This window comes from Homalodisca vitripennis, chromosome 1 (genome assembly GCF_021130785.1).
Source record: "Homalodisca vitripennis isolate AUS2020 chromosome 1, UT_GWSS_2.1, whole genome shotgun sequence".
In the NCBI taxonomy this organism is placed as follows: Eukaryota; Metazoa; Arthropoda; class Insecta; order Hemiptera; family Cicadellidae; genus Homalodisca; species Homalodisca vitripennis.
In genome coordinates, this window is record NC_060207.1 from 241,609,469 (window position 1) to 241,753,647 (window position 144,179).

The window sequence follows — 144,179 nt, forward strand, 5'->3', positions numbered from 1 at the left end:
TCGAACTTCACCAGAGGGCATATTAAAAGTTAAACCGCCAATTTTGATTGTATGAAACCTCAATAAGCTTGAGTGTAAATAAACTTTCTTCACGATCTATAGAACAGTCATCTCAATCGCAATTATTTAGCAATTTTGAGCAATTTAGATGTATTACAACCCCTTTCTTGTATTAGCTGTATTTTTTATGTTTATTTTTATTAATTAGAATAACTAAGTTTGTATTTTTAATCCCTGTCCTTAAAACCAATAAGCTTGGTTGAGTTGTACTCTGGGCCTAGACGTAAAATCAGGTGATAGTTCCTCATTGGCCGATATACATCACGAGATAGTCCGATCTAACGGCATAGCACTGCTCATAGAGCGTGGGTCGCTGTCCCTATGTTCCAGTCAGTAGAAGTGTGTTCGGAGTCACTCATAATGTAGGACCGAGAGCGGTCTTACAGTAGGGATCACCAGAGAGTGCAGTTGAGGGAGGAGCTTATTTGGAGCGTGACCTTGGAGCAGCCAATGAAGAGTAAGCGACGTTGCCGAACTTGTTCCTCGCTGTAACCGCAGCGCGCCGTGCCGGGCTGTTGGAGACCTGTTGAGTAGCAACGTCGCGCTGGCCTATCCTTTCTATTGGTCGCCGCCAACTGCACTCTTTCGTGACTCCTACTGTAGTTTCTCTCGCATCAAGGTGAAGAGTAACTCGTAATCCACTTGTCCCAATCTTCGATGTTGTAAAACTCGGTTGAATTTCTTTTGGTCCGAGGCAAGTGAACAGGATTATAGAGGCATCGTAAGTTGTCCATACACCCATGGATACCGAGTCGAACCTATCCCAAAGGAGGATGCGAGGTAACAACCATACCGTGCCGCGTGTGTGAGAGGAGAAACCACATAGGAGAGTAGTTTCAAACATCTTTTCGTCGTTATTTTTCTACATAATGTATAATTTAAAATATTAAATCAGCATAATTTTGTTGTATTACTTTCTCACATGTTTGAATGAACTATTTATGTTTCTGGATATACGTTTGAAACCAAATAGTTTACAAGGGCTGAAATCACAATTTTGTCTACCTTTTAAATTAATTAATTATTATTGTAAGGCAGTAGTTATTCATTTCAGTTCAGTTCTAAAGTTATACTTGGAACGTGAAATGGAATGTGTTCTCCATTCATACAAATTTTTCACGGAGTGCAATATCACTTCAGGCGTTTGTTTTAATGACAAAACGCAGTTGGCAACGCAAGTGGTCTTGAACGCTCATCTACCACCCCCCCCCCCCCAAATCTACCTCGGCATCTCTCAGTGTAGTGACAACTACCGTATTGGACTCGGCTATTTGCTATTGATTTATTTCTCGAATGCTGCAGTATTGAAGTGCTATTGGACTCCACGCGAGCATCTGCGTTTCGGTTTTTTATTGACGTTTTTAAAGATTGTAGTATAACATTTTAACTTTGTTTCTTTACTCGAATATATGTTTTTTTGTGGTAGAAAGTAACTTGAGAGAATCATTTGCTGACGGTAGTTGGTTGCCTGAAACGGAGGATGACATAAATTCTTAATGAGGAAACCCGTGATGAGCTAGAAACAGAAGTGCTAGATGACTTTAGACCTGAAGTTCAAAGCTGTTCTGACTCCGAAGTTGACAGTGATAATAAAATGAATATTTCTGAAAATTTTACAAAAGTTAAAATACAAGAAGAACTAGCACTACTGATAGAATTTAAGAAGCCCTTCAAAAAGAACTCTTATACACAATATTAAATCAGTATTTCACAAACCCTCCCCGCAAGGTAATGTTATGAACTAAATCACATAAACAAACTTTTTTAAATACGATTGCCGATGAAATAATATTGAACATAGTTAGGTATACTAAGATTTAAATTGCCAAAAATAGGGCACTCTTATAAGAAAGAGATGTTCGTGAATTGTAAACTTTGATTTATATTCTCTACACCAACGTTGCTATAAAATGTAAGATAAAGAACTTGGGATACGTGGGAAACACAAACGGTATTGAAGTTGAATTGGTGTACGTTGCAATAAGTGTAAGCCCATTTTTATTTTGATCACGCTACCTCATATTTGATAATATTCATACCAAGGCGAAGGACAGTCTATTGACAACTTCACTGCACTCAGAAAAATCTTAAGAAAACTAAGAGTACTTATAAACCAACTGACTTCTTAAAGCTTGATTAACAGTTGGTGGATTTCAGATTAACGTCTCCCTTTACAGTAACTTACTCAAGAACCCAACGATATATGGAAGAAAAGTGTTTGCACTTGTATCTACTTTAAGCTTTTACGCTACAAATCTGGGTGTTTATGTATGCAGCCCATTGGGCTAAGCAGTGCCAACAATAGCACTTCAGATTTGGTTTTCCGAAAGTACAACCTGCTATAAGAAGGAACAAAATCATCACCTCTGTTAAATGATTCAGCGCTGAGCATCAGGTATAAAGCCACGAGTAGAACAGAAGGACTATATGATAGCAATTTTGAGAAAGAGCAAGGTGGAGGTTCCTCCATACTTCTTACTGGGTGCAAATAATAAAGCAAGGAATAGCATTTTTGGCTTCAAGGAAAACTGCACTTTAGTATTTTGTGAGGATGTCCGCACCGAAGATGTCGAATTCCCTACATGAATTTAGAAATTCTCAGTCTACCATGCAACGCCCTTCCTGTAAGCCAAACCTAATACAAATAATAAAAAACAGACTAACGTTAACTGTCGAGCCACTTAAGCCGGCGTGCTCCCAACCCGAGCTCCCGTGACTCCCGCTAGTAGCACCACCGTCGCTCACTCCCCTTTCCACGACTCTATCGCAGGGGAGCAGCGGAGTCTGGGCAGGAAATGACCCGATTTCGACAAATTTGACCCCTCTTCAATTTATGTTCGTCACAACTGTATGTTCCAAAGAAAAACAAAGCTATTTTAATAATTTCTTCCATGCACGGGTGGCATTGAAGAATCGACCAGGGACGACAAGAAGCTGTCTGCACACTATTACAGACTGCAACAAATTTGACCAAAATATATCGTCAGTGTGACGTTTCGAGAAACAGTAAAGGGTGGCTATGTTCTTCCACTCAATGTACATTTGAATATTTATAAAGCCAACTAAAAGATAGATTTTTTATCACACCTTTTCAAGAAGTTGTCATTTGAATTATTCATAACTAATGGACTTTGACATGACACCAAAGGAGAGACGAACAAGAAGAACATTTTTTTTGAAACTGGACAAAAAAGGATCTGGTTAATCTCAGCCCAACCCTCCAGAACATTACGTGTTACAAGTTAGGTGTTAACTCTGTGACAGTGTGAAAAACAAGACCACTAGGAAGTCGTGTTTCAAATGAAATAAGTACGCATGTCCTGATATTTTGAAAACTGGCGGTGCATAGTGAGATATGTGAATAAAGTTTAAATCCTGATTGTCATTTATTGTTTCTTTTTTGTGTAATTGACGCGCGTACCGTACTCACAACTAATGTACTAATTTTAATTTTAAAAATCATTACTATTACATTTTCCTTTTTTTGTGTTTCAAAGTTTAACATACATTACATATGAACTATTATTACATATTCTCCCTTTAATCACCAATGAAACTTAAAAAAAAAAAACAATGCAAAATGGAGTACAATAACGTTACACGTGAGCACCCTAGTAAAAGGCACTATACCATGTGCAAATTTATTGATAAGTTAATGAATATACAGCAAGGAGAATGAATTTTAAATAATTCTGTTTTTACCGCTTACGATGAAGAATTAAAATGCTTTCAATGCATATTACGAATTACAAGATTATTGTTGTTTCCTTAAAAAATGAAGCAATATATACAAGCACACTATAGGGACTGCTAAAATAAACAATAGCGTAAAAGACATAAAGTCCGTTTAGTGCTTGTCGTTAAAGCACGTGTCCGAGAGTTATTGCTTTAGTAGTTCTTGACTTGGAACTACAACAGAAGAGAATATCTTAGCGTCATTAAGTGCGGAATTTGTATTTATTACCATGTAAATACAAAGAATAATTACATATTTTTGTAATACATTGAGAAGGGCCTTCCTTAAAATTTTTTATGGTTATATACAATGTTTTTTTTAACCATTTACGTCCGTAGGTTTTGTACATTGTGATTCACTGGAGTGCGTGGTCAAAGCAGATTTAACTATTTATCCATATTTTTGCGCGTGACGTGTTCTTTAAATTTCGTTTACTAGGAGAAAATAAAAACTAACTATATTTATATTATTAATATAAATAATGTAAATATATTAATAATGTAGTCGCTAGTTTCGAAAGCCTCGCCCCTAAAATTATGAATTAATTAAAAAATAGTAATTATTACTGGTTACAACCTGATTTACCTGATTTACTTGTATATCTTCTCCTGATTGACTGAGTTAAAACAATGAACTTTGACAGTAAAACATTAAACTTTAAAAGGTTTTAATCTGTGGATGATTTCTTTCTTTTTAGATTGTTACCTGACGGTTTACGTAACTCCAGGGATTAATTTATTTACATTATTGGTTACGTTGATATGCAAGGAACGTTGATATAAGTAAAGTACGAAGTACACCATACGTGAAATTAGTAGCTAGGGCATTTAAATATATTATCGAAAGCATTTATGTTCTTAAAGTACGTAAAGTACATATCTAATTCGCATGTTTTGACAAATTGTAAAGAAGTCACAGTCAGAAGTCTAAAGGCATATTAGTGAGTTATATAAGCAGTACAACCTAATTGAACATGTCCTGTCACCATAGGTGTATCTAGGATGACCTATTAAGGGTGGTTATCACTAAAAATTTTCTGGACCTCCCAGTCAAGTTTGAATACTGGAGCACCCCTCCCCTCCTAACCAGATTATGTTAAATGTTATAACATTTAAAATTGTAAGTTTGATAGCCGTATGAGAGCATTATTACTATTATTACTTTTGCGAAAATTTACTTTTGGAGACCACCCGATAACACAAAATATTTTTTTTAAATTACATTTTATTAATGAGAATAACAAAGGCTCGGGAAATTGGCTATATCGTAAGAACTACCTCCACCTTTTACCTAGAATTTATACATTCTAATATGTAATTCCAGGATGAATAAATAAATTACGATAATAATTAGGCTGTTGTCACTTCAATATTATATAAAAAATGTATCTGTAGCAAATATCTGTAGTATATATTTTACTGTCAATATGGGTGAGTATTTGTATTACTTCAATAATATGTATTTTGCATTTGAATGCTTTACCTATAAAACTTTTTCATACATGATAAAAATATTGTATTTTAAATTTAAATTTATTTTTATACAGGATATATTTACTATGTCCTCTACGAGCATTTCGCTTAGATGCCGCAGACGCTCGGCAATAAACCAATAAACATACAAAAAATTAATCTCAAGTTAAATATTATTTACAAAGCACGATACTTCGTTACTTTGTTTGTGTAATTTTGGGGTTTCATACAGAAAGTGTGACAGAAACACGTTATAGCGATCGGTTAATAACTATCGTAATAATAATTGATGTGCACCAATATAAATCGACTAAAAATAGATCTGTATTGTTTTTAGGCGGTGTTTATGTCATCATACTAGTGATAAGAAAGACTATATTGCCGTATTAGACATTCTTTTGGGTCACTGTTTTATCAGACACCGTTCAATATGTGACATGGTAGGCGTTCATGCCCATTGTTAGCGGGAAGTGAGGTCCGTAACATATTTGTCTACCCCCACGGGTCACACAAACTCATCATACAGAAAACTTACGAAACATGAGTCTTGTGTTTTAATGTATGTCAGCTGTTACAGTTAAAATATCAAAACAAATTAAACCAAAACTGAAATATGATACATTGTTCAAATAGGAGTATACTTTCAGTTCAACGCAGTTTAAAATATACCTTAAAAATTTGTGAAATTGGTGTGGAGGGGAAGGGGCAGCAACTCCCCCCCCCCCTGGATGCGGCTATGCCTGTCACCGACACGTCCTGACAGGCTCACGCGCTGATTGTTGTGGCTTCTGAAGGACCTGTCGACAATGCGTCCTGATGATTTGTCAATAAGCCATTGTTGTGCTTGTTTTGCTCCTAACAATGCCTTCTATCTGCACAATTTGTATTATACTATTATACCTTTGATTGTGAATTTTATTAATATATATTTATCTTCTTAGAACTAATGTCAAAAATTGTAAAATTCTTTCTTCATTGTGCGGTGTATAAAACACAATAAAACTTCAGTTTTGCTATGACGCAAATTAAAACTCCAATAGTTCAGCAAAAAACCTTGTAAATTATACTGAAACAATAAAACGCTGAATCTGTATACTTTGATATATGCATTGGTATTGCTTAATTATAACTTACTTAGCTAACTATTCCTTAGCATCCTTAGCAAACAATTTCATCGCGCGTGCTTCCTTTCTCTCTTCCACAGTAAAGTCTTCCTCTCAATAATTCAGACCACTGCAAACTTATTGTACTTGCAAACTGCTTTATTAGCCTTTTCGTGTCCGGTTATTGTATCCGTTGATCTCTTTGGGATAATGTCACTGGCAAGAACATTCTTGCGAGTCTGAATTTTCATAAGGGTTTCATAGTATCTGAATACATTCACCCGCTAACAAAATACTATCAGCAGCTACAGAAAGGTCTGAAATACTGTGTAACCGTTTTAAATTAAATCGTACCCTAATGGCAAGATATTTTTATTGTAGGTAAAATAGTAGTATATAATTTATCAAAACATTTGAGTATTTCACTTTTTTTATTGCTATTATGCTCAACAAGGCAATATATGACCTGAGCTTAAAAGAAGAAACAGTAAGGCACAATGCTAAAAATAAAACTAAAACACATAAATTATGTACCAGTTTAATGTCAAATTAAAACTGTGTTTCATTTATGATAATTCCTTTGATAACTATAAAAGAAATATAGAACAGAAGAACAAAATATTATAGGGGAAGGAACAGTTCAATACTTGCTGCATTGAGGCCAGACAGGATGTGTAGTAAATGCTGTGTGGCGAGCGTTAGTATCGTATCCTTTACGATGCTCCTCACATAACATACGATCTGACTATCTAAAATTATGGCACTTTGTATTTATGTTATTTATTTTTTTTTAAGGAGAGGCCAATCCCCTTTTAAGCCTTATTCTGTCCGTCCTCATGGGCCACTGGCCTGTGCGAGGATCTTATCAAACAGAATACAGGGGAGAGTCGATACAGTACGAGGTTTATTGTACTGATAAAAAGTGCAACGGTCACAGACAGGATTTGAACCTGCGCTATCTCTAACTCAGACCCAAAGTCCAACGTCTTAGACCGCTCGGCCATCGGCACTCCCAAATTCATTATTGTTAGTCATTTCCGAATTATCTCCGCAATTATGAAAAAAAAGCAAACTATGATTTATTATAAAACAAAGACATTTATTAGATATGTCGAAGATAAATTCCACATAAAAGTATAGGACCAAGAAACAATCTCTATTGGTGTATCTTATGAAACTTGATTCCATATGGATATAATAAAACTTTTTGAGAAATCCGCTAAGTGACGAAATATAATGAAACAATGCTTTGAATCTTAGTAAATCAAAACTGCTGGTGAGGTACTGCTGCTAGATGGTCTTGGGTGTAGAGGTGTGTAACATTTAATGAGCTGAACAGTGAAGAACCCCATGACGTTATTGATACTCTTTTCAATTCCAAAATTATATGTTATAAGGTTATATTAAAATATAGTGCTTCATTTTTTAATTTCAATTAAAATAATTACTTGTCGTGACATATCTTATATTTTAAAGTATATTTGATACGTCGACTTCTTTAAGAAATAAGAATTTTTATCAGTATTGACAAATATTAACAGCTAAAAGTGGCTTTGCACAAAATTTAATTTTTTTTACAGAAACACCACGAGTATATTCTTCTTAAATGATTTTCCAAATAATAATAATGGTTTTCCACAGAGATAATTGAGAGTCACTGAATGATATTCCAATGTATTGATTCAGTTTAGATTTTATTTTAAAAAGGAGTTTTTTAGATCACTCAGGCTGGAGAAAGAAACAGTTGTTTTAAGTATCAATAAATAACACGAACTTCTCTCCATTATTGCATGATTTTAGGAACAATAAAGCTATTTTAGGTCAGCGTGGAGACTAAAGTTAATGTTTTTAGACTTTCTCTTAACACATTCATTATGTAATCAATAATGGGGTTGTTTCATTTCATTATGAAACAGAAATTGGTTTCTCGTTGATGCACTGATAAAGAATCTATACACGCATGCAGGTCTGAGAAGCCTATTTCGGTCACAAAGTAAATACCTATGGCCATTGTAGTTTATTCCGTTATAAGGTATATATATGTGGCGCCATAGATAAGTGTGTTAAAAAGCCCTACTTCATTTAAAAAAGGCGTGTTCTGTAACAGTTTTTAAATTTGTATCAAAAAAGATAACAATTTTGTTTGATATCTGTATTACACTTACAATCTACATACTTAACATTTGCTAAAATTTACTGTTAAAAGTATAATTTTACAAACAATTCCTATTTTATTATTTGTATAACATGTACGCTCAGCAGTTATTAAAGAAAAATTTCAAATAAATTACTTTTAAGCTTACTACTATGCTTTCAATACTATAAACGAAAAAAACGTATTTATATTTGTACTTAAATTAATTAAACATTGACATCGCAATGTCCCATTATAATGTTTAAAAAGAAAAGTAGATCACGAAAACTAATTTACTATCTGCTGATTAAGCCAAAAATGGATTTGTTTGAAGACCAGGAATGGAGATAAAAAAATGAAATGAAATGAAAATTCCTTTATTTCAACAGGCAAAGTTAGGGCCTCATGGCCCTTTCTTACACTTAACCTGTAGAAAGATGTGTGTAAATAGAACACACACACATAGATTATTAAATTTTATTATTACTATATAGATATAATTTACGGGATTACCAGATTATCACAATGGGTCCATGTCCAGTCGAAAGCTGATTTTCAGTAACCAAATTATTGAACTATTGCTCTAACGTCTAATGTAACTCTTTCTATCTCTAATGAAGTGGAACTTTGCAGAACACTAGGTAGGACCTAAACAAACATAAAAATAATAAAGAAAATATGATTTTTGTTCAAGAAAATTAAAATTTAATACAAAATAAAATTTACGTTTATTCCAATTATAGCCAAGATTTTCAAAAGGTAGAATTTAAATCCATTTCTAGGTTCTATTTATTTGTTTTTTTACTATTTCATGTTTTTTTAACTAGGATTATGGCATAATAGTGGAAGATGTCACCTAAATTTTCATACAACCTTATAAACGAAGGGATTGTAGTTTTCACAGGATATAAGTTATTCAAATAACAATAAAAGATAGACTTAATTATAAAATTAAACGAAAAGTAATAGTCAGTTAAAACAAAAACAACTTATGGACCGTTATCTTAAAGTATAATTTGCTAAGAATTTTTTGGCTACATTGTTCACAATTTGAATAACGAAATACGATATCAGTGAAAGCCTTGGATATGATTACACTAAGAGGAAAGCGACAAAGTGCAGAGTTCTGTAGCGCTCAGTGAGAGGATTTGTGGCTCCTTCAATGCTGCAGAGAACATTATTGTCAGCTCTTCTCTTTGAGTGCTTTATTACACGCACATCGTTCTGTAGCCGCCTTCTTTATGTATTTTTAGTTTTGAATAATTGCACAGTTTTGGAAATATTCAATTATTAATGTATTGCATATAATTTTCTTCCACTAGAGAAATTATTATTCAATTATGTTTGTTATTTTAGTATTGAGATCATAATATTTTCTAGCAACGATGCACGATGAGCTTACGAGGATTGAGCGTTTTATTTGGAGCTCAATGAACCAATAGCACTATTGATAGTCTTAAGGGCTTTTATTTTCATGGATCTAAATTATTAAACAATACATTTTTGCAGTTAACATTTCAAATTATGTTTGATCAGGTCACAGGAAATTCATTCATATTTTAATTGCTTTAAAAAGTGGTTCCATAAAGGAAGGAGTGAAATTATATTGGCTGCTTTTAGTAGAAAAACCAAGGTTACGATTTAGTTGAATAAAGATATATTGAAACAACGTCTACTCATGGTGTGAATAACGCATACGTAACCATTGTATATTTCATACTTAATTCAGCATTATTTTACTAACCAGGCCATACGCCTGTTATTGACAGCAGACTAAAACAACAAACAATTGAAAATTAATTCGGTGTTCGTGGAATGAAATCCAATTATACGTTCCAGATTTTTCAGTTATTTATATTCTATTAATTTAGAAATCAAATCCATCTCTGTGTTGAACGTGCAAATGTTTATGTTAAACGATTATACAGTAATTTATTAAATAAACACTTCGGCATTTTAAAATAACATATATATCAGACGTGTCAATTTTTACAAATTCCATCATGTCATGTCTTATACATACACATATATATATATATATATATATATATATATATATATATATATATATATATATATATATAACTAAAAATACTCACTGTCTATTTAAAAATTACTCAATTTATTGTTTAATAATCTCTACTGTTAATCTGAATTTGATCTTTGATTTTAATCCTTTCTTTTGAAAGTGATGGACGTAAAATTCATAACAATTACAGTATGGAATAAAAAACAGAGTTTATTTTATGTATTAAATTGCAGTACACCTTGATGTTAAGCTTGCTCTAAGATCTGTGAAGAAATATTTAATACAAGGGTACAATATGTCATTTGTTTTCTGTCTTAACATCAAATAACACGTTGTGTTCGTAGTTAAGTTTTTAGTAAAGTATTACGTAAACCCAATAAATCTTTCCAATCTAAATACCCATTTGAACAAAAAATAACAACGGATTAGGTAAAAGACTGTCAGAAAAAAAAAATACTCCAAAGAAACGTACAGTCCTTTCGCAGTACATTCACGCAAGAAATAATTACACAGGCACTGTACACAAGACTTCGTATCAAACGTGGACCCTTCGTATTCTTGATAGTGTAGTAGTCTTTATGACAGTGAGGCGATATATAGACGAGTAAATGTTGCGATTGCATAGATTTCCATTTACAACATTAAAATATAAAAGCGGTAAATTTATTTTATTTATTTTCTCTAAGTATCTCATTTATTTGGATTGCTACAATCATGATAGAAATTCAAACTAGAAAAACTGTAGCAAAATGTAGTAAATTTACTGTGCTTATAAACATCAGATTTCTTTTAAGAAAACAAAAAACAAAAACCAAATTTAAAAAATATATTACTCAATGTTTTTGTATAATGAGCATATGTAGATTTAAAATTTGTTTTTAAATAATGTCCCCAGTTTTGTTAGTATGACCCTAGTACAATAGTAACCTTATCCATTTTCACCATCTTAAATCATTATTAAAGTATGTATATCTACTACTGTCTACCCTCTATTAGAACAACTGAAGTCATTATTACATTTCTATACGTAAATGTTTACATTTATTATTACATAATAATAAAATCTATATTCAATGTGTGTGTGTGTGTGTGTGTGTGTGTGTGTGTGTGTGTGTGTGTGTGTGTGTGTGTGTGTGTGTGTGTGTGTGTGTGTGTGTGTGTGTGTGTGTGTGTGTGTGTGTGTGTGTGTGTGTGTGTGTGTGTGTGTGTGTGTGTGTGTGTGTGTGTGTGTGTGTGTGTGTGTGTGTGTGTGTGTGTGTGTGTGTGTGTGTGTGTGTGTGTGTGTGTGTGTGTGTGTGTGTGTGTGTGTGTGTGTGTGTGTGTGTGTGTGTGTGTGTGTGTGTGTGTGTGTGTGTGTGTGTGTGTGTGTGTGTGTGTGTGTGTGTGTGTGTGTGTGTGTGTGTGTGTGTGTGTGTGTGTGTGTGTGTGTGTGTGTGTGTGTGTGTGTGTGTGTGTGTGTGTGTGTGTGTGTGTGTGTGTGTGTGTGTGTGTGTGTGTGTGTGTCACCTCAGAGTATCGTGTCTTGCTCGCGCCACTTTGTTTACACTCCAGCTACTTACCTATTCTATAACTATATTGAATGTTTGTATGTACTTTGAGAGGGCGTCTTCACAGCGGCGTAGGGGTATTTACCCCACCTTGCGTGAACCAAAAATCGGCCAGTGTCTTTTTAAAAGTGGTTTACCTACAATATTTCAGACATTATTTTGTCCTTCTAAATCTATAGGCCGGAGCTGGACCTCTATTTCTGAATCTGACCCTGCGAATTTCCCGTAATCATCGCTACCGCTAAACACTCTTAACTCTTCCGCCTAAGACCGGGTAGCTTCTTCTAATACGGGGGCCCACCAGACTCCATGTGTTTAGGTTCCTTGGTAGTTTTTAATTAATTAGTTAATGTATAATTCCGATATAATGGTGTCCTGAGTCTTGTTATCTTCAACCCTCTGTCAGACAGGAACAAAATTGGTCTGAATATGCGGACCACAAAAGATATTAGCCCTAAAATTAGGATGATCATAGTAGATGTTGGTTACCTTAGTTGGGTGTTGTGTAGATTCAAATGCAGTCCTTAAAGCAACCAAGCTTACGTAGTCTTTTCGATAGCAAAAGGCGTACTCAACGTGATTGAGTATTTCCATTGATGTGGAATTAAGAAAGACTTTTTCGTCAGAAATTTTGGTAGCGATAGTACGACTGTATGTTTTACAACATTGTTTTATTGTAAAGATTTAAATTAATTAAAACATACAAATAAAGATCTAATAAAATGTTTCTTTGTAAAACGCCACTGCACATTAAACTACACTAAAGTCAACATGGTATAAATAAATGGAAAATAGTTAATGTACCCTCTAATAGTGGTTACTACAAATAACCACAAACAATAAAGTCCACCTAAAGATGACAATAACACAACGTTTGTCCAGTAAGGGTGACTTTTAAGTGATTCAAGAGGACTACTACCGGGCCATTGAGTCTGTTGAAGTTTGTCTCCAATTTCACAAGACGTTGAGTCCAAAGTGTCGTTACTGAAACAGTAATTAAACTTTAACTCTAGGGAGAATTGTTGCTCTTTTGTCTTTTTTTCTTTCAGTATCCGACTTCTTCTATTTAACACTTATGAAGTTGTGGTTTTCATTTCTATCGTTTATAAAAATTTCTAAATAATAACACAAACACTAAAACGTAATAAAAGATTGCAATATTGCAAAATATAATTAGACTTTTGTTACTGTGTATTTGCCTCTTCAATTACAAGAAAATTCATAGTTCTATGTCAGGATTAGCTAATGAAATTTGCTGGTTGCAATATAGATTACCTTCATTGCCACCAGTCCGTATATTATGAGGTTATTAGTGTGTTTCATGTTGTAGGATAAATATGTTAAATTGTTTAATGATATCTAAATATTTATTTGGACTGAAAGTATATAGAGTTTTGTTTTTTTTATTTGTTTCTTTTTTTTATTATGACGTTTTATATCCGGGCGATCATAACGATTTAAAAACTGCCAAACAACATCTAAACCTAAACCTACAAATTGGTTTTAGGAAAGTCACAAAGTAGTTCCTCGACAATGGCCTAATTATAAACTTAGAAAAATTTTATCTAATACACATCTGTTCAATGAAACATGAAGATTTAAACAGAGAAAATATCACTTACCCTATTCGTAAGAGTTTACCTAGCTGGGTTCATTGCCAATGCAAAAATTTAAACATGGTTGAATAAACCAGTTGTTTAGGAACCATTGTACAGAGCAATAAATGTATTTGGAAATAACACAAATACTGAATTGCTAAAAGACTTCGTCTATATGTTACAATGATGCCCAAGTAACAAAACAAACTGACTAGAAAAGTAAAACCAACTATATAGAAATCTTTAAGCTTGAATCCATCACCAATTTTGGATTTCAATATGGGAAATGCAGATGATACCTACTTAAATATTATTACTTGCTTACATATAACATTTTTATACATGACTTATTACGGTCCAGGTTTATAGGTTTAGTTATGAGTAATCTTATAACATAATTGGAAAACTAATACCAAAAGTGCTTTATTACAGATATATTGGGTTATACGTTTTGGGTATAAACAGTGGAAAATGAACATAGAAGAATACTGAACTTATTAAAACGTTGTAACTTTAAAGAAAAAATATTTAAAAGTGTTATGTTAATCTAAAAATACAAACAACCATAAGGGAAAATATGGATTAATGTCGACATTAATTATTTCATAAAGTATCTAAAAGAGTAAAAGAAATATTTTTATGATTGTACTAACCATTCAATATATTCATGTAATTTTATGGGATTAAAAGATGTTAAGATCATGACGGATGGAGTTATATCGAAACAAAGGTTTAAAGCCATTGCCAATTACAGCCAATGCGGACGCTGCAGAAGCTTAAAGAGGATTATTGTGTTCCATAAAGTACGCTTAAGCAACCTTCACCGTTGTTATGGTACTTGAAACATTTTTAAGCTATGAGCAACCGATGATCAAACAAATATTGTTTCCCATTGTTTATAACAATATTTATTATCCATTAGTACTCCACAATATAATTTAATAATAATAATAATTTATTGATGTCACGTTTTTGAGAAACATAGTAAACAAAGAAAAGAAAAAAACAGCTTGCTTTTAGTATGCATTGTGATATACAATGAAATTAATCCTGTCATATATATTTACGGATCAGTACTTTATCTAGTCAGCAACTACAGTAAAAACACTTTTATAATACCTGATATTTTACAAATATTTTAAAATAATAAATAAGTTACTTTTCAACTTTGTGAGTTTATTATTGGTTGCTAATAAATTTAGACGAATGTATTTGTTTATCATATATAGAATACTTTTAGTTATTCATTGTTTATTCTGTGATAATTATATATTTTTTTGTATTATGCATGTATGTAGTATATCTTACATGTATTAAATAATTACACTAATAATTATCTCAGTAAAACATCACAACTGCACAAACACATAATTAGATCAAAATTACACAAGAACTATTTTATAATAACATTTGATTTCAAAAGGAATATTCTATTTTATTTCTACATTCTTATATTTTTAAGACTTCCGAAACACTTGTCAAAATGTTTATCCACTCCAAAGTCTTTCCAAATGGCCTTAAACAATGAAATTATACCTGCAACGCAACTGTAACCACCTTTTTACCTGTTCTACTTGAAGAATGATCTTACAAAATATGTAATATGTGTCAACCATAACGTATGAACTTGTACGTAGCGTAGCTTTAATCTGTTCTATTTGTACATACATCTCAAAATTATGTTTTATTATGTGGACACTCGTTTTAGTCAAGCAATATCCATGAGTAATTTTAAAACAACAAACTTGTACGCGCAAAGGGGATGTTTTGTAACCTTTCTACTTCAAGAATGAGCTCACGAGATAGTCCTTGAGTCATCCTTAAAAATCGAATTTTTTACGCGTATAGTTAATGTTTTGTAATCGTTCTATTTGAAGAATGAGCTCACAAGATTTGTTATATTAAGGTTAAAACCCGTTTTGGTCAAGTACTATCCTTGAGTCATCCTTAAACAAAGAAACTTATGTGCGCAAAGGGGATGTTTTGTAATCGTTCTATTTGAAGAAGGAGCTCACCAGATGTGTTATATTAAGGTGGACACACGTTCTGTTCAAATACTATCCTTGAGTCATCCTTAAACAACGAACTTATACGCGCAAAGTGTTTTGTAACCTTTCTTCTTGAAGAAGGAGCTCAAAAGATGTATTATATTAATCTGGACACACGTTTTCCTCATGTACTATCCTTGAGTCATCCTTAAACAAAGAAACTTATGCGCGCAAAGGGGATATTTTGTAAACGTTCTACTTGAAGAATAAGCTCGCAAGATGTATTATATTAAGGTTGAAACCCGTTTTGGTCAGGTGCTGTCCTTGTGTCATCCTTAAACTATGAGCTTGTACACGTAACGTGGCTGTAACCTGTTAAAGTAAACTACTCCTTTTGACGGGCAATGGATAAATGTTTTGCACGGGGGAAAAACTTTCGTTTCGGGTCACGGAACCTCACGATTGTTCGATTTGTAACACTAGTAGCGGGACTATCGCGGCCTAAATAATTCACATCTTGAGACACGCTTACATAAATGTTTTTGCCAAACTCCTTTTAGACCATCCTCCATTGGATATGAAAAGTCAATAATTACATTTAAAACTATTGCTTAAGTCCCATATTTATTTTATAAGTTTATCTTTCACAACTTGTGCAAAGACAAGGATATAAAACTACCTACAACAGAACCTGCATTTTAAATGTTTCAAACTTTAAACCGATATAATTTTGTAAAGAGCGAAAATTTTCAAGACGGATTTGCGCCTTTGCACTATGCTAATTGAGAACTTTGATTTGATGTACTACTCGACGTATGCTCTAGTTTAAGATTTCCTTCTGGCTCCTTGTAGCTCATCAGCCTGACAGGTAAAACAAATTTAGTTACTTTAATAAGTAGATTTATAGGTGCAGTAATGATCTACTAAGTATTATTGCATTACCTGTAGTAGTTCAAGAATTATCAGGCCCGTGCTGGACTTCTTGTACACCCTGTATAACTGTGTATAAATTTGTCACATAACAGGATTTTCTGAGATTATATGCGGAAATTTTTAAATCCATAATTATCAATATAAAAACTCTAACGCTCAACTAAATCACTTGAGTTGACATGCATCGTCATCGAACTAGATGTTGCCTACGTAGAAATTTTGCAATGTTGCTTCAGGGGCATTTTCTTGTATATAGGACACTTCATTCTGTATATATCGTGTGTACAGACAAAGAGTCAAAAATAAAACTGTTTGAACTCATGAAGTGATCGGTTTCTCTAATGCTCAGCCAACACATTATTGAAGTGTTCATCTATGCATGAATAGCACCATACGCGTTAATAAACTTAATTATAACACGTTACTCAAGTTTTGTAATAACTTTAGTTCCTAAACTTTCTCAATTATCGTTTGTCACTTTTTCTGAGTAATTTTTTAACAGGACAAACTCTCCCCTCGAAGTCCAGGGAAAGTTTGTTGGTTGTTATCGCCATGAACAACAACCTTTTACCTTTGAGGCCGCGGTCTGCGGATATCTGCTGTTGACAGCTAATTAACTCGTGACTTTAAATTTGTCCACAATTTGTTAAATAAAATTAGAAAAAGTTTGTATCAAAAATTTATATTGGCATTTAGTTATTGTTACAGACTTTTATTAAAACAGAATTATAGTGTATCGTAAGGTTGCCAACTTAATACGTCGTTCTTTAGTATTAAAGTACAATGAAAACGTTATTTTATATATTTATATATAAACATATATCTATATTACAAATACATTTTACTTTATTCACCTTTGTATACAATTCAGAATGTTATCCGTAAAAGGTAGAAATCTTAATATTTACTATTAATTAATTTAATGAAAATTTGATTTTGGATTTTAACTAGTGATATATTATTTCTCCTAATAAAATGTATATAAAATAAAATGTCGAAATACACAAAAGCACTCATTGAGTACCATTCATGACCGAAGATCGTTACAAAATTTCATTTATATCGACCATTTAGTTATTTTTATATTCTGCTGATTGACAGACAATCAGAGAAAGAATAATTATACAAAGCCCAATAAAAACATAACATAAATTTTGCCAGCGTCTTGAATTGTATGATCTAATTAGACTTAGCCTAATTTTATAGACTGACATTCATTATCACCAAACTAAATTTTATTGTATCGAAAATAGATTTCAAGCAATATTTAAAGTCTATAGATTAAAGATTTCTGCTGATATCCTGCGATAAAATAAACGCTCTGTAGAATCCCATAAAAAGACATGCCCATGCTTATTATCAAACAACACGTTACATAAGTAAGAAATGAGTTACAGGAAAACTTTTAAGTTTATAGCTCGTTTAATGGTTAACTTATAACTCTGAGTTATAGGCTATGCTAATGGTCATATAAATCCTATGAAATAACACTAATGATCATTGAAACAGTTTGAAAAAATAATTCGTTGCATTAAAAAATCCCGTAACTCTAAACCTCATGCTTCCAGTTAACATTTTCTTAAGAGTAATTAAAATGCAGAACATTTTAAACCAAATTGCACTATTGTATAACAAGTTTCAAATGCAAACTGTGGCGGCTTGAAAATTTTGACCAAAAATATAGTTTTTATCTCAGTGAGTGGATAATGTAACCAATAATTAACTTAACGAAATTTTTTTTGTTTTTTTTTTGTTACTTCTTATAACAAAGATTTCAATAACACTAAGAAATGTGTGACTAGAACTATCGTGTATAATAGTATCGTATCTAGTATATTATGACGAAGAATGTATTAAGCTCACTTCATGCTACTAGTTATATATTTTCATAGACAAAAAAGCTTTCAAACACATGGTGAACTAGTAGTAGGGGTTTTTACAACTTTGTAAGTAAATGTTGCAATAATTAGATGAATTTACTGCCTATAAATAAACATGTAAATTAGAACATCGTAGATCAACAACATGGTCTGAGCAAAGACGCGGAGTTATATTTGTATGTATGAGATCAGCTGGGAAACGTGGATTACCTGGATTAAAGCCACCTGCTACACACACCACGTGTACCTTACCTAGATCAACGATTTTCCTTTCATCGAGAAATAATTTAATACGGATGTAATCATTAAATACCACACGTGTGCACATATGAAACTAAGTTAAAATTATATTACCAAACCTTTACTGGACATTGAGGAGTCATTAAATAAAAACTAAAAACAAATGTATTGAGAATAAAGTTACATTGCATCTGATAATAACTGAACGGTTACACAGAACACATGAGGGAGCAACGACATCTCAAATTTAATCTGTTCCAATTTAGGACGGTTTTCCCACAATGAGGTGATTTTGCCTGGTCAAATGGTTTAGACCGAAATTCCAAATTTCTAATATATATATATATATATATATATATATATATATATATATATATATATATATCCTTCACGGCTCCAGGATAGATAGGAATGGGTTTCAAATTATTTTCCGTGGTTGAAAGGAACAGTATTATCAAACTCAAACTCCTACGCCTTTAACTGCTGCTTCCGTATTCTTCTGGCAAACATTCCAGGAAGTGCAATCGCCAACGAGTTAAAGGTTTATTTCTTAAACTTTTACCTATTGTGTTAAAAACATTTATGTCAGATATTTTTATTAGAACTACGTATAAGATGCATGTTATTTTCAATTTAAATTCTATTTACAAACACGTCAGTTTTATCTAAGAATAGGATTAAACTTAATACATCTTTGAAGAAATAAGGATATTTCAAATAAAGAATAAATAAATATATCGTTCTTAGATATTTAAACCATTGAGATCCTTCATTAAAGCATTGTATAATACTAGAAGGAGGAATGGTAAAAAATACATAGTTAAAAGGTTGAAACATGATAGGGATCATTACACTGTATATATTATTATATATAGTATGTAATATACATTAATTTGTACAGTATATTTACCATTGTAACAGTTGTTGTAAGATATTTAATAGATGAGGCGTAGTAATTGTAAACGTGAATTGTATTTAGGATTAAGCAATGGCATTTCAGCGTGCAGTTTTGATATTTGTATACAACTCTTTTAAAATGCTCTCTCTTAGTTCTTAGTTCTTGTGTGGCCGTTGACAGGAAAAATCATTTACTTTTATGGTTCACAACGTGTTGAAACATTAAGCAATAGTGATGTCAGATAAATTCTTGAAATAATTTAGGTCACTATGGGATTCAATTTCGAACAATGTGATGTGAACTGGAAAACTTGTGCACTACCCATCCATAGACTCGTAATACGCATAATCTATATAAAGTTACACCGTAAATCACACATTATACTCTGTAACGCCCACAGACAGTAAAATTAAGGGTGGTATTATGTTTTTATAAATAATTGGTTGATTCCAAGCATAAAAATGTACATAGTACCAAATCCCGCGATGAAAGTTCCTAAGCGTTCTTTATGTAACAGAATAATCTCCTCTAAGCTTTTGCGGCGTTCGCAACGCTTGTGGCTTGGTAATGGCTCCAAACCTTTGTTTTCGTAAAATTGTATCCAAGATCTTATAAACGTGCAAGCTAATGTATGTTTTATAGAAATACGTTGGATGACTAGCTCACATGAGCTTATTCTATCTGTCTGTTTTTGCATACCATAAAAATAAACAGTTATATTTTTATTTGCTGAAGGAATCGTTAATGAATGGAAGTGGCCAACACCTTAAGTGATAGAGATAGACTCTATGACAGGTGGGACAACTGAGTAAGAATTAATTCATTATTTTTTTTTAAATATTCAATAATTGTAAAATGTTCTACTCGAACAATATATTGAATCAGGCAAATCTACGAGAATCTTTCCACGTCTTTTCGTAGGAAAGATTATTTGATATTATTTAGTTGTTATCCGATATGATAGATTTTTCTATGTTGGACAATTTACCCTAACTGCGCAATCCAAAGAGGTTTGACAAATAACTTGCACTGAAAAGTTCCTAAAATCCTAAATCCTTATATATTGCAGTATTATTACGGAGAATTAAACGTAAATTTGAATAGCCCACTTTGGTTCTTTTATTTAATCATTAAACAAATCTATTAAATAAATTGCTCATGTATGCAAGTGTCATATTTGATACTTGTTATTATTCACGCAATTTTAATCTCTGTTTTTGGCTCCTTAGTAGTGAATTAATGAAAGAAGAACATTATGTTACAGCTTTAAGTACTTATTCCATGCACTATTAGGAGTAATATGTTAAAGACCAAATTAATTCATGAATTTATTTTTGTTGAGATTGTAAAAATCTTTAAAATTGTTATTTATATTATATTTATAATGTTTTATTAAAAACCTATTTTCTTTTTTGAGGTTTTAATTCAAGTAAATTAAAAGTATTTCAATGACTTATGTTTACGTATGTTTGTTTACAAATTTGTAAGCCACAGAAAAATTATTAAAAATTAATTATTACGGTAAGTTCAGACTGACTGGTTAGCAACGGAACTGCTTATAAGGTAGTTCGATAATACCTTATTAATATTATCATCATTATTAAGGATCGAAAATAGTAATATTCATATGATTCAATTCCTTCTTCAAATGCTTGAAATATACAAGTTTAAGACACTTGAACATTTAATGAGATATACAGTTACTTGACAATTTGTAATCTAATAAAAATATTATAAATTAAATAAAAGCTGTTGTGTCCTAGAACTTTCCTCAGTGAAACCTGTAAAAACTCGTTATACCGCGTACACTACTGGCGTGTTAGTTGACCTACACTACCGCCACACATAAATCACAACGACAGTAGTAGACACAGATGGCGGAATGTCGTGTTCACTCCATCCATCACTCCACGTCGCGGCGCGTCACGTCAATTCTAGATTGTCAGTGTGTGGAACTTTTATAACAGAAATCACAACGCCAGTAGTAGACACATATGGCGGAATGTCGTGTTCACTCCATCCATCACTCCACGTCGCGGCGCGTCACGTCAATTCTAGATTGTCAGTAGTGGGGAACTTTTATAACATAGATCACAACGCCAGTAGTAGACACAGATGGCGGAATGTCGTGTTCACTCCATCCATCACTCCACGTCGCGGCGCGTCACGTCAATTCTAGATTGTCAGTGTGTGGAACTTTTATAACATAGATCACAACGCCAGTAGTAGACACAGATGGCGGAATGTCGTGTTCACTCCATCCATCACTCCACGTCGCGGCGCGTCACGTCAATTCTAGATTGTCAGTAGTTGGAACTTTTATAACAAAAATCACAACACTAATAGTAGACACATATGGCGGAAAGTGTCGTGTTCACTCCATCCATCACTCCACGTCACGGCGCGTCACGTCAATTCTAGATTGTCAGTAGGTGGAACTCTTATAACAGAAACCAGAATTGATTTTGGGTAAGGTGAACGATAATATTTCTTACCTTGACATTAAAAATTGCGTGAAAATTTGTGTCTACGAAAAAACGTATGCGTTCTATGATGGTGTATGCCTAAGCATGTTTTTGCTGAGCGTTATTGAAGTATGTGACTCAGTAGGCTGACACAGATTCTCTTTTGCCTACCAGGGGGATGGAAAAAACTGGTTATCCGTCTTAATATGTGTCCGTAGGTGTAATATCTTCTTCGCGAATGAAACGACACATAGATTTGAAAGTTTGTCGCCATTCTCAGCGAAGCCTGTTACGCGATTATTTTGTGTCGCTTGATCTTACCTTGGTAATATTATGTACACTCGCTGTATTACTTATTCTTTTAAAAACATTCAGCACCTATTATAATCTACCATATCGTAACTACAATGAACATATTTAGAGAAATGCCATGTTGAATTAATTCAATATTTTTAGTTTCTATTGTGAAAATGTAAGGCCCTATTCGTCGTTATTTGCAATGTGTGTTTGAAACTATTTCTGCTTTTAGGGTATAGGCCTGTTGATGTATTTAGTTACCGTACATAGATATAAGTATGAAGTATGCGTCTTTATCAATGAAGCAAAGCAAGATTCTGACATATAGACTGCGGTGGACGCAACTTACTACTACTCCTCCTAGCCGCCAATCGGTACATGACTCGTGGCCTAGTGAAAGTCCTAGTGAAAACCCTTTGCAATGAATCAAACACTACTTAAATTTCAGTAAGCTTAAATTAAATACTATTATTACATGCAAAAATAATAACTGAAAGATTTTTCATGGATGTTCAAAAAAGGTAAATCTCAGTAGAAAAGATTAAGGGTACCCATAAAATTTTTAATCAATACATTTCACAAATATAATTTATTAACAAGATTCAAAACAGTATATTGACTACGTTATTTAATACACTGTATAAGTTATTGTATAGTAAATATTGAACTGTTATGTACATACCGATACTACACACTGACTTAAACAAATAAATTCACTTTCTGTCTGTTTGACGGCTTTAAGCCGCTGGACACATAAAGAAGCGCGGCACCAAACCCTGAGTCTCACCACGGCTTACAGATAAGCCGATAAGCCAGCACTCGACGCCGTAAGCTTCGCTAAGCCACTATTTACAAAAGGATTGGAAAGTGAATGTATAATTTTCCCATCTTTGTTTTGATTTCATTAAAGACCCTTTCTGTGGTTCGGACATTGGAAAGTGTTTTCTATCCACAGGTATTTTCTTTAAATAAATATTTGTATTTTAAATTTATCGAAAGTAAGTGTTCTGTTATACGTTCTAAATTCAATTATGAGTTATTAATTCTTTTTAATAGAAGTAGCATTTTATTAGTTGTGGAAAAGCCTATAAAAACAATTTAATTTCTTTAATTTGGCATAAGTTGCCCATACACGTGAATGTGGTTGCCCTGTTGAGCAGTTATGACAATTATCTTCAGCTTATATTTTTAACGGCTTACCAATTAATAACTCTTTGAATAAAAAAATTAATAAAGTAATGTATACTCAGTCTCTCGTGTAGGAATTAAATAATTTAGAGCCAATTTAGTCGTAACGCCATATCTGATCTTCTGAAGAAGCCACTCAACTTTTTTCCAGCTTTAATAATCGCCACTAATACATATAGATTTATTTTATTAACCCTCCTAAATACAGAAAACCACAGAACTACCTGGTTTTTGAGAAATTTTAAATACAAAAGTTTAAGGTAGACTGGAGGATTGAGAATGATAGTTGGTAAGCAGTAATATTTTTACATACACCTCGTATCAAACTGGCGTTAAAATATAAATAAAATTCAACACATAAAACATCCTGCATGGTGTGCAGTTAACTCACGCCTTATCATTTTTTATTAGATTCCAATATATAGCTCTAATTTTGCCACCAGTACATAATACAATAATATATTAAATATGCTGTTATTACTATCCACAACTTCTTAAAGTATCCCATATGGTTTTCTGATTAAGACAGAGCCTAAGGGGTATACAGGTATTATAGTTTCATTTTCACACCGGGGTTGAGTGATACAGATTTATATAATGTAGGCTAGCATACACAAGATAATTGCGAAATTATTGTGATTCATTATCTTCTGACAAAAGCAGTATAGTATAAAATAACTTTCAAGCGTTTATCATCAATAGCTTTTACGTATCGGGCTTTTATAATAATCACCATCAACGTCATCATTAAAATTTTTGATGATAAACATTCTTGTCCTTAAACTCATTTTCCCGACAGTAATACCGATCAAATTGCATTATAAACTATACCGTTTCAAATCCCATGAGTTTTCTTTATGGTTAGTGGTTCTCTGATTTCTCTTAATCAGTACCAAAGATAAGTCTCAATAATTTTCATCGGCTCTTGTTTCCAGCGAAGAGTGTTTGCATTGTCTGTTGTTGCTCAGATACGAACATGTGAATTTCGCAGTTTACAGTCTATTTTGTATTTGTTTACGTTTCAATTGGTTGTTATGTAGTTATTAATTATTATTAATAATACTATGGCATGTAAATATTGTTTATTTTTTTCACAAAAGATAATCACTATATTGACTTTTCTCTATATAAGTGAATATTATGGATTTCCAAAGAAACCTACAGCTATTTATATTTATTTCTGTGTCCATGATAAAATTTCCTACAATTTATCTAATCCGAATTTTTATTACATGTAAATGTAAAATAAATGTGCATACTTTATAGGAAATTTAATTGTAATTTTTTTGTTTTTTAGTCTTTTCATTTTTAAATTAAAAAATTGTTTTAATAACTTTATAGTTACACAGTGTGATATCATAGTATTTGCAAAAGCGGTGGAATATATATAAAAATTACTGCTTTATCTTTTATGGTTATTGAGATAGAGGTACATAAAGTTTGTTAAATTTAACATTGCAGGAATAGGACAATCCCAGTCCCCTTAACTTACACACTTTTAATAAGAAACACATAGAAATATATACAAACAAAAATTACTTTATCTAAAAAGAAGCATCGGATTGTATAAATGTTGGTAGTGGATTGCAAAGAATTTATATAGACTATTAATTATATGAGACAAAGCTTATCATTATACACAGCTCATGAAGTAACGTTTATAATAGAGGGTGTGAATGTACATCAGTTTCTATACATTTAAGCGCGTTTGAACTGATGATCGCTCTCCACAGCAAGGCATCAATATCTCAAATTTTAATCATGCTAGCAAATTTTCGGTCCGTTTTAGTCATGAATTTTTCCACCTGAATATAGGTAAACATGCTATTATACTACATCAATCAAATTGGTTTTTTAATTATTTCTGTCATAATGTAGTTTACTACCCTTGATAAGTATAAACATATTTACAACGTATTTTAGTTTCAATCTAGCAATAAAAGTAAACAAGTTTAAACTAGCATTCTCAGTTGCGGGGTTAATTCGGTTCCATGCAGATCGGTCTTAATTTAACTTGCAAATCTCGTTAAACAATCACTCTACATCTAAGTCTTATCTAAAGACTTTAGTACTTAACTAAAGTCAAAGTTCTTGCCAAAGTGTTTATAATATAATATATATATATATATATATATATATATATATATATATATATATATATATATATAATACATAAACAAAATATTTGCTACTGGACAGAAACAATAAGTCTTTAAAGTTTTATCCAAAGGTTTCAGCATTGGTAATTTATAACATACAAATCCACTACGCTTTTCCCCTTTTTAAGCGTCAAAAAATTCATTATATTTTCTCATAGAAACTTTAATCATCAAGTCCTCCACTAATGGGTACAATTTTCTTTAAACTATTTTATTGCATGCTCGCTGTCTATGCACCATGTTAGTGCGTGGATTAATATTCTATCCAAAAGTCTTTAAAAGCTGGACTCACCACTATAAACTTTGCTAACCTAGCAAACAAAGAACAATAATATTGTATTTTAACTGTTTAAATTCTTATATTTTTTGGCTGAGATTTAGTGAAGCCAATCAGACTGGATAAATTTAATTTCTGACTGTCTCTCTGGCAGCACATTATCTCGAAAATGAAATGGCCAATAAATTTAAACATTTTTATGACCCTTCATTTAAAGAACTTTAAGGAACAAACAGATAGGTAGATATAAAGATGGAGGAATGATATTCGAAATACGAGCTATCCATAGTCTTTAAATTTAGCATAAAATGTAACTTCTACATGGTAAATATTGTGGTCTATAATAATACAATCTTAATCAAGGAATTCTGCCGAGCTTAGTTTTTGTGTCAATTCCTGTTCTGTGTGATTGTCGCAAGACAATATGAAAATAAGGAAAGTTACAGTTTTGCAATTTTGCACCCAACCTCAGCGATCCACAGCATCAAGTGTTGTGACGTCATCATACCTTAGTTTTCGACATTGTCTAATGAGATCAATCTAATTTGTTTAACTTTTCAATTGACTGCATTTCTATTTTGCTGCCATAAATCATATTTTTTATAATGTAAGAAGCAATTGTAGGAATCTAATGGAATATCGTATAGAAATATTGTTACTCTACTAAAACATTCTAAAACAATATTATTAAGATTATAAAAACTAGTATAAATTTTATTCCTGTATTAAATTTACCCTTAATTAACATTTCTTAGTACTTACCTGATCTTACAAAAGATTCCAGCTTTTCTTTAGTAATGCTGGTCTTTTTGTAACGAATGGACGAAACACATGTGGTTGGATACCGCTTAGGTCGTAATAATGAATACTCGATTCTCAAAGTTTCCTTATGTATGTTTAATTGTGATAAATCACCACTTCTAGACGTTTAGAATAAAATAATGTATTGCTACGTTATTGCCAAATAGAGTGATAATGAAGTAAATCATAAAGATGTGGGCCTAATAATTCCAATGTTTTATGATAAATTTGCATACAAGCTTAATAATTATTTAAAACTTTGAAATTGACTTCTCTTCACGTTGATGTCAACACACAAGCCTGGGAGTCAGTATCTTGGCTCGAAATTGCAGCTGCAGTCGGAAAAAGTGAAAGATTAAAAGGCTAGAAGTCTAAAAAGTGAAGTTTAAATAAGAGTCTCACAGTTGAATTCGCCTAAAACAAAATCACGACGGTATTAGCCAGTTATCTATTTATTTTGTAAGAACTAATTTATAATACGAAAATATAAATTTTACTTAAGGAAAAGGCGCGCAAGATGTTACTCGGCAGCAGGAACGGCAGCTACAAAATTCACGAGGGAAAAATTAATATGCATGCCAACTAGTTTATAATCCACCAACAACTTAGTTTCAAGAACATAGGATGTAACTTGTGTTAAGCAGTATCAAGTAACAGGGTTGCAAAAATATGTATTATGTAAAATACTACTAAATAATGGTACAATACTAAAGTAAATAGCCTATGTAGTTTGTTTGCCTTGTTCAGTAGAAAGTTAAGATGATTTATCGATATCCAATACAGTTCCTCGGCACTCAACAGTTATGGGCCGTTTGGGGCCACTTGGCCACAAAAACCCGTTTGATGGCGCTCTTAACAGCAGCGCTTAATGTTTACTAAAACATCAACCATTTACAGCCCAGGGCAGGCTTTATACCTTTCTAGAAACTACAACATCCATTTTTAGCCATAGCAGACTATAATCTTACCCAGGCATCAGGAAAACTTATTTTTATCGATATTAGAATAAACAAAACTGATTTGAAATTGCCCTGCAGTATTAGAATTAACTTTATTTTCAATCTGAACGTATAATTTAAAACACATTAAAGCTATGTCCTATTTATAAAATTAAACACTAAAATCTAAAATATTACAAATTATAGTCTAGAATTTAGTTTTTATAAAAATAAATACTGGTTATTTTTATTTGGTATTAATAGTCCTTTGATAAATAGCCAATTTGCATTGTAAAGGGTTTTTTTAAATCGGTAAAGAAATTTTCTCTAATCAGGAAATTGGTCGTGAGCTGCTTTAGTTGAGGAGGTTGGGAACAGAAGGGTTTCAAGAGGGTTAAAGTGAAAGGATAATTTATTTCTTAAGATTAAATTGTCTTAGATGAAACACTTAAACCTACCCTAGGTTACGAAAATAAAGGTAGCGTTAGTTAACCATATACAGGTTCCGCAACCAACTTTCAGTCTTGATCGAGCTGCATATCTCAGCCAAGTACTTGTACTTTTGTGAAACCATTACGACATCTTGTTAATAGTACGCAGTATGTACTACTCAGGTCACTCTAGGGGTAAAAAATCATACAATAATAAATAAAGTCAAGTCTTCTTAAACCACTATTTTGTTCTTTCAGATATCTATACGTATTCGTAAATTATATATGGAACATAAATAACCATAAGGTGTTCGGCGAAATGGAGAAAACTATTATAGGAGTAAAATGATTTAAAATTCACAGCCATGGCGATCTTTTTATGAATTTATTTTAATAGTTTTTATACGGTCATTTTAATACAGAAATAATATATTATATCGCTATATGAGATGGAAATTGAAGGATTATATGCCATAAACAGCGGAGATTCATCACATGAATAATATTATAAACAGCGTTTCTTAACATCCTATTTACATGCGGCTTTTAAATCTTATAAATTCAGTTCCTGGAAGGTTAGGTTTAGGGGCTCAAGACTTCTAGCGACCAGAGCGACAGAGGTCAGAAGATAATTGACATTAAGTGAAGAGTGGGATAGGATACTAGAATTATATCCATTCGGAATGTTGAGGGTAATCAGATACGTTTTTCAGAGGTCAGAGAAACTCAGGCAAGATGTACCAAGTAAGATTCGTTAAGTAATCTCTAAATCTATTCTAAAAACTGAATTATCTATTATAATTCTGTAATTATAAATCAACAATTAGACGAGCATTCCAGAAGATTTAGAAAAATGTAATCGTTATAACGTTTATTTATTCCAGTTACGCAAATATAATTGTAGTAATACAATATAACTAATCCGTTTCATACTATACCAATGTTTCTATTCATTCTCGATACTAAAAATTAAGTTAGAGACAATATTTTATGGAATAAATATGAATGGAACCTCAGCAGAATCTCTCTTTTCAAAATACATAAATTTATATATAGCCATTCCTGAAGCTTGTAAAAGATTTAGCTCCAAACATCATTCATTACTTCCAGTTTACGCAAATAAAAGTGTCTTAATATAATAAAAATATGTTTTAATACTAATAGACCAATGCTCTATTTATTTTGGATACAATAAATTATATTAGAAGCAAACTTTTATGGAATAAATATAAAAGCGACATCAGCAGAATCTCTCTTTTTGTCATATATATATATATATATATATATATATATATATATATATACAATTAGATAAGCATTCCAGAAGCTTGTAAAAATTTGTATCCAAATATCATTCGTTATTTACAGTTACGCATATACAATTGAATTAATATAATACAACTAATTCGTTTTGTACAAATAGACCAATGTTCTATTTACTATGAATAACAAAAATGTATGGATATAAACAAAATTGTATGGAATAAATACGAACACAACAGTAAATGTCTTTTTCCAAATACGTACAATTTGGATACTCTGACGTTCTTAAGTGTTTTCAACCGAATTTTGGTCAAATTAAATCCGTTCACTTTTTCTCATGAAAGTATTCATATAGTGAATCATATTAACAACTATATTTAATATTAATTTCCTTTCCAACCATAAATCAATTTTAATGAACCACATTGATGAATATCGGTATTGTGCACCCAGATGAAGGTAACTTAAATTTCGTAAAACGTTGGTTTCAAACAGACATCACTGACAATGTAATTTAAATATTTCAACGATAATGAGATACACTGCTCACATTGTGCTTCTGACAGCGTAATAATATCTTATATCTTAAAACCCTTACTTGCTGCTATAAATTAATGTGTCTGTCACAATTGGAACATTCTGAGGGAGTATTATCTACTCTTATATATTGTATTAAAGGCAAAGCTGAGACTCGCTCGCTCTCTCTGTCACTAAGCCTCTTACTTCCCGGATGTATGACAGTTTTTAATATGAGTACTTTAGTTGTGAATGATTAAACAGACTGAGTTATATATTTAACATCAGATTGTAATCTGATGAGATTTTTTAAACCAATTTTTGCTCTGTTTTTCATTTCGAAATCACTAGTACTTTTGGCTTAGTCGGAAAAAGTATGTATACTTTGCAACAACTGAAATATTTATTTATATTAATGGTATTTATAGATACTTGATATCTTTAAAACTAGTTAAGAGTTACAATTTTGTTGTGGTAAATGTTTAAGCAAGTTGAAACTTATTCCGGAACACTGTTTCTTTTATACTAGCTTATAAGTAAAGGGTTTGTGAATTTGTTTTAGGTTTAAAGGGCCAACATATTGAACGAAATGGCGTAAGCCACGTTATATAACACATCCCTGAGCTTATAATAATTTATTGTAACAACATGTTATTATGAACAGACACTTGTCTAGGAAAAGTCGTTTACTAATTGAATAACCACACCTTTAAAAATAAAACGCGTCCTACTGCCCTGAACAAGCCCTTTGTATAAACGCTAAGTTCCGAACTAAATATTCTAATAAAATACTTACTTTAACTTGAATCCACTGCATGTTGATGACCACGCAAGCTGATAGCTACGAAATTTTGACTCCGAATGTTGACCACAAGCCTGCCTAAAATAACCCCAAATCAATTAACTTCAAATCAAAACATTAATTAATCAAATAAACACAGTTTCACTGAAGGGTTGAGCAGTTGCAACTGCACTAGTGGCTTCACTATTAAAAAACAAAAACAAAAAATGAATAGCTTTTATAATATACTGTAATATCCATTAAGATTAATATATAAAAGTAATTTTTGGCTTCATAACTATTATGTAACGCAAAAGCTCCTACGAATTTGTTTATGTGACACAGTTATATCCGAAATGGGTGTTTAACTCAGATAAGGAAAAAAGTCGTTAGTGAAAATTTTATCATACTATCAAATTTACAATTATTCCAATTTAAATGTCGGGATTTATGTGTATCGAGTAGGAAAATCTATAATCTAAGAAAATCTTTAACTCGATATATTCCTTTTAGTACCATTCCACTTCTCAACCTCTAAAACCCTACTGTACCGGTTTTAGAAGAACCAGGTTGTATGAATTAAAATTTGAACTTGTCCCTAGACTACCAATTTTACATAGTTATGTTCTTACAACATTAGCTTGTAAACAATAATAATACAAATTCTTTTAATATAAATGTATATTTTTAAGTATACGTATCTACAATTTTTATATTACTAGCTTAATTGAATTTTAAATATCCCATTAATTGCTTCGTTATTTATTCAACAAAGTTTCTTTATACATTTCATAATAAGTTCCTTAAGGTCATATGTCCCTAACCGTGAGAAAACTTTACCCAATGAGTAGGTTGTCTTGCCTTTACTTAGTAGTAAGTTTCAGAAATATCCCTTAAAATAGCCCTTTTATTCTTTTTTTTAAATAGCATGTTTATATTGTGTATAATCTCATGCAAAATAAACAGACTAGAATGGTTGCCACCGTTAGAGATACATAGCTTGATTTAATTAACTGTCAACGCCAAGTAGCCACAGCCTGGGTCAGACAAGGGAGGATATCGGTTGTCGTTTTGTATTTGTCAGTATTTTATTTACTTTCCATGCACTGAAATATGCACCTAGGCTAAGCTAAATAAATAGTATTCTTCAGTTGAGGACCTGATTCTTTTTCATGTTTGGAAGTTACAGAACTATAAAGCTTTAATTCAAAACCGTTAGGAACAAATAATTAGCATATAAAACCACATTAGATTAGTTCTTTATTGTTTAATGGCTGATGGCGCTCCTATATTGTACAGTTTTTATACCTTGTACCATCATATTCTACAATAAAAATAATAATACGATTAAATAACTAAACCAGTTAATTAAGGAGATTCCTAATCTACTTTGTAGATTTAATTTGATTTTAGGTGTGCAAATTTGATTAAAAATATTATTTCACTATGAATAATCAAGGTCACTGTGAATAATTCTTAACACCTCGTTAGGAGAACTGGTATATACGTTCAACAAGTGAATGGGAAGGTCTAGTTTGTTGAAAGAAGCAGAACTTAGGGGTGAGAAGTATTTCCACTTACTCCACTACTTATTTCTAAAACAGACTTAAGGATTCTGAGAGGTCCCCACTTCTATAAGCTCCTAATTTCTCTTCTCACACTCTAGGATACTTCTGCGTTTGAATTTTTCTGAATTCTGAGAGCCTCCGACTTTGATTTTAATAGCCCTCGACCAGAAGAGCACTCAGCGACTGCGTGTGGCCGGGAGTTTCTTGAAGCCAGTAGCTTCTAAAATCTCTGAGCTGCTAGGGACCGTTTCTAAAGTCTCAGACCCCTCCACGATTAGAAGTTTCTAGAGCGTTCTCCTCAGCAGAAATATCTAAAAGTAGCTTCTCTCAATCTCAGTGATCTGAAGATTATTAGGAACTTAGAGATATAGGAGTCAGGAATTCCATGAGGCCAAAAGTTCCAAAAATATAAGAGCTCTCCATGGACAGTAGTTTTAGTATAAGGGGAGGTATCCTAAACCAGGAGCTCCCAGAAACATTAAACTGCCAAAGACCATGAAATCCCAAATGCCATGCAATTCTAAATGCTAAAAGTTGCCAAAGGTCTAAAGCTTTTCTAATTTTAAAGGTTTCATGGCCGACTATTCAATACCTGGAAGGTTGAATGAATTGTAACTTAAATACAGCTAATCTACGTGGGTCTTAAGTTAAAAAGTCTTAAGCAATATTTTCATATATATTTTTAGGTTTCATTATTAAAGAAGTTAGAATTTTAGCAAGGGTGCATTTATAAATTAGATACAACTCATCATAGTATAACAATCAAATAAATTTCTGAATTTATTGAAAAACTTAATAACAGTGCATGTTCTGGCGGATTACGAAAGAGATCAATATTTGTCATGACTATTTGGTAGTTCATGAAATACTAAAGTTAAAAGATTATTAAATATAGGAGTAATAATGTATGCCTAATAAATTGTAGTACGTAACTTGATTCTCATGGCAATAAATATGAAGTTTTTAAGGATTACAACATGTGGCCTGCAACCTCCGGATTAAAATTCCATAAAAGTTCATCAAATCGGCTCCAACAACAGAAGATAAAATATATATGCTAATGAACCATAATGACTATTCTTGGCACACAAAGTCTATTGAAGTTCATCTTCAATTTCACAAGACGTTGATTTCAAAGTAGCGTCACCGAAACTGTAATTAAAGTCTTGCAACTCAAAGGAGATCTGCTGCTCTCTCATCCTTGACGTTATCTTTAGTAAATTTTGTCCTTTACAGAGTATCTGCTTACTCAGAGGCCGTAATTTGCCACTTACAACGATTGAAACGTTAGCAGAAGGAACATTCATATTTACTCAACATATTGGAGCAATTAAAAACAAGAAAACTATTAGTATTTATTAGTGGATGTTTAATAAAATATAAAAAAACTGATACAGTAGTACTGCAGATAATAAAAATTTTAATTATATATAATGCACAAAGTCATTAGCCATTATCGTTTTTGGAAGCGGATGGAACATAAAACTGAAGCATTATTAGTTAACTGTATGTATGGTAAGTGTTAGTTAAACGTGACTAAGAACGCTGATAAGATTTGTCACATCATGTACATGTACGAGCGTTGAAAGTAATTTTGAAAGTTGATTCTATCTATTATGAACGTATTGACTATATTATTATGAACATTAAATAAAAAGTTATATTACGCAACAGAGTATTTCAGAAGAAACAAATCAAATAAGAATTTAATTGCCGGAACATTTTCCAACGCACAGCAAAGGTTAATTTTGTAATTTTTATTCGCTAGAAATCTCATTCAAACATACAATTTGCAATTCAGTCACCAAGTATTCACCCTTCCAGCGAAGGATTCAATCAGTCATTCAGGTTGGTTGTCTCCCAATCTTCTTGGAAAAACATAAAGAATTTGCATTTCACTAATTGCTCTTTTACTGTGAAGTTTTAATGTCATAGTTATTAAGTATCTACATGAAATACATTTGACTTTTCCAGTAAGACCAGAAAACATTTTATACGGAAAAACCTGCAAATCATATCAAACACCTACTACGCCTTTATGTTTCTATAAATCATTTACCTTACAAAACACGACTGGGGTATTCTGTCCAAATTATTATGTTCAGAATGGGGCGTCATATAATATATGTTAAGGTAAAGTAGTATGTGAAGTGAGGTTATGGGTTACTGGATCATATTTACCCATAGCCGTAGTGAGGGTTTATGAAACTTATAATAAGAAGTTAATTGGAAAGAACAGGTTTATACATTAAAACTAAAATTAAATAATATTATCAGATATTTTTACTTGCTTAATTTATTTAACGATATAGTATTGCGTTTCTTGAATATTTCAATTGTTCACAGTATAGTATATGGTCCGTTTTGCTGGGGCGGGTCATTGTAAACTACCTTAAATTTAATGTATGTACAGCTATAAAAAATTCTTAAGTATCATTTGGAGAAAATATAGAATGGAGACATCACGACCACTTTTTTGGCCAAAAGATTCCTCCAGTAAAATATATGTTATTTTCTAGATTTTAAAATTATATTATTTATTGCATGGTAATTTACCTGAAAGAACAAATATTTACAAAAATAAAATAAGTTTATAAAGTATACTTGGACATACACAGAATTTTTTAATTTTACACGAAGTGTTATTTTGAAAGTATATAATATATAATAGTATATAATACACTTCTCGATTACATTAAAAATTGTAATACTGTAAAGGAATTCACAAAAAAGGTTAAGCTATGGTTATTGAATACATAATACAAATTGAATACATTGATTCAGTTGTAAAATCAATGTTTAATTAAATTGCAATTTAAAAATTTGTGTTTATATCTCTTTATTTAACTTCATTGTTAAAAAAGGTTAGGATTAACTGGGGATTAGCTGTATACAGTTGTACTTATTTTCTGATTGTAAAATAAATTGTTCTATTCTTTTAAGCGTAAAAATTAAAATTAATTTTTAAAACGAACCCTCGAACAGGGTTTTTGCCCTCTGAGCACAACCTAGCATTTTTGAAAGAGCTTATGTGCATTTATATTTTATTTGCTATACTGGTTTTGAAAGTTTAATTTTAATACAATATTAGTTTAAGTTTGTTATCAAATGCCAATTTAAAAAATATCGTGTATAATATTTAAAAAATTTGTCTTAGAAAAAAAATTATTCTTAAACAAAAAACAAAATGCAACCTCCACACAAATCGTATACTAAGAATCATTTTGAATATGTTCATCAGAAGTAAGGGACAATGTGTTCAAAATACAAACTGGAGATCGCGGGTTTGAATCTTAAAATTTACAAATATAAAAATCAGTTATGTATGGCAAACGGCTTTAAGTGATAATGTGTAGAATTTGGCGAAGTTTATTTTCTAAAAAGTTTTTTCGTTTTGAAATGGCGAACTAAACATTGCAAAATTGGGGATATACAACAACCTGTTATCCTCTACAAATTTAATTTAAAAAGTGGCACTGAAAGAAAATTACAATTAATATACTTTAAATCATATTTCACAATAAAATGTTTAGTAAACATTGCCGACCTCCTTAAAATTCTTGTCTAGCTCAAACAATTTAATTATAAAGAATACATCATATTCTACGATATTTTAGCTTTTTTACAGCTACATTGGTTCATTTTTTAATTAAAACTTAATTAAATGAAAATTTTGGGAACGAAATATTGGGATTTAATTTTAAATTAGATTGTGAGAAATTAGGGTAAAAAACGACTATGTAATCCTTTGGCAAGTTACTACTGGTAGTTTTAAATTGTTAGGAAGGCGGTTTGACTGCCTTGAATTGATTAGAACTTGTCTTGTTACGGCTATTGTTCTCCTTTTTTAATGCAGCTGGACCAATGAGAGAACACCGCGTATGTCCAGCACAATTGATTTGAGTGGGGGAATATATAAGCGCCACCTCATAATTGTTCGCCCTTCTTTTGGAAATTATCGTGAATAAGTTGATTACAGTGTGCCGTGTTTCTAAATTTTTTTCCGCGAGGGATATTGAGGAAAAAATTAAAAATTCACAGAAACTACAGAGCAATCTGAAATAACTGATTCTCGAATGAAAAATAGAGCACAACAGAATCATACAAGGTACATTTTGGTTCATACTTGCAAGAAAAGTGAATTAAAATTGAACTTTGTTAATAACTTTAATTGAGATTTGTAAAAGTAGTAATTTATTAATATTTAATTGGAACTGTTTTATTGTGTATTATTATTGGAAATTAATTAACCATTAATTATAGTTTGATAGAGTTGTATCGGATTTGCAAAGACTTGAAAGTTAATGTACAATTAGTGGAAAGAGAAGCTTGATTTTTTTTTTTGAGTTTTGAGTGAACTTAGGAAGTGAACATTTTTATTTTAGTTATTTCCAAGTGGTATTTTATTTTAATTTTAAAAACTTTATTATTTTATTTTAGAAGAGAGCTCTGATTTTTAATTATATATTTTTGATCAATATTTTTATATCTTTGCCAAAGGACCCTTTTAAAATTACTAAACGGTTCGTCAATTCTTTGTGAAAAATAGAGTGATGAAAATTCTGAAACGATTGAACTTAATAAACTGCCAGTTTAAATAAATCCCATTATATTTATTTAAAACTGTGATTTTTATTTAAGACCAAACCAGAATAATATTTAATAGTTAGCAAAATTAGTAATAAATTGTACTGAATATTCACTAGGGAGCTTACTAATAAAAAAATAGTTTATATCGTCTTGGATGTCTCATTGATAATTTAAATATTAATACTCTGGAATATTAATATCTACAATCCAAGTCGTGGATATTTTAAATGTATTTGAAAAGAGAATGTTTTTCACAATCAAACAATCTGCTTATACATAACCTTTTTTTTAGTGTGAACTAAAAAATAGATTTTTCATGTTTTAAATTAAAACGCATCCACTATGATTGCTGTAGAAAATAACTACTACGCGTTCCCCAAGTTATTATCTTATGGCCTACGTAATTTACAGAATTAATTAAATAATAAACCTTAAATAACTACTATTGCAATGACATTCCTTAAAATACCACATTCTTCGGAATTATAGTTGAACCAGGAATTAAAGTAAACACAATTTTAAAAAACAGATAAACTGTGTTATGATATTATTATTTAATAAATTTTTTGTGCAATGAAAACGTATAGGAACCTTAATCTTTGGTACATAGTAAGATTGGTTTATGACTGTTTTTGCTGGGTTGAAACTAATGATTCCAACATAAATATCAATTATTTTATAACATACAAATGTAATTTACTTTCATAATAGCAAAATTAAAAAATTACCATCTCTAATAATAATTATAAGATTAACGTTTTTATTATTTTTGAATGTGTTTTCACTTCCTAAATAATATATACCTATCTAATACACCTATGATAATTATATACACAATGTCAAGATAGCAAGAACATTGAGATCAAAACAAAATCTAAATATTTATAAAACTGTATTTGGTTTTCTTACACTATCAATTATTATTAGACAACCATACCATATTACCATATTATTTTTAATGTTATAATACTAACTCGTTAAGAATAAACAATGAATAGTAAAACAAAAATTTTATAGTATTATTTTGAGGTGACAAATAGAATCCAAAGGGGAAGCAAAATTGTGGTAGGTTTAGGAAAAAATATATAATGCAATATAAAAGCACATTGTAGAATACATTAAATTGTTATGGATGCTGACTAGGTGCGTAAAGAGTATTCTGTATATCGGTCATTGGTAGAGAAGATCTTTTCAGAACAGTTCAACGAGGTAGAAAAAAATTGAATTTTCCAGTAACTTTCTGGATTCTTAATTTTTTTAAATTCTTAAATTTGTTTTAGAGTACGTAAACAAAATGTTTCAAATTTTATTTTGTTGGGAAGATTCATTTTGCGGTGAAAAAGAATCGTTGATAAGTTGTAAGGTAAACAGCTTTACCAACTCTTGTGATCAGAAGACAGATGTCGCAACACAGCTGAAGTTTGTTTACTAAACCCTCGAACCCAGTGGAACTTTGGTAAAAGCATTTCAATGCACAGTGATATAACATTTCCTTACAAGGATAGTTCCAAAGAAATTGCAAGGATATCTCGAGCTATGATACTAATAAACGACAACGACCTAGCTGTGATAAATATCAATGATGTGTAACTTAGTGAGGTTAGGAGTATAACATTTCTTATAAGGTGTGAAATTATGTTAAGATAAAGAAGATTTTATATTTTTCATCACGTGCCAGATTTGTAGAGCATATTCACTTATCTGTTTTTTTTCTGAAACTCTGTATGATTTTGAGAAGATGGAAAGAATAATTAAATAAAAGTAATAAAATCATTTTGTAGCAAACATCAAGATCGAAATGTTATTTCATACTATTCTTATTGCCATATAACATTGCTTTTACTGTTTTTAAGCGTTATAAAATATTATCAAATTCTTAATGCCATTATATATTTTCATTTTTCAGTTTTTTGTGAAAGCGAATTATAAAAGCTAAAACCGTTTAGCCAATCCCTTTTTTAATCGGAGAACTTATTAAAATTGTTATAACAGTAGTCTATTTTTATTCCTATACTATTATTATTTTAAAATACTTTATTGCGGTAAGCCCTTACGTTTTTTTTTCACGTCACTACCTTTAAACTTTTGTGGTATGTTATTAAACAAGTAAGAAGCATAATTTTTTATATACTTAAATTTTCAGGTTAATACATTTTATTGATTCTTCTAGTTATGCCATAATACATAGTACAACAGTTGGAATGTAATCAGACCCTCAACACAGTCAACTCGTCCAGCCGTGAATATTCCAGTAGCTTTGTTGCGGAGCCAGGCGGTATCTCAAAGCTCTTATACCGTTACGGAACCTTGACAGAAGCCAATTGGATAGTATTGGTTATCTTACAATTTAGATTAGATTGTATGCTAGGAAATAGGTCTTCGACCCTCACGTAATTGAAATCATGTTTACTGACTGCTTTCTGAGCTACGAGATGTGGTGTCATACGTACTTGACTGTTTCGTTATCCGTAAAGGATACGTAATTTTATATCTGAATACTGTGAAAATATGTATTGATATATTGACATGACAAAACTGCCAAGTATTTCGCCATATCTTTCCATGAAACATGCCTTGGAGAGCGTGTGATCTGTGACAATATCTGGCTAATAAAGTCCCTCAGTCTATTGGAGCTTCCAGATTTAGCTATCTCCTTCTTGGTTAAAGATTATTGCCTGAGAAAATATATAACATATAGAGACTATAAGCCACGTAGAGCTCCAGGGCTATCATCAATTATCATAAGCTTTCATTTTCGACAGGTTTATGGCGAACTGCAACTCCTGATCCTTCTAGGGCTCTCCAACCTCCTACCATATGTAAAGAACCAGTCCCTAACAATAGCAGAATTTTAATTTCTGGATTCCTGCAGTTCTTATCACTAGAATTTTCTAGCCTCTATGGCTATAACCAAACCAATAGCTTGTAGGTAGAAAATTAGTTTTACTTTGAAACTCTTAGCTAGAGTGTTGCTATATAGTGTACGTTTTATGATTACTTTCAATTTTCTTTATATCTTTAAATATTTAACACTTTGCAATGTATTACTACTTAAAAATATTCTAATAACTTCTAATATTAAAGTACACAATCATTTATAGACTGTGGAAATTTTTTTTGTGTTACTTTGAAATGTAAGAATTTGAAAGCAAAGGAAAATGTATTTATTAATAGCAGTTACAAGCCTCTTTTAACTTTTTTTACTTTGCAAAATAGGATACTATAGGAATATTATTCTATATTATTATTCTAAATATTATTACTAAATTCAGATAGTGAAAGAGGTTTTTAAACTACTTGTAAAAATAGTTCGAATATCTCTGTAATATCTGCAACAATTCCAGTGACAAATTAATTATTTTATCCCTTATCTATTACCTAATTATTAAGTCCTTATCTTTCAACTCAATTATGATGTAATAAAGGTTGGAGCTCTATGTAATTTAATAACGGGATTAGCCATATATTAGGTGCATATCATTACAGAGATCATTGTTAAGAGTTTCAAATGTTAAGCGAAATTCTTTATGTTTTTATGTTAAATTTTCCACGTATATCACTACTTCTGGTTCGAGTAAAATTGTATAAATAAATAAATTTATTTATTTTCTCTTTCTGCCAAAAAACACACAAAATATATGAAGAACTTACATGATTAAAAATTATAAACAATATAATTATACTTGCCAAGACTGACTATATGCACTAAATGAAACATGTTTTTTGGATTAAAAAAATAACATAACGTAACTTAAAAAATAACTTAATATAACTTTTTTCAGTCTCCTTACATATCAAACTGTTATAAAAACTTGTAAATATACTGAATTATATGAATATCAGAAGATAAAATTTAAGGCCTCCAAGGCACATGGCCTGTTCGGAGGTTCCAAATGTTCGGAGGTTTAAATATCCGACAAGAGAGTTGAGTTTTCCCAATTGGCCAGATTAAGAATTTGTATTATTGTTATTAGTGAAAAGCTTTCTCTACGTTTTCAAACTATAAGTGTAAATAAACTTAATATGGTAACTAAATAAATAATCTTATGATTTTATCTTTACCCCTGCTTACAAAGAAAAATTGATTGAACACAGTAACTAACTGCCGAATTATCAAAAATGGGGCGTATCCCAGAGAGATTTAATAAATATATATAGGCCTATATGTGAACCAGGGACCCTAAGAATTTCAACTTAAAATTTAAATACAATCGATCGCGGAGTTTACGTGATTTGAGTACAACACATACACAAAAAAACACACGCACAAACTCTATTAGTTTTTTTAACAATTGTATAGATATATAAAAATAAGTAAACCTGGCCCAGCTATTCTCATATGACTGCAGTGCCACACCTCAGGCGCCGTGTTAAGCCGATAATTCCGTGCCGACATCCACACAGCCGTTATTGTTTATCCTCACCAGACTGGGTTTGAATTATTGTTCAATTATTTCACACCATCGTTTCACCGAGTGTTTCATCATTTCGGGAGTAGTGTTCGTTATCACACATCCACATAGTCGTAGACTTTCTCTTGATAAGTCTTTCTTTCTCAGAGTTATTAAAAAAAATTATAGGTGTTTCTGAAATAGGATTAAATACAAACATTATTTCAAAATCACGCATAAACATTTGAGTGTTTAAGATAGCGCATCAATAAGAAAGTTACAAATTAAAAACACAGGAATGAAAAGTGTGTTCACTCTATTGCACTGTGACGTTAGCAAAGGTTATTATTCACTCGTATATTTTTTGAAGTTTTCATAATATGCTAATGGCGTAGTGTAGCGGGCACAGATAACCGGATCAAGAAACGTCGAGCGTGGCTGCTGCTTGGATGGGTGGCCGCTGAGCGATCCTGTCCTTGCAAGCAGTCCGCCTGCCCGGCCATTGGTGGTGGTCCGGAAGTCACCTTAAGTCGTTGGTCCCCAGGTTAGGTGTTAGAGAGGACTTCTAAGCTCTAACTTCGCCTGGTAAAATGAGACTAATTTACTGTTTACTTTTTTAATCTTCAAGAAGAGTGGATTGTATCAAAGAAATATAAAAATAATTGAAAACAAATATTTTGGTGAGTAGCACTAACTAACCTTCTTCCAGACTAGTAGTGGCGGAGGGTGCACCGTTTCCCTGTAGCATGGCTTTCCCTGGAGTTGACGACTAAATTATTTTAAATTTTAAATATAACAATACAATTGGATAGTATTACTGAGATAAGTATATGAGCCTTAAGTAAGGTTGCTATGTACATGTGTGGCGGAGCGGGAAAAGCCGTCGACGATTTGACTTTAAAGGCGCTTCTGGTTGGTTTGTAGGAAACTGATGTTGTTTAATTATGGCGATAGATAGTGTGGTCAGCAATAATTTGAAGGTATTAGTTAGGCCGGGGCTGCAAATATGGTTTTAAAATTCATGATATGATGTTGATACATTTATGAAGAAAAATTATAGATTAAAAATATGGAATTCATACAAAAACGAAGATAGCAGCATATGAATATTTGTAGGAAGTTCCTATTAAATATGCAAACTTTAAAACAATAAAATAAAGACTCAACCAACATAAATTAAAACTTATATTTAGACAACACCAAACAATGTCATATAGTCAGATTGAAAACCGTATTGAAACAATACTTACTGTAAGCAATAAAAAAAATAGCTGACCTAATAAAATGTAGTAACATACGAAAATACTTTTTAAGATCTATCTTTTTTGTAGAGAGAAGTAAATAAAACTGCAGATATATTAGTAAATACTCTTTTAGAATTAGTTCCTTAAGTAAGAATTCTTGTGTGAACAAATACAGTTTTTTTTTCAATACAATAGAACAGGATAATTCTATTTGTGGATCAGTTGTATTGCATCTATTTCTTCGCAAAAAAAAGAGCCAGGAGACTTTCCTACGACATAAACTGCCATCGATTGTTATGCGCTTTAATTATTTAGAAATAAAATTGTGTTTTTCCTGTTGTACTTCGAACTTTGTTAGTAGTTTTGGGTTACTTTTAACTAAATACTTCTTGTAAGTATAGCAATAAAGAAGTCTAAATTATAATTATGTAGCTTTAGAGAATTTATTAAGGTGTTGCTTCTTCTTTATTGCCGTGATTATGTACACACATAGAAATTTGAAACGTTGATCACACAAATATTGCAGTACTTCGATAACTTATTTTTATATAATTTTGTATACCACGATATAAAGTTATGAAGATATCATAATATAAATAATATTGAAATTACATGACTGCCAAGTTAAAATACAATTTCCTGTTAAAAATAACTGTTCTAGGAACCTATTTTCTATAAAAAAAGGATTTTCAGTGGTTATTGATAATAGTAATCCTAAGTCAATTACTGTCTGGCGTAGGCTTTCCAAGTAAGAAGACTTTTTCCCAAGTAAGCGTTAGAAACCTCGCTATGAAAATTACCTTTGAAATTCACTGCTTCTATATTGCTGGGCATAAACCCTGTTGCGAGTGTGAGTTGAGTAAAGAACATGACGAAAACGTCACAAATGCAGTTTTACTGCTTAGTTTTCCTAGGCAACAAAATTTGTCTGATATATCTTGGTTTCATAAGTTTCTTAAAAATCATTTAAGGTCTAATTTCTGATATGGTTACACACATTGTTGTGTCTAATCAAGTGTTTTACTTCACATAAACACCTACAACTGACAAATATTAGAAACAGCAGTCATTAAAACGGGTATGAGTTTGAATATTATAATTATTTTATTAATATAAAAATAATAAAACTACAAATGAAAATTTAAATGTATTAATTACTATCCAAACATATACTGGCAGTTATAGTTGATATTACGAATATGTATTTTACTTTCTAATTTTTAAAAAGCTATTGAGATTATCTTGCACTGCAAAAACCTGTAGTTGTCACAAGCTGTAAATAAATGTTCAGTATTTTTTGTTATAACGAGAGGTTCAATGGTAGATTAAAGCCCTTCAGTTCACATTTTAAAATTACGTAAATATAAAATGAAGCCAGAATTCACATAAGACTTGACCTACATGTTACTAAGCTATCTTCGGTTTGAATGGAGCAATATTGAAAAATTATTAAATAAATATTATCAATAAGAATATAAAAAAGTGAATAGGCTCCACGTTAATATGTTAAAGAGTCCTTGCAAAGTTCATTGATAATTTTTTTTAAACCATACGCAGTGGCAGCTGAGAAAAACTGTTATAAATCTCATTTTATTATTAAGAATATACTGAACCCAACAAAACAAAAACATCAAAGTGTACCTATAGTTACGCGATCAAAATCATTTATACAATTGCGATTAGTCACAGTTACTATACAACGCCACGAAGCCTGCAATTAAATCACAGCAACAATAAAACACGTATAGAAACGGTGTCAAATTCATCCATCTAGTGGCGGCGTATCCAAGTACACATATCATATATCAGCCATGACGAGCTCATAATTATACGATACAGTTCAGGAAAAGCTTATGAAGGTTGGTTACATTTTTTTAAAATTTGATTGCTGTTATATAATAATAATAATAATAATAATAAATAATAAATATATCATAGACTGTTGAAGCTCACACAGTTACAGTGCGACATTCATATATTTTACTGTCGTCAGGCAGAGTGTCATGGGATATTTGTCACTAGCCTACAAATATATCACAGACTGGTGAAGCTCATACATTAAAAGTGTCACATTAATATACTTTATTATCGTCGGTCAAAGTGTCATGGGATATTTTTGACGAGCTCAGAAATATATCACACACTGGCGAAGCTCATACGGATAAAGTGTCACATTCATATATATTATTGTCGTCAGTCAGGGTGTCATGGGATATTTGTGTCGAGCTCAAAAATATATCACAGACTGGCGAAGCTCATACAGTTAAAGTGTCACATTCATATATATTATTGTCGTCAGTCGGACTGTCATGGGATATTTGTGACGAGCTCAAAAATATATCACAGACTGGCGAAGCTCATACGGATAAAGTGTCACACTCATATATATTATTGTCGTCAGAAAGAGTGTCATGGGATATTTGTGCAAGCCTACAAATATATCACAGACTGGCGAAGTTCATACAGTTAAGTGTCACATTCATATATATTATTGTCGTCAGTCAGAGTGTCATGGGATATTTGTGACGAGCTCGAAAATATATCACAGACTGGCGAAGCTCATGCAGTTAAAGTGTCACATTCATATATATTATTGTCGTCAGTCAGAGTGTCATAGGATATTTGTGCAAGCCTACAAATATATCACAGACTGGTGAAGCTCAAACAGTTAAAGTGTCACATTCATATATATTATTGTCGTCAGTCAGAGTGTCATGGGATATTTGTGACGAGCCCACAAATATATCACAGACTAGTGAAGCTCATACAGTTAAAGTGTCACATTCACACATTTTATTGTCGTTAGTCAGAGTGTCATGGAATATTTGTGCAAGCCTACAAATATATTACAGACTAGTGAAGCTCACACAGTTAAAGTGTCACATTCATACTGTATATATTATTGTCGTCAGTCAGAGTGTCATGGGATATTTGTGACGAGCCTACAAATATATCACAGACTGGCGAAGCTCATACAGTTAAAGTGTCACATTCACACATTTTATTGTCGTTAGTCAGAGTGTCATGGGATATTTGTGCAAGCCTACAAATATATCACAGACTAGTGAAGCTCATACAGTTAAAGTGTCACATTCACACATTTTATTGTCGTTAGTCAGAGTGTCATGGGATATTTGTGCAAGCCTACAAATATATCACAGACTAGTGAAGCTCATACATTAAAAGTGTCACATTACTATACTTTATTGTCGTCAGTCAGAGTGTCATGGGATATTTTTTGACGAGCTCAAAAATATATCACACACTGGCGAAGCTCATACAGTTAAAGTGTCACATTCATATATATATTATTGTCGTCAGTCAGAGTGTCATGGGATATTTGTGACGAGCTCAAAAATATATCACAGACTGGTGAAGCTCATACAGTTAAAGTGTCACATTCATATATATTATTGTCGTCAGTCAAAGTGTCATGGGTTAATTTGTCGAGCTAAAAAATATATCACACACTGGCGAAGCTCATACAGTTAAAGTGTCACATTCATATATTTTGCTGTCGTCAGTCATAGTCTCAAGCACTAGATATAACGAGCTCACAAATATATCATAGCACCGGTTAAGCTCTTTCAGTTAAACCTTATGCCCTCCACCTATATAATTTACGTAATACAGCCTGTTTCTGCATTTAAATAACAATATGTAATAAGTAGAAATGTACAGGAGAATTATACCATAGTTCGAGGGTAAATGTATTTTATTAGAGGAAACAATCCTGAAATGTTTATTTTTAATAGGATTAAGGAGTTTTTGAGTGAAATATAAATTTTTTACCGAATAATTTCGTTATGATTATTGTACCCAGATAATATTTAAATGAAGTAAAATGTCTTGCGTTGTAAAATATATCATACCCAGGCCATTAAATCATCCAGGGAAGATTAACTATATAATCTTTTAATTTTTTCTCTGTGTTCGTAATGAATGAACGAGGTCACATGAATTCGGCGTCACTTTTAAAGAAGTTTATGTCATTGAGGAAAGCAAAAAATAAAATTACTATCATTGAAATGAGTTTATATAAACTATTAATATAAAGATTTATTTATATTAAGCTATATTAAGGTTTACAATTATTACAAAAACAATTCCTTATAAGGAGAAAGCCTTAATTTATTTACATATTTTGATAATAATAATAACTTTGAATTCCTTATTTAAATATAACAAAGAACCTTATCAAAACTTAATTTGTCTATTAATATCGGCGTGTATTCAACTTTAGTGTACTGCATGCTTTTAAGCGTTCACGTTATGGAAATCCCATAAAGTTATCAGACTATTGTCAACCTCGACCTCAGTCACTAATTATAGCTTGCACTGTAATGACGTCATGTGTGTCTCAGTAATTATGACGTAATGGACCCACACAGTGGTGACAAGTGACTGATTTACATCATTAAACATTCAGGATCATCGTGGGTGGAATGGGAACAATCTTCTGTTTGATCTAAACTAGTATAATGGTACAGCAAAGGCTAATTAATATAAATAAATGGTGTATTACTGATATGTGTAACCTAGTTTCCTATATGGTATAATTATCTTTCATGACCTCAATATTTCGACTGATAAAATGTACATATGATTCACATACCTTACTAAGATTATTGACCTGGTAATCCCAAACACATTGATACTAGATTTTAATACGCTGTTTTTGAGATATGAAACCATTAAGATACGATACTGGTTCTTATGGAATTGTAGTAATTTAAAATTTGTTTATCCCTATAGTAAATAAAATAATTTAAAAATTAAAATTGAATAATTATTCTGCAAAACGCGTAATTTGCAATAATAAAGATGAAAAACTATTATTGATTTTCAAAGATGTTCTATATTTTTTTATTTTATCACAACTTGCTTTTACTGAGATGGAACTATATGCCTGTTTTCCCGATAAAACCTCTATAAGGAAAAAAAACCGCTTCATATTTTGTATTTGATATAACATATACAGTTTCCGGTCAAAGAAAAGACAACATTATGGTATAATTATGTTTCTTACTTATGTAAGAATTATTTATATAATGATTTTAGGAATTCGTTTAATAGAATAAACAACTTTTAATAACGATATTTATTACAGTCCATGCCTAAACTTAAAAAGTAACAACTGATACAAATGATATCCGAAATATTTTACGAAAATAGATGTATAGGTAAAATTTCATTAGTATCACCTACGTAAATACGCACAATATCCCAACATATCTAATATAAATCGTACATAATACAAAAACTAACAACTCTAAAAGTAAACATTTTTCTAAGGCTGATTTTTTTATTTGAATCCAAAGTTTTATATTCGTGAGTGGAGTGTAAATAAAAATAGATATATTATATAACAACATCAATTGTAAATATGACCAAACACAGAAATATTTTACCGTTAAATAAGATAAAAATTATTTCAAATCCAATATACACAGAGAATAAACACTTTTAAAGTACACATTTAGTAACTAATTAGTGCATAATTAAAAGTTAAACGAAAAAAAATGTTTACAAGAAAATATGCAAAACTATTTTTTTCTAAATTCAGTTATTTTACAACCATTTGGAAACTAGAGAATGCAACTTTCTCATACAAAGCAAGATTTCCATATACTGAGTAGGAAAAAATATTTTTAATCTCTTTATAAATAATGCAATTAAATTTCTAATCTTCTACACTTAATATTCTTTTGATTACATGTTTGGAGAGAACTGAACTGTTGCACATAAAAATTTTCTTTAATAATGCCTACTTATTACTTGGGGATACGTTCTACTCTGATAAAAGATTTACAGACAGTGATCAACATCATAAAACATTTGTCCATAGGCACGAATTTCCAACTCAGTTGATGACTACTATTGTCTCTTAGTTTCTGACGTTGCAACGTGAAACTAGAAGTTTGAAATTAGTAAAAGTGTAAATGTATGTACAATTTAATAAATATCACTCGCACACTTGCTTCTATATTAAGATTAACAATAATAGACTGTTTCTTTATATTACATTATACCTGCATTCCATGTTTCTTCCATCTCGAAATTAGTTTTCAAACAATAGCTACTCACCATTACTGAAATAGGTATGTATGAGAGAGCGACATCAAGAAATAATAACATCACGTCGTGAACGATTACTATTATTTTGCTATCTTGAAGTGACCGTATTACGTCAGAGCTCTGAACAGCACTCAGATATTACGGTAAACCCTACAGTAAGTATAATTGGTCTTACGATGTCAGGATTATTACTCTGACTGACGGTGATTGAATTTATGACTCTGACAATGTAACCACATGTGCTGTTCAGTTGATTTATTTTGTTGTCAGTCACGTTGGCGTGTGTGGGTTCTGCAAATGTCACTTTGCTCAATGAATGTAAACTATTGAATCAAAACAATTTCATACTCAATAACATCAGATGAGAGTAAATTATTCCTCCAGCGTTATTGCGTATGTTACTACAGAGAATACAAGATAAATTAAAATATGGCTATGATGTAATTACAAAGTTATATTATAGCTACACGTGATAGTATAAGACTCTACATCTTTATATTAAATAGATAGTTAGTTAAAACAGCTTAAGGATTAATTTTTTTTGGACACTGAGAAATCGTACTTGGATATGAGACTAAAATTTAGTATTATTTTTACATGTTACATGTTTTTAAAATTTATGAATAAAGATTAATAACAAATGGCTTACTAGAAGATCTCTCTCAGCAGAAAGAATACTAAAACAGATTTATCTAAATGTTATGATGGCTCTTTGAAATAACGTAATGCTTTGTTTTAAACATATTTTTGAAATAACCACTCATTTTCTTATTTTAGATTTTTTTTAGTTTTTTAGAAAATCTAGAGTATAAGTTTACTATGCTAAATGAAATCGGTAATTTAATTCACTGCAAATTCCCATGAAACATCTGCGTCATTTCACGTAGTAGTGAGTGAAGCAGTATTTTATTTTAGCTACATTCTACTTTAACAATGATAACAATTTTAAAGAATATCAATAATATTGTTAAGGTAAAAATAACAGCAACTTCACACTTACGTCATTAAGATAAAATATATCCACGCAAATTGGATATATTGGCTGTTTCTAGTATTATTCTTCATAAAATAAACATAATAATTTACTACACAATGATAGTATTATAAATTATAATTTTCATAAAAACCAAGCAGTTTTATCCAACACCTGTGACACAAGAAATCTGTACACAGTATGTTTCTTTGTAACGTGCTTATTAACTCCTTCACGCATTACACCCTCATTACTGGGTTCATTCTCCAAAGAAGCAGTAATTTGAAAGCTAATTATAATACAGAGTATAGAGACGCTCCCTTGGGAGGGATTTTCAGCATGAAATACATCGCCCGCCTAACACTAACTGATTTATAATTAATAACTGACTACTGTGAAATCTCTAGTTTTAAATTCTTACTTGGCAGTGTAATCTCATGATTATATTTAGGTTTCACTTCATGCCTTATTAGTTTAAACAATGAGTCTCGAAAAAATGCATTGTTTTGCACCACTCGGATTATTGAATTATTGTGTTTTAAGTTAAATTAACCTTAGTATCTTTACACACATTATTCAGGCGGGCACTGTTAAAACTTTACAATGTATTTGGTTTTTAAACTGATAAGCATAGGGAAGACTATGAATGTGCTAAAAAGCTGTTAGATATCCTCAGTAAGGTACATAAATGATGCAATACAAGATACTCAAACCGTTTAAGCTGAAAACCAGCCAGCAGATGAGGGGGTGACGAGAGATGTAGAGGAACAATTGAGGAGAATGAAGATACTCGCAAGGAGATTAAAAAAGTTTATTTCCTTCTTTCTTAGTTTTCCGGCGAACATATTCTCACATAAGTGCTGATCAGAAAGTTTACTCACGCTTATATGTACTATATCCCATTACACATATGTAATATGCGTAGATTTTCAAATTCTTCGTATTATTTGTTTTAATAATGTCGTAATGTTTTCTGCAAATACTTTAATTAGAAATAATTATGTAAAAAAGTAAACAAGATAAAAACCGACATATGCAAGTGTTTAAAAGGGGACAATCTAACTTATGCAATAATTGTGTTAAGTACTTCTTTAGAAAATGTTATATAGATTAATATTTAAAAGTGTTTAAAAGGGGACAATCTAACTTATGCAATAATTGTGTTAAGTACTTCTTTAGAAAATATTAACATAGATTAATCTTGTAATGTGATAAATATAGTAGTATCCTTCCTTGGTTTAATTTAAATTTTATAAAAAATCTTAGTGAAAATTGTAATTATATTAAAGTTTTACAATCCCAGTGTGACAGAGTGTTTATGAAACTGAAACTGATGCAAGAAATGCACCATGAAAAATCTTGTTTTGAAATAAGTAGCAGAGTAATTCAGGAGCATTCTAGTGAACCCAAACAAAAACGGGGTCAACATATAACACATAACTATCGGCCCCTGACCATTAAAACCAATTTTAGTTGTTTATTTAGAATGCTGGATTAGTGTATTTAGGTACCCACTGCAGTTTTATAACGACACAGCTGATCCTAGTTTTTCTTTGGATACTTAAAATGTTATCTTCAATTAAAATTTTATCAGGAAGTAAGACATCGTTCTTTTAAATTACTCATCTTTCTATTCAAAGCACTCTTAGACATATTATAAACCAGTAATTTTTATTTCAAAGTGATATCAAATATAATTATTTAGTTGAGGAAAAAAATAATCAATGAAATCGATAACCGATCCTATTATAAGGTATAACTTTCCATAGGCAATAATTTATTGGAGACAGAATTTCCAAGGTAACCGGAGCTCTATGCATGGAAGCATCCGACTTTGGGAACTCTAAGACACTACTAGGATGGTTTTCCTAGAAACTAAACTAAAGCTTTTAGTTTCCAGGAAATTTTCTCAAGTGCGGATATTTCAAAAGTCCACTAGCTTTCCATGACTAAGGATTTAATGTGCCTGATATTCTCATAGACCGGAATTTCCGGTCATTCTCTTAAACTTCCACAAGGGCATACGTTTTTGGAGACAGATTATCTAAAATAATCGAAGCTCTATATATAAAAGAATTATGTAGAGGATTTCATGTGCCTGGTTTTCTCATAGGCTGAAAGTTCTAGTGTCTTCAGGTAGAATTTGTTTAGCGCTTAACCGACTTCTTTATTTAAGCTTAATTTCAAGGAAAAAGGATTAACCACTCAAAAGTACTTAGTGGCGTATGGACATACAAGACTCCGATGCATTATTCAAACTGTTCATTAAATTGAACAAATAAATACATTTTAAATACATACAGCAGTACGCGAAACCAGCAACAGCCAATTTATAAACCTCTCAAATCATTTTAATAAAAATATGCGATAAATCTCACACAACATGAGACAACATCTGGGAGGATTTCCTGTATGGCCTCTCGTGTCCTGCAGCAAGGATATCCTGGGCCTACAATCCTTTCACGCCTAATTGTGTTTAGGTCTATTTCTATTTATCATCCTTGGTACTGTTAAAAACATAATTAAAACAACATCTGCATTTTTGCTATGAAATATGAAGAACCCGATTCTCCTGTGCTTACAGTCCTTTCATCGTATTGTAAGGACAATAGGTGGTAAATCTCACACAACAGGAGACAACAAGGGAAGATTTCCTGTATGGCTTCTCGTGTCCTGCAGCAAGGATCTCCTGTGCCTACAGTCCTTTCATCGTATTGTAAGGGCAATAGGTGGAAAATTTTACACAACAGGAGAAAACATTAGAAGTTTCCTGTATGGCTTCTCGTGTCCTGCAGCAATGATCTCCTGTGACTACAGTCCTTTCGGATCTAATTGTGTTTAGGTATCTTTATTTGTATCCTGTTTGGTCCTGCAAAAACATAATTACAACATTATCTGTGTTTTCGACATTAGATGTAAAGAAATAATATCCTAATATACAGACCATAGTATTGATGTTGATCAGTTGTAAAAGTTCTGATACAAGAATATATTCAAGAACTATTTAAGTTACGTTACTGTATTTTAATAACGTACAGAATTTTAAAAGGCTTTATCACATAAAATTTAGATTGTACTTAAGGCTTTCACATGTTAATGTTTATTGCTGAATTTCACTTTTTCAGTTGGCTAAAGAACAATTTTGCAAACATCTTGGTATAGCTTTGATTGTTTTAATTTGTAACCTATCCAAGTTGGTTTAGATTACATTCAACTTCCTAGATATTCCAAATAAAAAATAATGTAATATATTAAAAAACTCAAATTTTATTAGAAAGCCAGTTAAAACGAGATCTAAAATAAATAATAATGTTAATAAGTTAATTATTACAAGCGATTATGAATAATTTATGTATTAAATATTAACAAAATAAGTCACTTTCAGAGATAGAGATCTTATATAGAGATGTACGCGCCCTTTACTTATTATGTACGACAGCCTAAAATGGCATATTGGTAATTCGTTATAACAAGAGAAATCAGAAACCGGAATCAAAGGCGGAAATTAAATTGTCAACCGCAGGACGGAGTGAGAATCGACTTTTCTGGTCTTCTGAACAGTTTATAAAAAGGGGTGACATCCTGTCGATACATCCTGATAGGAAATTTTATTGAGGTGTAATATAATTGTTCACAGATTTAAAACATAGTTTCATTTGTACCGTGCACATACAATCCTAATAATATTATAAATGTGAAATTAACTTTGTTTGTTTGTTTTGCTTTCACGCAAAAACTATACAACCAATAATACTGTTATTTACATGACATTCCTAGGGTCCCTGAGATGAATATAGACCTATTCTTTGAAAATCGTTCCGGGCTACGCCCCACTCGCCTCTAAATCATTTTAAAATATTTTTCTCTAAAGTTGGCAAATATAAATTATTTGAAAGAGCCTGTTCGATGTGATCAACTGCACTGTGTAAATTTTGATATGGCAACACAACTATATTTTTTATTGGTTTCAGCGCTATTTTTCAATTTGTTTTCATTTCCATAGATACACACTATAGAAATACGCTATATACTGAAAAACATACAAAATAATAATACCTTTTATTTCAAATTCGTAGAAAAAGCCAACGCAATTAAATTATTCTGGATTTCACTTGATGAACTAAATTGTGAATGAGAACATTTAGTATAGAATTGTATTTCCACAGACGTTGTGGGCCGGCATAATTACAGTAGCTAAAGGAACAAAAATACGTACGGACTGGATATTATCATGATTCTACAAACTATTCACTCCGTGGCTATAATTCCAAGAACCAAACGAGCGAAGTGAGTCTGTAGTTATAGGAAGTCAAATTACAAAATAAAACACGAAACATAAAATCCAATGTGATAAAATGCCAGAAAATTTAATAGGACATCGCATCCATTTCTCGCTAAATTAGATATACTATATTGATTAGGTACACTGATATAATTTCTAGACGACGATAGTATGATATTTCCGAGGAAATAGTATGATATAGCGAATATAGATTTAGCATCAAGAGCAAGTATTGTACTCATGTATCATCGATGATATAAATATATATAAATTTTAAGATGGATGACAACTTATGGATGACAACTGTCATAATGAAAATATTATTAGTGTTGTTTTTAGATTTTAGTTTTCAATAACAATACCTATATCCATATAATTTAGAAGACTGTACTGTTTTGAATCCAAAATTATCATTACATTACTTCATACATTAGAAAACTAGGTATACATACAATCTTTTCTCGGAGCAAAATATAATATTCAAACTTTGCCTTGGATAAATAATATATTTGTATTAGAAAGCAAAACCTGGTACGAGAATTATTCATAATTCTTCTCAACCTCGGGTCTTCTTAATCCTAACCACTGAAAGATGGGTACCTGACGCATAATATATGACTAATTCCATTTTTTTTAATATCTTAGAACCTTATTGTATATCATCGCAAGTGCTTTCACTGAGAAATTTATGAATTGTGACCTTGAAGTTCCTCTAAATTGGTGTAAAATGTTCACGTGTTATTATATCTTGTGAGCTATCTAATATAATATACGGAATGTTGCATAGAAACTGAGTGGCGAGCCCGCGGGTATGGTCTAGTTAAATACAGGGTGGAGTGCGGTAATTTTGCTGATTTGGAAATGAAATAAAACAATTATGAACCTTAGAAAAAATTATTTTTTATTTTAATTATATTTAACAAGTAAGGGAATTTTTAAATTACGTGGTTTTAAATAATGTATCTGGCAAATGTCGACCTTCGGCATCCACACACTGCTGCATACGTTTTCTGAAGTTTTCATTAACTCTAACAAGCATGTTGACTGGTATTCTGCCAATTTCAGCCTCAATATTGTTCCTTAGGTCTTCCAAGGTGTTGGGACGGTTGATATACACCTTCGACTTCAGGTAACCCCAAAGGAAAAAATCGCATGGGGCTAAGTCTGGTGAGCGTGCCGGCCAGTTCACATCACCCCTCAAAGAGATAAGCCATCCAGGAAACATTTGCCTCAAACAATTCATGGTAACCCTCGCTGTGTGTGCAGTGGCACCATCCTGTTGGAACCATGTATCCTCTAATTGCATTGCTTCAAGAGCCGGCTGAAAAAATCCTGTATCATAGTCAAGTACCGTTCGGAGTTCACAGTTATGGCACGACGGTTATCCTGAAAAAAGTAAGGGCCAATGATGCCTACTCGTGATATGACGCACCACACAGTGACGCGGTCCAAATGCAGAGGTCTCTGGTGGACTTCTCGGGGGTTTGTTTCACTCCAGTAGCGCATGTTTTGCTTGTTAACACACCCACTGAGATGAAAATGTGCCTCATCAGAAAAGAACACAATTGCGTCACGCGGTATACTTGCAAGCATGTCTTCACAAGAAGTACGCCGTGTCAAATAGTCATGTGCTGACAATTGATGGACCACGCACATTTTATACGGTGAAATCTCAGTTCATCATAAAGAATCCGGTGGAGAGAACGTCTTGAAATGCCAAGAGCAAGTGATTGCTTCGAGCAGAGCGTTTTGGAGATTGCAGTACTGCTGCTCTAATGATTAACTCTTATCGATGTTTTCCGGTGTTGTAATCCTTCTCTGAGGTCCCCTTCGTACACATGACACATTCCCTGCTGTTCTGAATGCAGTTACCCATTTTACAATTGATTGCCGACCAGGAACACGTCCGCGTGGGGGAACAGCGAATCGTAAACGAAAAGCACGCTGCACTGCAATGATCGAGTGGGCATTTGAAAAATACGCTTCAACACAAAACGACCTCTCCTCTCGTGTCCACTGCATGATGGCAACTGGAACGCGAGGGAATGCAAATCTCCCGTCAGCCACTATAAGCCACGCCCAGTCTCCCCTGTCTTCGACCAACAGTGCCGCCACAGCCTGCAGTGCAAAAAAAGCAAATTATCGCGCTCCACCCTGTATATTTATATTCAGTGTGGTTGGTGGGAAATTGGAATAACTAGAGAAAAAATTATAATAGATACAAAAGAAGAAAAAATGCTCATATTCAGCGAAATAGGAACACAAAAATAAAGATACGAAGACAGCCCAAAATATATCGAAGCTAAGTTTTAAGACTATGATCTGTGTTAATAAAAACCACAAAGGTGAGTTAGAATACAGATATAAATAGTAAGAAACATATTTCACGGCATATCAAAATTGATATTTATACTGTAAATGTTATACTCTGAAATCTACCAATGCATTTATTTTAACTGTATGCAGTGACGTTTTGTCAAAATATTTTAATTTGGAGATTAAATTATTGCGCAAATGAAATTTAAATAGCAATGATATTACAACCAAAAATCACAGGTTTTAATTGTCAAGCTAATAAAATTTAACAATGTGACACCTGAAGAAAACAGAAACCAAAGAAACAAGTGTTTTTGTGGTGTAATTAAGCGTTATCTCACCACAGCAGATAGCCTTTCTAAGCCTCTTATCTGGAATGGACACTCCTCAAAGATTTCGAAACTTCTACCTGACCACTAGACCAAAGCTTTGTTTTCCTGTAGTTGGTTTTAAAATAGTAATATATTGTCCTTGTATATTGGCATAATTTATTATTATTTTAAATAGATACTTACATGATTGATAGATTGATCAAGAAAGTAATTGCAATTATTATTATATTCCCTTTTACTATTTTTAGTTTACACTTTGCAGTACATTTACCATTTGAAAATGAAAAGGAATTATATAAATTGACTAAAGTTCTAAATTTTAAAAATTGAAAAGAACCAAAGATTTCGTTTTCTACAGTGAATAACACTAACCTTGTGCGATCGGTGTTTGTTTTATACCTACATAATGAACATAGACTATCATAAACACATAAACACTATAAGGAAGACAGAAAGTGTTTATGTCTCTCCACGAGGAGGTAGAGTAAATTGATGCTATTGTAGGCATAGTATGGAAATATTATTTGATTTATGCTTTAGCAAAGCATGAAGAAATTACATGTAAATTCAAACAACCGTATGTATCTAAATCAGGATTTCCTGAAAATATTTCACGTGTTTTACTTGGAAAATATATCTCTCAGGTCCAACTAATTTCAAATGTGTTTCTTTTTACTTTCAAAACTTATAATATCTCCAGCAGTTTTACCGTAAGGACAAATTAAGATGATCTCAATTACTAATTTAAAATGATCCCTCTTTAGTTTTTACAGAAATTAAAAAAAAATGGTTCTTTGAAATTAATAAACTAAAATAAGCATTTGAATATATTTAATATTGTTAACAAGTGTCGAGGATATATTTCATGTTCATCACTTCATTACTACTACATCTCCACATTCCAGCTTTTCTAAATGTGCAGGAACTGGGGACTACTAGAGTGTTAAAATTAATGTTTATAAGAGTGACAGTATTGTTTGTGATCGCTTGGATGTGAAGTTATACAAGATTCAATAGAGGGTATATAGCTCACCATATGAGAAGACAGATTTATTCCATTATAATTGTTAAGCGTGTGCTCTACAGAAATTTATGCTTAATGTATCGTACTTGAACTGTTTGTAAATAAAATTTAAACCAAAGGCTTTGAACAAACTTCGTCTTTAATTTATCAAAAATTAGACTATAAGCCCTCCAGACCAATCGCAGGTTATCAAGACCCAGGCAATGTTAGTCATGTGACATTTGTGATTGCAGCAACCGGCACGTCACGTCTAGGCCCTATCAGAAGCGAAACACTACTGAAAAGTGTGTATTGCTGTCGTTAACAAAATGGCATTATTTCATGCAGATAGTATCATATTCCTATTGCAATGACGATGTTTACCTCTGTAGAGTACAATCTATAATAGGAGTACACCATATTTTAACTATAACAAAGATAATGTTACAGCCTTTGTTTTTCATCTTTGAATATATAGATAGTTGGTGTAATCTTTCTTGGAGATGTAAGTAACATTCGGACGACATAATATGTGTTAGATCATCACATTTTCAGAGGTTCTGTTATAGATTTGTGATGTGAGATTTTTAGCAATCATATGAAGTTGAATGAGAAGTGGCTATTAATCATTGAAACTAGTACCTAGGAGTTAATGGAGTTAAATACCATTAAAATAACATTCAATAAACTAGAAAATTATTTGGTTTTTTAAATAATTGTAGTCAAAACCATTTTTAGTCACATTGCAAATTTTTTATACACAATATTTTCTTGTCTTTTAATATTTTCTAAAGGAATATCAAATAAACTATCATTTGATTAAGATTTCTACATCACAAAATAGTTTAACATGATTATAATTTTATGTTTAGTAACGAGTTTAGTTTGTTGAAGTAACGAGTACTAAACTCGTTACTTCAGTTATAATTGTCTGAGCGGTATTGAGATTGTCTCTAACGGGGGGGGGGGTTGGAAAATTTCATTCATGTCTGTGTGTCTTTCGATATAGCTCGAAAACTTACTTATAGACTTAAAATTTTGTAAGATGTTTCATTTCTATATCAGCAACACTGAGTTTGATGATAGTATGTCACACCATGAAATTTGGCTAAGTGTTGAAGAATACTTTTACATTGGAATTATGGGCGACCATGATGGCAACGATGAAATAATGGAATAAATCAATTTGTTAACAAACTGCATACAATATATGATTTATTAAAAAGTTAAATTTTTATTCATAGAGTAAATAATAATAAAGTGAAAGTTGTATGCTCAATTTCGATCATAAGATTTGAATTTAGCGCACCTTTTGGTAGTATTTCCTTACCTAAGTGACCAGAACTTTTATTATTGAAACTATTCTATGAAAAACTAACTTAAAAAACAATAATGTAAATGCACCAATCATATGGCAACTTGTCTCAAGAAATATATCATTTTTAAAATTATAATTTTCCATAAAACATCATATCTAAGTAGACTAGAATGAGATGTATGAACGTGCATTTCTAACTTTGGATTTGGGCTGAGCGTCATAGAAGCCCATATTTCAGTAGGTTCAGTAGTGACACAATTTATATTTTTTCTGCTGAGGGGATTTATACATTTCTTTTCTGTACGATTTTCTCCCTGTCTATCAGTCCGCAGGACATCTCAAGAAAGAAGAACTACCTACAGATTGAAATGTTTCATGCAAACTCAGCGAAATCTGTTACATCACGTGTCTCGTATTTTTAATATTTCAGTATAAAAGTGTCATAATATTATGTCTTAGAACTGCTTGAAAGGAAAATATATTCATTCTCTGTCAAGAGATTCGTTTAATTTAGTTTCTTAAAAGACTTTCAAAACAAATATAATAACTATAAAAACAGTTTAATGGGTTGCAAGTTTAACCCAGTCATGTATTATTTTCTTGTGACATGTTAAATGTTAGACTGACATATTATGTTTCCCCTCCCAAAAATAAATTTATAAGATATTCGAACTAATCATTTTACGTAGCTTCATAAAGATTGTATATGTTTTATAAACACTGAGTCTCCTACAGAACTCCTGTAATCTCCATTCCACGCGTCTTACCTGGCTGTCAGGGTGGTGGAACAGATCATTGATTAACTAATCATTAAAACGAAAGAACAGGAAAGCACACAAATCCGACTAAAATTCCTCCCTAAGGGGTCTGGTTGAATAGAGGAATTCATAGTTGAACAGTTGGAATGTAATCAGACCCTCAACCCAGTCAGCTCGTCCAGCCGTGAATATTCCAGTAGCTTTGTTGCGGAGTCGGGCGGTATCTCAAAGCTCTTTTACCATTATTGAACCTTGACGAAACCAATCGGACTGTATTGGTTATTCATTTATCACACTTGAGTAGTATATAACTTACACTAAACTGTTATATACGTGCCCTATTATAACGAAATTAGCTATTATACAACACCATATTAGATCGTTCAAAGCCTTTGTAATTTACTTAATACTATATATCTGTAAATATTTAACACTTATGTTCATTTTATATTTTGTCACAAATGAAATTAAAAGTATTATTGGTTACATTAAGAGTTACTAAGTTGATTATTAATAGAAACAAAACTATCGAATTGTTAAGTGTCCAAATATAATGTTTAATTTTATATTAATTGCTATGAAAAATATAACAAGAGTGGTAGATAAATCAAGAAACAAATTTAGCAGTCATACAAGTTCGATACGCCTAAGAATTAATTTATGTTTAAAGCTTATAACTGAGAGTAAATTATTATTTGATAAAAGGTTTTCCGATAATTACAACTTTTTAAAGTTAAAAATACTTTTCAGCGATAATGTTTTACCACACATTTTGCTACTGTGAATTTAAAAAACTTTACTTTTTACTTTACTTTATACTTTTTACAAAATCTTTTGGTTAGTGTATCAATAAAACTAAAATCAATGTTTCTTTCGGGTTTTTTTACGATTACTGGTGGATTCATGAACATACGCCTCGCATATCCTAATATAATTAAATTGTGCAATCTGCAATAAATTATATGAGTTATTTAACGATTTTTATTTTCATTTCTTGACTAACAAACGTAGCATATAACAGTTTAGGTACTACAAATATCCGTTATTTAGTTTGGTTTATACAGTGAATGAAGGTAATCTTCAACTTTTCTGAAATCAGAAGTAACATAAAACAGTTATAGTAATCTATACTGACAATTACTGACAATTTCTAGACTAATAAATGAAATACGCAACAGTGGGATGGGTGAAGTGCACTTCATACTGATATTGGCTTGAATTTACTCCCCCAGGAACATAAATATCGGAAAATATCTTTCCGTGGAAAGTGGCAGACGTGCAATAACAGATATTTACTGTAGGATTCCTATCTCCCTTCCATATTTCTTCAATTGGACTGCAACTCTTTCAAATACTGGAAAACCTACTTACATAGCAAAAAGTATTTATTTTTGTAGATGGAACGGTGTTCTTGGAAGTAATTAAATTTATTTCATCTTTTAAATGCTCCGATATGGTGTTTAATATAAAAATCTATTTCATACCAAAACATTCCAAATAATTTGTTTCATACATTATATAACACTAATGGACACTGCTCGTGGAGTGATAATATATCTTTTTTAGGATTTAATATGCAACAAATCTAAATAAAGCTTTTAACTAAAAATCCTTATTTGTAATCACTAGTACTTATATATAAAATTCTCGCGACCCTCTCTATAGAATCAAAAACTATTATTTTATAAGTGGATTTCTATTTAAATTCCTAATTTGTGCAAAGTTTATTCCAAGCATAACGAAATAAATAAGTGTAAATATTGCGTTTTGGGAGAAATCAACATTTATTTTAACCTCCCTCACTATACCGAGCCTAAGGACTAGTTTCCTCTATCGTTGTCCTACACGTAGTATCCAGCTAAGTTTATGGTCTATAATAATACTTAAATATGTGTATTAGTCCACGCATTCAACAATACCACAGGTAAAAAGTAAAAGTAAAAGTAAAGAATGTCTTATTTTACCAGGCGAAGTTAGGGCTAAGAAGCCCTCTCTAACACTTAACCTGGGGACCAACGGCAGGTGACTTCCGAACCACCACCAACGGCCGGGCAGGCGGGCCGCTTGCAAGGACAGGATCGCTCAGCGGTCACCTGTCCAAGCAGCAGCCACGCTCGGCGTTGCTTGATCTGGTTATCTTGGTTATCATGGGTAACTGTCCATGGGTTACGGCAGGAGTGCAACCTATGCATCCGGGTTCCTGAATATTTTGTTAAGTATATTGGGAGAAATTCGGTTTCAATAATATTAATTTGTACCGTGTTAAGTACAAACCAATTTTTAGTTTCATAAATTCGTCGGCAGTGATATACTTACATTACACGAGAAGTAAGCCACACAATAAACCAAAACATAAAAATGGGAAAAAACAACGAAGGTAGTTAAAATGATATAGGAATAACCCAACATAAATATACTCTACTGTCTCGATTATCATATGTCAATCAGCACTCAACCCTCGCTTTACCTCTATATAACTCTGTAGGTTCAGGTATTACTGATTTGATCTAGTATTGTTTTATTATCCATATTATTCTTATTTCCAAAGCAACTATTAATTATGATGGGTAGTTTAAAACATTGTTTTGTAAACACTTCATGGAAATGTGATATATATGTGGAGATATGGCAGATGTGTAAATGAAAAAAACATTGATGGATATGAAAAAACAATAAATCTTGGTAAAACAAAGCTTGTATAGAACTTAAACGTGATTGTAAAATGTGGCTTAAAAGCTTCCTGGTGTTTTACATTGAGTGACTTTTCACTGTTGGATTGCAAGCTCTGCGTGCCTATCAGAAGTTGCGGTCGTTAGAATTCTTTGCTTTTGATATTAAACGATAACAAGACTCAAAGCTGATCATAATTTTTCTCACACAAAAATAATCTTACAAGTTGTTCAATATATGTGCTCCTCAATATATGTTAGGAGGTTTTTTCTTTTTCTTTAAAGAAATATATATTTGAAAACAGTTACATGTGCAGGTAGTGGGTATATATATATATATATATATATATATATATATATGTGTGTGTGTGTGTGTGTGTGTGTGTGTGTGTGTGGTGTGTGTGTGTGTGTGTGTGTGTGTGTGTGTGTGTGTGTGTGTGTTTGATGAATATACCATTGAATCGTACAATACATTTAAAGAATCTTCTTAAAAACGCGATGCAGTGTGCAACAAAATTGGGCCACCAGCACGTCGCATTCCTTAGGCATAACAATATTGTCAGCGATAAATGCTTTTTCAGCAGCAGTTAGCATAATGTCAGCGAAATCTAATCTGCAACAAGAAAAAAGTATTGAACACGAAAACGTGGCAGCAATGCAAAGCTGGTACAACTGAACAAGAAGGCAACTACATATCTTTAAGTTTTACTATATTTTGGTGCATTGTAAGGCAACACTTATTAATTTAAATAACCTAAAAATAACAAAACATTCATTCACAATCCTTGGCTCGACATAGGATCTGTATTAATTAAAAAACCGAATATTTTAGATTTTGTTCATATTAGTCAGTTGTTCATAATTAGTTATAGTTTCCATATGTTTCAAAAAATGTATTTTGAAGTAAGATTATAGTTTAATTAAATATGTAATAACAACTCAACAACTTCGGTACAAGTTGCTTTCAGCGAAGGCCGTATGCTCCCTTATTTCATCTTGTTAATCAAATAGTTTAGTCATGCATTCTGAAAATATCTTAATTCTTGGCAATGTATTAATATTATATGATTTATTATTATATTAATATCCTGAATTAATATTTCAGATGTTTAGCCAAAAATATATCTCGTAGGATGTTCAGTAAGGTCGACATATATCAGTGTATGTATCTAAAGGTGCACGTTATAACAGCTATCTAGATAGATCTAGAGCCTTCACATTTAGGTTGAAAGCAACTTTTCACACGTGGGTGGCAATTATTTTTTTTATATCCTGTTTCATCACCTTCATGTGAAAATAGGGATTTTTTGCGTCCTCCTTGCCCTTATGTTGCCCAAGGCCTACGCCCCATTGGTCTCTAAAGATGAAAGAAATTCTATCTGGGTCTCTAAAGTGCATTACAGCAAACAAATGTTATTAATTTAAAGGCCCTGTAATTAATGGTGTTGTAAAACATTATTTTATGACATCACAACCATATGTTTAAATATTGTAAATATTTTTACAAGTGTTTTTATATATACTGTTTAGCGCATAATTGATCTAGATATACTTTTTATTGTACGTTTTAATTATATTATTAAGTATACAGGGCCTCGTCATTACCTTAATACAGACATCAAAGAAAAAATTATTCTCTAACTTTTACTATAAATTTAAAGACAGTAATAAATCCATATTAGTTGTGTTTTTTACAGAAGTAGGCTTCTTAGATTCTCTATGTTTATTACAAGGGGTGGTTTTTTTAATTCTCGGCCACATGGCGTGACGGCCAGAGACGTGGCAGGTGTGCGCAGTAGTCGATTGCGCATATTCCCCGTTACATTTGTCACTGCCGAGTTCAAGTAGTCAGTTTGCGCTGAGCTGTAGTCGCATAAATATTGTCACCTCTATTGATTCTCTAAAATGTGCTAGAGACTAAATTTTCAAAGCAGTTCATTAGATGTGTTTTTACATAGGTAGAATAATTTTATTAAGTGCCGTGGCCGTCAACAGAATTAGGCTGAGCATTAAGGAAGTGTTTCAAATTTTGTGAATCGTAATGTCAAGTCGAGCTACAGACTAGCTGAAAATAGCTTTAGTTACATACAGTCAATATCGAGTTGTATGTTATTGTACGTTTCCCAAAAGGAGTTTTATAATTGTCAATGACATATGACTTTCTGCAGTTGTCTCTGTGTCATTCCAAAGGCTGAAAGTGTATTTTCTCCTGGAAGTTTTATCAAACTATCTGTCTGTCCATATATCCAGGCAATGTCTCAAGATCGAATTGAATTATACACTCAACAGTTTAAATTACGCTAAATTGCTATATAAGCAGCAAAGGATATAAATTTGTAATTGAACAAGATCATGAGATTGGTCAGTGGATGAATGAGTATCGCATTTAAATTCGTGTAACGTTTACATTATTACTACATAGAGATCCTGTCGCACAAATAGAAGTACATTTGTTATCCAATGTATTTATTGAACGTAGCCCACCTGTATCCTTTCTTATTTTTAAAATTGATTTATTCTTTAAGCCAATGCTTTTTGCGAACTGATTTACTCGAGTAAATCTAATATTCCATAGCGGTAACTCAAACTCAGTGCAGTAAAGTGGAATCCACTGCACTGGAGTACCGCCGAAAACCACTGTTTAAAGTTTTTGCCATCCAACTATTAAACATTTCTCGTCTCTGGAGACATGCTGTTTGTTTAAGTTCCAATATGGAATTACTTTCCCAACAATAGGGTTCTGATTATTTGACTAATTTTATCCGATTTAAAATGATAAACTGTAAAATAGTTTACAATTAATATAAAAAAGTATTTTAATAGGTACTTCTTTGCTTAGAGTTTGTTGTTGACAATGAAAGATTTGACAGGATAACAGGATTTCGGACATTTGCCATCGTTATGATTACAAAAGGTTTATAACAACGTTTCGAGGATTTGATTCTATCCTCTTCGTCAGGTGGGGGAGGTATTAATACAAACAAAAATAAATATGTCAAAGAAGAAAAGAAGATATAGAAAAGGGTTCAAACATACCCAAAAGCTGCTTGGAGTCTAGTCCAGGCGTTGTCACTGCAGAGAATGCAAGTTCCGAGTACAAGTCACGAGTACGAGAAACGTTTTATACCTTTAGTAACCACAACGATGGCAAATGTCGGAAATCCCGTTATCCTATAAAATCTTTTCATCGTCAAGAACAAACTTTAAACAAAGAATTACCTATTAAAATATTTGTTTTTTATGAATTGTAAGCTATTGAACAACTGTTTCTTTAATATTTAATGTTTTATATTTGAAGAAAACAATTGGACCAAATGGAATAAGAAAATTACCTGTCTTAGTTATTTGACTGCAAGTACAATTATTGTGTAACGAGAGTACGTAACCTAAACTTCATTGTGTATCCTAATTGTGCAAGAGTACTGTGCAATACAGAACATATCTAGAAATAATGGTGAACAAAATCATAATTGTATTAAAGTACAAGCAGTTGTTCTTCATGACAGAGGACCTCTAAACGAAAGGCAAGCAGTTAAAGCAGGCTTTACACTTGACAACTTTTATCCCGCACTAAACAATGGGTCCAACCCAAGCAGTAAAGCATTGTTGCAAGTTTTAATGACTTTAGCAGGCTTTGTCCAAGCTCCCTGCTTGGACTGTGGTTACACGATTAAGGAACATACCGGACCCCAATTATCACCCTAACACCTCTTGTTTTTGTTATACGTTCTATCAGTTCACAGCTCTCGATTGGCAAGACTTTAAATCACGTATTAAAACAGTATAAATGTTATCACAATAAAACTATATAACATAAAAGATCTATTTTAATGAAAGATTATAAAGTTTTGACAAAACTATACTCCAAACCATATGTCGAATCTATCCAGTTATTATGGTTTTGATAGCAAAATGTTTTCAAAGTACATTTCTCAACTGTACTACTAAATTTTGTTACTAATAATTATAAAAAGAAAGATTTGTTAACTGATTTTAGTTATCATAGTATCACCACTCTATAGCCATATGTGAGTTGTTAGACGGCTTATTGTTAAGGATTATGATTATTTCATTAATAACACATGTTTATCTAGAACTGGTTATTGGAAAATATTTTACTTTTTTAGTACAACAGCAGGTTTTGAATTAATTTACGTAGTAACTACTTAAGTGACATTAATTGAAATATAAAAGCAACTAAAATTTTAAATTATCAAATTAAATATAAGTTATTGTCTTGAAATGTCAATTATATTAAATTTGTATTACAAAAATCTTGTTTGCATACGTTATTGAGAGTATCTTGATAACTATAAGGGTTACAGTATGCTATTGCTAATACATGTTTTACATTTACAATATTTATTTGGATGGACCACTTAAAAGAATAAACCCGCAATGCAGGTTTTCTGTTGTGTTGTAACTAGACTACCATTAAAAGATTTTACACGGAAATTTTAAAATAAATAGATAAAGAAAACATTCCGTTTCTGAGTAAGTTTTTATTTCTAATATTTCATACGAATTTAAACTGATTAAACTTAATAGCTTATTAGCAAAGAAACGTTTAAAAGTAGTATTATGGAAAGTAATACAGAATTGATTACTGATATAAGGAATTAAATTGCACACATCAGTACAACAAAAAACATCTCAAGAACAACATCTCAGATTAGCAAAGAAATTGCCTAGGTAGGATGTCTTAGTATATTTGCGTGAAAAAATTAAAAAACCCAACAATGGTAATGGGCAAACAGAATGCCTTAAACATTAATTTTACAATTTAAAAAGCAATGTGAGCAGTACTATATATGTATAAAAATATGAATTTTATTAAATAACAAATTGTTCTTGTTGCTCGCTACTAAATAATTGTGCTACTTTAATTTTAACTAATCATTCATTCCATCTTCTTGACATCATAAAGAATTCCAGAACAACAGATAAATTTACACGTTCCATAAAATTTTATACGTAATGAAAATGATGAAATCTTGTTTCTCTTAACATAATAAGTCACACGTTATAAGTTATGTTATATTCCTAAACTGGCCAAGTAACACGTTGTACTATTGATCATAGCAATTATTGGTCGTTGTTGCGTGTTAGTAACCAGGCTCGAGGTTATAATAGTAACGACTCGTTGTCAAGAATATTGGATTTGTATGTAACCTGCACTAAGAACCATCTAACCTGCTATCACTCATATAAATGTTACGATATATGGAAAGTTGTAACCTTACCGTTACTGAGAGACTCAGCCAGAAGTTAAATATTTTATACTGTGCGTTGAAATGTTTTTAAACAACGTTCCGCTGGGTTGGAGGGTTTAGTAAACAAACCTCAGCTGTGTTGTGACATGTGTTTCTGCTCACGGGGTCCTAGCTTGTTTTACTTTACAATCTATTAAGGATATTTTCCTCACCGTCAAATCGAATTTCCCAGCAAACCCCATTAAAACTGAAAAGGATTGATTTCCTGTAATACAAGTTATATTATGTAGAATCTTGGAGCATTGGAAAAAAGGTTTATCATACTATCACTAGTATAAAGAAATTCAAAATTTTCCAATATATAATTTTTATTTTGTGCAAGGCCTTTCTGAATCAAAGATTCCATCATCAAGCACTTCACAAATTATCAAATGTTTACATTTTTTAAATAATAATTAGTTTTATAATAACATATGGTTAACAATTTGGATGTACGGTTAGCCAGTATAAAATATTTAATCAGAATTACATTTTTAATTTCTTTATAAATTGAGATGAGAGTAAAATTGAATTTTGAATCGGTCCTTATCGTCTTCATTATTGATGAGTTTTTCTTGATTTGTGTTAATGTAAAATGTTTCCCAAACATTTAAGTGTAGCCTATTTTGTTAGTAACTTCTTTTAATAATCGTAAATCTTTATTAGAGATGGTGTGTCCAGATTCAATACAGTGATTCGCCATACCAGATTTTTCATTTCTTCCATATTTTATATGTGCAAAGTGTTCTTTGAATCGTGTCTTAATGTTCCTTTTAGTTTGGCCAATGTACAATTTATCACAGTCGATGCATTTAATTTCATAAATTCCTGATTGGTTTTCGAATGTGGTTTTGTCCTTGGGATTTCCTCTTAATTTTCTTTTGATTGATTTCTTAAGTATGTTGTCAATAAGTTGTGTGGTGTAACCGTTAAAAAATAGCAATATCTTTTATGTAGTTTAACTCTTTGTTGTAGTTATCGATAGATAGTGTATTCAAAAGTCTGTAAATCATCGAGTTGAAACTAGCTCTTTTTTGTTGAGGTGGATGGTTAGATTCGTTGATAATAAATCTATTTATATGCGTCGGTTTCCTGTAAATGTCAAATTCAAATTTTGATTGGTTTCTAATTACTAAAACATCTAAAAATGTTATACTATTGTTTTGCTCAACTTCGTATGTAAATCTAATTGTAGTTTAAAATAAATTTAGGGTCGAGATAAAGTTTTGTAGATTTTCATTCTTATTAAATATTGCGAAGACATCGTCAACATATCTTATCAAATTTTTTGGGAAATATTTCATTTTTTTGCCGTAGTTTCAAAATAACTCATAAATATATTTGAAATGAAGCATGAAAGATGATTTCCCATCGCTGTACCATCATGTTTTAAATACTAGTGATAGTACGATAAAAGTTATATTATGTCAAGAGTTTTAAGCTACTTGGTAATTTAAGATCAATTGTCTTTGTTAATCCAGTTTTACTGCACCGAAAATTATTTCTCTTGCAATTACTATCATAGAACATTCTCCATATAATATATTTTACTTAATCAGTATGTATAAAAATTTCTATACTGTGCTTTAATATTGCTTTAAATATGTTCCAAATCTATCACAATTTTGCTTCCTCATAAATGGTTGCGAAATGTAGTTACTATGTAGTTAATATAGTTACTCATCAGCTCAGATGAATACACTAACATATTCTATTAATTGTTTATTCCTAAGACTAACCATAAATTGTTGACCAATAATGTTTGGTCCCGAAAACCAATATATGTATTATAAATGTTTCTTTTTTGTTAATGGGCTTTTGCTATCTAAATTTTCTTTTATGTAATGTTTATTGTAGAAATATTTACTAACTATAAAGTATTGTTTAAAATCATGCATATTTTTAAATAATGAAACGATTAGAATTAAAAAAAAACTAGTTCAAATGGCAATATTTTATTATTTATAACTATAAAAGTAAGATAATAGTGTAAAAAAGTCATCTGTTTTAAATATTTTTTATGATTCATGTCAATGTACGCCAGTATCACAGTCTCTACCACAAAAAAAACAGTCCATAATCAATTCCACACTGCCCCAATGAAAGATGTAAGTTTCTTATACGTTTTCATTGCACAAAACTTTCATAAAATAAAAAATATCTTAACACGTTATTTTTATTATTTATACATATGTTTCTTTATTATTATTTCCTTATCGATTATTTGTACTTTTTGAGTAAATTCATTGCAAGTTAAGCATTTGCAAGATTTACTATTTATATTGCACAAATATATTAAAAATAAATACTTATGCTCTTACTCATACTAATAAGTTATGAAAAATTTTTATGTTTTAGTTTACTATTTTTAAACGGTTATATAATGATTGGAAAGATTTCGCCGAAACGTTTCTGTTTACAGGAATTTTAAGCACATAGACCATGTGGGCTACAATTGCATTGGGATGTGCAGTAATTATAATCTAATTCAATAACATTGGGTACGTTTTAATTTTAAACATTTAAAATCCGTTTTAGCATTTGGTTATGGTAGGTATTTTGATTGATCAATATTCTTTTTTTTTTTCAAAGACATAACTGCACAATTCACGTATAACTTGATATAGTCAATTTACTTTTGAGTTATGACCATTTTAACACTTTCAAATTATTTATATTTTTAAAAATGTAAAAATTTGAATAAGTATGTTCATGTGGGATATGATTTTAAATGAAATTTATTGCAGATTCAGAAGTTACTAGTCCACTATTTTAATTCGGAATTTGTAGTAGATACCATACTTTATGTGAAGCCTCAATTTCTGTATGGATATTCCTTTATTTCTAAACGTCAAATATTATTAAAAACAGTTTTAGCCAAATTCTATGGACTAGCGTTTTAAAACCATGTACTGATTTATATTTAAAAATTTTGAGATTCTACCATGTACTGAATCCTCCAGTTTTAGGTGGCACATCGTGTCCTTAAAATTTTATAAAAATATTTCTAATAAACTTCCTGTATATAATTTAAGAGGGTTGTATTTTGATTATATGTTAATTTTCTAATCATTCCCCTAATATACGTTTAGGACACCTTAACTTACACCCTGTATATGAACGTAACATACACATTTACGTGATCGTTAGTAGCTTTCGTTTACATTGTGTATAAACGTTTTAGGTAAACGCGATTAACATGGTATTTATTATTACTTGTTGATGAATATTATCCTAATCCTTTAAATATAATACAATTGGAAACGATTTACCAAAGAATAAGCTTATTTCTAATCCAGCTGGAAGGATTTGTTGGCATTAACATTCACGTCACTTCCAATATCTGGATATATTGTTTAGAGATTAGAGTTTCTTTTGTTCCGTTCTCCACTAGTGATTGTTGGTAATAGCTTTTTCAATCCGATTGATAGCTATGGTACACCCGATTCTAGATGGTACTTCCAAACAGTTTTATCTTTACAAGTATCCATTTTAGTGGGTGAATAATTTTTGATCGAAGATACCTTTAAATATAACTGCATGTTGATGTTATTTTTATTTCAGAAGGATGATTCTCTTATATGAAATTTGCTCCTTTCTAAAAACTGGGGGATAGCTCTGCTCTATGAGCTAATATATTACAGCTACACTGAGAAGATTACACATTCTGTTATTGTATTAGTTATCGATGGTGAATATACTTAGTAATTCTGGTTTATATCACTTATATGTATCAAATCGTAATATTATCTCGTAATCACTCTAAAGTTAATTTTCGTATATTTCACCGATGATATATCACTGTAGCTATTATTTGATGTTCTATTGCTGTTTATATTTAATCTTGAGCTTAAATACGCAAACAGTATAATTAATTTTACAGTTATTTAATTTTTTGTTATTTTTACTTACGGTAATAATAATAATAATAATATTCTTTATTGCAGGAAACAATTAACAATAATTGTATTGCAAGCGTCATATAGAAATAAAAGTCCTAATCTAATAACTAACACAATTAATTTTAATTCTGAGTAAAAATAATAGATAAGTACATTTAAAATAAAAATTACTTTTTGGGTATGTGCCACCTGCCGCCGTTTTCTCGATAATGGCCAAATTTTCTTGGATATCAGAAGGGGGGTTGGAATTTTTTTTAAATGCTAGTGAAGACTATCCCAGCGACCCATCGCAAACTCGTCAACTGAGTAAAATGCTTTGGACACTAAGAAGTGTTTTAATCGAGATTTAAATTGTTTGTGGTTATTGACGCGTTTGATCTCTTCAGGGAGCCTATTGATTAGCCTTACACCAACCTGAGATGGCAAGCGTTCAAAAACAGTAGTTCTGTGCTGTGCCATACGAAAGTTGTCCCTGCCTCTAGTTCCGTATTGGTGTACGTCGCTACCCCGAAGTGAGACGCACTTGAAACGGCAGTATAGCACGACGTCGAGAATGTAGAGGCTAGGCAAAGTCAGTAATCCAAGCTCTCCGAAGGCTAATTTACACGACTCTCTCTGATTTAATTTGTAAATGACTCTGACAGCTTTCTTTTGCATTCTAAACACTCTATTAAATTTGTATCTAGAACAGCCACCCCACAATCTTAGACCATAAGCTAAATGTGGATGTATTAGGCCAAAGTAAGCTGTCTTCAGAATATCCAATGAACAGAATTTTGCCAAATTGCGTAAGACATAAATGCCAGAAACAACCTTTGAACAGACACTCTCAATGTGATCGTCCCATGTCAGCCCTCGATCAAGGTGCATCCCAAGAAACTTGGTAGATTCTTCTTCTTCTATTATGGTTTCATCCACCATCACAATTGGTCGGATTTCGTTTTCATGTTGCCGAAAACAGAAATTAATCACGCTTGTTTTAGAACAATTTGTTTTCAAATTGATATTGAAAAAATGATCAATGCATGAGTTGAGTTCTTCAAAGGCTTTGATTTCAAGATCTGGTTTGGTTTTTGATCTAATGCAAAGAGTCGTATCGTCAGCATACTGAATCATCTTTCCATTATGGATGATGAACTCAATCTGTTGACGTAGACGAGAAAAAGGACAGGCCCTAGAATCGATCCCTGTGGGACTCCATAGGGCATTTTAACTTTTCCTGAGAGGGTATTCGCGATCTGCACACACTGCTCTCTATCATTTAGGTATGACGAGAGCCATTTGTGAGGCAAACCACGAACACCGCTTGACCATAACTGGCGCAACAGTATTTCATGATGCACACAGTCAAAGGCCTTTGAGAGGTCGAGAAATATGCTAAGCACATAAAGTTAATAGATTTTCATGTTGAAAAAGATCTAAAGCTAGATAACCCCTGGTCATGCCTGATAGAATGAACTGTTCACAATTAGAGCTTACAATGCTATAGGATGTAAAACTACGTGAATTAGTCAAATCCATTTTAAACAAATACAGTTTTCCGATAATTCTTTACATGATTTATTTTGCAATCAATGATTTTTCATTCATAGTTTTACTATGTACGTCATAAACTTCGCAAGTAATTTAACATTAGTTTCCAATGTTTAAATGAATCTTGTAAAATCAAAATACGCTGATATTTTTAACTTTCTTCTCTATAAATAATAAATGAGAATGCATCCAGTACTAAAAAAACATTTACAGTGTCTGTAAATTTTGGAATTCTCAACAAAAATAATCACAGATATTATAAAAACCATTAAGTTTTCATAATATTTTTTTTAGTTGTGCTTCTTTGCAACGAAGAGCCTTAAACTCTCTTTTGCGGGATTAATTATAAAATCTCTGAGAGTTGATGCCTGAGCTCAAAATACCTGTGCTCAAACCGGACTTTGTAAGGATGGGAATATCTAATTACACAGACTAAATTGTCTAGATGCTAGAAGTTTGAAGATACCAAAAACATTAAATCACATAGTTCTCCAATAATTGTATGCCCTAGCAATTAAAAATATTAAAAACTCAAAATAATCAAAAATCTCATAGGCCAGTTAAACTTTTCTGTAAAAATAGGTTATGTTAATTAATAGTGTCCGATTTTTAACCATCTCAATGTATTGAAACTGAAACTAGCCTCAGAATTACAATTGTTTGCATACTAAAAAATAAATCATTTCAGTGCGTTAAACCAACCATGATAAAATAGTGAAGGAGCAAAAAAATTGAGAAAGGGTACGCAAAAAATAATGTTTGAATTATATATATATATATATATATATATATATATATATATAATGTGTGTGTGTTTTTAAGTAAACATATAATCTGACCTGTACATATACTAACATACTACCATGACGTATTTAAAGAATTATTAGTTCAGATGAAAGCGATATTTCTCAAAGAGGACAGTTTCTAAATAAAAGGGTTGAGTTATGACCAGGGACAAAGGCCAGAGAAACAATGGAGTTGGCACAAAAAGAGTGTGAAATATTGTTTTCCCCGTAGCAGAATAATATCATCTGATATTTGAAAACTCACAGCAGTTCCCTCATATAATATTTCTTGACCCTCATATCTCATTTCAAATATTATTCCTTGCTCCTAAACTCCTATAAAAACCATAAACAACAATATTTTCCCTTCGGTTTTCTACACATATTGTAGCTATAAAGGGAAGGATTGAATCGATATGAATACGGAGTATCATAAATTTCCAAAGTGCTGTCCTGATCAGAAATTTGTCCAATCTTTAAACAAATGGTCACCGGTAGGCAACTGTACGATTTTTTGTTTAAAAAATACAGATCTATCACAGTCGGTTCAGTTTTACTTGAAAATCATGGGAATAAGATAAGAAACAATCAAACATAGAAGCAGTTCGAATTATATAACCTCTCTATTTTAGATTTCAATTTATTCTGCTGAAGATAACATACCTAATAGTCTTGCACAAAATTAATTGTCAAAACTACCACGAGGTAGTTTATTACGAGTTGGTGAGATCACCTTTTGTAAGTATCGACGATTGTCTTTCCTGCATCCGAGCGCCGAGTTTGAAAATACAGAAAAGCCAACTGACATTACGAAGAAATATGCACTATTGATATCGACTTTGGGATTCCCTCACGTACGTAAATACTCGCGAGTGCTTCTCGCCGACACTCGATACGACGCTCTGAGTCGTTTCAGTAAACGATATTCCAAGCTCTTGTACTTTACATCTTCTGTGTCGTTGTTAAAAATAAATCTTTTGTTGGATTTACATAATATTTTAAATATAAAAAAAGTTTAGAATATCCTTTTATAATATACTTTTAACCGTTTATTATAAACTTACTGGTAGATCTTAACATTACAATAGAATCAGTAAATTTTATTGCAACGTTGAAGTTTATGGAATAGTGAAAGTCATGATTCATTGCAGAATTATGATATTTGATTTCTGAATAAAATAGTTGTCCTGTATAAAATTTTAAAATTCACGAATCCTGTTTATAGGTATTAATTCTAATTTATATACTCTTGCTATACATACATTAATAGTCAATTATTAATCACCATTGCTTTATTGTATTGTAATGTTGACGTAAATAGTGGTACGGTTCTGAAAAGCAATCCGAATGGAAGGAATCACTTTAGTGGTTTACCTCGGATCAAAAATTTAACATGGATAACCTGCAAGTAGAGATCTAATGCTCTTTTGAGGAAAGACTGTGGTAAATGGCTAAATACATATCCCATTCTGGTAGTAAACGCGTTCCAACTAACATGCGACGTCCGCGATAAATTAATTAACTCTATTTAATTAAACTGGTGTCAAAAATTAAAGATTTTAATTTTAGTTTTCATAACTGCAAGCCCAAAAACTTTACATCGTGATCAATTCCAAATGTTCTGAACCACCCTCGTGAATAAAGCTAGTAATTTAATAACTACTTTATTCATATAATTCTAAAGTTGCTTGCCCAAAACCAGAGCGCGTTTACCTAGTGTGTAAAAGACGTTTGATCGTAATAAGAACAGAGGTTTTCCAGTTATGAATTTTAAAAGTGCAGTTTAGTTGAAAAGCACTGCTTATGCGTTCTTACTATCATAAAAACTCGAATTTATTGTTTAAACCAATGTGATTTTTAATGGATAAACGTATAAATAAACAAATAAAATTTGAATTCACTCGTAAAACCAACCCTTCCAGCTTTAATAGATTTTAGCTATTAGTTTGTGGTTAACGGTCAAACCCGAATACCTTTTCTTTTTGATGAGAGAGGTTCCCATTAAAGCCTCGCATAATTTAACCAATCTTCTGGTCAAAACAATAACTGTACGGTAAGCAAAAAATATGACTCGTTAATGTTACTCATAAATAATATAATTTTTGGTTCCAAAGTTAACCATTCTTTAATCATTAAGATTGGATACAGTGAATGAGCTAAGGTTGAAGGTTTTCTCTTACGTTCAACGCAATCTCTCTATAGTATCTAAAGATAATATACAATGCACAGTGTTCTCCCAAGTGCAGGGATCATCTTTTCATGATCTGTCAGTCAAGTCAAAATTTTGTGGTGAGCAAAGATTAACTATTTATTCCATAAATGAAAAGCGATATAAAATATCTTTTATGATAGTGAAGCCAAAAAATTTATTATTTAACTGAACAAGAAATTTAAAATATATCAGATCTCAAAAGAAAATATTACATCTTGAGAGCTTTTTGTAACAATCTTTAAGCATGATGCCTCAGTTGCTTCTGTAACAGCTTGTGTCAATAGGCCTACTAGCCTCTTTGAACAGAAGGTCGGTAGAGAATAATATATACGCGGATTAACACTGAAAAACAAGAACATCGGATAGTAAACACATTGTGACATTGTAAACATTCCTGAGTTATTACAAATGGATTCCAATCCTCTATCCATTATAGTTAAGTTTAAAGAGCTATTAATAAGAGAATAAAACTATTTTTGTAAGTAACCTGAAATTACTAGAATTTATTTCCAATATTTCAATAACAATCTATTTCTCAACTATTTCAGGCCAGCGTGAAAGAATTCTAAGGCGACGTTCTTGGCTTTCCATTTAACACACTTACGATGAAACGGATAATGGGGTTTTATACATTCAACATACCTTTCATAATAATTAATTATCGTTTCGGGATCATTATGAAACGTTAATCGATCTTGCGTTGATAATTCGATTACGAATATAGGCGTACGGATCTCTAATTAATCTATTACGAATATCTCAATAGGCGGATGGAGATCTAAGAAGCCTATTTCGGTCAGAAAGAGTATACCTATGGCCACCGCAGTTATTCTGATCTAAGGTAGTTCTAGAACTATAGCTTTAGTTTGCCTAAAAGGCTTTTTCAATAAAATAAAACAGCTAATATGTGTTTATAAAACTTGAATATTACTCTATGCTTTCAATGCTATAAACGTAAAGAAATTTAAGATGGTACTTAAATTAATTAAATATATTTATTGATATTATAATGTTTACAAAATAAAATGAAATTGAGCGTCTGTGAGTATCCTGTCAAAAATATTACCACTCTTCAGAGTAATTAGTCCTTCGGCCCTAAAATTGTCTTTGTTTATTATTTTCCATATTTCCAAGACATTCGACATGTTGAATCTTACAGTAACCATCACTTATACTACACGAAATATGAGTTAAGCTGATATAATTTGTTTCATTCAATGCAAAATTGGTTGGTTCTAACACGAATAAGTATTTTATTTTTTCTTAGTATGTTGTGAAATATGTTAAGGGGAATTTTTATTCTTTACAACTGAAAATATCTTTAGTATAATTTATCGTACTCTTTCATTAATTACCCAACTCCTACGACACAGACAGTTTAACTGAGAATGGAATTAGTTATTCGTATTATCTGGTGAAGTAGGTCCGATATGGTTGGTTTGGCTTTCCGCAACAACAAGAAACATTAGAGTCTTGTGAGACAAGTTTTGTACTCGTGGTGGATGTGGTCAGATGAACTACAAATATACTACTGACCACCATTAACTTGTTCCATTTACTCTACAACTATTATTGTATAACATAGAACTGTGAATACAACCACTTCTCAACAACAAGAAACATTAGAGCCTTGTGGGACAAGTTTTGTACTCGTGGTGGATATGGTCAGATGAACTACAAATATACTACTGACCACCATTAACTTGTTCCATTTATCCTACATCTATTAATGTATAACATACAACTGTGAATACAACCACTTCTCAACAACAAGAAACATTGAAGTCTTGTGAGGCAAGTTTTGTACTCTTGGTGGTTGTGGTCAGATAAACTACAAATATACTACTGACCACCATTAACTTGTTCCATTTATCCTACATCTATTAATGTATAACATACAACTGTGAATACAACCACTTCTCAACAACAAGAAACATTAGAGTCTTGTGAGACAAGTTTTGTACTCGTGGTGGATGTGGTCAGATGAACTACAAATATACTACTGACCACCATTAACTTGTTCCATTTACTCTACAACTATTATTGTATAACATAGAACTGTGAATACAACCACTTCTCAACAACAAGAAACATTACAGTCTTGTGGGTCAAGTTTTGTACTCGTCGTGGTTGTGGTCAGATGAACTACAAATATACAACTGGCCACCATTAACTTTATCCATTTATCCTACATCTATTAATGTATAACATACAACTGTGAATACAACCACTTCTCAACAACAAGAAACATTGAAGTCTTGTGAGGCAAGTTTTGTACTCTTGGTGGTTGTGGTCAGATAAACTACAAACATACTACTGACCACCACTAAATTGTTCCATTCACCCTACATCTATTAGGGTATAACATACAACTGTGAATACAACCACTTCTCAACAACAAGAAACATTTGAGCCTTGTAGGACAAGTTTTGTACTCGTGGTGGATGTGGTCAGATGAACTACAAATATACAACTGGCCACCATTAACTTTATCCATTTATCATACATCTATTAATGTATAACATACAACTGTGAATACAACCACTTCTCAACAACAAGAAACATTAGAGTCTTGTGAGGCAAGTTTTGTACTCTTGGTGGTTGTGGTCAGATAAACTACAAACAACATACTACTGACCACCACTAACTTGTTCCATTCACCCTACATCTATTAGGGTATAACATACAACTGTGAATACAACCACTTCTCAACAACAAGAAACATTAGAGTCTTGTGAGACACGTTTTGTACTCGTCGTGGTTGTGGTCAGATGAACTACAAATATACAACTGGCCACCATTAACTTTATCCATTTATCCTACATCTATTAATGTATAACATACAACTGTGAATACAACCACTTCTCAACAACAAGAAACATTAGAGTCTTGTGAGACAAGTTTTGTACTCGTGGTGGTTGTGGTCAGATAAACTACAAACATACTACTGACCACCACTAACTTGTTCCATTCACCCTACATCTATTAGTGTATAACATACAACTGTGAATACAACCACTTCTCAACAACAAGAAATATTAGAGTCTTGTGAGACACGTTTTGTACTCGTGGTGGTTGTGGTCAGATGAACTACAAATATACTACTGACCACCATTAACTTGTTCCATTTACCCTACAACTATTAGTGTATAACATAGAACTGGGAATACAACCACTTCTCAACAACAAGAAACATTAGAGTCTTGTGGGACAAGTTTTGTACTCGTGGTGGATGTGGTCAGATGAACTACAAATATACTACTGACCACCATTAACTAGTTCCATTTACCCTACAACTATTAGTGTATAACATAGAACTGTGAATACAACCACTTCTCAACAACAAGAAACATTAGAGTCTTGTGGGACAAGTTTTGTACTCATGGTGGATGTGGTCAGATGAACCACAAATATACTACTGACCACCATTAACGTGTTCCCTTCACCCTACATCTATTTGTGTAAAACATACAACTGTGTATAAAACCACTTCTCAACAAGAAGAAACATTAGAGTCTTGTGAGACAAGTTTTGTACTCGTGGTGGTTATGGTCAGATGAACTACAAATATACTACTGACCACCATTAACTTGTTCCATTTACCCTACAACTATTAGTGTATAACATAGAACTGTGAATACAACCACTTCTCAACAACAAGAAACATTAGAGTCTTGTGGGACAAGTTTTGTACTAGTGGTGGATGTGGTCAGATGAACTTCAAATATACTACTGACCACCATTAACTTGTTCCATTTACCCTACAACTATTAGTGTATAACATACAACTGTGTAAACAACCACTTCTCAAGAAGAAGAAACATTAGAGTCTTGTGGGACAAGTTTTGTACTCGTGGTGGATGTGGTCAGATGAACTACAAATATACTACTGACCACCATTAACTTGTTCCATTTACCCTACAACTATTAGTGTATAACATAGAACTGTATATACAACCACTTTTCAACAACAAGAATATTAGGGTCTTGTGAGACAAGTTTTGTACTTATGGTGGATGTGGTCAGATATGGCGTTATCCATCATAAAACTTAAAGTGAGATTGGAGGATTTTCAAAGGACTAAGCTTTTATAAATTCGTTTATACTTATAAACACCCATTTGTTACTGATACGAATTTAATGTATATTATATCAATGTTTTTACATTTACGAACGGGCTTAGGTGGGAACTGGTAATTCAGTGAGGCTGGCTAAGGAACTCATGTAATGAATATTGAAGGACTATTTAATAGCAAGATTCATTTTATCAGTTAGGAAAAAAATATTTAAAACATAACATGCACATAAAATACAAAAGTTCAACAACACCTTAAGCATATGTAAGATGTTGGTTCCAAATATTATACTCATTGAAGAGATCTTGATAACTCCCGCAGAATAAATAGAGTAAGTTTTACAGGACCAAAAAAGTTTAAAGCTTTCAAGTTAATTATTGGTTCGTTTTCTTAATTGCGCTCGAAAAGTTTTTTGCGTGAACATTTTCAAGCTGTCACAGCTAGTTTAGTATTCCCTATACTGAAACGCTTTTTACATCAGATGTGCATAAAATTTCTTGTAGATTTGACTGGAAATGTTTTCAAGACTAGTAAGCAGGAGGTGTTAGTTAAGAGTCAATTTTAAACCCAACGACCCGTTTTATTAATACTTAACCAATAGAATGTAGATCTTATTGTTATAAAAAATACCATATAATAATATAATACTATGTAAATATATCATAAAAAATACCATACTTTCCTCTTAAGTTTTTTTTATATAATTCTTTAAAACTCTTAATTTTGTGGTTGTTTCAATGGGACATTGTATTCTACTGTTCGTATGGTTTGTAAACTTAACTAATATTTGACTGCACACAGTGTTGGAATTTGCTATTTAGTGAAACGTAGAAATATCTGATAACTTCAGTTACAAATGAATGTTACTGTTATTTTTGTGACTAATTAGCAGAAAATATGTTAATTTCAAATTGTACCATTTACTTTCAAATTTACTTCAAATGCACAGAAGTTACCTACCCGGCCTAGAAGTTCAGTGACAACTCATAACAACAAGATGCTTGGATACTTCCACCCTTATAAATCCTGAGAAATCTGTGTAGCGGGGGGGAGGCAACGCCAATAGGATAAACATGGCATTCCAAACCACTTACATAGACGGAGCCTATTGCGAACTCGTCCAGTGATAAGACGTTTCACTACTATTTCTGTCCGCTTATAATACACAACATCATTTCTTAAGGATCTGACATGGCTCAGTAAATAGCGACAACCGATATTTTTCTCTTGACTTTCCCAGGTTCTGGATATTTTGAGATGACAGGTAATTAAATAAAGCTCTTCTTTAACTGTCATCTTTAACGATGGCAGCAACGCCTTTAGGTTAATTCTGAAAGTCTTAACACACATTCAACCACATCGTATCAGAATTCTTTTTTGCATTACTTGTTATAGTAGGCTTGCAATAGTATTACGTGTAAAACATTTGTAAGCGATTACTTTCCTCCGCATGTGTACGGTGTTAAAATATACCTTTTTGAATGTATTACAAATTTTAATGCGTTAAGAATCATAGCCAAATATATAGTCAGCGAATTGAGACCCATTGTTTCAGTTGTATAAACACTATAACTATTCATGAAGTTATATAAGAATCCGTATATAATGTCCTAAAACATAAGATGGTCAGAATTTAACACCAAAGACTCCGTTTAAAGCATTTGGCAAGAACATAGAAGTTCGTTGGACTGTGCTTTTGAACTAATGTACCAATACCAGCTTTAAATGTTTTAAAATATTACAAATATTTTTCAGTTTATAAAGACTAACAAACACGTTAATAGTATCATAATTAATTTACTGTTGACTGTTTAATTTTAGCAAATATTAAGTATTGAATACAAAAAAAAAATTTAATATCTAAATGTTATTATACATTAAAAGGCTGTTATTAAACCTATCTTAGTTGTCTTTAGACATAAATAGGATTCTCAGAGCTGTGTATGTAATACTCAATTTCAATTCAATTTCAAAACATCTTTATTCCACAACTTTGATAAACAGTTGATACATTTGTAACGCGACCGATTTGGGGATTAATTGGTATCCGCTGCCACCACCGGATGATTCCGGAAAAAGAAATAAAGTTTGTGTGCAAACAACGTTTGAATTTTAAAAACTCTGTTTATTGATGATTAATTTATAAGAATTACACAATTTACATTGGTTAAAAAGGGGGAGAGTACTTCTGAATGAGATAAAGTATTGAATTACATTATTGAAAGAATTTAGAAAAGTTTTAAAATAGGGCAACAGAGAGTTACATGTCTACGAGTCTGAGGCCTGAACTAGACTAGCTTCCCAGCACACGCAGGTGCTGACTCTGCATTGTCCTCAACAGTGCTGTACACTTTACAATTATTATGTCTTTAGTTAAATTTTACTAAATGAATGAAATTTTTTATAAAACCAAATAAAGCATAATTTCTTGAATTATTGTTAATATGGGTTCGGGTCGTTACATCACCCTCTCCTCTGGAAAAGATGTGTCATAGGATTAAAGTGATGGCACATCTTGAATCTATTACATTCGTATGTTAATGACTTATTTGTAACTTTAAAATGTTTTTTTTTTTCTTTGAAGTGTTTCCCCAAATTATTAATACATATTTCTAATCTAAGTTTACATAACCATGATACTATTAAGATTTAGAATTATTACTAATATACAATATTTCTTTTCAGAGTCACAAGCCGGTCAGAGTCTTTTGATTTGTCACTTTAAAGATTTTAAAAAATTTTCACGTTTTTTTTTTCAACTACTTAATCATGAGGGGGGGGGGTCATCCAAACAAAGGAGGCTTCGTGGATGATCTCTGCTAATGGAGTTCCTTCCTCCACCCTCACCGTCAGTTGGCTCTGGTCTGGGCCGCTTGTGCTCTGAGTTTGTCTTGCCGCCGACTGGTCGTGCAAAAGCGTCTTATTCTCCTATGGACATATATAAAACTACGAGCAGTACACAATTTAAACTTACAACTACGTACATGACAATAAAATTATAATTCTTATTTACATTAATGACGACAGGTTTGTTTACATTATATCCTTGCAATAATGAATTTAGTCCTATTTCTTTATGATCATCAATTAGTTCTTTTTTATATCTTTTAGCGTTTCAAAAGTTTAAGTTATTGTTTAATAATATAAGAGCGGTTTTCATTGGGCTGCAATATGTTTATTTTCGGTATATGAAGGTTGCGTAATATTTCTTTTATAAAACTATATATGCCTCTAATCCTCGAAAATATCTTACCCACTTTTTTCCAAAAATATCACAACACCTTGATATCTGTTTTAAATGATACCTGAGGTGTTAACAACGACTTCTAAATAATCTTTTACAATGTCTGTTTTAATTACAGATGTATCATCTTCAATATTTCTAAAACAATTTAATATTACTTTGTAAGGTTCTGCAACACTATAAATCCAGTCATTGCCATTTTGTAACCAAAACGGTGAGTTTACATTCTCAGTTAGAACTCTGTTTACACTTTTGAGTTACAGAACTATAATCCCATAAACAGTGAATAGATGCAACCATCGACTGTATGGTGTAGTACACTTATTGAATTTGGACAAATGTTAACATAACTGTGCCTACATTGAACATATTCATCTGAGATGAGAGGTACATAGTTACTGCCTATCTTTAGATATCAACAAGTAATCGTGTTCAATTTTCCAAACTAAACAATGTCTTAAACCTAGGTTGATAAAGTGGTATCACTTCGATTTTATAGGTTTCAAATTGTCTATCAATTGAGCTTAATGGTACTGTAACAATCAATCTTATGCTAGCTGGGTTAGCTAATGCTTGTGCTGTGTACAAAGATCATAATACAAAAATATATCTTCATTATTTACAGGAACAATTAGTTTCAAATGAGATGGTATATATACTCTTCTCAATTTTATTCAAAACCTTTGTGAAATCATGTGGATTTAGTAGTTTACTGCTTATCTTACCAGAGTATATTAAGTTCTAATGCTTGCCTAAACTCTACTACTCTTAACTTAGCTTCAGTTTGACCTAACAGTTTGACCTAAATGTCCTTAACATTGTTGTAATTGCCATATGTTTTGCTAAGGACTGATGCATCATTATATTCTGTTCATTGAAGTTTGTTAATGATGTTATTAACCTGTCGTTGGCTGTAGATAACTTAATCATTATCTCATGAATAGCTTTAGTGTTACTTACAATTCTAGAATTAATATCTTTCATCAAAGTTATTTGTGTATGACGCGAACTAACAACTGTACCACTTATTAACTTTAGTTCGTCTACCTTGGTATTTACATGTTCTAAATCTTCACTAGTTCGTACACCAAATAACCACTTTAATGCATAACCTCCTGCATTTATAAGGTCCACGCTTATTTCTAGAATGTCCTACAGGTGGCAAAAGTTTTTAATAAGTCAGTTATATCACTCTCATATTGTTCGATTCCTTCCTTTTCACTCTTATATATTCAAACTCGAAGTCTTCATCCCCAGACGTTCACACTGATATTTTTAAACTGTTCTAATTCTACACATCTTTCTTTTAATGGTATCAGTTCATCAAGGATTTCTACTAGATCAAAGTCTAAAACGATTCTCCATTCATCTCCGGATATCACAGAGTCTTCTAGCTTCCTAAACACAACTCCTTGGCTCATTTCAGCTGCTTTGACCAACGTAATAATCATTAGTCCCTGTAAACAAAGGTTATACTTGACATCCATAATCTAACCTTTAATTTATGTTATGCATATTCAATGTTGTTTAACTAACTTCTCCTTATTATAATATAACACAATTAATCTTCTTAAAGTAACTCGATTTGTCCTTTCACTTCTTACAAACTTTTTTTTTCTTCTGGCCTTCTGTGTTAGTACTCTCAGTAATCTCATGTGCTTGTGTGGATATACTCAGATAATTTTAGTCTTCAGAGATCTCTTTTTTTATGTTTTCTCTCACACAACATTCATACTCATTCAGCAACATTCGTTTCACATTTTCACTTCTGTCAAACTGATCATTTTCACTTCATTCGCTACTGAGTTGAATCCTACAAGATGAAATTTCAAGAATACTCAACAGCTTCGGCTTTTCTTTTACTTCTCTCGTGATATAACACTTTACTTCTACATTATTATAGTACAACTTGTATGCTTCTATTTACAACTCAACTTCATAGTCTTCCAGTCTGGATGGCTTCCTCTTTTCCCTGACTGGTCTTTCATTGTTTCTTTCCTTGGGCAGGTTGTAATCCACTCGGTCCAGCTTGCTCTGCTGTTCCCTCTTATTCTTAAAAACTACATTTAACTCAGATACGATTTCTACTATTTTGTATGGACCTTTCCATAACTATGAGAGTTTTTTAACTCTGCCCTTTTTTATGTGTGGGTACATGCAGGTACACTAACTGTCCGACATAATACTCACTTTCTTTCGACTTCTTGTCGTAATGCTTCTTTTGAGCTTTCCTTGCCTTTTCCTGGCAGTGTTTCGATATTTCTTGAATCTCTTTTAATCTTGTTCGTAGATCTTCCACGTAATCTGAGTAGACATCTGTGTCCCTCAGTTATAGTGATATCTGCTTCTAAGGGTGTTTCCATCTTCTTTCCGTACACCATTTCAAAAGGTGTGTACCCTGTACACTCGTGTTCTTGGCTGTTGTATGCCATGTTGATCATGGGTAACAGTTCGTCCCAGTCTGACTGGTTTTTGTTGACAAAGTGGCTCAGCATTTTAGGGATGGTTCGGTGCACTCTCTCTGTCCGTCCGTTACTCATAGGGTGGTAAGCAGTTGTCTGTAATTTTTTTATTTTCAGTAGTTTGCAAACATTCTGAATCAGTTCTGATGTGAAATTTTTTCCTTGGTCTGTAATTAATTCTTTTGGTACTCCGATTGACGTTATAACTTTCTGAACAAATGCTCGTGCTATGGTTTTCATCTGTTTGATCTGGTAATGCTATAAATATTCAGAATCTTGTGAAATGGTCGATAACAGTTAATATGTACTTGTTATTTGATCTAGTTTAACGGTAATGGACCTACTATGTCGCATGCTAATCTATAACCAAATTCACTCACTTCTTGAAACTTCCCTAATGGTGCTTTTGATTTTCCATAATCTGTTCGTCTGTTGCATGAGTCACATGATCGTACGAATGCTGTTACATCTGCTCTCATTTTTGGCCAGTAGAATTTGTCTTGAATTCTTAATATGGTCTTCTTTATTCCTCCATGTCCACTCGTTGGTAAATCATGATGTAGTCGTATTACTTTCTCTCTCAATTCTCTTGGTATTACAATTAATTTTTCATCTTCTTTCTTGAAGTACACCACTCCTTGGGGACTTGTTTTGAAATGTTCATGCATTTTCAGTTTTTGACATTCTTTATCTTTCTTTTGAGCTGCTTTAATCGCGTCTATATCTAATAAAGGTAACTTTTCACACTCATTTTTGTATACTTCTCTACTTAGACAATCTGCATTTTTTGTTTTTTCACACCGGGTTTGTGGTAAACTTTGTAATCATACTCAGCTAATTTCAAAGCCCATCTGGTTAGTCTACTTGAAGGATCTTTTAATGATAGTAACCATTTGATTGCACTGTGATCCGTGTAAAGAGAAAAGGATCTTCCATAAAGATAACATCTGAAGTACTTAACTGCCCAAACTACAGCTAATATTCCTCTTTCGGTTACACTGTAGTTCTGTCTGCGGAATTCAACTGTCTTGATGCGTATGCTATAGGATGTTCTACACCGTTTGTTTCCTGTCCTAGCACTGCACCAATCGCTACGTTGCTGGCACCTGTGCTAAGAATGAAAGATTTTGAAAAGTCTGGGTAGATCAACAAGGGTTCAGTGGTTAGTTATTTCTTTTAGTTTTTTGAAAGCTGTCTCACAATCTGGTGTACAATTAAATTTTTCATTCTTTTTGATTAATTTAGTTAATGGTTTGGCTATGTCCGCAAAGTTTGGAACATGCCTTCTGTAGTAACTGCATAATCCAATGAATCCTCTGATTTCTTTCTCATTCTTTGGCTGAGGAAACTCCTTTACAGCTTCAATCTTTATCGGACAAGGCTTTACTCCTTGATTCGTGATTATATGTCCTAAGAAATTAATTTCGGGTTTTGCAATTTAGCATTTCTTTAGCTGCACACTTAAGTTTACCTCTTTAAACCTCTCTAGCACGTCACTCAAATCTTGTGCATGCTGTTCTATTGTCGGGCTGTAGACTAAGATGTCATCCATGTATGGTAAACAAGACTTTCCTTTCAGTCCTGATAAAGTGGTATCAATCAACCTCTGGAAAACTGCAGGGGAGTTTATAAGACCCATGGGGCATTCTGGTATATTCATAATGTCATGTTGGAGTACTGAAAGCTGTTTTCTCTTGCCTGTCAGGATGCATTTTAATTTGAAAAATCCCGAATTCATGTCTAACGCAGTAAAGAAATTACTTCCACCAAGCATGTCAAGTGTTTCGTGGATATCTGGTAAAGGATAAACTTCTGGTACGTGCATGAGTTCAGATCTCTGTAGTCTATGCACATTCTGTGAGTTACAACACCATCTGGACCAGGTTTCTTTGGCACTATGGACCTGGTGCTGACCATGGTGATACACTCGGTATTATGATTCCCTTATCCAGTTGTTCCTCTATCAGATCTGTAGCACTTGTTTTCTGTGCATGCGGCACTCTGTATGGCCTTTTGTTAATGGGAGGGTGGTCTCCTGTGTTAATTTTGTGGCTTACTTTTGCTGTACATCCTAAATTTTCAATTCCTCCAAGGCTAAACAAATTTTCCAAATCGATGAAGTACGTTTCTAATCTTTGCTTTTTCTTCTGGTCTCAAAATGCTCTATCTTTTCTTTCTACTTTCTTCTGAATTCGTCGCTTTTTTTAGATACTGTGTTGACTCTTTTTGGTCCTGTTGAATTCTTTGGTTTTAAATGAGGTTCTTCTAATTTACAGATCAAAGTGTTCTTGTACATTACTAAATCTTCTGGGCTTGTATTAACTACTTTTGTCCAACAAGTTCCATTTTTAACTTTAGTTTAGACTTCTGGCTACATAAATTTCCCATGAATTTTTACGAGTGCTGGTTCTGTAATTACAACTTTGTTCTCAATTTTCTTGCTTTCGTTGTTTCACATTTTTCCCCAATTTTAGTTTGTACTAACATTTTCTGAACGGGCAGGTATGTTGAGGTTAGTTCTGCAGTATGCTTGAAGATTTTCAGGCAAGTTTTCGTTTTTCGTTAGGCTTCACTTGCGTGTTGATTGAGCGATCGGGTTCTACTTGGAAGGTTTGAGTTCGCTTGGTGGCTATAACCAAGTCCACTCACACAATCATTTGTAGTTTCTTTGTCTCGTTCGTATAGTTTGACTGCGTCACAACCTTCAATACTTAAGACATATCGTTCTAAATCAATGACAGCTCTTTTCCACCTAAGCACATCATACCCTATAACTGCAATATAATCGTCAGGCAAGTCTGCTACTATGAATGTACACATCATTTCTGTGTCTCCTAGCTTTTATAGTCTGTTTCACTTGACCGTAGGTGTGCATTATGGCTCCTGTGATGCCATGTACACGAACATCAGTCGGTGAGATAGGTCCTTGGGTGACCGTTTTCTCTATCATCGAGATTTGTGCCCCAGTATCAATTATTACTGGCCCATTGACACTCCCAATGGTTCCATGAGCTAGTAGTTCATAGTTGTTTTCCTGCTCAGTGATGTATGCAATTTTAGGTTTTTTCTTCGCCTGTCCAAAACCTTATCTTGTGTAGGTTCAGATTTACTTCCTCACGGGGTTGCCAGCGGCGCTTCTGGGTTCCCCGCTGTAGTTTAACGGTAGAGCGTTTCTTGAACTATAACCGCTTCCTGAAGGTTGACCTCTTTCGTTACCCGTGTTCTTTGTTCTGGCCCAGCAATTATCAGCTGCATGACCTTGCTTCTTGCAGAAGCTGCAGTGAGGACGTGTGGAGTTTTTGCCTTCGATTTACATTCTGATTCTCTGTGCCCTTTTCTACGGCATATCCACATTCCTTCATCTGCCTGTCTGTAGAGCTTCTACATCTACAGTCTTTTGCCACGTGTCCTATCTTTCCACAATTGTAGCATTTACTTGTTAAATTGTTTTCCCAAAAACTTTCCTTGGTTTTTCTTCAAATGGAGTTATTTATTGCTATTGCGGTAGTCACCTGCTTCTCTAAAATTCTTTGAAAACTTAATCCTTGTTTGTCTGCCAATTTCTCCGTAGAGTCCTCTGACAAAGGCTTCCATTGTTCTTCGGGTCAGCTTCTTCTCTTAATACTCTATTTACTTCTTCGTTATTGGTGGTTCTCAGTGTTTTGTCACTGACCCTCTTGACTCTGTCAGAAAATTGTTCGATGGTCTCTCCTTTATTTTGTCTGATGTTAGCTAATTGTTCAAAATAATAGTGATCTGGTAGGCTATCTCCAAACCTTTCTGTTAGAGCAGACTTAATTTCTTTAAGTGTTGTGGCGTTTTTTTGCATTTTTCATCTGATTTTGAAAACTGTAGTGCACTACCAATTAACTTTAATTTCAATACTTGTAATGTTTGTGTTTCGTTCCAAATTGCTCAGTTCTCCTATGCCTTGAATGCTGTCGAAGAATGGCATGAGTAGATCGGCTCTCTCTCCATCGTAGGGAGTAATGCTAGCTCAAATGATGGTTTGCTTGCTGCTCCAATTGTCATATCCATAGAGGATGGTGGACATCTCTGTTTCTATTCAGCACAGAATTTCCCGCAATGGTTTCGTCTATGCAGTCTTGAAGAGACCTGACTTTGGTTGAAATTGCATCAAAAGCCTCTTGAAATTCAATGGTTTTTCCTTCAAACGTTTACTGTAGAACTCATGATTGTTGATTTGTTATAATGATCTTAATAATCTAACATTTAATTTAGGAAACTCTACAAAATTTTACGAAGTTCGATTTAAAATTATACGACTGAATTTATGACTAATAATACTATTTTTTTCTTCAAAATCCCAAAAGTTCTATAAAAATAAATTTTCTGATAACCAATCAATGATTGATAACCTATCTATACCTATCTAATCAATCAATCATCATCAATTGGTGTCAGTGATAATAATCCATATACATCATATAAAACTAATTAGTAGATTAGCAATGCCTAATCAATTAACAATATCAATTTACACAGCACGGTATAAGTATAGATTTTAAATAACGCACTGGAATAGCGTCTAACTTCAATTTCAAATTAATTTTAAAACATAAATATTTCTCAATAACAATTATCTAAACTCAAAATATTAATTTTATCAAAACTATGACACTTGTTTTAAAGAGTGCTTCTACATTACAAAGATTTAATAATTTATTTTTTTAATCTAGAAAGATTGGCAATTCCTGAATATTATTTAACAAGTATTCTTATCTTAATTTTAAAATGAGAAATAGGTGCCCTGGAAGTGACGACCTGACATTGAAGTACACATTGTTACTCATGTTAGAGTAATTCAATTTAATTTACTTATTTACTTAATAATCAATCACAAAATTTGCAAAAAATGTGTTCATTCAATGCTGCATTCACTATTATACCACAGCACCTTTATTCTCTCTTAATTTCTATGTCTTATTTTATTATATAATTAACGTAGAATATTTGGTAAAAATTAGTTTAAAAGTATAGCCAATGTTTCTTTATTATATTTATTTAATTTCTGAACGTGAACAAAGGCTCACCAAATATCACCGCCATTGTGACTGCCATGGTTGCTAGAGGCTGTGGACAGATGATGTTGGTTGTTGTCAGCGTCACCCACGATGTTGGTTGGTTGCTCCGCTTCCGTCTCCTAGGCTGGTGACGTGATGAAAGATGGCAAGATGGCGTCGTCTCTTGGCGTCCTTTCTCGGCTTGGCGTCTTCACGTGTAGATTTCTTTATCCAATTCCATCGTCTTCTTGTTGCACTTTTTATACCAAAATTTTGCAAAATCCAACTTCAAAACACTTTTCCTAGCCGTTAAAACTGTACTTGACACTGGATTACACTGTTTAAATAATTTTGATGTGTTCACGTGGTCACTTCGGCGTCGGGAAATCGATCAACTGTACAGTTAAATTGTCCCAAAGTTACGCGATAATCCCACCGCTGCCACCAAATCTGTAACGCGACCGATTTTGGGGATTAATTGGTATCCGCTGCCACCACCGGATGATTCCGGAAAAAAGAAATAAAGTTTGTGCAACAACGTTTGAATTTTAAAAACTCTGTTTATTGATGATTAATTTATAAGAATTACACAATTTACATTGGTTAAAAAGGGGGAGAGCACTTCTGAATGAGATAAAGTATTGAATTACATTATTGAAAGAATTTAGAAAAGTTTTAAAATAGGGCAACAGAGAGTTTACATGTCTACGAGTCTGAGGCCTGAACTAGACTAGCTTCCCAGCACACGCAGGTGCTGACTCTGCATTGTCCTCAACAGTGCTGTACACTTTACAATTATTATGTCTTTAGTTAAATTTTACTAAATGAATGAAAATTTTTATAAAACCAAATAAAGCATAATTTCTTGAATTATTGTTATATGGTTCGGGTCGTTACACATTTACACACATATGATATATATATTTAATATGATATACATATAGGATATAATATATATTTCTCAAAATAAACAATAAATAAAATAGACATTAACATAAATAGAAGTTAATTTGGTTGATTAATTAATACAGTTTTACTTAAATTATAAATACTTTTTATGTATTTAAAAAGCTGTGAAATAGTAAACATACCCCATAGACAAGCCTGTTTGGGGTAGCCATCCCTATTATTAACAAAATTCGACTTAGAGGATGGCTGTGCTGCGTTACTACAAAGCACATAACTTCAGATATAAAATGTTGTGCACACAATTTCAAAACTAATAAAAATACTAAACAAAAGACTTCGCAAACAAGTATTTGAATTATAACTACATTATTAAAAGTAATAAACCCTTTTTATAATACATAAATTGCTTACAGACTAACAGCCTAGCAGTTCCTAGAGTACCGTATGCCAATTTATGACATGGACATTTCTCTTAAGAAATTACCCTGAGAAATATATATTATCTTGATCCATAAAAGGCTAAATTAAATATAGAACAATAAATACTAATACCAAAGTAAATTACAATGGTCATACACAAGTAATAAATATACACTTTATAACATATGTTCTTGATCGTGGCAAGAAGGCAAACTTAATATTTGAAATATAGTTATTTACTCAAACCAGAAAGGCTCATTAGGTGCAAAACTTGCTAAATTGCATGCGAAGCCTTGGGTAAGTGCTAGCATTTTATACAAAAGACTTCAACTTGCTTAAATTTCATAATCTTGCCCTGAAATGTAAGTGTTGTAGTTTCTAGAAGGTTATAAAACCAGCCACGGGCTGTAAATGGTTGATGTTTTAGTAAACATTAAGCGCTGCTGTTAAGAGCGCCATCAAACGGGTTTTTGTGGCCAAGTGGCCCCAAACGGCCCATAACTGTTGAGTGCCGAGGAACTGTATTGGATATCGATACATCATCTGAACTTTCTACTGAACAAGGCAAACAAACTACATAGGCTATTTACTTTTGGATGGCCAGCACATTGAAGTACATACTAGAAAATTTCACATTTTCAGATATTTAATTAATCTGTAATACTTATTATGCAATTAGTTTAAATTTATTCTTTTAAATATACATGAATTTCCATCTTCCATTGAAATTAATACTCTACTGGAAAATTAAGCTGTTGGGACTTACAATTTTCATTGATTATTGAGCCACAGCGATATCTACCTATATATTAATTGACTAATTAAATTCCATTAAAATCCAAATTGCACAATTTTACAATAAAAATATTACTGAGCTGTATTTTAAAAGATTATGTGTTACCAATAAAGCATCATATATTTATTACGGACGTAAATTGAAACAGTTAAATTACAAATAAACATACTTGTAGGCTATATCCTTCTCCTAACTGAGCACCGATTATATGAGTTTAAGGATTTCACCACAAACCCAGATAATATAATTTTTTTGTAATTGCGTCAGACCATTTCTCCTTCACTTTTAGCTATACTTTTAATTATTTTTATAATTTCTTTCAATGCATTATTTGATAGCTACAAGAGTGAATTTTGAGCCAACGACTTGCCAAACGGTAGTATGCTACACTGTACTGTCCGTGTCATTATTCTTCAATTTTCGTCAATGGCCTCTCTTATTCCGGGTCTGCCTCAGTTATAATTTTCAAAGTTTCATACAAACTACATAGAGACTGAAGTGGACATTTAGAATTATTATATTTAAATATGTGCATCACTTAGCAATAAGTTAACTATTACATGCTTGAGAACATTGAGTAAAAGAACATTCTTACGAATCAGTAAAAACTTCCAGTGTCCAAACCATACAAAGGTTCTGTAATGAAATCAAAACAAAGATGGGAAAAATTATACATTCACTTTCCAATCCTTTTGTAAATAGTGGCTTAGCGAAGCTTACGGCGTCGAGTGCTGGCTTATCGGCTTATCTGTAAGCCGTGGTGAGACTCAGGGTTTGGTGCCGCGCTTCTTTATGTGTCCAGCGGCTTAAAGCCGTCAAACAGACAGAATGTGAATTTATTTGTTTAAGTCAATCTAAAATTCCGTCTGTACATAATGAATCTCTTTCTAATTGAAAACTTATTAAAGAGTTGGAATATTGCAGTATCCAACTGGGGCAATAAGATTATATTCCTTACTACCATTTGGAAATGTTAAAAATTTACCAATTAGAATTAGTTTGAACAGTTGGTGTAATATTATGAAATTCATAACTTATTAAGATGTTAAGTGATTTGTACAAATGATTATTTTTTTTTAATTTTGATGGTTAATATAACTTCTAATATATTTGCTTTAAAAACATTCATGCAGGATTAACCACGATGTAAAACTATCACTCTCTTCCACTTCTTACGTTTACTCACCTTACAACAAACACCTTACAAAAAACCAATTGTATTCTAAGCAATTAAAAACTTTAAGTGAAGGTATATCCATCTCAACTTTTTCACTTACGGTACTTTGTTCGTTTCAATTATTTGCAAGGTTATTTATTTACTATTATCAGGTTAATATTAAATAGCTTTGTGTTTCTATTCAAGATCAGAACGGTTTTACTTTCCAGTTTATACATTATGTAACACTTTCTCATTAATATTTTTTTAGCAATTTTAATTTTAATTCAAAACCTTTACAAAATAAATATTTATTTGCTGTGAGCAAAAATATCAGAGACAGAACAACTTTATCTAGTAGTTGGGAAATGCCTCGTAGTCTTTAAGTAGCTACTGACCCATTTAGGTGGCCAGTCAATTAGGGTAGTTTCCCCTCCTCATCCAATCTGCTGCTGGAGGAAATGGAGCACTCGTTTTACTGAGGTAAAATTTTATTTTGAAGTTGTTCATAATTTTGCATATTAAAAAGCATACTTGATTTTATATAAAAAAACTAATATTATCTATCATTGGTAACTTAGATTTACAATATAAATGCAGTTAACAATATAAGTGTGCAATAATTCATAGCTTGGCCCACCTTTAAGCCAATGTTGTAAACTGCGAGAGTTTGACATCAGAAATAAAATCCAAAGAAGTTAGTTTGGGAATTTCAGATAATAAAGAATTATCACGGTAAACTTATTGGTATGGAAGTATAAAATATAGAATAAGACATTTTACTCTCAAGAAACGAGTTTAATTTCATAAGCCTAAGTCGTCATCGAAATACCTGATTAATATACAATAAACACGGTTATTAATTAATAATCTACTTAAATCCGAACGAAATTTTGGGTCAGTGTAATACACAGAATTTGAGACTGTTTCAGTGTGAGTGTAATATTATGTCGTAGTATGAAAACCTATATACCAATATATAAAGGTGATTTTTTTATGGAATGTAAATGATTATAGGATAAAATTGTAATATCCATAATTATTTGTATTGAAATTTCAATATAACTTACTTCTTTCATAAAATTATATATAGTATTAATAAAATAATAATGTACGAGTATATTAAACTTTAAATCAAATTTATATTAACTAAGTTTTATAAGTAATACGGCTCCACACCGCAGGTAGTCTATGTATAATCTTAATTTTGTAATAACGTAAATGTCGAGTATTCCGAAAGTGTATCCAGCTTAGCAGCACCTGGTGCTGTATAAAATATGACTGTTAGTTATTGGTTTCAGAGGTTATTAGATTTTCAATTCCTCTCCGTTAAGCAGAATATATGATTACTTCATAAAGATGAAGATTTCTAAATATATTAGTGCATAAAACGTAGCTTCGTTTTAAACTAGGAGCGAATTTTTAAACGTTAATTAATTAACTTCACGTGTGTATTACATTTTTATTCTGTAAATTTTTAATAGAACTTTTTGTTTTCGTATATTTAAGTAAAAAAATGGAATAACTTCCTCATCTTTAATCATATATTAGTGACGTTTAAATGAAAAAAGTTAGGTATAACTGTAAAAAACTTTCGCTTTTATACAGTTATAATGAAACATATAACATTAAAACTAACGAATGAATATTTTCTGAATCAGACAGTTCAGTATCAAAACGATTTTTGATATATAAAACTTTTTTCATTAACAAGGAGTTTTTATCAAACTCTATATATTTTCATGTAAGTGTGTGTTTACATTTTAGGTTGGCTTAAAATTAAAAAATGACTGTTTAATAAAATAAAATAAAAAAGTTTTTATTAGAAACGAAGTTAGGACTATAAAGTCCTCTCTACAACTTAACCTCAAAAATGCTCAATAAATACTGTTTTAATTTCATAAGTGCAGTTTAATTACACAAATTTGTAAGAATCTTTACAATTTAACTGTACTCCCCTCTCTTCATTAATATATAGCATCAATCAAGTTAATCAAGTCATGCCTACTTTCTGTCAACGTAATATTATTCAAACTAGAATAGTTGTGTTTTAAACAACGTAGATGGAAGACAAATAATAAATTCAATTAAAGGGGTTGGCTTCCAAGCAGTATATGTATAACACTTATAAAATATTTTAATTGAATAATGGTGTGTTTTATGCCACAGTTGCAGTTCCTCAGTTTGAAGATTCAGAAATGTATACTCCAATAAGATATAGGAAACGTATAGGAACGCCATCCATTGTAGTCTATATTCATCTATTAGGACCAACGATATGGAATTGAGGATTAAATGATGATAGCTAAGGTGGGAATGGGACAATTCAATGCGAATGTTGAGGTTACTTTTATTTCAGCTTCTAATTAATGCAGCGTCTGAAATCCAACTCTGTCATAGACTTGACTTCTTGAATCTGCAGACCATGTCTGTCTGAAGGAACCCAAAAAAGATGACGTCGACAAATGTGGAAAGATTCCTCATCATTCTCTGATGTGGCATACCACTAATGAGATATTTGTTTATAGGAACTAGTAAAAAGGCATTACAATGAATTTAGATTAACAAAAATAAGGAATTAATAGCAAAAAATAATTAAAACCTAAATTTAATTTGTTTTTCTTTTATTATAAATTTTTAATTTCATTGCTCTATTAAATACATTATGCTTACTTATTACCCTATCAATGGGTTTAATACTCCCCCCACGTTTCCTTTAAGGAAAGGAATTTGACAAGCACGTTCATGATACAAGCACATTTAAGAGAATCTCTATAATTACAAGTTGTAATAATATGGACTATAGATAAAATTCTAATATCAGGTGATTGCACATCCACTGATGGAATTCCGCTTACGCAAACTAGCGTTTTGTTATATATTTATATAATGCCATTATTAATTATTAAAGATTGAAATACCACTGAAATAAAAATGTGGCTAACATAAAAAATCACTTAGGTTTCTATTGTAAAAGTTCCACCTACTGATGTACAATCTAGAATTGACGTGACGCGCCGCGACGTGGAGTGATGGATGGAGTGAACACGACATTCCGCCATCTGTGTCTACTACTGGCGTTGTGATTTCTGTTATAAAAGTTCCCCCTACTGACAATCTAGAATTGACGTGACGCACCGCGACGTAGAGTGATGGATGGAGTGAACACGACATTCCGCCATCTGTGTCTACTACTGGCGTTGTGATTTCTGTTATAAAAGTTCCGCCTACTGACAATCTAGAATTGACGTGACGCGCCGCGACGTGGAGTGATGGATGGAGTGAACACGACATTCCGCCATCTGTGTCTACTACTGGCATTGTGTTTTCTGTTATAAAAGTCCCCCCTACTCACAATCTAGAATTGACGTGACGCGCCGCGACGTGGAGTGATGGATGGAGTGAACACGACATTCCGCCATCTGTGTCTACTACTGGCGTTGTGATTTCTGTTATAAAAGTTCCGCCTACTGACAATCTAGAATTGACGTGACGCGCCGCGACGTAGAGTGATGGATGGAGTGAACACGACATTCCGCCATCTGTGTCTACTACTGGCATTGTGTTTTATGTTATAAAAGTTCCCCCTACTCACAATCTAGAATTGACGTGACGCGCCGCGACGTAGAGTGATGGATGGAGTGAACACGACATTCCGCCATCTGTGTCTACTACTGGCATTGTGATTTATGTTATAAAAGTTCCCCCTACTCACAATCTAGAATTGACGTGACGCGCCGCGACGTAGAGTGATGGATGGAGTGAACACGACATTCCGCCATCTGTGTCTACTACTGGCATTGTGTTTTATGTTATAAAAGTTCCCCCTACTCACAATCTAGAATTGACGTGACGCACCGCGACGTAGAGTGATGGATGGAGTGAACACGACATTCCGCCATCTGTGTCTACTACTGGCGTTGTGATTTCTGTTATAAAAGTTCCGCCTACTGACAATCTAGAATTGACGTGACGCGCCGCGACGTAGAGTGATGGATGGAGTGAACACGACATTCCGCCATCTGTGTCTACTACTGGCGTTGTGATTTCTGTTATAAAAGTTCCGCCTACTGACAATCTAGAATTGACGTGACGCGCCGCGACGTGGAGTGATGGATGGAGTGAACACGACATTCCGTCCTCTGTGTCTACTACTGGCATTGTGATTTTATGTTATAAAAGTTCCCCCCTACTGACAATCTAGAATTGACGTGACGCTCCGCGACGTGGAGTGATGGATGGAGTGAACACGACATTCCGCCATCTGTGTCTACTACTGGCGTTGTGATTTCTGTTATAAAAGTTCCGCCTACTGACAATCTAGAATTGACGTGTCACGCCGCGACGTAGAGTGATGGATGGAGTGAACACGACATTCCGTCATCTGTGTCTACTACTGGCGTTGTGATTTCTGTTATAAAAGTTCACCTACTGACAATCTAGAATTGACGTGACGCACGCCGCGGACGTGGAGTGATGGATGGAGTGAACACGACATTCCGCCATCTGTGTCTACTACTGGCGTTGTGATTTCTGTTATAAAAGTTCCGCCTACTGACAATCTAGAATTGACGTGACGCGCCGCGACGTGGAGTGATGGATGGAGTGAACACGACATTCCGCCATCTGTGTCTACTACTGGCGTTGTGATTTCTGTTATAAAAGTTCGCCTACTGACAATCTAGAATTGACGTGTCACGCCGCGACGTAGAGTGATGGATGGAGTGAACACGACATTCCGCCATCTGTGTCTACTACTGGCATTGTGATTTCTGTTATAAAAGTTCCGCCTACTGACAATCTAGAATTGACGTGACGCGCCGCGGACGTAGAGTGATGGATGGAGTGAACACGACATTCCGCCATCTGTGTCTACTACTGGCGTTGTGATTTCTGTTATAAGAGTTCCACCTACTGACAATCTAGAATTGACGTGTCACGCCGCGGCGTAGAGTGATGGATGGAGTGAACACGACATTCCGCCATCTGTGTCTACTACTCAAATAAGTTTGCTAATGATGCATATATTTCAAGCATTGTTGAAATAGATTGTAACATATGAATATTATTATTATATTTCTATAACTTTCTAGTTTTGATATTTTTGTTTCATGATGGGAATTTAAAAACATATGAAACTTATGTCCTGATAATTTTACATTACGTACAAGTCATTCAGTTGCTGATCAGTCAGTTTTACCTTAATGATTAATAGTCCTCTATGACTTTTACATGATTAAGTAAAACATATGCAACCATAAGGAATATTAATATTTATTACAATTGCAACCAAATATAATTTATGGAAAATACTTTTCACTCAAAAATCAATTGCTTGCATAAGCAAAAGGAAGGTTTCTTATTTGACCATTAAATGTTTAAATAAAAGATCCCAAGGCTGTTTCAAATAGGTGCTTAGGTTCAATTAATAAAACTGCAATACTATAATTAATTTTAATATTTTACTGCAAGTTATTTCTCAATCAAAAGAAGTGCACAGCCAGGCAAATTATCTAACTCAAAACTTTAACCTATTGGATGACAACTAAATCAATTCATTCAATCTTTCGCATGAAAATCCTAGTTTGTAATTTTTTACCATGTGTGATCCTCGTAGATATGCTGAGTTGAATTCATTGTGGAGTTTAGAGGAAAAGATCTACATTAATTTGATCTTTTTCAAAAATATTTAATCTACTAACTCTTACTGTACAATATCCTTCTAAACATTACATCCTATAATTTAATTTGTTGGCTACTAATCACTCAAGCTTAAAGTTTCTTTTTCAAAATGCCAATGTTTATTGTTTCATGGTTTGCAGGGAATAGATGCAATATACCAAATTAAGCTATAGGTATTAGTCATATTTATTTATAAATACATTGGCTTAAACGTTTATGGGATCTTGGATGAAATTTTACCAAAACAGAGGTTTGGAGCCATTACCACGCCACAAGCGTTGCGAACGCCGCGAAAGCTTAGAGGAGATTATTCTGTTACATAAAGAACGCTTAGCAACCTTCATCGTGGGATATGGCAGTATATACATTTTTATACTTGGATTCAACTGATTATTTATGAAAACAGTGCACAATTTTTAATTCTACTGTCTGTTCTCCTTACAGAGTATGTTTGATTTACGATGGAGCTTATTATAATTTATATTACGAGTCTATGAATGGGTAGTGCACAGGTTTTCCAGTTTACATCACATTGTTGACTACAGTTAAATATTTTAAGAATTTATCATTTATTGCCCTTTGACAATAATTATGAACGTGAATATTATTTTTGATACATGCTACGTAAGCATTTAAGAACTAAGAGAAAGCTTTTGCATCAGTTATAAAAAAATACCAAGAATTCAAAATAATTATCATTACTTAAACCTAAATACGTTTTACATCTAATATCTCCACGCCCTGACGATATTGCTGTGATGTTACTACTATGCAGATTGTACATTGTTGGTTGTAGTGTATAATATAATATCTTAACTAGCTATACTTTATTAAACATAATGCGGATCAAAATATCTTCATCATGTTTTCACTTAAAGATGTGCATATTTTATAATTTTGTAACCACTCTTCCCACAACTATTAAACTAAATGCTTTTATGAAGAATATTCGTATCCAGACCGTTTCAATATCCCAGAAGGACACATTTCTTGGATGTTTCTGTTTAATATATTTTCATTTCTTTATAGATGTATTAATTGTAATCCTCTTCTTACGTAAAACTGACGTGTTTGTTTTTATACAAATACCCTGATTAACGTAGGAAAATGTTTCTTTACAGTTCTTATACACAGATTAATATGTAAAAGTCTGAACTATAAACTGGTTAGAAGTATTCGGAAGCTGTAGTCGAAGGTGTCGGTCTTTGTTTGAGTTTCAGAAAGCCCGAGTTCAGATCCTGGCGATCAGTATTACCAAGCCATCATAAATATCTTAAAACCCATTCATATGTATCCTTCAACCAAGTAAAATTTTTATTTTTCTATTGTTTCTAATATTTTTTAGAAACTAGGAATGTCGGTCTGAAAATGTCCGACTGGCACCATCTTTTCTTTGAGAAGAACTGTCCTAAATTTTAACAGATCCTAGGTTTCATTGCTACCTCATATATTTTGTTTTGCGTAAACCGATAAATTATTTACACTGCAGACACATGGTTATGTTACGAATGCTCCCTATATCTACGACTGTTCGACCCTTTTCACCAGTAAAGTTTGCTTTAAATAAATGTACGTTGTTAATATAATTTGATATCGTTTTAAATGTAAGATTTTATGTTATTGGATAGATTACATTCATAAATAATTATTTCTCAATAAAAAAACCTTGTATCTAATAAGGTACACGTGGTGTGTGTAGCAGGTGGCTTTAATCCAGCTAATCCCCGTTTCCCAGCTGATCTCATACATACAAATATAACTCTGCGTCTTTGCTCAGACCATGCTGTTGATCCAAGATGTTCTACCTTACATGTTCATTTCTAAGTGGTAAATTCACCCAATTATTGCAATATTTACTCACTCAGTTATTATACACTCCTACTAGTAGTTCACTGTGTCTTGTAAAAACTATTTTTGTCTATGAAATACGTATCTTCACTCAGATGTGGTAGATATACTATTAATGTTGTACTATAATTATTTCTTTTCAGAGAAAAATGTTTCAATAACAATCTGCAATATTACATAATACCAATATAAAGTTTTGTTTCAAAACTTTTGTAATTTTTATTTAACAAAGTGTGGTCAAATTTAAAGTCACGAATTAATTAGCTGTCAACAGCAGATATCCGCAGACCGCGGCCTCAAAGGTAAAAGGTTGTTGTTCATGGCAATAACAACCAACAAACTTTCCCTGGACTCCGAGGGGAGAGTTTGTCCTGTTAAAAAATTACTTGGAAAAAGTGACAACCGATAATTGGACAAGTTTGGAAACTGATGTTATTAGAAAACCTGAGTAACGTTTTATAATCAAAAGTTTCTTAACGTGTATATGAATCTTTCAGTAATGTATAAGCTGAGCATTAGTGAAACTTATCAATCGAGTATCTGAGTATTTCTGTTTGATTGCATACACGATGTATCGAGATCGTACTGACCCATATAGAAAACAATTCCAAGGAGCTTCATTTCTATACAGACAACATCAGGTTCGATGATGATGCAAGGCACTCCTTGGGATTTAGCTGAGCGTTAAGGAAACTTACGCTATGTGTATATTTCAAATTCTACATGCAATCTCAGCATATCATTTTGTGCTATTCATAATGAAGTATACACCTTATAAGTATATACCTTATAAATAAATAAATATATATATAAGGTATTACGTATATATTATATATACATATACTTAATATATATATATATATATATATATATATATATATATATATATATACAGCATATAAGGTATACGATTATATGCCACATCTTTGTCAAATTTGTAATAATAAACACTCAAACAAAGAAGAATTGTATGTAGAGCGTCATTAAAAAAAAAAAAAAAAAATATATATATATATATATATATATATTCCCATTATTGATGATCTGAAGCTAAAAGCTAAAAATGTAACAGAACCTTAAATATATTTTAAAATTTAATAACGTGGGTAATAGGGTCACTTAAAAGAGTCCCAACTACCAAGAAATCTTAAATTAAATAAAAATTCTGGATTGGTTTCAGAAGTTTTAGATGTTATGTATTAATGAATGCAAAAAATATATGAAGCAATAGGATTTAGATAAGCATAAATATAAGTATGATTACAAAAATTTATTTATGTAAAGAAGATGCAACTGTATACAGATAAACACACTCGTAAATGTTAGTGGATTTCAACGAAAATCATAATAATCGTTCTTCACGAAGAACAGTAAGATTCAAAATTTAGCCATGTTATGCTTAAAAGTTTATTGTTTAAAGAAGACACAGAGATATCGCATTGCCAAAGTAGGTTTCCATCTAATTATTAACAACTTGTGAGGTCATTCTTCACCTAGAACCGATACAAAACCGGTTACAGCCACTTTACGTGTAAACATTCATATTTTAGGGCTGAGACCAGGATAGCGCATGCCAAAACAGGTTTCCATCTTAATATTAAACAACTTGTGTGATCATTCTTCACCTTAGAACCGATACAAAACCGGTTATAGGCACTTTACGTGTAAACATTCATAGTTTAGGGCTGAGACCAGGATAGCGCATGACCAAAACAGGTTTCCACCTTAATCTTAAACAACTTGTGTGATCATTCTTCACCTAGAACCGATACAAAACCGGTTACAGCCACTTTACGTGTACACATTCATAGTTTAGGGCTGACACCAGGATAGCGCCTGACCAAAACAGGTTTCCACCTTAATCTTTAACAACTTGTGTGATCATTCTTCACTTAGAACCGATACAAAACCGGTTACAGCCACTTTACGTGTACACATTCATAGTTTAGGGCTGACACGAGGATAGCGCCTGACCAAAACAGGTTTCCACCTTAATCTTAAACAACTTGTGTGATCATTCTTCACTTAGAACCGATACAAAACCGGTTACAGCCACTTTACGTGTACACATTCATAGTTTAGGGCTGACACGAGGATAGCGCCTGACCAAAACAGGTTTCCACCTTAATCTTTAACAACTTGTGTGATCATTCTTCACTTAGAACCGATACAAAACCGGTTACAGCCACTTTACGTGTACACATTCATATTTTAGGGCTGACACGAGGATAGCGCATGACCAAAACAGGTTTTCCACCTTTAATCTTTAACAACTTGTGTGATCATTCTTCACTTAGAATCGATACAAAACCGGTTACAGCCACTTTACGTGTACACATTCATATTTTAGGGCTGAGACAGGATAGCGCATGACCAAAACAGGTTTCCATCTTTAACAACTTGTGTGATCATTCTTCACTTAGAATCGATACAAAACCGTTACAGCCACTTTACGTGTACACATTCATATTTTAGGGCTGACCAGGATAGCGCATGACCAAAACAGGTTTTACCTTGGTCTTTAACAATTTGTGTGATCACCTAGAATCGATACAAAACCGGTTACAGCCACTTTACACATTCATATTTTAGGGCTGAGACCAGGATAGCGCATGACCAAAACAGGTTTCCACCTTGGTCTTTAACAACTTGTGTGATCATTCTTCACCTAGAACCGATACAAAACCGGTTACAGCCACTTTACGTGTACACATTCATAGTTTAGGGCTGACACGAGGATAGCGCCTGACCAAAACAGGTTTCCACCTTAATCTTAAACAACTTGTGTGATCATTCTTCACCTAGAACCGATACATAACCGGTTACAGCCACTTTACGTGTACACATTCATAGTTTAGGGCTGGCACGAGGATAGCGCCTGACCAAAACGGCTTTCCTTCCATTTAAAATTACACATCTTAGTTCATAGATCTGAATAATATTAGCGTTACGTTCAATGAATAAGTAAGAAATGTTGACCGTTTTGGATGAGTTTGAGCGAAAAAACTCTTAAATATTCTACAATGTATCCATATACTAGACTAAACATTTAAACTCATAAATAGTAGTATAAAATTATTTATCTTTACTTTATCGTTATGCAGGGAATAATATGTTTCTGTGCATAAACTGTGCAAAGATTTAAATTAATTTCTTCATACATTAAACTATACTACATACATGCACGAATATCTAGGAAATAATAACATCACTAGGCACTATAAATCAGTAACTAAGAATAATAATAATAATTTATCCATCAATAATTCACAAAGTACAATTCACAATAACTTCTTTGGAATTTACTGATCACTATAACCAGTAGTGAAGGAAATTTAAAATAAAATAACAGATAATAAATACAATAATATGTAAATTAATGTTAAACGAAATGAACTACATTATATCTGCGGAAATTATTTAAAAACTTAACATCTTCCTGCAACAAAAGCCAGTGTAATAATTTAGCACAATTAATTTTAAATGAATTGCAAGTTCTAAAAGGATAACCTCACAATGATAAATTGTAATTTATTCAAAATTGAACATTTTTTTTAATGTATAAACTTATCCAGTATTTTTGAAGGGCATTTAACTGTAATTAGATGACTAGAGCAAGTATTTATAGATAAGATTATATGACAGAATTCTCTTGATTATATATCACAGGCCATACAAATATATAATTGCTTTTTTATCTCAGTTGCTCAAAAAGGCGAATTTGCCAAAAAAGAATACTGACATTAAACTATGCACTCGTAAATAATGGGACACAATATTTGTTCAATCATTCGATTGTTCATAGCTTAAAAATGTTTCAAGTACAATAACATCGGTGAAGGTTGCTTAAGCGTACTTTATGGAACACAATAATCCTCTTTAAGCTTCTGCAGCATCCGCATTGGCTGTAATTGGCACCGGCTTCGATCCTTTTTCCCGATATAACTCCATCCGTCATGACCTTAACATCTTGTAATCCCATAAAATCACATCAATATATTGAATGGTTAGTATATTCAAGCAAATATTTATTACACTGCACTAGATACTGTATGAAATAATTAGTTTGAATTCTTAACGTTACTTCATACTTCTGCTTACGTCTGTGGTGTATTTTGTGATTATCATTAAAATTTAAACAAATAATATACTTTTCTTTAAAGTGATAAGTTCTACTCAACTAAAAGCCATGATAAGTCCAAGGAGAGTTTAAAGAGTATGCATTGGAATGGAACGACTGAAGTAAGCAAGGTGAGATACTGATTAAAATTAATGCATTTCATAAGAAAACCACGTGGCTTATTGTTTAAAAGATTTCATTTAAAACTATTTGAATGTGAGGTTACTAGAATTTTCGGGATTTATAAGACCTTTATATAGAGCTGTTGTTTCCAAACGTTTTCATTCGAGAGCCAAAAAATATAACAATTAATTACTCGACACAGCCCGTAATGTTTGTCGATTATTTACTTACTACTGTGTTTGTTTATTTAAATTAGATGTGTATGTATAATGTATAGATGTTTACCATTATCTGACTCTATCTTGACTAAGTGAACATGGAATGAAATGCCAATTGTTTTGTTTATAGCCGAAAATTTGTGCAGATAAACCATATATATATATATATATATATATATATATATATATATATATATATATATATATATATGGTAAATTGATACCATATATATATATATATATATATATATATATATATATATATATTTTTATAAAACTACAATTTTTCCTGAAAACAATATTGAAGAAAAAATTCGTCGGCAACGAAAATCAAAGGAGCTACGATTTTTTTAAATCCTCTGAAAACTCCGTTTTTGACAGTTTCCTATAACTCCGCGTCTGCTCAAATTCAGTATAGCCAGATTTTAAAAACCGATTATTATACCAACAACGAGAAATTATCGTACTTTCATATAAAATAATCGTACCAAACACATTTAATGAAAAGGTATGTTATGTTCGTATAATAAATTATGTTAGCCTATAATTTACTTTTGGTTTGTTACTTGTATAAATTTGTCAAAAATCTTTCATGGTACGATAATAACTACCCATCGTGTATCTTACCGGCGCATAAAATCAATGAAATTATCGTACCTTTACGATAATTATCGTACCTCTGGCAACACTATCCATATTTGACAGTTTGGTATTACTCAAATAAAGAAGGGACTTTGAACTACCGTTGTTCCTCCACGTCTATTCTTAACCTCCTAGTTCATTAGTGGTAATGGCACACCTTTGTGTTGCATGTTCGGTATCTCACGTGGAAGCAATTCGTAAAGACGAGTCTGACTAATACGTTAATCCTGTCAACGATGCCTGCCCGCTGCTCAGTGCTGCGCACTGCTTGCTCTTTTAGAAAAAATTAACTCGAGCTTGCAAAAGTCGAATCCCAGATCACGTGATGCCCCTGCTCCTTAACGCAATAATGTCCGAAAGGCATCAATATAATACAATAATATAGTTTCCCCCCAGTTCATATGCACCTGTGATAATAATACTTGGCTATAAATGCCCAACCCATGAAAAAAAGTCCATTTTCCATGGTCACGCTAATGTAAATATATAAATAATACCATCTATATATATATATATATATATATATATATAGTTTTTAAGAGTTAGTTGGCGTCTTATCCAATATAACGTTTCAAGATGGCGGTCATTCACATTTGTGCTAAATTGTTATCTCGAGTAGTTCAAACTTACTAATACTTTCATAACATAAATTCCCTGCAACACATTTATGTCTACTTCTTGCTAGAAAAATTCCTAATTTTCAAACATGATAGCCTTTTTTTACAGTCATAAGTATACAGTTTAGCGTTACAATTGAATATTTTAACAATATTAATTTCGAATAAACTCCAACTAAATCTTCTCCACGTTTATAGAAAGAAATTTAAATGTTTATTTATTAATGTTTTTTTCTAAAATTTTTGAATAGTACAGAATATAATAAAAATTTTTAACAAGGTTTATAAAAATGATTATATGGACATGCCCACATTGAAATTTACTGACCCATCAAGTATCTAAATCTATAATGACCTTCAATTTGACATTTCTGGTTGATAGCTTTATGTGAAATGCACCTTCCTTCCCACTTAACTCGAAAGGATATTAAAATTTTTGAATGGATGTATATATATATATATATATATATATATATATATATATATATGTATGTATGTATATATATATATATATATATATATATATATATATATAGTATATATACATATATATTAGACAGAGATTTTATAACTAGGCCCGTATCATGGGAGTTTCCTAAAATCAAATAGTAAACTTTCTATGGCTTTATTAAAACCGTTGTGTTCAACTAGAAGAAAAACTGCATCAGCACAAAATAAGCAAATAAAAAATCTTTAATTACATTTCATAAAAATTAAACATATTAAGACGACTGTTACGTAGTATATTGGCAGGCGAAATTGTCCTTGATCCAGATTGTAAAGAGCAAGCTCCATTAGCTAATCCTGACTTAGAACTGTATATTTTCTTAGAATTGAAGAGGCGAGGTACCCAACGAGAAATGCCTAATTGTACTCTGCAGTATTGTAATCATTTACTTCTTTTATTTTAATCATTGTTTGTTTGTCTTATTACTTAAAAAATCAAGTCAATAATAGAAATTTAATCCATAATTAATTCCATCAGTGTTAAATAAAGGAAGTCAGATAGTTAAATATAGAATGACAAAAAACCAACAACAATTCTTCCTAGGGTTAAAGTTTAATTACTGTTTCAGTAACGGCACTTTGGACTCAACGTCTTGTGAAATTGGAGACAAACTTCAACAGACTCAATGGTCCGGGAGTGAACTCCTTGAATCACTTAAAGCCACCCTTACTGGCCAAATGTTGCTTTATTGTTAATTTTTGGTGGACTTTATTGTTTGTGTTCACTTTTTATGTTCTCTTAGGACAAGACGCTTAAAAATTAGACTCAATCCGGGAAGGACCTTTGTGCTTCTTCCGGAGTGACAAGATATTTTGGATGGGTAAGATTGGGGGTAGGGGCCGCCTCCTGTCGAGATCCATGTAGCAAAAAATTTAAGGCACTAACCTCAAGTCATGTCCCCTCGGAAGAATTGAAAGTCTGCTCTGAACCAGCCTTTCCTGTAAAAGCAGGTAGGGGTTGAACACCCTTGTTAAGACTAGCAAGAACCTTTCACACTTAGGGTACGAACCCTACCAACTCCAACAGTCATCTCCTGTAGAGGACTGTACCTATCGAATTGCGTCACAGAATCTTGACATTTTCGATAAGTGATGTGCCACTCCTGGACATCCATAAGGTTGCCCAGATTTAAGTGACACATCGGTATTTGCTGCACCCAAACTGAAAGGAATAAACCAGCCAGAATTGAACCCTCTGAGACTCTTTCACATCTATGAATACGTTATCTTTATTGTAATTTATTGTATGTGGCCTTCACAAAGACAAAGTTTATTAGATCGTCATTTGTATTTCAAATTATTATAAACAATTCCTTACAAGAAAAATACTTTCGTTGAATTCCATTCTTACTGTGGCAACTTACATTCCTCTGTGGCAAAATTAGTTCTCCCTTCACTCCTCCTAGTTACTTATACTGTATATAGTAGTGAATTGGGTTTTAAAAAGCATAGATATATTGATTTGTTCTCATCGTTGAAAGGAATGCTACTATTACGAGCAAATACTATTATTAGTTTTTCCCCAAACTATATGGATATGTTGGTACAGATTAAAAAGGTACTGAATGAATTTTATAGAATACTAAGCACAAATTGCGGTTTTTTATGTTTACGTAATATTAAGCGAATAATTATAACAATTATTGTTTCAGCGAACCCTTTCCACAATAACTCCTTTATGCTGATAATATTCGTTTGCCCGAACGTGTTTAGAGATCGTGGCACCTGGGGAATATCTCTTCGTCTAGATTATACCATATTTTGGAGTCAAGGTGTCTCTGATGTCGAAATGACATAAAGAGTTCGTTTGACCTTCTTCGTCCCTGACTTTATTTAGATCTCTTCAGACGAGATGAGTGCACTATCTCTATATTTAATTAAGATACTATAAGACTTTTCAACCGAATATGATAATCCTAGGTACTTTTTTTGTATTAACTTCTAATATATACAATTTTTAAAATCTAGAAATATTATAGTACTTCTCGAACCTATCAATTATATAAACGTATTAGTTAATATAAATAATTATATTAACTAATACGTGGCATTATATTAGAGTGAAACTGATTTAAAATTAGTATTTCACGATTTAGTTAAAGAAAACTCAAATATTATCTATTAAATATTAATTTCACACTTAGTAATTCTAACATGTTCTCTTCAGCCATAGTTCCCAGTCAAGAAAAAAAACTACTAAAGCAATAACTCTCGAACACGTGCTTTAACGACAAGCACTAAACGGACTTTATGTCTTTTACGCTATTGTTTATTTTAGCAGTACCTACAATGTGCTTGTATTTATTGCGTGCTTTTTATTTTTAAGGAAACGACAATAATCTTGTAAATCGTAATATGCATTGAAAGCTTTAAAATTTTCATAATTAGCAGCCAAAACCGATTAAATAAAACTAAAGCCTCCTTCACATTAAACCCTATACCAATACATTTAGACATGATACGGTCTCAAGCAATACAGAGTACTGTAACATGAGTAGCCTAGTAGTTTCGTTCTTTAAGTTTTATTAAAGAATAAAGTATAAACATGTGCTAGTATATAAGTTATTTATGAAAGTAACTATGTATTTACGCTTTCAAACACAAAAATAGTAATATTGAATAATGCAATAGTGATAATTTGTACAGTTTGTTCAATGTACCATTTCCCAATGGTGTAGTGTGGCGGGTACAATGGTTATCGCAACATAACGGATCAAGCAATGTCGAGGCTATCTGCTGCTTGGATGGACGACCGGTGAGGGATTGTGTCCTTGCAAGCAGTCAGCCTGTCCGGCCATTGGTGGTGGTTCGGAAGTCACCTTTAAGCCGTTCGTCCCCAGATTGTGTTAGAATGGGTTTTTTATTCCTAATTTCTCCTTGTAAAATAAGACATCTTAACTTCATTTTACATTTTTACTTTATTGCAATTGAAAAATCACTTCCTCGTGGTCTTCTTTTTCACTCTGCTAGAAAGGTTTTGAGTTCTTCATCACATCATATTGTTGACACATATAAAAAGACACATACAAAAAGACATATGTTAAAGTTTTGATAGTATATTCTTTAATAATGACTGGATTATTATCGTCTGCAGTTGTTTCATCAATTTCAGAATTGACGTGAATGCAGAAATTATTAAATCAGCTTTGTTTTTCTTAGGGACACAGTGTATTAAAGTGCAGTTTTTCTGGAAAACAAAAATGCTACACTTTATTATACACTTCGAAACCAGGTAAGAAGTGTGGAGGCGAGTCTGAAGTCGTCAGGTCGAACAGGGCATGGTTCTGTTCCTTCCTATTTCAGGTTCTGCTAATCGTACAACCAAATCTGAAGTGTTATTGCTGACACTGAAAGGCTCAATGGAATACTTGCATACATATTTCATACATGTAGCTGAGCAAGTATAATTGACAAACAGTTTAGTCCGAAAGTCACCAACAGTTTTCAAGCATTAAGTATTCAGTTGGTTTATAACAACAAATACAATTTGAGGCGAAAATTTCAAATATTTCACTGAATGCAGTGACATTGCCAATGGACTCCTGTTCACCTCGCCTATGAGTATCATCAAATCAGAGGCAGCGTGATAAAATTTAAAGTCGGGTTAGACTCCTTTCAACATACACCAATTCAAATCCAGTATCGCTAGTGTTTCCCACGTTATTTTTTGTACATTTTCTAGCATCTTTGGCTTATAATCTCTCTCTCTTTCAAAGTGGGTTCTAATTTTGACAGTGTAAATTTTAGTGTTCCTAACAATTTTAGATGTCAATCGTATTCAAAAATGTCTGTTCAGGTGATTCACCTAACCTAGAATTATATACTGGTATGATATTGTGCCCAGGAGTGTTTTTGAAGGGCTTGCGGAAGTTCTGCCTCTGGTGCCAGTTCTTCCTCAATTTTAACTTTTGCGAAATTTCCAAAATATCCATTTGCACGTTATTACCACTATTATCTTCGTGGTCAGAAGAGCTTTTTCAGGTCTGAAGTCATCTAGCACTTATTTCTTGTTCATAACGGTCTTTCTCACTACGTAGTCATCGTCACCCTCATTTTCAGTCAACCAATTGTTCACCGTCAGCCATTGTTTCTCCCTCCTAGTTCTAGTTCAAAAAATATACATCCTAGAAACCAATTAAAATTAAAATTATTGTAGTAAAATCATAAAACACGTCACTCAGTGAAAGAACTGAACTGTGGATGCTCGCGTAAAGTCCAATAGCATCTAATTCTGCAGCATTCGAGAAATAAATCAATAGCAAATAGCCGAGTCCAACACGGTAGTTGTCACTACACTAAGAGATGCCGAGGTAGAGGGGGGGTGTAGATGAGCGTTCAAGGCCACTTGCGTTGCCAACTGCGTTTTGTAATAAAAAAAATGCCTGGAGTGTTATTGCACTCCGTGCGAGCGCTGAAAATTTGTATGAATGGAATGTAGGTTCAGTGTATATCAGCTTTGAAGTAGATCTTTAGAACTGAAATGAAATTTTATATTAATTCCTTAGAATAGTTTCAAAAGTAGAATAAATTGTGAATAGTCATTGTGAAGTATGTGGTTTCAAGTGTATATCCAGAAACATACATATTTTCTTCAAATAATTAAGATAGTTATATGTAATACGGCAAATTAATACGAAATTAATATTTGAAATAATTTACTATGTATGAAAATAAGTAAGAAACCATGTTGAAATATACTAGTACAAAAAAATAACCAACTATTATTTCTTTGAAAGAATATTAAATTTAACAAACATTAAAAACATACATTTAAACAAATAAATTTTACTTTGTTATTTATTTTTTTAGATAATAGATGGAAAGTTTTTTCTTTTAATATTGAGTAATAAATATAAAACATGACTCTTATTAAATTTATAAGATAAATTCCATCTTCACCTAACCAAATTGAACAAAAATATAACACATCGTAGATAATAGAAGTGTAAAGTCGTTATTGACGAAATTGTAACGATTTGAGATAAACACAATTCAACCCAAAAATTATATTTTAAGTTTCAATAGATAATCTTGAAAATTATTAAATATGTGCAATTCTGTGTTTAGTTTGAGCTACATTGAGTGTTTTATTTATTTGATCAATATGCATGAATCTTATATAGTAATATTATATCCAAGTGTACTATAAGAATATAAGATATGGTAAGTAAAGAAGACGTCAGATAAAGAATGAGCAGACTGTTAGGTGTTGTGTTTAACGTTAACGACCTGTCAATTTAATACAAGAGCATCGTCAGTAAAGCAAATTGACTTAGTCATTACCCTGTTTGCATCGCCCAAACGCTGAAGTTCACATTAAGCGAACTCATTAAAAGCCTTTAGAGCTGACCTCAACTGTAAGTTAAATTAAATATCAATTAATCTATTATTGAATATGTTTAGATTAAGACTAACTAATTGAATCACTCCAAGACATTCGTGTTATCTCTTTATGATTAAAGTATAATTAGCTCCCAAACAATAATTCTAACTTTATTTATATTATCCTCAAGTTTTAACCCTCCAACTGGCGGTCATTTTTTCCTGTAGTGGCGGCATGTTTTCGAGCCTCGTGCAAGGGTTTTTTAGAAAATTTATTAAAAATATAAATTAAAAGTAATATATATAGAAGTATATATTTTTGTGTTCAAAATTAAACATATAATAATATTAGTATTTAAATTTGGCCTTAAAAAAATGTTTACTAAAAATTTTTTACCATGAAATTAAAAATTTACATTTTTTTTTTTAATTTGGGGGGGACCATATCTAGCAAACCAAGTTATAGTAAGAAAACTATAAAAGTGAGATAGCCATTTTGTGTCAAATTTATTCTAGTTTCAGAAACACTCTCCTAATCGTTTGATCTTTAACATTTGGTTTTACAGATAGATATTTACACTTATAGTAATAATATAGTAATAAAAAGTTCCTTGATGATAAGCACAATAGGAAGAAGGTACAACATTAGAACCGCTTTTATAACTCCAATTTTTCCTCGACAAAGTTTAGTAAGATCAAAGCCAAACAGTCACACAGAACTGACCTCTCCTCTGATAAAGAAAATATATATCTCTGAGAAACCTACGACTCAGAGATAACGTACGACGAGTCGAGTAATAAGACGACTTAAATAGGTTTCATAACATTCTCTAAATTTATAGTAAAAGTTAGGCATAATTGTCCCTTGTATCTGCACGGCTAGCAGGTACCCGCTTTTTTGCACCCAATTTAGTGCACGTTAGTTATGACCACTCCTGGTTCGTGTAAATAATATTTCTGACGCCAATGTTGATTTTGTGGCCACGATGAAGACCATACATCACGAAAGCCGTCATCAAGACCAAGATCATCAAGAAATAACGTAAAGCCAAAGGCGCTTGCCTTTCATCACTTCCCATATCACTATACTGTTTCCTTTACTTTACAGGTCTGATGCCACGTTGACTAAAGAAGTACATATTTTGATTTTTCTCTAGTATGTGCGGCTGTGGGTTATTTTTTTTGTAATAGTTGGTACTCTAATCATTGTGTACCCTCACGTATATGCTTTTTTGACGTGTATCTTATATTTTACTGGCCTTGACTTTATTGGCGATTTTATCACATAATTTTTATTAGTCTTTACTTTTGTGTATGCTTAACTTTGTACACTAAGGTTTTGATACATGAAGAAGGGTTGATACCAATCATCAAAATGTAGTACAATAGGATGGAGGGTTCCTAAAACTGTACTTAAATATAAAAGGCATTATTTCTCACCAAACTTCGACAATTGTAATTATTATCTTACGTGTCATTAAGATTTATGTATATGTTTTCTTTGTAGTCTCGTTTTTTAGAAAAAGAGTCGAATTGAATAAATATGTAACGGAGATAGGAAACCAGTCATAAGCAGTAAATATCTGTTATTGCACGTCTGCCACTTTCTGCGAAAAGATATTTTCCGATATTTATGTCCCTAAGGGAGTAAATCCAAGCCAGTATCAGTGTGAAATGCCCTTCCTACTACCGTTGCGTATTTGGGTTTCCAAATCATATTATAGCAATCATTGTCACTAAAACTCAAATTCTATGCTTAATAACTTATTTGAGATAACGTGAGATCCAAAATATGTTTATACTAATTATATAATACCAATAAAATTTATGGCTTAAATTACATATAAAATTGTTTTACAACTTGTTATTTTATCATTGTAATAATTTTCTGTTGAGGGTAAACTCTTAAAATTTTCCTGTCACTCAATAAACCTATCATTATTGTTACAGTAATAAATTTTTATTACTTGTTACTGTTATTAATATGTTTTATATTCCGGAAACTAAACAAAAAACAACAAAAATGTACTAAAAAACCCGTAAAATGTAATAACGAAACACCAACACTAAATAGGGTTGGTTACTATTCCGATCCTAAAATCAAACTATCAACAATTATATCCTCATAAAAACATTTTTTTGTAATTTTTTCTTACATTTTAACGTACGTAAAAACAATATTAAAAAATTAAAAGTCTTGTAGTATTAATCCCAAAAATGAGGGAGCTGCATGCTTTTTATGTAATTTAAATATTATCCACAAAAACGGTGTTTTTATAAATATTATATTTTATAATCTAAACGTCTAATACAGCAGTAATACAATTTTTACAGCACTTTTACTATATGATATTAAAATAATATAAAAAAGAATTTCTGTTTTGGTATTCTCTTGGTAAAAGATAATTTTTTGGGTTAAAATTTACGACAAAAATACTATTTTTTATTTCAAGTAGACGCCTTCCTGATAGAAATAGATGGACGCATCGAACTCTGATCTAGAGACAGATATACAAGATAGTTCTTAGTCTCATTTTACTAAAACCAATGCCAACTGAGTGGACATGGACTACCACAGAACTGGTTTTTTGTATGTAGAAATGAAGCCTCGTGGAAAATTTAAGTTCGATAGATGAAATCTTGGTCGAGATTCCTGTATTAATTGTCGAGAATGTTCGCGAATGCTCATAAATATCAAATAAAGGACATTTAGGCTACCGTCTTATGCACGGAAATTAAGTTCGATTCAATAATTCAAGCCTGTCGTTCTTTTTCCTGAGATATTTTAAGTCAGACAGACAGACATACAGGACTTAAAGGGTTCTATGCACTCGAATGACTGGAACAAACTAAGGTAGAATAGGCTTAAAAATGGCAAATAAAAGAACTATTAGGTTCTCAATCTCCATAAGTGTGGAACAATGTTCCAAAGGTGATTTGATATTTATCACATGTACAATGATAGACTGATAAATTTTTTATTACTCATGTAATATTTATAAGTGTAAAATAGGCAAAGCTGGAGTAAGAAAGTACCAGAGAAGCCCTCAGATGTGTTAGGGAAATGGTTTGTATATCCATCTCAGCGTAAAAAACTGTTTCCGATATCTACTTGGTGAGAAAATATCCAATAAAGTCATATTACTGGATAACTGAGACATTTTGAATGTATTGCTATACAATCCATACCATATTAGTATTTATCAGGGTATTACAAACCTTTTTGTTGGCTTATATTACAGTGTTGATGTACTATAATCCGATCTACTTTTACTCCAGGAGTACAACTAATAAATCATCTTTGATATATATGAAATATGAAGTACAAACACAATAAATGAAACATACTTATAACATATTAACCAATTAACAGGGGAGTACAAATTAAGCAGGAAGCACTATACCCTTCCGGAAGTTCGCTTCTAGTTTGACTTCCGGGTTTGAAGAGTTAAAATAGCACTTAAACATTATGCATGACTAAGTTTATATTAACGAATAATCTGCTATGCAGAGAACACTAATCCACCAAACATACATCAAAACTATTAATAGAACTGATACTGAAAGAATTAATATTGCGTTAAACGTAGCCATGTGCATTTTAATTTTATTATTAAATTAAAAACATGTTTTGTTGCTTAATCTCAACATTTTTAGTGCTCTGTTTCATTATTATTTTATAAACAGTGATTTGTAACACAAGTGTTACATATTTGTTCAAGGTTTTAAAATGAATAACTCACTCACTAACTTAAACACAAAAAATTTTATACTATGCAATAAGTTCAGTGATAGTATCAGGAAAGAATACCTTTTTCCGTTTTCCATTGTCACACTGCTCCAAGTTCAACAATGTAGCGCTCCACTCAATTCCATCCAAATAGTACATATGAAAAATCCCAAATCCATCTAATTACATAACACGCACAGGCTGAGAATCTCCCACAGAATTATTAAGGGATACTCTCAACTGTGATATTTATTAACTACGGATATATTCACTGTTATAATGTGATTATACGAAGTGTTGTGTATAAGTTCCGTTAATAACACCATTTATGTCTTACACGTGTTCTGTTGATGCGACATACTAACACGCTAATAAAGTTCAAGAGTAGACATCAGGGATATGTGCAGACTCCTTCAGGGAATATCTGTAAGAACTCGTGACATAAGCAATCAGTTTTTTTTATTTTGAGACATATCCATCAATGAATCCATGTTAATGCATTCTACACACAAGCCCATGCTAAATTTTAAAATGTTGGCCACTGGCTTAAGGCCTTCGAACTTAGGTTCTAAATGGGAACAGTGCAGATTCAAATCATGTCTAAAATCGTATAATTGTTTTGTTCCTATTGTATTTTTTGTACTTTTACGGGTTTTACAAACTACTTTTTTACCTATTATCTTAGATTTTTTTATAAGAAGCTTTTAATAACTTATTAAGTGGCAACTAGGATAGAATGAATAAGGGAGGAGAGATCACCTTTAGTGGGATGAGTTGCTTTAGGGTATACTTACAGTGAAGTTAGTTTCACCGCCACTTTTGTTAGGAATTAAACACATGAGTGAATACCAATAAAAAAGTATGATAGAATCTTTCTCACTATTCATAAGATTTTTAAATTATACACTTTTACGGTTTGCTAAGCTATCAAATATGTATGATATCTCCTCTCATAGTTTACAAAGCTGTCAGAAAACGATTTCAATTACAATCTGAGTATCGAAGACCTATTTCCTATCAGGCAATCTAATCTAAATTGTTCGATAACCTATACGATCCAATTAGCTTCTGTCAAGGTTCAGTAACGGTATAAGAGCTTTGAGATCCAGCCTGTCTCCACAACAAAGCTACTGGAATATTCACGGCTGGACGAGCTGACTGGGTTGAGGGTCTGATTACATTCCAACTGTTGTACTATGTATTGCAATATTCACAATTTCACAGACACTCTAAAAAAAGATATTTTAGTTGCAACTGAATGTTTTTTTCCATTCAAATGATGAGCCTCCATCCATCACTGTAACTATCAGCTGTACGTCCCATATGTGATGAAAGCTTAGAAAAATTAATTAAGAACACAATTTGATTTGTGTTTATAACAAACTTGAGCACATTTCGCATACGTAAACGTATTCAATATGATTTGATCGAATGTTTTTATCAACCAGTGAAGAACTGTAAACACACTACACAACTTCAAATGGTAGAAACTAATAATCATATCGGGTAGTAATTTATGCCCCGTTTCCATTTACTTTTAAATGTCTTGTAAAATCTAATAGTGTATTATAACAAATAACAGGTGATAGATCCTTTTTCATTCAACTCTGTGTTAATATAATCAAATTATATCAAATATATTCCACAACGATTCCAGAAAATAAAATTAATTTAGTATTACAAACCCATTAACATCTACTAATAGAAATATGTTACGAAAATATTTAATTCAACAAAAATCGAGTCGAATAATTTATTACACTTTTAAAAACATAAAATTTTATAAATATGAAGGTTAAGTTGAGTTCCTTACTCATGGAATCTGGAGTGTAACAACTAAACATCATTTCTATATCAGAGACACCTGGCCTACAAAAGAGATCTATTAGATTTCCCAGCGGCCATCTGGTATAATCAATATTAACAGTGTTCTCGTTATCTCTAAAGTACAAAAATAAGACCAATAGATGTTCTAGACTCTACCCCAAAGCATGGTGCACGCACCAACTTATTTTTCAACACACAACGTCGCCATGGTGAGAAGGAATTTACTGCGGATGTTGGGTTTAGTTTCATTTCATACCTTTTGCAGTACACCTGTCGAACGACGTCAGTGTGGAAAAGTTACGCAATTCACCGTGTTCAGTTTCTACAGAACTTGTAAATAGTCTTATATGTGTCTCTTCAGTTAATATAAGAATGAAATAACAATGAAACCCAAATTTTACCAGACCACTCATCACTGTACTAAACATGCAAGAAATTGACAATCGAAACCACAATCTTTTTCCTATTATTGCATCCTTGCTACAAGAAAGAAAGATGTCGGAAACTTTAGAATGGCGTAGAGGAGGACAATGGTGGACTGGACATATTTTCACTTACAGCCGCTGTATAATATTCTACAAGCAAAACAATACACACGTACTATCTCATATGGAATATTTTATTTTTACTTTAAGAACTTATCATGTATTAGTTTCTAAATAATTACTGACTTATGCAAAATTACGTAAATGGTGCTTTCATATCCAAGACTAACTTGAGTACATTTCGAAAGTATTTTTATTTCATTATATAGAGTGAAAGGATGCTTTGTTTTAATGGTGAGAAGTTCACAGACCTTGGTGGAGTGTCCATTGCAGATAAGAGGCTTACCACGGCCAACGGCTGTGGTGAGATAATACTTAATTACACCAGAGAAAACACTGGGTTCTTTGGTTTCTGTATCAAGGGTCAGATTACTCATTGTTTCTCTCTCATCACCTTCGTATTTGAACTGACTGTTTAGTCCATTAAACATCTCTGTGAAATATTCTGAAGAGTAAGTTTCTACTGTTATCAATTAATCTTGCTTATAAAATATAAGATAATACATACATTTCCGCTTCAGAAGTGCGTCAATTCAATGATTAAGTAAACGGTCTCACACTATTCATATTTAGATATGGTCGACAATCTTTTGTCTCGTTTTTTTCATGATGTATTACTTAATGATTCTTAAGGAAATTATAATAAGATGTATGGCAAGTTGTTGGCCTACACCTGATCTTAATTTTTCTTGTCCAAATTTTAAATTCACCCTTTTGTTTATATAATACAATTAAAGTCATTTTGAATTTGAATTTGAATTTAAATATTTCTCTAAACATGAAATGGTAGACTCTTTCTTGATGTTTAATAAATAAATGTTTGATCATTTATTTCTCTAATATGTTTAAGCGAAGAAATAAAGCATAAACATATATAAATTTTAGGAACTAAATATTACTATTTTACCATTACTAACCCCTAGTATAGTATATTATTATATATAAACTAGTAGGCATTTACAGTATATTATTTACATTAAATCTTGGTTTGATATGTTTTGAAGCTGAGCATTTTGCATATTAATTTAAATGATAAAATGGGTATGTAGACTGAGTAGTGGAATTTTCTACAGACACCCCTCACTGCTGATACGGTGTTTCTTCCAGTTTCTAACTTGCTATTCGTCATTTATTTCAATAAATTCATTGAAAATAATTATGTACATAGCTAAGAACCATGTATACCGGCTGTGATCCAATAAATGATTACTTTTGGATTTTCTGAATATAAAGTTTATACGATAGTCCGCAGTGAACAGGAAATTGTGGATTGAATTATGAAAGCTGCGGTAACTCGGCGGGGTAAATAATCCTACCAGATAGCAACCTACTAGAAGTGGTCAGTTATAATGAGATCAAGCTCTCGTATTACAGTAAATAGTTTATATTAAAAGATAAACGTTAGATTAGCAATAACTGACAACATGGTGTTATCTTATGGTGACGAACTTTCTTTTTGTAATGCAGTGAGCTGTGGGGCATAATTTATTGTAAATTGTGAATAATTATTTTTTTTAAACACGTGTCTCACCATAAGAATAAAATTGGACACTTTAATATTTATATTAGAGAATAAGAGACAAAGTATTAATGAGATGACATGACTATCACTTAGAGATATGTCAATAATAGTTTTGCTGTTTGCATATTCTGGTTTGACAGGAAAGGATGAATTGCAGGGATTGCGATCCATGACAAAAGCTTCAGTCTTCAATGTTACTCGGGGATCGCCGTTCATATAACTGTTGAAGATAACGCAACCTTTGAGAATGTCTTTATGACCTATTTTTAAAACCAGATGGTTTAGTATGTTGAGACGGGGTTTTATTTCGTAGACACGTTGAGCATAGTAATGTTAGAAAAGTTCTACTTTTATTAGTTTTTCGGTATGACAATTCTGTTGCAGATTGTAATTTCTCAAATTTCCTAAAAATCTCGGACACGGCTGGAAATGTTTTTACTTTATTAAAATGTGTGATTAAGCCAAAAAGGGAGTGTGTCAAGGACATTCAAATACAAAGGCAGTCTCCATTACTTTTTTATGATAGTATATATAGAAAAATAAGAACATGTTCACCAAGCTGTCACATGGGACTGAAGTACCACACCTCAGGTGCTGTGTTTAGCCGATAATTCCGTGTTGACATTCCCACAAGCCGATATTGTTTGGGTTCACTAGACTGGTTGTAATTCATTTTTTAGGTAACTGGTCGTTATTTATATTGTAACATGGATTCACCAACGATCATTTTGAGAATCTCATTCGTTTTCATACATCCACTTTGTCCATCTAAAAATAACCACAAATTATTTAATTTTATCATTAATAGTTACAGAACTGTTTTAAATATCTGTATAGCTCTCCAGAAATAAAATAGACAAGCATAGTTACAAATTTACAGGTAAATGTGTCTTCTTTACTGGACTGTAAGGTTCTTATATGTTATTACCCTATTCTTTATATGAATTTTATAGATATTGACATATTTACATGTATGTTGGATCTTAAAAGTTTATATTAAATATAAAGATGTTGAAAACAATGAAATAAAAGTCCAAAATAAATTAAAATTAATTGATAATCAACACTATATAATGTCTGATTGTCTGATTGAAAACCGTTCTGAAACAATCCTTACTATAAGAATTACAAAATAATAGGTGACTTAATAAACAACATTTACACAAATACAAATTTTATTGATATTTGTTTAGAATGAAATTCTAAATGAAACTTCGGGAACATTAAGGAATATTTTTTTTCAGAATTAATACATTTAGGAATAATTCTTATAAAAAATACAGCATTTTTAATACAACAGGATAGTTCTTTTTGGATCCGTTGGATTAAAGCCATCCAAGATTTTAAACCAAATTCTTGTTCTTAGTACAGCAAATAGAGATACTGTAATTATGTTTCCAACGTGTTTTATATAATTTATTAAATTAAAATTAATTAATTTAAAGTGTATTGCTGTCATTATGAAGATACATAAAATTTAGAACGCTAATTACACAAATATATAAATATTTTTCGTAATAAAGATTATATATAACGTACTATACAATGATATACTAATAGAAAGTTGTCATTGCATGTAAATTATATTGACATTTTTTAAACCTACAAATTAAAATACAGTTACTGTAAAAACTGCTGATTTTGGTTCATACTCTGCATTTAATGATAACAGTAATTTTAGTCAGTTACTGGCGGGAGTAGGCTTCCCAAGTAAGCGTCAGAAACCTCGCTATGAAAATTACCTTTGAAATTCACTGCTTCTATATTGCTGGGCATAAAACCTGTTATGAGTGTGAGGTGGATGAAGAAAATGGCAAAAACGTCACAAATGCAGTTTTACTGCGTAGCTTCCTTTGCCTAAAATATTGCATGCTATGACTTTCTTATTGTGAAAAATGTCATATCTTAACACCAGTTTCTTAAAAATCATTGGTGCTTTGATCTTTGATATGGTTTGAAAAGAGTATTCGTATTATTTCGATTATTGTATGAGTGATTAATATAAACTTTTGATAATTAATGGCTTAATTCGACACACGTTCTTTTGTCTAATCGAGTATTTTAATTTACATAAACGTCTAAATCGAAATACTACTATAAAAAAAGGCATTACATTAAGCATGAGTTTGAATATAAATATTTAAAATTTAATACACTTGACCAATACGAAAATTTAAAGTCAAGTGTATAAAAAACCATCAAAATACAGTATTATTGGTATCACAAACATTTATTTGACTTTTGATTTTTATAAAACTATTCAAATACCTTGTAACTAATGAAAACTGTATATTGATATAGTACAGCTGTTTTCACGAGGTTTAAATCTATTTTTACAACAATTTGTTTAAGAGGAGAAGTTTCATGGTATGTCATAAAGCCCGCCAACTTCCATTTTCAAATGAGAAAAAACACACAATGAAACAAAAATAAACTTAGGACCTAAACACATGCTACTGTCTTTTTAAACGATCAATGCGAATCCGACCACTATTTAAGTATGTTGGCTAGTAAGGGATTGTATAGTTTAATTAATGAACCTACTAGAGTTGTTGGAAATTCAGCGACTTGTATTGACCATGTTTTTTGTTCGTTTTTCTAATGGAAAAGTTAGGCCTACTAAATAGGAATTTACTTCGCATGTTTTTTTCATTACAATATAACTGATCATTCAACCGGTAGTTTTTTCAATTGAATTCCCTAATAGTGTAACATGTAATGATGAAATTTCAATTAATAAACTTGATTTTACAAAATTGGAGAGAATGCTGGAGTTAGCAGACTGGAGTGAAGTTTTTTCACAGAAATCTGCATCACTTGCTTTTGAATCTTTTTTAAAGCTTTACAAGCCGCATTAAAAAGTTGCCAAACTCAAATTAGTGTTAGGAAAAAGTTTGATAAATTGAAACCTTGGACAACTGATAATCTATTAAATAGAATCCAAAAAGAAAAAAAATATTCAAACTATTAATGAAGAGTCCTTCTAATGCTAAACTAAAAGAACTATTACAATGAGTTTTTAGAGCAAAATTAAATATGGATATAAAATTGGCGAAAGAAAATTTTCTTTCAGTCTAAGTTTGACGTGTTCTCTAAGGATTCTAAAGCACAGTGGAAGGTTGTAAATAGCCTAATTGGAGAAAAACGCCTTCAACAGTGAAATAAACGAAGTTATTGGAAGAGAGGTATTGTTATCTAGTATCAATGATATAGCCAATGAATTCAACCACCATTTCTTGAATATAGCTGATAATTTGAGGGAAAAAAATAGATAAACTTATATGTAGACACCAAGTGCAATGTTATAGAGATACATTTGTTCAAAAAATACATTTTAAGACATCTTTTTAATATGATGCCAACATCGGAACACGAAATTTGACCATAATTAAACAAGTTAAAAAATAATAAATCTCCCCTGGCATTGATTCTATAGGTTCTACATTGTTGAAGAGAATCGCTCCTTTTTTCCTTCATGTGTTGGAATATCTTTTAATTTTAGCATAGAAAGTGGCGAATTTTCCATCCAGTCTTAAGAAAGCTGTTGTAATACCTATTTTCAAGCGAGGTGATTGTAGGCTTCCTGATTGTTTCCGTCCAATTTCTTTACTATCGGTTTTCAGTAAAATCTTTGAAAACATTGTTAAAAATACGGATAATAAATTTCTTAGATAAAAACAAATTTTTAGCAAAAACCAATTTGGATTTCGAGAGAAACTCTCAACCGAAGATGTTCTAATATCATTTACTGAGGAGATCTTTGACTCAATAAACAGTGGCGAAAAAACCTCGGCGTTTGTTTTAGACATCACTAAAGCTTTTGATACAGTGGACCATAGCATACTACTCGATAAACTGTGGCTGGCTGGCATCAGAGGCTTACCACATAAGTGGTTTTTCAAGCTACCTCTCTAACAGAGAACAAAGTGTTTAGAGTTGGTGATTTTGTCAGCCAGTCTGGATCGGTGAAGCATGGTGTGCCTCAAGGCTCTGTATTGGGTCCAGTTTTTTATTTTTGATTTACATCAATGACTTGTGTAATGGGCACTTCAGGGTCGCGTATTTGCCTTTGCCGATGACACAGCTTTTATTTATAAAAAATAAATGTTTTAAACACCTTGAAAAATGAAATGGAGAATGAATTTAAAACTATTACGTTTATGGTTTGATAAAAATTACATGATTTTGAGTGAAAAAACAAAGTTTTTTAATTTTTGGTCTAAAGACAGAGTACAATTTGGAAGCACCTTTGAAATTCCATGATTTTAATTGCTTTAACAATACCTACAAAACAGTGTAATTGCATGATATTATAGAACAGAACAATAGTATTTAAATACCTTGGACTGATTATCGACAGTAAGCTAACATGGAAGTCACATATCTTAATATTGAAAAAGGAACTGTACAGTAGCTTTAAGAAAGTTTTATTTGCTTCGACAATTATGTCCAAGGAAGGTTATGCTCAATGTGTATCACGCTCTCATTGGATCCAGGCTGGGGTATGGAATTGGTGGGAGCCTACCAATCGACACTTTACCTTATTATATTACAAAAACATTTTGTCCGTGTGATTGCAGGAAAGGGAAAGCTTGAGCATGCCTGCCTGGGATTTTCTTGATTTGAAATTGTTTACCACTAAAGCATCTATATATTTATAAAGTGTTAAAACTATTTTTTGTAAGAAGTACAGCTTTCTCCGTAATGACTCGTAGTACAAACCATAAACTTAAGACGATGTCAAGTAATGCATGTTCCGAAATCACAATCATCAGCAGCGTATCAAAATTTTTTACAGTAGTATTGCACCCCGAGTTTTTAATACAATCATCCACCAACTTGAAATTTTTTCTAATATAAATCAATTTTTGTCTAACTTAAGAAAGTGGCTTTTTATTACAGAAAATCTAGATATTGTTTTGAAAATTGTACAATAGAACACTATTGCAACTGCATTATTAACAGTTTTAAATTGCAAATAGTTAGGTTCTCAACATATTATTATATTATTTGGTTCTGATTATATTTAATTTAACTTCCTATTGCACAGATATTACATGTTTAGTTATATTTGATAGTTTTATAATATATTTATTTATTTATGTCATGCCGTTTTGTTAATCTTTAATAATTTTAACGTGCTGGCGATCCCACCACAGGAACTTTTCCTAGGGGATAACCTATTTATTTTGCTTAGTTATGAAAACATAGTGAGTATTCCATTTACAACCAATTGTTATGTTGGAAAACTTGTGTGTTTTTTTATCATAGTTTGTTCAAATAATGTAGTCAATGTACAACTATTATTTAAATTTAAAATATAAGTATATTGTATTTTGGATGTTTTGGGTGACTGGGGCGCCCTTTGCGAGGGACTGTCTGTAATAAGTCAAAGTTTCTTGATGGTAAAATATGTTGATAGTTTTTTATTTTATGTCATGCCGTTTTTTATTATGGAATGGTTTTTTGCGGGGGATGCTTCGGTTGTTTCGTGCGTCTAACATGTATAATAGCAATTCTCTAAGAATCGATTAAAAATTATCTTTAAGTATAATATAGTTATTTATTTTTTGTACATGTTTAAGGGTGTAAAATACATATTCATGTAGAGTTGTAAATGTGTATTTATTGTACTAAAATTGTATTGCAGCAAAAATAAAGAATTTTCTATTCTATTCTATGTTACAAAGTTAATTAATCTAGCAATAGAAAAGTGAATAATCTTTCATATAAACACTTTAAAAATCCTTTAATTGCTCCCTCATGTATTCATAGCGTTTCCAAGCTCATTTATGATTGAAAATGCTTTCTTAATTGGGACAAAAAGGCAATCGCTACTACAGAACCGGAAATACCTTAGAATGGAAAGTTTGAATACAAGGAAATCGACTCTTTTCCATAAAAGAAGACCCTTCAGGCCACCTGTATGTCAAATTTGTTTATATTAAGCATTATCTGTTGTTTACAATTATTCATTGGTAAAATTGTTTTTTGTTTATAAAAATTCTCCTTTATTGAAATTTTATGATAAAAATAATGTTAAATTCCCTCTTTTAAATTGAACTAACAACGTATTTACGCCGTAGCTGGTAAATTGCATACTTTTTAGTGTAACTTTATGGAAATCCCATAGAGGTTATTGTCAACCTCGACCTCAGTCACTAATTATAGCTTGCACTGTAATGACGTCATGTGTGTCTCAGTAATTATGACGTAATGGAGCCACAGACTGGTGCTGCCGCCTGGTGACAGGTGACTGATTTATATCATCACATATTCAAGGACATCGTGGGTGGACTGGGACCAATCTTCCGTTTAATCTGAGCTAGTATTATGGTACAGTAAACACTAATTAATCTAAATAATTGACACGTTTAAGCTAGTGTCGATTTATAATTATATTTCATGGCCACATGATTATCTTTACATAGTTTAAGTTACATGTAATTCACGTTTTTACTAGCATGATTCATTTCAAAGACATCGAAACTGAATATTAATGCGCTGTTTTTCGGGTGGTGTAGAAACACTAATAGTCGAAATTAGTTTAATATATAGGTTCTTAGCGAAGAGTCATAATACCAAATCCCTTTCCTTGCCTAGTATACGCAATCGTTTTATACATGCTGGGGTTTTTTCAGGTCCATTCAGGTCAAGTATTTAATAATACCGACAATTCATAGGTAAAGGAGATGAATGACCAGTTCGACTGAGGGAGAGGGATGCTGTAGTCGGAATTTCTGAGTATCGTAGTAAAGGACATTATAATCATTGTCTTTTTTATTGATTAATGGTCTTAGGCGATTAAAACTTGTATCGGTTTTTTCATATACATATTTTGGTAAACTAAAAACACTAATTGGATTGGTAAGCGATGTGATTATTATTTAAGAAATTAGTTCAGTAGATTGAACAACTGTAATATTATTTTATTACACTTCATGGCTAAAATTACAATTTTTCCTTAAAAATAGTATACAAAATATGTTTTAGTGGAAAATGTTTGTCATCCAAAATTAATTATAATTGTCAAATCATTCATACAATAATAATAGATATACTTAATTGTATGTTAATGCATGGACTGATGTTGATCTCTTAATAGACTTTCATTAGTTCATTGGTCCTATGTAACTACGCAGAATTAAACCAAAACGTGTAATGTAAATCGTATAGAACATAGATAAAAAGAACTAAAAAAATAACGATTTTGCTATGTCTGATTTTGTATTTGAACCCAAACATTTAAACACGTAAATCCATACAAAATAAGTAAAAAACAAAAATTGTAAATATAATTAAACATTTGAACATTTTACCGTTAAATAAGATTCTAATTCCGATTACAAATTCAATGAACACAGAGTTTTAACATTTATAGTGTCCACATATATAAACTAATTAGATATTTTTGTAAGCAAATGAAACAGAATGTTCACAAAAAGATAAATAACTATTTCATAAATATATTGAGTTTTGTTACGCACATTTGGAATTATTTTTGGAATTCACACAATAAATCTTTGGAATTTTTAAACTAGGCTAAGCAGGAATAATACGATAATTAATTGACTTAGGATTACATAAATTTCATTTAGTTATCGATTCCATTGCCAAATTAATATTTTTAGTACTAAAATATTGCGTGAATTATATGCCTGTAGAAAGCCTAACAGTACCAAAACTAAACGCTGCCTTACTAATATTATGTTATTTACTTGGGGATACATTTCACTCTGGTAAAAGATTAACAGACAGTGATAAACATTATAAAACATTTCTCATTAGTTTTCCATATACACGAGCTTCAAACTCAGTTGAGGTATACTATTGTCTCGTACTTTCTGACGCTGCAGCGTGAAGCTAGAAGTTTGAAATTAGTAAATGAGTAAATGTACGTACCATTTAATAAATACCACTCCCACACTTGCTTCTATATTAGGATTAGCAATAAGAGACTGTTCCTTTATATCACATTATAACTTCATTCCATGTTTTTTTCCTTAGCAATAGCTATAGCAGCTCACGATTACTGAAAGAGATATTTATGAGAGAGCGACGTCAAGAAATAGCATCTTCACGTCTTTATAAATTGCTATTCTTTTGCCTTGAAGTAACCCTGTTACAACAAAGCTCTTGAGCTATTGCGGCAAACCCTACAGTAAGTATACTTGGTCTTACGATGACAGGAGTTTCACTCTGACCGACGATACTTGAATGTATGACACTGTAACCACATTTGCTCTACAGGTGCTACGATTAATTTATTGGTTTGTCACATTAACGTGTGTGGTTTCTGCAAACTTCATTGATCAATGAGTTTAAATTACTGGATGAACAAAAGTTCAAGGTTAATGATGTCATTTTAGTGCTCTTTACTCTTCCAGCGTATCGTACTTCAGCTAATAAATTACACAGACCTATAGCTATGCTTGGACGTACTTTCGAGGTACAATAATAATATACTTACATGCGTTAATATAAACTTTCAACTTCAAATAAAACATACAGATGGTTAAAGTAAATTAGAGATTGGAAATAGTGAAATCGAACTGAAAGTAACCCACGAATAAGAAAGTAAACGTTAGTATCATTTTTTAAATGTTCCATTTGTTCTAATTTTTTAATGATCTAATTTATAATATCTCTATGCAATTAAATAATATTTTCTTTGCAGAACTTATTGAAATGGTAATACCTGACTTTTAGCGGTGATTTCCTAGCTGTTTTCCTACAGAAAAATCAAAATAAAAGTTTACACGCGTAAGTCACAAAAGTAATTCAATTCCAAGTTAAATTTCAAGGGTCATTTTACATAGTAGTAGGCGAAAACGTTATTTGGGTTTAGCTATTTTTTACAGTACACATTCATAACAGTTTAAAAGAATGTTAATAAAGATTGTTATAATATAAATTTCAGCGACTTCACACTTCGACTAATAACATAGAATATATCCGTTCAAATTGGATGTACTGATGGGTTTAGTCCTATTTTCAGTCAAATAAAATTAATTTTCTTTAATAGACAGTAATAACATTATAAATCTATTTTGTATTAGAAAAAAAACACAAGCAGTTTTGACACTTGTGGCACAGTAAAGTATATTTAGTAACTAGTTCATACATCGCACGCAAATGACTGGGGTAATTCTATAAAGAAGTAGTGAACATCAAAGGTAATAATAATATAAATACGCTCCCCGACAAAGGGTTTTTCGGTATGATTTATGATAATTAGCTGAATACTGAGGAATTTTTGTTTTAACTGTTTACTCAAATACAGCCAGAATAATCTATTTGTACATGCTATAAAAATGTTTACAGATATTTCTTAGGAAATACATTCTTTAATTTACAGGTATCCTTAATTTTTCTTTATGTTAGTATAGATCAAATTGTCAATACAAATATTGAACAAGTGAACGCCTGTGTTATTTTAACGTTGAGAAATGAATGGATCTGAAAACTATAACTACATATAAACTTCTGGGAGCACTAAAAAAAGTTAAAACTATTTTGTTGTACATCCTCACGTGCACAAACATTGATAACAATGTGTTTGCTTGGAAAGTGTCCTGGATTGGATTATAGCAGAACGGGTGGATTCAATCTAACGTTACATCGAGCTGACCTTTTGTTCATCGTTGTAACAAACCTTTTTAGATAAATAGATCAGGATTACCTATCAACATATCTAACTTATATTGTATGTGTTCTAAGATGTATATATTGTATTTAAATAAGAAACAAAAGACAATGCGTTTTACATTTATTTATTTATTCCCTTCATTATTTACACCTTAATCGATCGATTGATTGATCAATCAATCAATTTATCTTGAGTAATATATTTATTGTAATGATGACAGAAGCCTCCAGTCAGCCTAGTAATCATATAGATGTAAATCTAACCATGGTAGTTTGACAATGTTAAAACATAGATATCCAATTATAATTTAATCCTTAAATGCTACTCAATATGGTATGTAAAAATCTATACACCACATATTTATAAACACCGTATGGCTTCAGAAATATTTCATCCCAGAAAAGTTCATATGATTATTTTAGATCCATAGCTGAGAATACCTAAACTCCATAGATGTCCTTAATACACATTAGATGTTTTTGTCTTAAGGGGGTCAGATTTCTTGAAAATCAAATCTTTATAGATGTAGAGTTGTATATGTTTATTAATTGCTTGATTATTCCTCATTACAATTGATTATAAGTCGATATAACTAAGAAATATTTAACCTGCACAAAACCTTTCCACGAATGTCTACAATAACTTGCAATCGCTTATCCCCCTTGCATTCTACAATTTCACACTCTATAGTACATTATAGTGTTTGGTGAAGAGGGTATTCCAGGGACTAGTCGCAACTTTTTACTATATTTATAATTTTTTCTCTACTCTCTTGTTTAGAACAACCAATGATCGAATGGTTCTCCTTCACTTACCACAGTGAAACGTCTAAGAACTCACAATTAAATGACAAATGACTGAATTTGAAAATATTGCACAAAAGGGGCGAATTAAGGGTTATAAGGCCCTGTCTTACAATTAATTCTAAATCAAACTCGTTCTAAAAATTAATTCCAATGGGGAACGCTTTTAAACCAGAGAAAAATAAAAATAGTCAAACGTGTAAGAAGGAGCACTTTAAATGTAGCATATTTTCAGATTTACTGTATATGTTATTAGTTTTTCCGAAAATTGGACATAAATTAATGTTGTCATCTACAGTGATAATAAAAGTTACATTCTTTCATAAGGTCTTAGTTTAGGAAAAAATCTTATAAAATATGAAAACATCTTAAGAAACTGTATAAAAAGGTAACAATATTAAAGGTTTGTAAACTAGCGTGACAGAGTTTATATGAAACTGTAAATTACGTAACAACTGCACCCAGAAAACCCATATTGTGAAATAAGTAACAGAGTAATTCAACACGAAATTATTGGACCCTGAGTTAGAGAACTACAACCCCATAACTATAGTTTAACCTAATTTCCTTTGGATACTTTAAATGTTTATTTTAAATTAATGTTTTAAATAAGAAATTGAAACGTAATAATCCATAATTCCATATTAATTAAAGAAGTATACTCTATTCAAATTATTCTCGATATATTATGAACTCATGAATTTCAATTGAAATTGATACAGTCACTCAGGAAAAAGAAATATTTATAAATGTGTCGGTCTTTGGCTTGAAGTTAGTAGATGCCATAAGTTTGTGGAGACAGATATTCTAAAAAGTCTCAGCTCTATGCATGGAAGCTTGTATTTCGAGAACTCTAAGACGCTGGAATATTCAATGAAGCAGGTTTTCATAGGGACTAGCACTTTTTAGTTTCCAGGAACTTTTCTGAAGAATGGATATTTAAAATTTCCAGTACCTTCCAAAGACTAAGAATCTCAGGTGCCTAATATTCTCATAGGTCTAGAGGTAGTTATGTGTGTTCATGTAGCATTTGTTAGAATGGACATTTAAAATTTCCAGTAGTATCCAAAGATTAATAAGCTCAGTTGCCTGATATTCTTATAGGTCTAGGGGTAGTTTTGTGTGTTCATGTAGCATTTGTTGAACGACTTAACTGACTTGTGCTTCATATGAAGGACAAAATCTATACCCACACAAAAGTATTTACCAGCGTATGTACACAAATACTAGACTGATTTTTAAAACTGTTTATTAAACTGAACAAACATATAAACAAAATACACACGTAAACCCAGTCATGATGAAGTTACAGGCCACTGGAAGCATTGTAAGAGTAAGAACAATGTGTGATAAATCTCACACAACAGGAGACAACATATGGGAGGATTTCCTGTATGGCTTCTCGTGTCCTGCAGCAAGGATATCCTGGGTCTACAGTCCTTTCACGCCTAATTGTGTTTAGGTCTATTTCTATTTATCCTCCTTAGTCCTGTAAATACATAATTAAAACAGCATCTGTATTTTTGCCATTAAATATGAAGAAACCGATTCACCTGCTACGACAGACTCCTAATGTTGTATACAGAGTATAGTATTGATGTTGAGCCATTTCAATAGCTTTAAAACAATATGTATTACTAAATTAACACGAGTTATATTTCTGTAGTTTAACAACGTCCGTAAAAGCTCTTGTCACTTGAGATTTAGGTTGTATAGAATGGTTTGATTACTTTAATTGGCATTGCTTAAACATTTTTCAGTTGGCAAAAGACGTTTTTTTAATTTTAATTGTTTCAATGTTTATTTTTAGTTTATCCAGGATAGTATAGGTTACACTCAAAACCGTACATATTCTAAATCCAAATTATTCACTATTTAAAAAACGTGTATTTACTGTGTCACATATTATATCTAGCTTTGAAAATCAATTACACAAAAAATAGCCAATCAGTAAAAAATAATCAAAGTAATAAGTATGATACATATATTTTAGCAATTTAAGTAATTTATATTTGAATATAAAAAAGTAAATGATTTTTTATGTGCAGATAATGTGCTTTACGTAATTACTATGTATGAACCTTAAGGTCATTGGCAATTCATTGTAACAAGGCAAATCAGAAGCCGGAATAAAAGGCGGAAATCAGATTTTCAATGGCAGGAAGGAGTGGGCATAGTCTTTTCTGATCTTCTGCACAGTTTGTAAAAAATTTTAAAATCCTGTTGATACATCCTGATGGGAATATTTATTGAAGCGAATATAATAGGTCGTTTTAAACTTATTCATACATTTAAACTCGATTCATTAATATCGAGTAGGTGTAATGAAATATATTTATATACACCGTGGTTCGTGGCAGGTTGGCTTGACTTCAGGAAATGATCATTGACACACTTATAAGTAAACATGTTCTTGTTGAGCGAGATACGTGTGACCTTATAGCTAATATCATTTTATTGAATGTATTTACATGTTATTAATAATTAAACTATGTACATATAAAAATAAATTAAAGTAGCAAATTATGAACAAACCTACAATGGCATATTTTTAATATATTATAATATGGAAAATCCCGCAGGAATATTGTTTCTTTTAAATATTCCGTGACAAATCTAACGGGAAAATGTATTTAAATTTTCAAAAAAAAACCAAATGGATTTTAGTTGATGGGTATATAGAAAATATAATTTCCCCTGTGAGTATAAATTATCTGTTTTCAATATAAATTCTTCTTAATGATTTCAAAACCAATACCTTTAAAAATTAGCACTTGGATATAAAAGTACCCTTTACACTTGTATAAAATAATAAGCACAGTAGAAAATGTATAACAAATTTAAAAGCGAAATTATACCACAATCATGAAGTGAAATTTGTATTTCTTATTTTTTTTTCATTTTTTAATGTTTTGTGGCTAACCACAATCTATAACAAGCAAAACAAAAAATACAGTCCAAAATATATCGACGCTGTTCTTAAGACAGTGTTTCGTGTTATAAAACTACAAAGGTGAGTTTTAATATGGTTATAAATTGCACGGCAGATAACCATTGATATATTTAAACGATAAATATTATACTCTTAGATTCACTAACTAAGCATTGATATATAGTATATGGAGTTAATTTTACTGTCAAATATTTTAAATTTGTTCATTAAGTATTGCACTAATAAAATGTAAATGGCAAAAATAAAAATGTTACAACTAATTTAGATGTCAATTGAAAAGGGATAAAAATAGCAATGTGGCATCTGATCTTTTGTACAGAAACTAAAGAACCAAGTGTTTTCTCTGGTGTAATTAAGCATTATCTCACCACAGCAGTAGCTCTTCTAAGCCTCTTATCTGGAATGGACACTCCTCGAAGATTTTGAAACTCGTGCCTGACCACAAGGCCAAAGCTTTCTTGCACAATAGTTAACTAAACGAATAGTAACGTATTGTATCATAAAATCATAGCCTATTAGAATAAATGCTTTTATTTCTTTGCATAAGTGATTATTGTTTTAAATAGAATTCTCAGAAGATTAGTACACTGTGGTATATTGTATACCACCTATAAGTACCAGTAAAATACAACACAATACACTAAAAAATTTGGATTCCTGTATATAATGCTGAAACAAAAAATATTACTTATTATTTTTAAGCTAGTTCAAATTTTTCAAACGCTAAATTTCCTACCGTCCCTTAGGTACTGTATAAAACTATGTCAAATAATTTCCCATTTTTAGACTTATTAAAGACTTGTATATTACAAATTGTTAATTATGGTTTTTATGATTAGCCTATTACTCATTAGTTCATTTATGACTGCCTGAGCGGTAGCGAAGCCTATCAGTAGAGAGTATAAAAATATTCCGTTTCTGCTCTCTGTATATCTACCTGTTTATCTCATCGAACGATATCTCAAGAACGTACTGACCATTAGACTCAAATGTTTCAAGGTTTCGTTTATATATAGGGAACACTGAGTTTGATGTTGGGCATGTCCCTCTGTGAAATTTGACTAAGCGTTGGAGACTTTTTTTGAATAAGTCTTACTAGTAACCATGATAGGAACGATAAATTAATAAAATAAATAAATTTATAAACAATCTGAATAGAACTATATAAGATTTTAACATATTATGTCATCATTCATAGAGGAAAAATAATAGTGTGGATTATTCAATGTTAATATTCACTGAACAGATTTAAGTGCACTTTGGCGTTTGTAGTGCCTTCCCTAGATCACTAAAATTGTTGTTATTTAAACACTGCTATGAATCCTAACCTAATAAACAACAATGTAAATTAATCATAGGGCAAGAAATCTCGAGGAATATTTTACCTGTGGGTTTTAGATTGTTATACAACCATTTTAAATGCCCAAGATAGAGTTCTATGTTACATGTCAAAGCATGGAATTTAGATGAGCGTCATAGAAGCCTATCATTCAGTAGAACTGTAAAATTTCCCTTTTGGCTGAAGAGTGGATGCAAACATTTCTTTTCTGCCTATCTATAGGGGCGCAAGAATTCTCAAAAATTAAATAACCCATGGATTTGAAATTTTGAACCAACTTCAGTCTTTTACATCACGTGTCTTGGAATTCTAACTTGTATTGGTTGTTACCTTGACGAAGATCTTTAAAACAAATTAAATACTTTTTATAAGTTCAGGTTTGGGAATATAACCCCAGTAATATATTACTTTTAAGAGCCAAACATTAGATTGACAAGTTTTGTTTTACTTCCAAAATGTAAATTTCAAAAGATTAGATTTAATAATTGTACGATGGTTTATAACGATTTTCATTTGTGTCTTTTTAATACAGAGTCTCCTATAGGCACTCCTAAAAAACATAAAAGCAATTAGTTCCGATTAAAATGCCTTCCCGAGGGTTTTGTTGAATACAGGAAGCATAGTACAACAGTTGGAATGTAATCAGACCCTCAACCCAGTCAGCTCGTCCAGCCGTGAATATTCCAGTAGCTTTGTTGTGGAGTCAGGCTGGATCTCAAAGCTCTTCTACAATCATTGAACTTTGACGACGCAAATCGGATTGTATTGGTTATTCATTTATTACACTTGAGTGGTAAATAGTTTACACCCAAGCAATAAAGGCACGCAATACAAAGAAATAAGCTATCACATTACAACACATTTGGTAATTCATAACTTTTTTAATTTACTAAATACTGTATGTCTACGTTTAACTCCAGGTGTACCTCAGGGCACTTATCTCGATCCAATACTGTTCAACTTCAACATTTCTGATTTCTCCAGTTTCTTTACATACTGTATTCCGCATATGTTTGCATTTGGCGTATGAGTCTGATAAAATGGCAAAACTGTCATTAGACAATAAGAATGTTAAGTGTAGCTCAAGTTCGCCTTCCACTTAGTGCAGCGTCTGAATTCTAACGCTGTGACAGATTTGATTCCTAGAATATTGAATCAACGTCTATCAGAATCAGAAATAATTTATTTCGGTAATAACAAAAAGTTACATGAAATAACATAAGGAGATAAAATAATAATAATAATAATTAAATAAAATCTCATATTGTCAACATAGGTTATTTCACATGTTTGTGCAATCTGACAGGAATTCTTAAAAAAAAACGGACATTTTTCAAGCAAAATAGTTTTAACGTTTTTTAGAAAACTTTGTGAGCTGGTTATGTTTTTCAGGTGCCGAGACACCGCGTTATAGAACCGTAGAGCTGAATAGTGTATGCCCCTTTCAAAAATGTTCAATCTATGGAACGGGTAGACCATATTACCCCTGTGGCGGGTATTGTACTGATGATTAAAAGTGTTCCCTGCAAAAAGATGTGGGTTATTTTTTAAGAAAGTCAAAATTTCAAGTATATAGATTCATGGAAGAGTGAGGAGATTCAGTTGCTGAAAAAATGGCTTACAGTGAGCACGATTACCCGCTGCAGACATAATGCGAACAATTCTTTTTTGGAATCTAAATACCCTTAAAATTTCATTAGAAGATCCCCAGAATAAAATAGCGTATATCAGTCTACTTTATACATAAGCTTATAAATTTTAAGGATAGTTTCTGTACCAACTGCAGGCATTAAAACTTGAAAATCAAACGTAATTGAAGACAGCTTTGAGCATAGCGTATCTATATGTTTAGACCAGTTGAGCTTGTAATCAATGACAACACCAAGAAGAGAGGCAGACTCTGATGGGTTTATACCATTTACGCTGAAACTAGCTATATCACGAAAAGTTGGTGAGAAAACCATGATTTTAGTTTTTTCTTCATTCAAGAGAAGACCATTTTACTCAAACCACTTATTCAAGCTGACACATGTCTGATTCATAATAATTTCGAGGCTGTGAATATCACGACAAGAAGACAGAGCAGTTGGGACATCCCCATAGCAAAAAATGTCAGATTTCATATTGGAAGGAAGAAATTAAAAAAGGACCAAGTACGGAGCCTTGAGGTACTCCTGAGCTGGTCCTCAAACCACCTCTATCTGAAGAGAAAAAAAGGTCGGGATAAAAGAACCTCAAAACTAACTTGAAAAGCTTTCAAAATTGACCCATTTTTGGAAGGGAATAGGGAGCCTGATAAAAGTGACGTGATTAAGGTTGCGGACACTTTCAATGATTATTATGTCGGTGTTGGGGCAGGGCTAGCCAGTGCTGTCCCTCCAGTGACTGAGCTTGTTATTGATGATGGTGACTTCGCAGTTGATTCGGCCCTCAGGCTGGTTCCCCTCACTCAGGTTGATATTTTTCGGAGTGTCACCGAACTCAGGGGGGGCTCCGCTCCGGGGATTGACGGAATTCCCGCTAGGATCGTCAAAGATAATATTACCGAACTAATAAAACCACTGTTACATATTTTTAACTGTAGTATTTTAAAAGGGATTTATCCGAATGTTTTCAAAGTGGGTAAAGTTATTCCAATTTTTAAGGGGGGTCCGAAACACGAGTGTGTAAGCTATAGACCTATTACTTTATCTAGTGTACTAGCAAAAATCTTAGAGAAATGTGTTCAGAACCAACTTGTGAATTATTTAAAAATCAACAATATAATTTATCAAAACCAATTTGGATTTAGGAGCGATAGGAATTTGAATGATGCTTTATATTTGTTGACTAAAGAGTTACATGATGCTGTGGGCAAAAACAGGAAGGCTCTATTGGTATTTATTGATTTGGCTAAAGCGTTTGAAAAAATTAATCAGGACTTATTAATTAAGAAACTAAATTTCTTGGGGGCTCACGATACAACCTTGAACTGGTTTAAAGACTACTTCCGAGACAGAAGTCAGGGGGTCACAATTCAGGGGGAGCTGAGTTCGAGGAAGACCATACAGTACGGTGTAATTCAAGGAAGTACTTTAGGTCCTATATTATTCTTGATATATATGAACAATTTAGGTAAAATAAATATGGCAAATGGTAAAATATTTTTATACGCGGATGACACAGCTCTGTGTTTCGAGGGGTCCAGCTGGCCAGAGGTGTATGGGGCGGCTGAGCGTGGTCTCTAAACACTGTAAAGCGCTGGTTTGACCAAAATGGACTCACTATCAACGTCAAAAAAACAAAGTGCATGGCAGTGGCACTTCGGACGGGTCATGATCCGGAAAATTTACACCTGAGGCTTCACACTTGTGGCGGAGTGGCTGGCTGTATGTCATGTGAATTTGTAGAGCGTGTATCTGAGTACAAGTATTTAGGAGTATTTTTGATAATCGGTTGAAATGGACAGCTCATATCCAATATATAAGAAGTAAGTTGAGGAAACACATTTTTATTTTTAAAAAACTTTGTAATATATTAACATTTGATTTACTAAAAATGGTTTATTACGCATTCGTACAGTCTATTCTGCAGTACGGAATTATTGCTTGGGGTGGGACATTTAAGAGCTCGCTGTTACCATTAGAAATCGTCCAAAAATCAATTATTAAAGCTGCCTTGAAAAAAAATCGTCTTTATCCTTCAGATTTATTATTTGATGAATTTAAGGTTTTTAACGTTAGACATTTATATGTTAGAAATATTATAATGTACATGTTCAAAAACCACAGTAATATTTTTAATCAAGTAAGCCATAGCTACTCGACCAGATTGGCAGTGTCCTCTGGGATTATTGCCCCAAAATTAGAGAAGTCCATCAATTGCACAAATTCACACTACATTGCAAATATAATTTTTCCTAAATTACCAGATTGTCTTAAGTTACCAAGTGTTTACAAATCCGTCACTTATAAAAAGAAAGTAACCTCATGGCTACTAAACATAGATAAAGTTGAGTTAGAATATTTTATAACTTCTTTGTATGCACATTAGCATAATTGTTGAACCTATGTTCGTTCATTGGTAGCATTGACAGTGGGTTGGTGTCATGATGTTGTAACTGTGTAGGATTGAGTGTTGATAGAGTGTCTTTTGATTGTGGTAAATATAGGGACAGGAAGGGGGAGATAAAAGTAAAGGGGAGCAGGGGGGATAGAGAGGGGGAGGGAGGGAGAGAGAGAGTGTGAGTGAGTGAGTGAGTGAGTGAGTGAGTGAGTGAGTGAGTTATGAGATTATGATGGTTATGTGTGGCGTGAGTGTATAAGTGTGTGAGAGGTTTCAAGCCTCCTAATTAACCGATATCTCGTATTTTGGATAAATTCAGTTTATATTCTTGTTATCATTTATTAATCATCCATTATCATATTATCATTTCTGCGGTTGTTATCTGGTTGTAATCTTATTATCAAACACTTGCTTTGTTGTAGCTATGAAGTATTTGTTTTTTCTTATATTACGAGCATACAAAAGTTGCATTTCATGTTGTCATTACGTTGTTTTTCCATACGAAGATTTACATTACTTTTTATGTTGATGAGTACATATTCATGCTGCTGATCGCGTCTCGATCTCCACACACAGGCTATGCCCATGTGGAGATCATTTCCTGTTTTTGCATGTATGTTGAGATCTTTGTAACTATGAGAGAGGAAATAAATATTCATTCATTCATTCATTCATTCATAACTGACCTTGAATGCAAACGAATTTAATCAAGATGAAATAATGTCTCATTGTATTTTCAGCCATACAATTACTTAAGATTGTTATTGAATCAACCCATTTCTGCGTGATGTGCTATTAATCAGATAAACAAAAACACAGACCTTCAAACTGTCATGGACTGGAATATTCCGACATGAACAGAATCCCGAGATTCAGAACTTTGCTTCACGTTCTTTTAGTTTCTCCTTTTCGTGATGCTGCATTTATGCTCCCTAGTGAAGTAGTGTGTAAACTACAGTCATGCTGCATTGTGCACAAGGCACTTTAGATTGGAGAACGACAGTACACTATTCGAGAGGCTCTTGTACAATGGGGAGGTTTCTGAACGAAGCACCCGCCAGGACTGAAAGCTTCATTTCCCTAAGGTGAGGCTGAAAGCCCGGAGCGCTTTCAACCTCGTTATTGTTATTGTAAAAATACCTATCATTATTAATATTTTAATAATACTTTGTTTCATTAGTTACTTTAATATAAATCTTAAATTGTTATAAATCCTGAAAATTTGTTGGGTATTGTGCAATGTATCAACAATACTAAAATATTTGTTTTTTCGGCCTACTGTGTGATTATTAGTATATCCATGCTATATTAGTGATTCTCCATGCATGGTACTAAGAATTAGTTCAGGCAATTAAATATCTTAATTTTGGTTCCATTACTAATGTACTTAGTACATAGCAGTGTATCTCCCACGAATATCCATGATTTAGGTTGATTTCTAGAATCATAGCAGGTATCTTTCACTTTTACTCAGGATAGATAGTTAAACATTATTTTGTAATTTTTCAAAACTTTAATTTATATGTCAGATAAACTTCGTCACCGAGTGATTTATACATTTTCTCTGCAAAAATAACTAGTGATTGGTTGGATCATCTTATTAAAGTAAGAGTATAGCGTTTTACTATTTCTAGGTTACACGAAATGGAAGTTAAAATAATAGTACAATTACTATCTAGGTTATCATCTTATAAGATGTCTTAAACGGAATGAAATACATATCATAGGTACCCGACGCAATTTGGACGGCAAACAAAATCATATAAATTTTTTAGAAGTTTTAAAGAACTTTTTTAAAGGTAACTAACAAGTAAATAGTACATGTTTAATACAGCAATATTTAAAAAATGTAAACACTAATAATAGTGTGTATAAAAAGTTTTATCAATATTATAATATGTTTCTCGAAATTGATTAAGACTGAAGTCAACAAATAATTATAGTAATCTATACTGACAACTTCTAGACTAATAAATGAAATTCGCAACAGTGGGATGGGTAAAGTGCACTTCATTCTGATACTGGCTTGAATTTACTCCCCCAGGGACATAAATATCGGAAAATATCTTTTCGTGGAAAGTGGCAGACGTGCAATAACAGATATTTATTACGTTATTACTATCTCCTACTATCTCCCTTCCATATTTCTTCAATTGGACTGCAATATTCTTTCAAATACTGGAAATTGTAAGTAAAATAACAAAAAAGTTTGAAATTTATGTGGAGCGGTGGAGTTTAAAATTAAATTATTTCATCTTCATACTCCGATTTGGTTTTTAATATACATAAACTAATTTAACATCAGAACATATTAAATAAATTATTTGTGTCATACGTTATATCACATTAAAAAACTAAACTGGTGAAATTATAATTTTATTCATTGTTCATTAGAATTGTATGTGAAACAATAATATTTATTACAAATCCTTACTCATAATCTCTAGTACTAATCTATATCCTTAAAAACCCTCGCGTCCCTCTCAATACAACCCAAAACCATTAGTGTACAGGTAGGTTTCCATTGGAATTCCTAATTTGTGCAAAATTCATTCCAAGCATAACGAAATAACTGAGTGTGAATATTGCTTTTTGCGAGAAATCTCCATTTAGGTATTTTAACTTATCTCACTATACAAGTCTAAAGGCAATTCATCTCCAACAAAATGAACTACTGTTTAACATTGATTGCAAAACGTTTTCTCTGGGGTTAGGTATAGACCTTACTACGAACTCCCGTGCATTTTCCTCCTGGTATTATTCACAGAAATTTTGACCATTTATAGAGTCATGGGTAAATCTTCTACCACTTCTGATAGTGATATTGTTGCTAAAATGTTTGTGAGATCTCTGGCCTTTTTCTAAATTGAAAATTCAAAAGTAACTTAACTTTAAAAATGTATATAATAGAAAATATTACGAAACTATAAAACGAGAAATATTTTCCAAAAGGGTCTTCGCCTGTGTGTGAGAAGGGCTTAATACGGAAAGTACAGATTTCTTGTATATAAATCTTACATACATATATACTTTAAATTGTATAAATGGCAATATCCTTATTTAATTTCAATACAAATTTAATCATAAAAAGTACCTGCTCCGCCGAGAGTAAATCGGAAAAATTAAGCTCTCTGTGGTGTAATGGTAGCACATTCGCCCTGCAAGTGAGAGATCCGGGTTCGACTCCCGGCGGAGCAAGTACTTTTTGTGATTCAACGTTTATTGCAAGTAAATAAGGCTATTGCCATTTATACAATTTAAAGTAAATAAAAGTCGTTAGACAGGTATTTGGTCTTCCGATCATAGGTTAGTTAGCTTATTTAAACGCATATGTAACAGATACGGCCAAATACAAAATAATTGAATCGGAAAAAGTAAGCGGTCTGTGGTGTAATGGTAGCACATTCACCCGGCAAGTGAGAGATTCGGGTTCGACTCCCGGCGGAGCAAGTACTTTTTGTGATTCGATGTTTATTGAAATTACATACATATAAATAAACATGTTCAATATCTGTGTCCACGTCGCTTTACCCGATCAAGGACTGAAGTGGCTGATTACTAACCTCTACCTCAGTAACACATCGGTAGAACGAGTTCACACAGCCTACTGCCAGGAGAGGACCGAGATTCTCCCATGGACGTTCGGCACTCTCAAGACTATCCTCGATTGCATCGATCAAACTTCAGACAACCTCTCTTAAAAAGAAGAAGATGGAAAAAGTGTTAAGAGTAAATATTTAAATAGAGGTTTATAGACAGAAGAGAGACATTTTAAGGTGTGAAAAGACCACTAGAAACTCCAGTGCAGAAAATACAAGAGGGAAGCCAAGGGTGGTCAGTAAAGTAAAAAGGTGTGAGATCTCATTTTAAAGAGAAACAAAATAAGATCCAGTGGAAAAATCTGTCACAAGTAAGTAGAAGTAATGCCATACTCACCTCGGATAACACCTAGGTCGCTGTCCACATACGTATAAAAAAATAAGAGCCCCTGGTGGAAAATAAATATAATAACATACAAATGTGTAAATTTACTGTTTTGATCAAGAAATAAGATTATTGCCGCTATGTTAAAGAGCTCAATTGTAAATACTACGAATAATTATAAATATGAATATCTTTTTCTAAAATTTTATGTATTAATCATTTAATTATGTTGAATCATAAATATTAATGGATATTTGGCTAATAAGTTGTAATTTAATTGGTTTGAATATTTAAGTTTTTAATATTTCATTTATTACCAGTTTCTTTACCTCATTTAATCATGGTCTTTGCAAATGAGATAAGATAATACACAATGATATCATGCAAAATTCATATAAGTGTATCTTCTTGACGACAAGGACCTGTGGTTACTCCCCCACTTGTAAAAATCGACACTACCACCTTTCTGCCACGGGCAGCTCCCGTGGAATATTCCTATGCTCAATGATATAGAATTACTTAAAGTTTAATGCAAGACAGCTATGGAACATTCCATAAGTTTTGAAGAAGTTGCTAAACTAAACCGCATCCTTCAGAATTTATTTAATATAGTAAGGCTCTCACAAACATACACAAGTCCATCCAAATTATTGGCAATCAACTGTGTGAAACCGCTTCCTTTCCATAACACTAAGAATTGTTAGGGTTACACGAGTTGTTACATAATTTTAAGTAAA